Consider the following 108,328-nt stretch of genomic DNA (forward strand, 5'->3'; position numbering starts at 1 on the left):
CACGCTTCATTGGAATTCGCAGCTCTAGTTAGGGCCCGAGCAGCTACCGCTGCCATCTGCTGGCCATAGTTAGTGGGTGTTTTTGATTTCACAACTCATTGACCTGCACCTGAAAAAAAAAAAAAGTAGGTGACGTCACTTAACGTTTATGGCGGCATACATTGTGATTTTACTAAACGTTATTAACATTTTTGGCGGTCAAAGAGTTAATCTCAGGTGGAATTCACTTAGTGTCAGCGGGGCCATTTTTTTTAGGGTTAAGGAGGCCATCTACTGAAATTCCTCCGCTTAAATCTCACGATGTGGTCGGAAAGGTTTTTGGCTGGCGGCTCATTGGGGGCATGCTTGTGGCACGTCCTGCACAGTATGTTCCCAAATTAGATGCGGAGTATGTTTGTTTGCTCCTCAACCTGCTCCTCAAATACGTTTCGCACATGTTGTTATGGTGACATAACATGATGGGTGGAACAATGCATCAAAAGATAGGCCTTGAGTTGTTGTTTTTTTAATTGCCCGAGCATCTGCAAACTGGTGCAGTTCATCTGGGTGGTCAATTTTGAACGCAATCATCCGATCCCTGATGCACACCAAAAAATGAACTCGGGTGCGGTTCATTGGTCCAAGTTTGAACAATATTGTTGAAATCCTGTTGCTGAAGTCTGGTGCTGATCGTTTGTTCTAGTGTGAAGGTAATCGTCCACTTTTCATTTTACGGAAGCATGTCCAGAAGATGAGAAACTGTTATACCTCCATTTTGACTTTACAGTAAAAATAAATAAATAAATACACGTGGTGAGGACAGCAGTGTTTAGGAAAGTTTTATGCCTTCACAGCAGTGCCACCACAGTCTTCCAGCCCCAGCCGCCAGTTTTCTCGTCACAGATGGTGTCTTGTCCAAGAAAACCCACAGCGGGGCTTTTTATAGCGCCGGGTGTGGATGTCTGCGCGCGACCGCCACTACTTTATAAGCAAACAGTGGAGGCAGACGCTCGTCCTGACCGCTAAAAAAAACACCAAAAAAAACACCAGTGGAGAGACGGTTGCGTGCGTTGACTGTGACGCAACGGTACGATGGTGTCACTTCTGACAGACGCTCAAAAAAAACAAACCTTAAGAAATACTAAAAATAATTTAAGATGTCAAACAAGGGTTGGCAACATGTGGTCACTGGGATGAATCGGGCCCCCACAAGATCATTCAATCTGGCTGGTTGTCAACGTTTGCAGATGCCTCTTACGTGTTTTGCACAGTCACAACAATACGAGCTCATAAACACTTAACTCGGGTTGCATGCGTCCAAAACTTCAAATGTCAACAGTCTGGTGTCTGGATTTTTTTTTTTTTTTTAAACACCGTGATTCAGTGTGGACAGTTGATGTGACTCACAAAATGACCGCTGTTTTCCCCACGCTGTTTTTTTTTTTTTATTGAGGTGACTGTTATGGGTTAGACTTGTTTTGGATTTAACGTAATTATTCAGGAAAAGTGAATTTTAATGATAACACTGGCATTTTATTTTACACATGTAATGTTCATTTAAACTGCTTTAAATGTACATGAAAGGGGTCTGATGTGAAATTCTACAAACTTTTTTTTGTTGAGACAATTTTGTAGTTCTGTATAAGGATATTACTATGCAGCAATTGTTCAAACAACTTACCACAACAACAAACATGATAAGTAAACAAATAATTTAGGAAACAATGGCGCCATTTTGAGGGAAATCAATCTTGTGCACAGTTTCAAAGGATCCCGGTAACATTTTGAAGGTGAATAAATAATGGTGTGAATTATAACACACCAATACCAATGTTTATCTACCAGCAGTGTTTTCGTCATGAAAACCAGTTTGTAGGGCTTAGCCCAACATTTTAATATAGTAAGTTAATGCTGTTTCAGAAGCAAAGGCACCATTTTGAGGATCTTTATGTTTTGTTTTAAGGTTGTTAAGCTTTTTTGCATGCACTGTCCCCCAGTTGGTACAGACATTTTTTTTGTCTAAAAAGAGAAAAGAAAAAAAAAAAACTCAAATCAACATACAGTATAACAATTTTGCACTTCCTTGTAGTTTTTTACCATAAGGTACCCACCCAGTTGATCAAACAAAAAACTAACTTCAAATAAAAAGTTTGCCAGGTATTTTTTTTGTTTTTGTTTTTGACAAAACGCTTAATCTTCATACATGTACTCATTTAAATATATTGTGTGTGATTCGACATGGTACACTTTCGAGTTAAAGTTTTGCTAAAATATATACAGTACTCAAGAAAAATCTTAGGTTCGTCGCACCGTCTGTCTAGACAGCACTTGTTTTTCCAAGGAGTCCCTGAAGGCATCGTCGTTTATGCCCGACTCATCTCACTCTGAGGGCACACAACACACACACACAACACAACACACGAGTCCACGCGGTCCGCCAACAAGGTAGGATAAAACCGTACATTTTTTATTATTATTATTATTTTTAAACTAAACACCACCATCGCTATGTCACTCGCTACTTCTCGCGAGTGTTATCTCAAGTCCAAACGCGTTATCCCCGGAAAAGTCGTCGTTTTTACACATAAATTAGCAGGTTAATTCATTCCCAGACGCGTTAATTTGGCATGATTTGGTTGAAATTAACTGCCCGTATTTATCGCGCAGGAATAGGCAGTGTTGTGAAAGGCTAGCGAGGAGGGGAGAAAGAGGGAAAAACAAAGGGTCGACCGGCGTTTGGGTTGACACTCGAGCCGACACGCCGCCTTTTGTTTGCGGCGAATTAAATTTAGCGCCAAGCGGCGTGCTCGCTTCCGCTCTTGCCAAATTGTGCTAGTTCGGCTACCTCGTGTGTGCGATACGACCACGCGGTTGCAGTGGGCTACAAATGAAAGGCGTAATGATGACGGTGGGTTGTTGAGTGTTCTTGACCCTGACGGGGTCATTTGTCACTTGAAAGTGTGAAAGTGACCCACGTGGGGGCAAGTGTAGCACTATGACACCGCAAGAAGAGACTTGAGGTTGCTACTACCCTAAAATGGCTGCTTGTTGCGCATCAGTTACTATTTTCTTGATTACCATCACATTTATTTATTCATCGTATTGTTTTTATAATAATTAAATGTTTTTTCTTAACCTCTGTGTGTAAAGTTCTTCTCAAAAGCTGTTCACTTGTGAACACGTTTGTGATACCAAATGTGTAGAATCTGGCCCCCAAAAATGGCAGTTGAAGGCACATCATCTGACATTTTGTCATCTGACATCAATCAGACATTTATTTATCATTTTTTTCCAAGTAGTAACTGAAACTGAATGCCTGCTTAAAGGGATACTTCACTTATTTAGCCCATTATGGCAATAAAAAGTTAAGTGCATAGCTACTGCGACAATCATGATAATAATAATAATAAAAAAAAAAAACTGAAATACAAGCAGCTTATGGAGTCACCAGTCTCAATTTTATTTTATCAGTCATGTGTACAATTTTTCTTGTTTTATGTCATAATATTCTGTCTTTATCTTTTTTTGTAATTTTTTTTCATTTGGTGTTCTGGCAGTGCAATTGTGTTTTTTTAAGTATGGGAAAGCCTGCTGTGGATCTTGACTTTTAAGTGAAGGTCAGGAAGTAGTCACAAGTTCAAACTGAGGCTTGGGCTGTGAATGATCATGGCTGATCATTAACATTTTATTCTGTCTATTAAAAGAAAAAAACAAGACAAAATTGAAAGCACCACGAGGATGATTCCGTTTCCTGCAGGCAACCACATGTCTGTGTGCGCATTTGCGTGTAACTTGATGCCGTTTTTTCTGTAGTGTGTGACACAAAGAGGAAAAGTAGTGTTGTCTGACCTACTAAACATGAGAAGTGGCGAAGCGTTTACTCAGAACAGTTGTTGAGCAGGAAGGAAATGCCGCCTTAAATCAGAATCTCATCAGCCTTCATATTTTACCACACAATGACAACGGTTACCGGGAAGGTGACATTATACGAGTTGCGTAAAGAGCAACGCGAGCGCTTTCCTGGCCGGCCGCCACGTCACACGTGCCTGTTGCTATTTGTGTTGAGCATGCTGGACCTGATGGAGGCGAGGACGAGGAGTCAGAATGGTGGCTTTGTTTTCCCAGGAGGACCAGCTGATGAGACGCTGGCCGCAGCGGCCCGGCCACTGCGTGCGTGTTGACTCATCTGAAGACTCATTTGTGCTTCGTGGTTGGCTGAGTTTACACTGCAGATCCAATTGGCCAGCTCGGATTAATGCCAATGCCTTTATTCAATCTTTGTTTATTTTATTTTATTTTTTTGGTTTCCATGTACACTTCAAATAGCAACATAAGATTACCTAAAAAATAATGTTTGAAAATGCTCAGTCATGTCAGAATGTCCACTTCATACCGAGGGCAACGTAAAAACTGTTTAGAATTTTGGGTGATTGGTTTCTGAGAAATTTAGTGTTGTCGGGGGAGAAAAAAATGGCAAACAATAGAAAATCTGGTCAGAAAAGGCCTTCAAATGAGAGTAAAAACAGTATAACGTGATTATTTCTCATGTTCTCCTTTTATCTGTTACTCGGGAAACTTTTTGCCATTGGCTGACTACTTTAAAGGGATACTTCACTTATTTAGCCCATTATAGCAATAAAAAGTTAATATTTTTTCTATAATTAATTTGATACTTTAATTATTTTTCACGCACAGTTAGTACCTTTAAAAACCACACTTTGCAACTTTGCTGTCACTGAAAATGACATCACCTGTTTTCAAGGTTTGGTCATGTGACATTCACAAGCTGAGCTGTGATTGGTTACCTGAGCCCTTGTGATGTCATTTTCAGTCGACAGCAAGTTGCAAAATGTGTTTTTAAAGGTACTGATTGTACATGAAAAATAATGAAAGTATCACATATATTCTAGGCAAAATATTGATTGACTGTCAAAAATGGCTAAATAAGTAAAGTATCCTTTAAGTTAAAAATATCAACCAAAAAGCAACTGTAATTAAACATTTGTTCGGTTTGACTCACCCTCCGCCATTGATTTGAATCAACGTGACCTTTACTCCACTGGCTGGCGGCCGCCAACTGGTCCCCCCCCCCCCTCCCCCACACCCCATCTACGTCACCAGTCAGTGTGTTTTGATGAAATCAAGCTTTGACAAGCTTAATTCAATCTGTTTACACAAGTGTGTGATTGAGAGCTAATGTTAAATGCAGTATATCTGGTCACAACACTTTTTTTTTTTTTTTAAATATATTTTTATTAAATGTTTTTGAAAACTTCTTGTGTGGTGGCAAGTTTACTTGGGTGCCTGGCCAAGTATTAACATGGTGTGGTAAACACTGTAGTGTGATAACATTTTTTTTTTTTTTTTTGCATCCTGAAAACCGATTGTTTTGGAGATACGAGGATTCCACCCGACGACAGCGATATCTGATTTTTACTCACATTTGGAACATGCGGGGCCCATTTTTCTAATTAAGATTTGTCCCTTTTTTACACCACAGTGTAAATCAAGCCTTCGCCTGAATTCAGACCGTTCATATTTTCTGTCAAATTGTCACAAATTGGTGTGGTCATGAAATCCTGAAAAATACACGACGGCACTTAATTCATGAAAGAAATTGCATGTCTGCACCTAATGAACTTAAGTTGCACTTGACTTTTGTTCCCAGCACATCCGCTTGGGAAGCGCTTAAAAGAATTTAAAAAAAATCAATGAATGGTGATTAGTGTGTAATGGATGAGGTGATTAGATCTTCTGTGGGGTGATTGGCGTGTTGCTTTCCCCAGTTCAACGTTCAACCTCACTTGAACCAACAAACAAGATGGGCTTTGTCCCAATCTTGTCTGTTGGGCGGGAAATGTTTGAAAGGGTTGAGAGTGGGGGGGGGGGGCGTGACTCTGAACACAAAGCTGAAGGAAAAAAGCTTTACAAAAAGTAGCATTATGAAAGAATATGTTCTGACTGAGGGTGACTGTGATGGCCGATCATCCATGACAGTGTGTATTTCTCAATACATTTGAGTTCTATCATCATTCTTTTGCCAAAAGGTGATGTCACAAGCTTAAAACAACAGGCGGAGTTAATCTGTTCACCAAATTGAGTTTCTAAATTAGCTATTTACACTGTTGAATTATTAATATTTTATTTTAATTTTTTTTGTTTTTTCCTGTACCCCTTAGATAAATCTTTTTGGCTGTGCTTGTACAAGTAGCGGAAATGGCAACTTGAAGGGATGACTGTTTGTTGACTCTGGACCTTAGCCTAGAAACAAAAGCAAAAGCTTGCATGTGACTGCTAAACCAACCGATCGGGAGCATCGTGTGCTCATAACCAAAATGAGTGGCCTATGAGCATGGCGTGACACTGATAATGCGCTCAGTGGTAGCATTACAGTGGCAGAAGCAGAATTTTTTTTTATTTATTTTTTTTATAGTGCCTTAAGAATGTTTGAGATGAGCAGGGACACATTTGTTAAGCATCGACGAGTCCCCAGTCCGACCCCTTCAAAACAGGTACGTAAGAACATTGAGCTCATGACCCCAGTTTCAACCAATTGACACAAAAGTGGATGGTCGCGTCTATCAACGCCGGATGAACGGAAAAATCACATGGATCAATGCCTGAAATTGTATAGTAAGTCGGTAAACTGAAGCCCAATTCACACTGGCTGCGGAACGGACGCGCTGCGTTTTCCGTACGGACGCCGCAAGGATAGAACGCAATAAAGTCTATGTGTCAATTCACACCAGCTGCGGTGCGGTGCGGAATAAATGCGGCGATGCGGAAGGTTTCCACAAGCGTTCTATTTTTTTCCGGACGCCGCATGCGGATTTTCATGAAGCTGAAGAAATTACACGAGCCCGACAGGAAGTCGGGCGTCTCGCATCAAGGTAACGGTATATTTCGAAATAAAACCGTTTGCGAATTCGTTTTTTTGGGAGGGAAGCTAGCTAACTACATAGCATGACATGAGTTGGACATTTAAGAGAAAAAAAATGAGCTCAGAATAAATTAAACATGACAAAACGACACTATTTAAACACAAAACGTACTTACCCATGGTAGAAGAGCCATGGTAGAAGTCCCAGAAATAATGTCCAAAAAGCATATCGATGTGACAACAGGCAAGCGTGGCTATTGTTTACAGAAGCCATGCGGAAGCCGCACGGAAAACGCACTGCGTCCTTTCGGCAGTCAGTGTGAATTGGGCTTTACTGATGACACAAAATTGGGTTAGCATCAGGTTATCGTAACAGATAGAAAATAATGCTCAGGAAGTCAGCCATTTTGGTTTGAAGCAGCTAGTTCTGGATTTTTCCGAGACTCGTACTTCCCAGTAGGGAATTTGCCCATCGAGCCCCGATCAGAAGCGGATATCCTAGATATCCATCCATGTCTATCAATTCTCTGAACTGCTTATCCCCACAAGGGTTGGATAACGCTGAATTGCGCATCTTTTTTTTCGTCCTCAGCAGTGTATGTGAGCGGGGAATAGTGACAAAAGTTGGAGGTTTTTGTTTTGGCAGTGACGCACAAATGGATCGATCCCGTTGCGCATGTGGACTTTTAGCGAGGTCATTATAAATGTCAATACTGTTTAAGTCTGTACACGGCTTTTTAAAGAGCTGACCTTTTTGTGAAACAGTTGTTCGATTGCGGACTGTCAAAGAACGCACAATAGTATTGTTGTTCTTCGTGTGCACTTATACATCATCAAATGGTGGCATTTTTTTCCTCTCAATGGAGTGTTGTCCGATTTGGATGTTACCGATTGTCGCTCAGATGCCAACTCCGGAGACTCCCGCGTGTGTGTGCTGCATTTCAACAGCAAGACGAGCGATGCCAGCTGGCCGGCATTTAATGACACGTTGGCCCAAAAGAGGGGACACTTAGCAGGGTTCGAGGCTGTGCTGTGAAGTTACGCCGCTGGGAATAAAAGAGATGTAGCTGCCTTGGTTTAGCCACCACTTAACCAAAGCAACTCAAATCAATTGAATACAGGCTAGGCCCTAACCTGCAACGTCACGGCCTTTATTAGTCCACGGCGGCCCGGCTCACATGCTAGTGGGACTGCTCTCAATCTACAGAAGTATGTTGCTAAATGTTTGTTGCATAGAGCGCTCTCTGTGTCTTTACGATCGCAGCATACTCATGATCACGATGTCTTAGATGCAGATTATTTATTGCTGTGAGAGCCTTTCATGTGGACTCACTCAACACGTTTTGACAAAAGCCAACCACACATTTCATCGCAATTGACATCGAATGATATGCAGTCCCCTCCAAAATTTGGCAAAGTGAATTTGTTTGTTTTTGTTGGATTTGGTTGTAGAGGAATGAGTCAGCACTTGATGCAGATTGAAATAGGACCGGAGAATTAAACCATTCTTGCGATATGGATGTACTTGTAGGCTTTGTATGTTACTCAACAATTGATGATGCGTTGCCAATTCCAAACTTAGCTAGCATGACGTCTCTGATCCACTGGTGAAAGGAGACTGAATCTCTGCTTTCATCTAGAACCACTTCAAACAAAGTGTATGTAGGAATAGAAGAGAAAACATTTTGTAGCATTATTGTTAATGATTGATGTCGTGTTATTAGCGCTTTGTTATAGCTGTTGAGTATACTGAAGACGTTTGGCTTTCATATCAAACGATTAATAGCAGACAAAAGTTCAGAATTGGTATGGTTTTCATGTGTGCTAAACAGAAAATGCAGTTTTCACAGTCAAGCCAAAAAAACAACGGCAACACAATTTGAATCGACGTAAAGCGCAACACATGAGCAACTAGAGACGCTCGTCAGTCACATGTTCCAATACTGTCGCTCCTTTGGAAGCGGCTGGGTTCAAACAAAGATGTGCCCTGTCATGTGTTAACACGTGCGTGTAAACACCATGAAATGAAAGTTGGAATTCTGAACTTTCGCCTTTTGATGACAAAACAAACAAACAAAGGAAGTGACCTTGCGGTTTCCGATACTTTTGGAGCGGACTGTACATTGATTCAGTGGCTTTCTGTTGAGCTTTGCGCCGCTGCAGCACTCTTCATTGCCTGCAACTCTCTCCAACGAAATATGTTTTACTCGGCAGAGGCGTCACGTTCTTGCTCGTTCATAGTGAGGAGAATGACGCCGCCAGGTGACACTTTAGCGTGAAATGTGCTGCTTAATGGAGGGAGAAATTGAAAAGCGAGCCGGTGTGGAAAAATGACGGTGAGGGGAAACGAGCTCCCATCTCACATCCTCTTTAAATGTTGGTGGCAAGCTTCTGCCAGGAAGGTCAAAACGGACTCGTGAGCATTTTAGTGGAGGAGGGAGGGGAAAGAAGAGGGGCGTGACTGAACAATAAAGTGACAGTAGTGTGTCCATCTTTTTGAGAGCAAAGCATTGCTGTACACTGAGAGCACTACAGGAGACTTCTTGATGTCCAGTTTTTGTTCTGTTTTTTTTTTTTTTTCAAAGTGGGATTTACATGAGGTCTTTTGGTTCTGGTTCGACTGCAGTACTTTTGTGAGTTTACCATATCGCAGCATTTCTTTGATTGTGCTTCAATGTTTAACCAATTGAAACACTGCATTCTGTTTGTTTTGTCTTTCCATGTCCAATTTGAACTTTGGCCAGTTGTCGCGCTCAAATATTGGCATTTTTTGAGCAGGTGTGCATCTCTGGTATCTGTTGATAAAAAATACTGTATGTCTGTTATTGAGCATCTACCGTTATCTTTGTTATTCAGAGCCGCTGTGTCGTCCTGATCAAAAGCCCCGACGAGTTTGGTGCATTGTACACGTGCGTTTGAGGCGCAACAAACTAGTATGACCGCCATGAGCTCACCCAGAGACAAGTAAGTCGAAAGCTGCAATTCGTCTAACCGCTTTTTAACTGTTTGACAGCTTAAAATTTACAGTTAAAAAATAACATTTATTTCTATGATTGCAGACCAGTTATCATATTGTGATGAAATAATGGATTTTTAAAAGCATCAGTGAAAGTTCCTTTTAATGGGAACTTGTTCCTCAAAGTAGATGATGCAACGAAAATGCAATTTTGTCCAACTGTGTTGAAAATCACACTTGCTGGCCGCTAATATTTTATTGAGCAAAGATTTGATTTTATGTAGCTTGCATTAATAATTATGTTTCATACTTATTTTTACATTGTATATCAAACTTGTTTCTTACCAACAATGTTCATGGCTCAGTGTGACCCGCTCTCACAATTAATCATAAAAAATATATATATATATATATATATATATATATATATATATATATATATATATATACATAACTAGTAGAATATACGTCAAAGTCGACTTTATTGTTAGTCTGATTTTGACGTAATATTTTTGTTATATCAAAGTCAGAAATTGACAATAAAGCTGAATTTTTGGCTTCAATGTATTGTCTGCTAGTTATATTTTTTTGATGATTTCTATAAACTAGCAGCATAATTTAAATCAAATGTAAAAAAATATATATTAGATTTACATGTGGGTCAGAAGAAGGTTCAAATGTCATGATTTGATATTGAACCAATAGTTTGTCCCATTTACTGAACAACGTGCCTTTAACTCTTTCAAAACCAAAAACGTGTAAATACGTTTTTAAATACTTTGTACTTCACTTCCAAAAGCGTAGTTATGTTTTTTTATGCAAGCGCATAGAGAAGTCTTTGATGCAGCTTCTGACCTGAAGAGGTCGCTTAAAGGAATGGTGGTTATTAGAAAACATAGCCAGGAAGTTGGCAGCAGAGTATAAGAGATCAGCCGGGGCCATGTTGAAACAAGCTCTTTTTGTCAGTGTTTTTAACAGGAATGTGAATAATGATGAAACTTAGCTATATACTTATGCTAATAGCTGCAAAACGGAAACAGATACAAATATATATATTTTTCCTGATGAAAGAAGAGACTCTAATCTTTCTTTTGATAGGTTCCATGTTTTTGCAGCAATAGAACACAATATTTTGTGGGACTTGCAAAATCAGTCAAAATCCAGTAAAACAGAATTGGGTTGCTTCAGTGAAAATGGCTGCGAGTGAATGAGTTAAATTAGACCAACATGGACTTCAAAATGTCTTCAAACATCTGAAAGTAGTCTTCCGTAAAACCTGATTACAATGAAATATGACTTGTATCGTATGTGCATTTTGTCAGATACTATGCGGTGTGGCTCATATTTTTCATCCTGGGCTTGGGAACCCTCCTGCCGTGGAACTTCTTCATGACGGCCACCATGGTATGACAAAAGTCCGAGGCTGATAATACACACCAACACACATATGCATACAGATGGAAGTGATAGTGGGGGTAGGTAGGCCCCCCCCTGTCCTCCACCCTGGTTCCTTATCCGTTAACCCTGCTGAGTTTAAAGGCAGTTTGAATGGCAGAATTTCAGCTTCTCTATCAATAGAATTAGAGGTCCCTTCTTGTCTGGCTGTTTGATAGGGATAGACCGGCCGATTAGCGACGACGATATTCAGCATTTTGACGAATATCGGTCATTTTCAAGAATTATATGGCCGATAATAGATCCATAAAAGAAAAAAAAAAAGTGTTGACTTCAGGGAACTAATTTAAATGTACCGTAAATTAAAAAAAAAACAACAACAACATAATTTCCAGAGATGCTGCTGACCCTGGGAACTCTCTGCACCTTTTGTTTTTGTTTGAAATTAAAACTAAGATAAGTACAAATTTAATATTTCAGATATTTTTACATTTTTGAATACTTTAGTGTAGAAAACAATTGTTTGTTTTTATTTAACTTTTGAAAAACAAAAAGACATTATACAATATTTTAGATGAAATGCAATTCATTATTAGTAGTATTTTTCTTCCATTTTTAATTATTATTATTACTTTTAATTAAAAAAAAAAGAATTCTTATTAAATGTAGCAAAATGGGATATTCACATTTATGTCATACAAGAGGACTTGGTACCCTAATAAAAGCGTATTGAAAAAAATGACTTATGAAGCCACTAATGGGAAATACGTTTATTTACTTATTTTTTAAAACAAAAATTAACGGGATGCCCAAAAAAAGATATATTCGTTAAATTATTTGCCTACCCCCAGGCATCACTAATAAAATATTGGAAATATTGTGGCTATTACAATCTCAGTAGTGTTCACTTTTTTTTGCACCAATTGTCAAGTGGAATGAATTCTTCTACTTTGCTTTACCGGTTAGTCCGTCTTCAATTGCCACCTTTGGCCTGCTTTTCCAGTCGCTGCTTATGCAACTGTTCTCCACGCTAATTATTATAACAGCCTCCGATTGGCTTTACCGAACAATGCGTGTCATTTCTTGCCAGTACTTCACCAGCAGGCTGAAGGACCCGCCCAACGAGCTCGCCGCCAATCGGACGGCGAACGGCACGCTGGACGACGGCGGCGACACCCGCAACGTCTTGGAGTCCAAGTTCAACAACATGATGGCGCTGTGCTCCATGGTGCCGATGCTCATCTTTACCTGCCTCAACTCTTTCATCCACCAGAGGTAACCCAAATGCTTACTTGCTATTGGGTCGCCACCAGCATCTGTTTTCACATAATAGCGTAGATTTTAAATATAGAAGGGCCAAAACATCCCGGATGTAAATTAAATTGCACTAATAAACGAGCCACTAGAGGGTGCTAGAACTGCACAAATAGAAATCAACCTGACTTTTTGAACAGATGTGTCCCTCTGAAATATCGTGAACATGACGACGACGGTATTGTGGCAGTTTTAATATCACGATATTGCCCTTATCGTTACATCCCTAGTTTGTAATGATATCAAAGTGCTTTAAGGTCATTCTTAGTGGTATATTTATGGTAAAGATATGAATATAGACAAATCTAAACACTTGAATTGTGGCTGACAATCACTTGTTTTTATTTTATTGCCAATGCCCTCACGAATAGTGGGGATTACTGTTCTTTTCAAAGGCGCTCTTGGCACCCACTCCTGTCAAGCTCCACGCCGCTATAGGTGATGTGAATGTCATGTTTGCTTTTAATTTTGCTCGGATTAAAAGATCTGCGCTTGTTTCTGTACCCAAACACGCCCAAACACGGAATGTTATTTATGTTCACAGTGACTCCACTTGTGCGCGTTGGTGTAGCTGAACATTTGTTTAAATGCTGACTTTTTTTTTTTTCTTTCTTTTTTTCTTTTTTCTCTCGGTTTGGCTCAGGATCCCTCAGAAGCTTCGCATCTTGGGCAGCCTGGTGGTGATCCTGGTGGTCTTCCTGCTGACTGCGTTGCTGGTCAAGGTGGACGTGGCCCCGCTGCCCTTCTTCACCCTCACCATGATCAAGATCATCTTGATCAACTGTGAGTCCCCAAGGCTGGTTGGGGTTCTGCTGCTAACCAAAACAGCAGCACCGTAGACGGTCTCTCAGATATGCAAAAAAGTGTGGAGACCTCATGTTGAAAATCTAATATTGTGGTTATTATCTTGCGTGATGTTTTTATCGGTAGACTGACACTTGGTCACACTCCACAATGTTGCGCGTCCACGTGTACGCGTCTACGTAACTTAGCTGTTCATCGGTTGCTAGGCTAATGCTAATTTTTGAGCTGTTTAAATTTGTACATTTGCACCTTTAAATTTTAAAATAACTAATTTAATATCATTTTGTTTCATCCAAAATTAATAATTGATAATTATAGTGTTTAAAATAATTTTATCTATTTTTTTTATTTTTTTTTTACGTTTAAACATTTTCTTGTTTTGTACTAAAAAAAAAATTGTCCTACTGCACAGTGCACATGCTGCACTCCAACTTCAAGTGTTTGTCAACATAAATAAAGATTATTATTATTATTATTATAAATATATAGTATTATAAATTCTGTTTGGTCCAAAATGAACTTACATAATTCTAGTGTTTCTATTTTTTTTTTAATTGGTCTTAATATTTTTAAACATTTTCTTGTTTTGTACCAAAAAATAAATAATCATGATCTCAATAATTGCCAAAATAATCGTGACTATTATTTTTCCCATAACACATCATAGCATTTAATCAATTCTCAGCCAAGCTAATACATGACTGCAGGGCAAAATGTGACGCGACTTAGCGATCTGAAGCTGTTTTTTTTTTTTTTTTTTTTTTTTTTTTTTTTTTTTTTTTTTTTTTTTTTTTAATACTCTGGTTGTTTCCCTTGCAATATTTCTTATGACCTAATTCAATTTACAGTGGAATTTTTCTAGTGTAATATTATTACAAAAATTTCCAAATTCCTTCCCCTTGTTGCAGATGAGTAAATTAGAATCCTCATCCCCTGGCAGACATTTTGGAATTGTATTGCCAATACAATACAAGCTGTTTCCACGCTGCACCTAATAATAGTTACTGTGAGAGCGTCTTCTCGCTTTTATTTATCCACCGATAACCTTCCCACTTTCTCATTTCCACGCTGCAAATGTGGCCCTTTTGAAAACAAACAGCTCAACATCACTGGGTTCCTTGCGTTTTAGTGTGCGATCTCACGCCGCGTGTTTGTTTTTTAAGGAGCAGCAGGGGGGAGCAAGCCGCAGCTCCGCCATGTTTGATTATAAGACGAGGAGGAGGCCGTGGTCTTTGCGTTTTGATATCAACGCTTGCACATTGCTGCCGTTTAGACATTTTTTAATTTAAATACGTGAACGTGTGAATTGTTTTGCAAGTGGGTTTTAATCATCTTCCCTTTGGTGTGATAAAAACTGGAACTCCCCGTATGCAAGGTCCACTTTTTTTTTTTTATGGGCCGTTGACTTTGATGTGTTTGATTCGGAAAGGCAAAAACATCAACTCGTTCTCTTGATGTTTTCCATCCCTCAGCGTTCGGGGCAATTCTGCAGGGCAGCCTGTTCGGCCTGGCGGGGATCCTGCCCGCCTCCTACACGACGCCCATCATGAGCGGCCAGGGCCTCGCCGGGGCGTTTGCCGCCCTCTCCATGATCTGCGCCCTGGCCTGTATGACGCACACGACAGCAAACACCAACAACAACGATAACAACCACCAACAAGCTAACAGAGCAAATATGAAGGTTCAACAAAATCTGTGACAGGAAATCTTTTAAATCGATTAAGATGGAAGTAGTGTTAATTGGATCAGGTATTTTAAAATTTCGTCTGTTTTAATCCAGTTTCATTCACATTTGTTAGTCTTTATCATACTGATGCTGCATTCGAGGATGGTCGGAAGTCGGACTTTTCCGAGTTCAAACCAGGAAGTGTGAAATTCCACTTGCGAAACTATAATTTATTTTATTTAATTCCCCCCCCATCACAATGTATCCACCTCCTGTCTGTCCCATGTTTGTGGACTCGCTAGCTGCAGATTTGAAAGGGGGGGTGTTACTATATGTCACATTACAGTGTCAGTGGACAGATTAGCGGAGACGAGATTTTACAAAATCATTTCATTCTTGTCTTATTTTTGTTCATGAACTAAAATGTCGATAGATTTTAGTCCAGTTTTTATATTTTCGTCTTGTCTTCATTCGTCGACGAAAATACAAACTGATTTAGTCTCAGTTAATGTTTATTAATGAGGGTTTTAGTCCAGTCTAGTCTAGTTTTAGTGTTGACAACTTAATTTTATTAGTTTTCGCCGACGAAATTTACACAAGACGGGAGTCATCTGTTCCAATGTTGCTACAGTCAAAGAACGTGTAAAAGGAAGTTGACTAAAAAACATTCGAGAAGTGTATGATAGCTCGTAAAGAATGAAGGGCTAGTTAAGATCTGTCATGGTTTAAGTAGATCATGATCGATGTGTGATTTTTTTTATTTATTTATTTTTATTATTATTTTTTTTTAATTTTTTGTAGCCGGCTCGGCCCTGCGTGACAGCGCCTTCGGCTACTTCATCACGGCCTGCTTCGTTATTCTCACCGCCATCATCGCCTACCTCACTCTGCCCAGGATGGTAAGGCCTTATAATCAAATCCCCCCCCCCTTGGAATGTACCGTAATTTCTGTTTGTGGTCATCATCAGGAGTTTTTCCGTTACTACATGGAGAGCAACGGATCCAGGTCGTCTACCGACGACGAGAACAGGATGGACCTCCTCAAGCAAGGTAAAGTCCTGCTGCTAATTCGCTTGGCCCGATGCGTACTCATGAGAGCGAGGCGTTCACTTGTCCTGCAGAGAACGCCGAGAAGAGGCCGGTGGTGAGTCTGACGGAAGACGACGGCAAAGCGGGCGTGTCCGTGCTCAAAATATTCCGTAAGGTAAATTAAAAAAAAACAAAAAACATTTTATATGTGTGTGTATATATATATATATATATATAAAAAGAATAAATACACGAATAAAACATTTTGAGAAAAAAATAACATACTAACATATTGTAGTCGGGGATGAGAATACATGAAAGCATTCAACTTCTGAATATTGTTCTTGCGGCCGAAGATCTGGGTGATGGCGCTGTCCGTGTGCTTCGTCTTCACCATCACCCTCGGGACGTTCCCGGCCGTCACCGTCGAGGTCAAGTCCACGGTGGCCAACGGGGGCAGCTGGGGTGAGTCCAGGTTTGCCCGCTAGCAAATCGGCGTCATCGGAAATACCTTGGGACTGCGTAAGCCGGTGTTTCAAGCAACATTCTGTACCTGTGTTACTACGCAAGACTGGTTTGCTTTCTATGACACAGTTGACTCACGATTTAGGAATGGCTCGTGATTATTTAGGTCAATGACATAGAAAGATAGGAGTGATGCCAACTCACCAGCGTAACTCCCTGGATTTTTGATTGAGACCAGGCCAGCACAACTGCGATCGGGAATGCAGGTGCTGCGCTGCATTCCTGGTGTCATCTGGAGTGCTACGTCCCTAGATTTGAGATTTGTTTCATTGTACTATTACAAAAACAACATAGCAGAATTTGTTTCTGTTGCAAATGTCATGATAAAAAAAAAGATACTCTTCTGTTCTGTATATATATTTTTTTCTTTTGTGATTTTTCGTTGACGTGTCTTGGTCTCAACCTCCAAAAGTCTTGGTCTCGTCTCGGCCTCGATAACTCTAGTCTGGTATTGACTACAACACCATTCAGTGATAACCACATTTTCTCTGTTGGAACGTATGCCTTCAGATTGTCCATTAAAGTCTGTTGACTCAACGTGTCCACCACCCCCGACTGTAAACATTTGGCACACAGAGGGGATTTTCAATCTAAAATGGTGCACTGCAACCCTCTGCTGGCAGTTTGGGTCATTACCACTCCTCAGAGTCTCATATCAGTGCTCCCAATGGGGGAAAAAAAACATATAAAAAAAAAATGTAACTCAACCTTGCCACTAAGTTATTCTTGGCATTGAATGAGTTAGTTTAAAAAAGAAGTAAACCACAAAAAAAAACGTGAATTTGTCAACAAGTTGTAATGGTGATTGATAAACTGGTTTATTGGCATTTTAATGAGCTGGTAAGCATTTTATGTCCTCCCAGTATAGCAACTAGTACTACTACTTTGTCAGCAGTGGCCGGCAGTTGTAAACGGAAATTGTCTTTTCAGAAACATACTTCATCCCCGTGTCGTGTTTCCTCCTCTTCAACGTGATGGACTGGGCTGGCCGCAGTTTGACGGCCGTCTGCATGTGGGTCAGTATTCAACTTCCATCACTTCAGATGCACTCAGTATATTTTATTTTTATTTATTTTATTTTTTTACCCGTTTATTCAAAACTTTTGGGGGGGGTTAAAGAATGTATATATTTGATTTTTTTTTTTTTTGACCCATTTATTCAAGAATTTCTTGGGTTAAAAATGTATATATTTGAATATTTTTGACCTGGTTATTCAAGAATTTCTTGGGTTAATTTTTTTTTATGTTTTAATATTTTTTACCCATTTATTTAAGAATTTCTTGGGTTAAAAATTATATATTTTAATATTTTTTTTTTACCCATTTGTTCAAGAATTTCTTGGGTTAAAAATGTATATATTTTAATATTTTTGACCCATTCAAGAATTTCTTGGGTTAAAAATGTATATATTTGAATATTTTTTGACCCATTTATTCAAGAATTTCTTGGGTTAAAAATGTATATATTTGAATATTTTTTTTACCCATTCAAGAATTTCTTGGGTTAAAAATGTATATATTTGAATATTTTTTTTACCCATTCAAGAATTTGTTGGGTTAAAAATGTATATATTTGAATATTTTTGGACCCGTTTATTCAAGAATTTCAAGGGTTAAAAATATTATTATTTTTTTAAATCCTGTGTTTGTGTGTATTAGCCTGGCAAGGACAGCCGGTGGCTCCCGGCGCTGGTGGTGTTGCGAATGCTGTTCGTGCCGCTCTTCATGCTGTGTAACGTGCAGCCCCGCTACTACCTGCCCGTGGTCTTCTCGCACGACGCCTGGTACATCGCCTTCATGGTCCTCTTCTCCTTCTCCAACGGCTACCTAGCCAGCCTCTGCATGTGCTTCGGACCCAAGTGAGTAAAACGTTGGGATTGATGCAGGGGAGGTAAGAAAGGAGGTTTAAAAAAAAAAAAAGGTGTCCAGAGTTAAGTGTTGGTAAATATTTTTAATTTTTTCATCTTATGTAATTACCATATTCACATTTATATGGGAGTTAGTACGTTAACCATCAAGTTTATGTGTGTGCGCGTGTACAGGAAAGTGTCGCAGCACGAGGCGGAGACGGCGGGGGCTGTCATGGCCTTCTTCCTGTCCCTGGGCTTGGCGCTGGGGGCCGCCTTCTCCTTCCCCTTCCGTGCCATCATCTAAAATGGCCGCCGCCCCGTACATCAAACAAAGCCCACACCCACGTAACGTAACGCCATCCTCTCATACTCCCCCTGCGTACTCGGGAGAACGCCTCTGCTGAGGAACAGACCGGAGGAACCTCCTCAGCATCACCGTGGCAACCGTGTAAGCTATCAAAGCGAGAAAAAGTGACTGTTGTTTCTGAGCATGCAAGCTTGTCACCACCAGTGGGGACTTTTTTTTTCTTCAAAATTATGACTGATGGCAGACTGACTTTGTATGGTAAGAGCCTCTAATGATAACTTATTTGACACATTTTTATAGATAACGCTCTTTTCAGGTGAGGTCATCTTTTCCCTATTTTTATGGTTATTATATATTTGTTTGCACCAAAAAAGACTTGTACAAAGAAGTAAGTTAAGGCCATGCCCAAGAGAATCAATATAAGAAAAATGTACTATTTTTTATTTTTGTAAAGGCGCAATTTCATGAGAATGAAGTAACATGTCATGAGAATAAATATTCTCATAATAATATTCTAAAAAAAATAAGTTATGTGAGGGACAAAAAAAAAAAAAACTAATAGAAATGTTTAATGTCCCATAAAATTATAGCTATGTTGTGAAAAAAGTTTTTAGTTATGATTTTGTAATTTTGTTTGATATGGACATCACAAAAACATTGGACACAGCAGATGCATTGCTAAGAAGTGTTTTAGCGCAAGTGCTAATTCATTGACTTTTGTACAGTTGTATTAGAAGGTAGATACAAGGTTGTTTGACCTAAATTTAGCTTCTTTTTTTTTTTGCGGGGGGAATAATTTTATGACTACTTTGTTCAAACAATGGGGCTATTTCTTTAGATGTTTATTTGTAATATTACAAGAAAAGCTATACTACTCTTAAAAAAAAAAAAAGTCTCTTCTCGGGAATTGGTATTACAATTTTTGGGGGAGCATAGAAGAGTCACAATTTAAGATTATTATTTTTATTATCAGATTGACTGAAGATGACATCTTAGAAGTTTCTAATGTTACAGGGGTGAGTTTTTTTAAGACTTGTCAACCAAAGTTGGATTCCCCCCCCCCCCCCCCCCCCATTAAAACTTTTATTCTCATAAGGCTATCACCAAAATGCAGTTTAATTTTTCAAAGTGAATCATTTTTTTTTTTTTTTCATGAAACTTCCCTCATAAAATGACTTGTAAATTACAATTTCTTAGTGTATTATACTAATCCTAAACATTTTATTGTACCCAAGTACCAGAAACTTAAAAAAATAAATAAAATAAATCTATTTACCGGTACCCTTTACAATGTCTTAGCCATATTGTACATATTGTATTGTAATGACTTGCCAAAATTGTAATGTAAAGCTTATTTTTGTAAAAATTTACTTGACTCCCCTAGTACAGCTTTATTCTGGTAACTTTCCCAATGAATTCTTGTAATACAACTTTGATCTTATTTGGACTTGTTTTCCTTTGAAATGTTACATCTCCATTCGCACAGCCTTGTTGTAATTTCTCTCACTTCAGTTGAAGAAAAAAAACAAAAACAAAAAAAGAGTCTGACATGCAATGTACCACTTGGATGTAATGACACTGCTGCCATTTTCTCCGTGTTTTGGTATATTTTAACGAACTCGCCGAGTTTATTTTTCTACCATTGTCAAAGGCATAGATTATTATTACTGGTGTGGCTTTTTGTAGTCAATTGTCGTACATAGAGTAAATGTACAGGAAGGCAACATGTTCAAGGCAAATAAAAAGTATTTGTAAAACGTTGGCTCCCTCATACGGTCATTCGTGGTACCGCAACTCACTTGAGTCAGTCAGGCACCCTCCGTGGAATAAAACCAAAAACCAAAAATGGGTCTTATCAATGATTTATTCCCAAGGTATACACTTTATTCAAAAAATAAATTACCATAAATGTGTTTTTAAAAAGGTGGACAGGCATCACACTTCCGCCTCACAGCCAATCACATTTTCTGGCGTACTCGTCTGAACACTTGCTTGAACTTCTACAGCAGCAACACGACAACGACGACAATGGGAAGGTAAATTGAGCCAAACGAAAACGAGCTTTATTCTCTATAAAACATATTCAAGGTTTATTTAAACAGCTAACATGCAGGCTCAGGTGTAACAATAAACTGGCGCTTGAGGTGATCAAATGAGGCTACTACTAGCTTATTGGCTCCTGAGAATCGAAGAAGCGCGACCGTTCAAGGTGAAAAGTCACATTTTGAGTCATTAGAGTTTTAATACTATTACAAACCATTGTTTGGTGATAATTAAACGTCAAAAATAAACCGTGGTTTTGTCCAAAAAAACGGAGCGGCGGGGGCTAACGACTACCTTCGATTAGCACAATAAGATAAACCTGCTAAAGCCTTAAACTTGCTCAATGGAACTCTTAACCGGTTTTAATGAGTCAATGTCAAATTAAGCCTCTAATATAACTTGGAATAGAGAAACTGTTTGTCCTATAACAACACAACACTATCTTGTGTTGCCATGGAAAGCCGTTTTGAGCCAACTAAGCTTAAAGCATAAGGAATTGAGCTAGTTAGTAAATTAAAAACTCCAGGAGATAAGCAATTTATCCAGCTAAAACCTTAAACTTACTCAATGTCAGTGTCAGCTAAGGAGCAAATTTAAGTTTCTATTAATTGGTAAAACAAGTAAAGAACGTAAAGCCAGGAAACAAAAGTATTTGGGGGGCGGGGGGTTAACCTGTATGTTAAGAGCGAGCTAAAGCCTTCACACTTGCTCAATGTCACTTTTAATTGGCTTTATCATGTCAAAAAAAAAAAAAAAAATGTCAGTCAGGGAGAAAATTAAATGTTTTCTGTGAAGTGCAACGTTGCCAAAGGCAGCATAGTTGAAAATGCTTCTTCAGCTACCTTAGCTCCTCTGAGCGCCATGCAGGATTAGGACTACAAACCACTTAAAGGTGTTTGACTCCGAAATCCAAATACGATGGTTGGATGGCTCTTATAAGTTTCTATTGATGACAATGCCACAAGGTTACAAACACGGCTTAACGTACGGAGCGTGAAGACGGCAGCTTCTTAATGCTTGCGTTTGCCCTCCATTTTGTTTCCTGAAGACCTCGTTGGGAGTAAGTTGTGCTTTCAAGGCAACGCATTGGCGTCCATGGTTGAGGATGATGAAGAAAAATGTTTGTTTTTTTGGCAAAAGGCCACTGCAAGCTTTGGTGTTGATCTACTCGTCACAGTTTCTAAGCACATGAGGAAGAGTGATGATGAAGAGGGGAAGTGCATCAGTGCGTCTTTAACTTGGCGTTCTGCTGCTGCTGTGAAGAGGACGACGACGACGAGCCGCCGCCACTGCCGCCGGAGTCGGTCAGGCTGGCTTTGAGCGAGTTGACCACAGTCTGCCGCACGTTGTCTTCCATGTAATGTTCACTGAGCGGCTTGAGAACCTGCGGTACGGTAAAAGGACATGAGGACACCCAGTAAGCAACATTTAGGGACAAACAGTGATATGATGTGTCCACAGATCACAACAATCGGACATAAATGTTTACATCAAAGAAACTCCCCTACATAATGTCATGAAATACAACCCATTTAATTTCATACTAATATTTTTTTAACACACAAATTAGATTAATAGTTTATGCTTTTTTTTTTTTAAGATAATTTTTGCAAACTTTTTTTTTTTTTTTTTTAAACCTTTTTACACCTACATGAAATGACAGTATCCATCTACATGCTGGATTTAATAAAAATGTATTCACACTTTTTAAAAGATGGCATGTAAAACAAGTAACCTGTAGTATATTTTTACCCAAATATAAATTATTAAAATACCTTTTACAATTTTTTGTTTATATTTTACTCATCTTCTGTGTCAAAAATACTTCTGGAAATTTGTTAATCTTATTTTTTAAATAACATCTAGATTTTTTGTATTTTATTTTTATTTTTTTAAACTAAAACATACTTTAAAGCAAATTTACATACAAAAAAAATAGACAATGTGAATGTCTTTTTTTTTTTTTTTTTTTTTTTTAAATCCATAGATAAAATACTACCTAAAGATATTTATGCACTATTTTTAGAACATTTCTACCTCCTGGTTGTTAAACATTTACATTTCTTTTCTATCTACATACAGTACTACACACTTCAAACTCCATATTTTTACCTTCCTTTTTAAAAACAATTACTATATAAAAATATAAATATTTTTAAAATACAATTTCACCTACATGTATTAAAAAATGTATACACTACTTTTTTTTCCCCCAGATAAAATTTCACCTACTTTTTTTTGCTATAATTATGTAAATGTCACGTGTTTGAGAAACAGGAAAAAATATGAAATTATATAGGGGAGGAGGGGTGTCATTGAGCATGCACAACAACAACAAAAATAAAAGTATAAAACTGAATTCAACTGATAAGGCGTCCAAAAACACAAGAAGACACTGTAAGAAGAAGACCAATAGCAACCGTGAGATCCTGTCGTGGGCGTGGCCACAGAATCCAACGTGAACAAAACGGCTAAAAAGTGTGGACGCGACAACGCGCGGGCTTAGCGTCGGCTCTTCCTTTGGCGGTAGTTGTTGTTGGGGGGCGAGAGCGCCGCCGCCGCCGCCGGGCCCGATGCCAGAAGAGCGGCGGGCCATGCCACGCCCCTCGTCACGCGCTTGCAAAGTTTGCAAAACACCTGAGAAGCACAGCGGGGGAGGAAGAGGAGCGGTTACCCACCAGACCCAGGAAAAAAAAAAGATCCAAAAGAATCATCAGGAATGAAAGAGGAAGAAAATGGAGGTAGATGGTGGGAGGAAGTGCAAGAAAAAAAGGAAGGAGAATGTTTTGCTTCCGTCACATTCATGCAAATTTCCCTGAGCCCATCTATTGGGTTTGACATTATATGTTAGCATTAAGCTAGTTGACAAAATGATAATAGTTTGGTTGACCATTGTTGTCTTAGGTCGCACGAACCTCAGTGCGAGTACGCCCGTAGTTGCTGACTGGAATATGGAAATCAATATTTTCCACATGCATAATATGATAGAAATGTAAAAACGTGCACCGAGTCATATTGTGTCAATAACTGACCTGTTCCCACAGCGTCTCAGCCACCAGGTCGATCATGGTTCCCAGCTCGCGGAACTCGCCCGAGTACTTGACGTACGCCCACGTGCACAGCGCCAGAAGCGCCAGGCCCATCAGCAGGTTGGCCAGCGCCGCCAGCGTGCTCAGGCCCACGAAGCCCGTCACGCCCGACGCCACGTAGGCCACGACCATGACGGCGAAGAGGGTGGCGGGCGTGCGCGCCGCGTAGAAGATGTTCTTGCCGTCGTTGTGCTTGCAGAAGTTGCCGAAGGCCTCGTCCAGCTCCGCCTCCAGCCGGCTCTGGTAGCGCTGGCAGAACTCGTCGCCGCCCATCTTCTTCACCGAGCGGAAGTAGCGCACCGAGTGCTCGCGGAACTCGTCGTGGCAGCGCTCCAGGTCGGCGGGGGCGATGTACGGCTTGTCGCCGCCGCACACCTGAAAGTTGCACAGCAATAGAGGGTGAGTCCATAATTGGTACTCGGGATGAACAATTAATTGAATTTAAGTTGATGTTATAATGTAGTAGGATTAGGGGTGGGAACCTCATGATATGATATGTGATACAAGGCTCAAAACTGATGTTTTTCTAATGGGAAAATAGTTTCTTTTTGTATCATCACTGAACCACAATATTAATACCGGTCTCTTCTTCATAGTGAGTACTTTAGTGTTTTTTTTTTTTTTTTTTTTTAAACAAATACAAACGTCTTCATAACAGACAACTTTTTGTACATTGTCAATTGTTAAATCAGTATTAATATTCCTCAGAAATTGTGTGCTTCAAAAAGGCGAAACAAAATACATTTTAAAATGGTAAAATTGAAGACATAATACACATTTTTCATAGACGCTTATGCAAAACTGAAAAATGCTGACCTGCTCCATGTTCTTGCTGTACATGTCTTTGGCTCCTGCTACGGCAGTCAGGTTGTTGGCTTCTGCTGTTGCCTGGGAAACAGTAAACAAACAAATATTGAGATTGGTAATCTTTATGGGGCATAACAGGTGAGGTTTAAAAAAAAAATAAAAAATAAAAAGTACGGCAAACCTGCAACATGGACTTTGGATGAGGCAGTTCTTCACCTTGATAGATCTTGATGTACGCCTAACATGGTGTCAGATTCATGTTATTGAAAAGCTGGCTCTTCTTGTTTTGTGGCATCTTTGTGTAAAAAGAGCTACCTTGAAGTATTCCACAAGGTCCCGACACGTGACCTTGTTGCCGCCGATCTGCTTCACCACCAGTCGTTCGGGGTCCAGGAGCAGAGGCACCAAACGCGACAGCTCCCGCTTGAAGTCCCCGTCAATGTCTGAAACACGCCAACGGCTGATGTCGCCTGACGCGCAACATTACGTCTACATTTACAGATTTTTACCTCTTAGCCGGCCATCAAAGTAGGGGTTGGTGGACACCTTGAGGCCCGGGTGAGGCAGCAGGAAGCAGCCGATGTTGGAGAAGCACGAGTGGATGTGCTTGCGGACGTTCTGAAGCTCCTCGTGCTGGTTCTGCTTCACCTGCGCGAGGGGATGGCGTCACACGCGTCACCACGTAACTTCCTACGGTCACATTTGATGCATTTTCTACCTCCCTGTCGATCAGTACGTAAATAGAGGAATCGTCCCCCCCTAATCGGTTGTGTCAAAACGACAGCCAATCAGGAAGCTTGGCCTGTTCCTAGACAAGATTTAGCAACTGATTTTGTTGTAAAATGTCTGAAGTCCTCTTCTTTATGTTTAACAAATTAAAACATCATAAAATGCTGTTTCTACTAAGTACTGTCTCAAATATTCTCCAATTTCAATACTGTAAATGTATCGTAAGTCGAGAAAGGTTTCCTGGGAGGAGCAATATGGCGGTCTTGCGACTTCAAAAGTCTTGGCCTATCGGCTATCCAAATCAGTGGTCTTGCTCGACTACCACATTTTTGCCTTGATGCCCCATGCTGCCTCTCACAGGTCACTCTTGGTACTACATCAGACAGCGAGTTTAGTGGTGGAATCTTGTGGTTGGTGAAGATATTGTGTTGGTCAGAGTGCACCGCACCCTATAAGAAGAGTGAGAACATACTTGCAGATTTTTTTTCCCCTTATGTGTAACTTTCTCTCATGTCTTAAAAATTTAATTTTGGTATTTATTTTTATTTTTTTACCATAAACGTTACGTACGCGTTTCTTGGGACATCGCAAATCTTATAGTCTCACCTGTAGTCGCTTCTCCAGGAAAGCGTTGCCTCCCTCCAGGCCGTAGTCGTGCTCATAAGGGAAACTCCAATCCCGAATGAGGAACATGAGGGACTAAAAGAAGAACGGAAAGGTCGTTTTAACAAGATGGCGATACAAGTACGCTTTAAAAACAATAAGCTTTGTAGTTTTAAATTTGGAGACACTTGAATGAGAAAGTGTAAGCACCTGAAAAGGTTTCAAGTAGATCTCTTCCAAGGCGAGGCGGCCGTACTCTGTGAAGAGCTGCGTGAGTGGAAAAAGACAAAATGAAAAAAAAAAACAACCTGTAGCTTGGGAAGATTTAAATACGGCGGACGAAGCCAACCTGAAGATGCTGCAGGTCATCTTCCTGAATGTTTTGCGAGAGATTGTACACCTAAAAAGAAATACAAGACATGTTTCCCATGTTCTAAGATGTATTTTTCTTTTCTTTTTTTTTTAAAAGGATAGACCAAACCTGCACAGAGCTGGTCATTGTGCTGAGGGCAAACACGGTGGCGCAATCCTTGATGGTGGACTGGCTGTCGAAGGCTCCCTGCGTGTCCACGAGGAGGACGGCCACCTTCAAAACAGCGACAGCGACGTGACAACCAGACAACGCATCCTCTCATATCAAAAGATGACCACACGTCCTTTTCTCCACCTGGCTGCCGTCCGGCTTGTCCACCACAAAGACGTCGCTCCAAACTTGAAGCCCCGTGGTCTCCCTCTCGCAGCCTCCTCTCCAGGTGAAGCCGGTCAGTGGATCGTCATCACCTCCGATCCACTGCTTATTCTGCTGTTGACGCACGCAAGCAAAGAGAGGAGAAAGGTGAGCAAACATTATGAAAACTTTCTGACACGCAGTGGCCATGAAGTCTGTTTTAACTCATTAAGGCCTTTTATAAAGTGTCTGGCAAAACATGCCTTGAAAACCTATGGGTGCTCTATAAGTTTACCTAGAAATTCAACAATATTTACAAAGCCGTCAAAATTTTCAACAGCCTCATTGTCAACAAACAGAATTCTTAACAGTAAGCCACTGTCGACTCGTTACACTGTGATTCGAATTTCTCCAGCGCCGTTGTCAATCGCGTCATTTATTTCATAACTCCAGCGAATCTATGTCAACCATAAACGCTCCACTAAAATTCCAGGACATGCTAATGAGGCACACGTCACACCCTCGTGCATATTCCAATTCATTTAAATCGGCTAAGAGACAGCGATTTGTTCAAAACAAAATGACATATCAGCTCTCCTGGCTTGAGCGGGCGGTCATGCGCTCCCGGCCTTAATGGGTTGAACAAACTTCCAGAGCAAATAAGTGAGTTACGAGGTAAAGTGTCTGTGGACATTGATTACTGTTGATGCCAGTGCGCCATCTTTACAGATTAAACCAATACCACTAACACCGCTTGAACATCATCAAACCCAGAAGCTCAGACATGTGAGGTATATGACCGTGCTCACCAAAACTGTTGCAATATGAATGACAGAAATTCACTCCTGGCCATACTTTCAAAAGACAAAAAAAAATTATCATAAATGACAACGCTTCCCCATGAAGAATCTGGAAAAACTTGTTTCACTTGAAGACTCGTGTCCGCATAGCTGTGAGAATTTCACGTTCCAAATCACGCGTGAGCGGCCTTGAAAGACCAAACAGCTGGAAGATGATCCTGCTCGCCACGCTTGCACTGTATCACGTTTCCGTGATTTATGTCAACAAACATCAACAAGCGTCATTTGACACGCACGTTTGCTAAACGTCTCACCTGATTGTACATGTAGCGCAGCATGAAGTCCAGCAGGAAGGACTTGCCCTTGCGGAAAGCGCCGGCCACCGACACCACCACCACGTCGAGGTCCCGCACGTGCTCCTGCAGCAGGATCTTCTCCAGCGCGGCCGCGTCCAGCTCGAAGCTGTGCTCGTCCTCGTTGGCCAGCAGGATCTGCACGGGCCGGGCCTTCTCGTCCTCCTCGTCCTGACCGGACCGGGACATTTTTTGAAGAGCAAGGTCTATCCGACGCCATCAAACTATGTTGCGTGTCGACGCCTAACCTGTAATTCCTGAATGCCTTCATCAGGTGACGGGGTGAGGCCGGCCCCCGTAACCCAGTCGGAGTTCATCTTCCCCGGAAGAAAGTCATCATCCAGGTCTTCGGGCCGGGCTAGAGCGGGCCTGTGACTGCGTCGAACGACGGGGACATCATGGACTCCGCTTGAGCCTTTTCCAGGGGAAAAAAAAAAAAAAAAGTGAGATTATCTCTGCCCTATGTGGGCCACACAGCATGTATCACCAACTTTGACTGCATTTCAGTCTTATTTCGCTGCGGTGCAGGGATCTAGGTCACACACACAAAAATAGCCATGCTCCAAAAATCACATACGACTCAAGACCAAAAAGTACAAGGACAGTGTCTACAGCAAAGATGGGCAAATTCAATGATGGACGGGGCCACAATTTTTCCCCATTGCTACTGGGAGGCCACATAGGAGAACACTCACTTCCGAACCAGACTTATGATCAATAATATAATAATTTATTTAAACATGGACAAAATATGTGCTGGCCTGAGAATAGCAAAAATCCGTGTAGAATTTTACCCATTGAAATGTTGAAATTAATTGATTAATCGTCAAGTAATCAATTATCAAATTAATCAACAACTTTAAATAATCAAATATTGTTCGTAGTACAAACATCAATGCCCCCCAACCCACCTCCCACCTTTTTTTTTTATACAAAGTACAAAATAACCCCCAATATCACTGGTTAATAAACACTAATCAGTGAAAAAATGCTTTTGTAATAAACTTTAATGCAAAATTAAAATGAAACAATTGATCAAATAATTTACAGATTATCAATTGATTCTAAAAATATTGACAGCAGTACATTGAAATGCATTGTGAAAATTGCCCCGGAATTTTTTTTTTTTTTTTTAAAGTTTAAATGAAAATCCAGGGGCCATTCAGATTGGCGCGAGGGCCACATGGGTCCCACAGGCCGATAGTTGTCCATCCCTGATCTACAGCCTTTCCTGAATGGACAGTCAAAACAATTCATTTGATTACCAATTCAAATGTGCTTGGCCTCATACAAATTAAGGTTTGAGTGCCGCCATCCACTCACCGCAGCTGCAGGCGGTAGCGCTCATCCCCACTTTGTCAATAATTCAAAATCCTTCACCGAAAAACCTCGTCCCGATGCGTCATGCTTCCATCTCCCCGCTTGTAATTGTTCATTTTTGAAGAGTCGCCTTTAGCCCGTGTGATGCTATGCTAATTCCTGACAACGCTAGCTCGTGCGCGGCCACCTCAGGAGGGCAAACTAAAATTAGCCACCTTGCTCCTTTATCGTTTGCCGAGCAGATGTTAACCGGCCCGCTTTTCCAAGCGTGCGCACACTAAAAAAGGTCACATCACTTCATGATGACGACTTTTTCTGTCTCGCATCACTTTCTTCATCCATATCGGGCGAGAAAAGAGCATCGATGTGAAGCTGCTTAATCCCCACACCGGGTCCTCACTTCCCTGGACTCCCAATATGGGAAGTTGCTCGCTCGAAAAGGAGGGTGATGGGGCCAAAGCAAACTATCAACCAATGACCTGCCGGTTAGAACACGCTCACCCTGCCATTTGTAATCTCTCGTGTGGGGAAAAAAAAGGGCAAAAGTTGTTTGCATAAAGCCCTCTTGCAACACTGAGGATTTCTGGCAAGGCTTTCTGAGCACAACCGACTTCAGTTATAAATGCGGCATGCACTAATCGCTTTCAAAGCTACAAAAAAAAAAAAAAAAGTCAAGAAAAAAAGTGCCAATAAAGCTCCCTTTACCCTTTCCGTTTACCATGTCGCTATTGTGTACAGAATATGATAAAATCAAATGAAAAATAGTCAAATTACTTGATTTGATTAATTGCTGCAGCAACATTTCATCTTCGATGGCCTCTGCATAAAAGGCAAATGCTGATAATTGACAGATCTTTTACGTTACGACAGGATCTCATAAGAGCCTTTAAATATCGATGCAATGTTTCAGTAAAACAAATTTGGATCTCAACAAGGCTTTTTTTCAAACTAGCTTTTCCTTACTTTCCTCCGCGCGGCTAATGACAGTGCACACTGGCAGATGAGTGGTTGGGAAACAAGAGGCGCCTGTGTGCACAGTTAAATACCAACATTCCACAAATTTAATCCCACTTTGCACTAAAACCTGTTTAAGCGTATAGCTTGTATATGCACATCAGCGTGTGTGGGAGCTTGGTGTTTAGCGTCTAGCGTTTGCACCTAACTTCTCCCTGTTTACATCCCGATGCCCACCGCTGACCAAAGAGAAGACAAGACAGCAGCGTCACATGCTTTATCGACCGTGACCGGCATCGTGTGTTGTACAAGCTTATTCGAACCACACAAAATTGACCTATATGAATGTAAAAGCATTCTAAAAAAAACACAAAAAAACCCTGAATCAGCCTTTTTTAAGAGTGAATTCACCACCAACTCTCTAACAAAACATCAACCTATCCCAGGGCCTCTCTGGATGTGAGCGGGGCAAACGTCCAATTGTTGAGAGATCAAGAGGACAAAGTGCACAAGAAGAGCAGCAGGGTTGTATTAAAGTAGACAAAGCTACATGCAAGATAAAGGATTTACCGGCTATATTAGTGTTTTTGTTTGTTTGTTTGTTTGTTTTAGCCGACAAAAATTACACGCGTTTAGTTCCACAACTAAACGCCTTTTGAGTTTGAAACGTGCTTTAAAAGCGGTCATAAGAAAAGCCTTTGACAAATAAACACATCTATGGCAAGCGCTTAACTCTACCACGACAAAAGCATTGGGGCAAAAATAAAACAACATACTAATCTATTGTTAGCTTAGTCCAGTGATTCCCCAAGCAGTGCCAAAGACCATTAGGTGTGTCATGGCAAATGATCCACTTTTGCTCATATTGGGTCAAAAAGCATCACACCAATGCATCCGTCTATGCCAGTGTTTTTTTTACAATTTAATATTCTTCCACTACATGGCAGAAAATCCCTGTACAGTAAAGCCATTTTTGTGACGAATGATTATTTCACAAATGAAAAACGATGCAGTTTGGATCAGTACAACAAGCGTTGACGATCCACAACAGTGAGTGAGCAAGCAAGCGGCAAAACATTATTAGCCTCATTACATGGATGCTCAGCCAGCGTACTAATATTAGGCCGTGTAAAAATATCCGGTTTATTAGCGGAACGACGGGGTTGATCCCAAGAGTGTGTTGTATGTTGTTTTCAGCACGAAATCCTTCGCTACTTGAACGTCGCTTATGGAGCCCTGCATGAGGATCGAGTCGGTCGCCTGATTCGTATCCAGGTGAAAGTGGCAGAGACGCGGGAAGAGTAGGGGGGGCGCGGGACAGGTGTCGCGCGTGAGATGCTTGGGGTGTCCGGCTCCGACTCGTATTACAGTACTTTCACTTGAGTTCGGCTTTGGGTAGGAATATCTAGTATCGCGGCGGCGGTGGTTCATTGTTCTGCGCTGTTGAGTCCGGTTTGTTTTTGTCGTGGCGAAACAAACAAGCCCGAACGTGGACGCCGCCGCGCGCCTTCCGAGGCTAATGGAAAGCGGGTTAGCTAAGCCTTGGGACAAAAGACAAACCCGAACTAGCCGCCGATCGTGTTTCCAAACCGACCACTCGTTGGCCGTCCAAACGCGGCGACGGCGTCCGCGGAGGTCGCCGGGGGAAAGAGAAGCCGCTTACCTTGCTTAGCTCGTGTGTTTTTACAGTTGGGCTCGAAGTGAGCTCTGCTCCTCAGCCCGCTCACCTCCGCCATCTTGGGTCTGAGCTCGCAGCCGCGCTGACGTCACAGCACACTGCTGCCCGCCGCATGTTTCCATTTTAAATGTTGATCCACGACGCGAGAGTTTTTCTCGCTCTCAAAATTCTCAGCCGGGTCGCTGAGCCCAGCAAGAGCATTCACTTTACAGGCTACGAGAGGTGACATACGTCATATTTTTTTTTATTAAAAACCTTCCTCGTGCTTTAATTCGCGGCTTTAGCGTGAGCACGTTCCTTAATGTGTCAGGAAGTGGGCAGACTTGCGAGAAAGCCTCCGCTTCAGCAACCTCATTTTGTCAATTAAAACTCAATTATTTATTGTTTTTTAATTTTGTGTGCACCATGTTGCGTCTTACAAAACGATTGGAAATTCTGTGGCATCCTGAGGATTTTTCCTACATACATCAGCCTTCATCAGTTCTGAGGTTTGGGGCTGAGAAAATAATTTCTAAACGTCTTTTAGAATATCAAATAAAATGCTGACGAGGGTAAACTGGTGCTACAAAAAGTTCTGACCGGGCTATAGCACCCCCTAGTGATTAGTAGGTCAGTGGACGACCTGATGTGTAAATAGAGAAAATGGATAGAATGATAAGCCCATACACTGCCACATTGCGATTTCGTTATTTTAAATATTTACACATGAATGCCAGTCATAGTAATAATTTGTTTGTTTGTTTTTTATTATGTTTCTATTGCAGGATAATCTTTCACACAGGAGAACCACATTGGAAACTTCTGCATTTAACAGGTAAGCCACTCAGAAAGTCGAAAGTCACATTTGCTGCTGACATGCTTAGCAACTAGATCCGGAATCACCGGAATCCAACTGCTTTAGTTTTTGTGTGTGTGCATACATGTATGTTAATTTTCCATACACTAGACTTTAGTTTCTTCCATTTGGGCCATAATGACTGCTTCACTTGATTCTATCTTCAAAGTAGCTACTCCACTCAAATCCATAATTTCCTGCAGTTAGTCATTTCCCCTCAAGCCTAATTGTGTGTGATACAAATCATGTAGGAAGGAAAAATTTTCAGTTAGACTGTCTGGTGTTTTTAATACACATGATTCACAAGTTGAATGTGGCAAAACCTTTAGGAAAACTAAGTTGGATTTTATAGATGGAAAGGGTTAGCTGCTCAGTACAGTATGAGCAATACTAGTCAATATTTATATCACACGGCTTTATTAATTTACGCAAAGGTAGCAAAAATGCCTTTAGTTGACAGCATCACATGTCTGGTGTCTTCAATTAATATTTGCTATTTTAACTTTATTTAGATTTTTAAAAATGCTTTCCAGTAATTGACTTCTATTTGTGTGGTAATGGTCAACATTAAAATCATTCTTCCACCACTGTTTGTAAAGTGAAAGCTTTTATGATAGTGACACTGAGATGCAAATGAATCACTTTACTTTAGCATTGATGGCATTTAAGCTGCATTCCGTGAGGCTAAATGCAAAACCAGAGCAAGCCATAAAAAGTTACCCGTCACCTCAATTGATAAAGTGACTCGGAGTGTTTGCCCAGCTGTTTACTGACATGCTGGAAAGACAATCTGCTCGGAGCAAAAAATAGGAGGGCGGCGTGTCTTGGAGGACTTATAATCCTTTGACAAGTTCCTCTCGGCTGCAGAGGGCCAGCCTCCGCCACGGGGAGGAGGAACCGGACGTAGGAAGGGGAGGCGGCCATCTGTCCCTGATAGGTCGTATGCCAAAACGGCTGCTTTTGCTGAGGTTCCTTTTCTCTGCAGCGCTCGTGTGATATCATTTTATGATAATTCTACTAACTAATTATCTCATCAGCACTCTTGTTCACACATAAGTTAAAAGACTTAACCACTCAGCCAACTCTTTTGCAAACTAAAACAAGCAGCACACACACTGTTACACAATCCCTCAGATGACTTGAATGCAAATTCCCCTCCTGTTGCATGATCGCCCCACAATAGTGTGTGTGTGTTTCAAAAACATGTTTTGATGTCTATAGAAGGTAAAAAGATTCACCATTGTGCAGCAATCACATATCAGAGTCTGAGTCTAGGTAACAGAAAAGAACATAGACACACAACATTGTGGAACAACCACAAAAGTTTGACCCTAAATAACGTGCACACAACATTGTGGAATGCCTTTGTGCAGCAATCACATGTCAGAGACTGAGTCGAATTAACAGAACAAGAACATAGACACACGACATTGTGGAGCAACCACAAAAGTTCGCAAAACGCTCAGTTTGGCCTCACCCCTTGAACTCCACTTTCACTTGACAAATGTTGTCATGCGCACACACACATAAATCAACATGTCGTATTGACATAGCAAAGAGGAGGAAGACAAGGACAAGTGGTGGACAAACCCAGATAAAGAGGTTGAAAGCCGCACATCCTGAAATAACCTCGCGCCGCTCGTTTAGAGACTTGGCCACGATGGTGCGATAGTCGGGGCCAGGTGACCGGGACACCCCCCGCATAGTTGCCCCCATCCAGGGATTACAATTGACATTTAGAAACACATGTGCAAGTTTACATTTCAAGATGAACATGGCACCATCTTGTGTCTCTGCAGAATGAGAGTTCATCATTATCTGTTTTCTTGCCACTTTTCTCTGCGTTTTACAAACAATACAACAAACAATTCAGTGAAACAGAGGAAGTGTTGCGCTTTTTCTTTGGCTTTTTGTACCCTTTTTGACTTTCATGCTGAAGAGGCGACGTTCTTGTGATGTCTTAATACTTTTGTTTATCTTGTGGAATGCTCTTACTTTATTTGATTGTTTTATGTTTGACTCTGGTTAACTTGTTTATGCAATGCCCCAGTACGACTGCAATTCATAATTAAAGTGAGGTTTTTAACTTGCTAAATATCAAGAGCCACTGCCTGTACAGTTGATTCAGGTTTTGACTCATAAGACATTTGTTTAAAAAAAATAAAAAATAAAAATAAATAAATAAATAAATACAACATTTCGTATTGGGGAAAAAAATGTAAACAGAATTCTGCAGGACTTCGTGCCACCCTAGTTACCTTTTTTAGATGTTGTATATTACCCAAAGCATTTTTTTTTTCTAGGCATCGTTGCCCATAATAGGAAATTGGCCAATTGTGTCTTAAAAAAAACAACAACAAAACAAAAATCCGAAGCGTCACTTTATTTTGAATCATTGTGAAATAGTGGTTGGAGATCTCCCTCTAGTGGCCAAATATTTTGAATGCATTTAAATCAGTGCTCGACAAGTATTATTTCAGTGCTACCACATGGTGGCAGCACAGACTAGGATTTAAGTCTTCTTTCGCCTCACAAACATAACATAATACTGTAAGTGTACAGAAGTGATCCATCCTAAAAGTGTTTAAAAAAAAAAAAAAAGTTGAGCTCTATTTATTTAGTAATCAAAAATATGAATGCTTTGCCTGTTGTTCTTGACTCTGCGACAACCATTCGCTCCGCTCCGTCATACTGCTCTGTACACCCATAAAAAAAAGCGGGTTCCACTCTGGACTGGCTGTCAGTCCAGTAATTATCCTAAAAACAATAGCAGTATGAGTTGTCCGGGCAGCGCTTGTCTTTTTTTTGTCCGTTAGTAAGCCCCGCTCTGAGCCCCCAGCAGGACCCCGTTGCCTCGGGGGGGGGCTCCCGGGGCAGCCAGAAAAGAGATTCCGAGGCCTGGTTAGCTGAGCTCGCACGACGGCGGTCTGCGGGAGGTCTCATCACTCTCTCCACACTTTTGCTGTCAGCGCTTTTTTGTTTTTGTCCGTGGTGACATAGCTGAGTGGCAAGGCGCGCACTCCCAGGTAACTGCTGGAACAGGATGAAAACTATGTGAACCCAGCAACTGCACAACAACTCCACTACTAGTTGATTACCATAGATGGATACGTTGCTAACCAAAACAGCAGTACCTACTGCCTACCCGTGGACATGTACAGCCTCGTAATGATTTGTGTTTATGTTTATGTACTGTAGACTTGAATTTCGGATATATGGTCATTCCACAATGTTGTGTCTCTCCATGTTTGAGACCCCTGTGATCAACTCCACAACATTGTGGGCATCCAAGTTTAAGACGTACGCCTCATTTATGCCTTATTTATTGACTTTTTTTATTTATTTTATTTTTTTTAATTTAAACTCTGTTTTTGACTATATTGATCTGTTTTGGAATATAAAATATTTTATACTATATTAACTACAGGTAAATTTCATGAAAATATAATTTTTAGGAATATAGGAAAATTATGATAACTAAAATCCGAGCATTAATTACATATTGCTAGAAAGCCCCCCCATAACTCTTTAACCTGTTTTTTTCACTTCCAGATTTCCAAATAAATACATATAATATACCATCTAATAATTGGAAAAAGATTGATTGATTGATCTGAGGTTTATGAGGAAATATGGTTTCATCCCGTTTCTGTACTGGATCTCATGAGATTGTGCAGGTGTTTCCTAAATGTGTGTTTGTTTTTTAATTTGTCATTTTTTCTTGGTTTCACAGCATACAAGAACACTAAACGAGAGTGTTGCATTTTGCCGCCGCGCATCCTGCTGGGATTTTTAAATCTTGTTTTTGTCTTTGCTCTGTAATTAGCCACACTTTTTAATTCCGCCTCAACATTTGAATCACTTTTTACTTTGCCATTTGTCTCACAAACACACAATATTGTGTACCTCCTACTCAATCCAGCTCTTGTGTTCTGTTTAGCAACACTTTCACTCGTCATAAGTCGTGTTATTGTCCGTATAGAGGCGGCTCTTTAACAAGGCCGCAACCTTCTGTTTCTGCTTTGGCCAGCGAGTCCACCGTTGCCGTGGCGATCGCCGTCCATCACTTTTGGTCGGATAGCTTGTGAATGAGTGGCGAAAACGAAGGGGCGTGTTTGTGTGCAAGTTGAGGTCAAAGATGAAAAAAAAAAAAATCACTCAACCTCCAGAAGAGCTGACACCATCTTTCAACAAAGTACTCACACTTGACTAGTTTGTGTATTTAATTTAATGCAAAAAGTACATTCAAACATATGTTGTCCAATGAAAGGCATGTATCTCCTTCCAAGTTTTGACTGAAATTAAACAAACAAATAAACAAACAAAACCCATAAATTTGGACATACACGATTTTCTTATTTTGCAAGACCCACAGAATATTGTGTCCTATTGCTATCAAAACATGGAACCTACCTAAAGATTCGAGTCTCTTCTTTCATCAGGGAAAAAAAAAAGTATATTTCTATCTGTTTCCGTTTTGCAGCAATTTTCATCAATATTCACATCACTGGTGATAAGACTGACAAAAAGAGCTTGTTGCAACATGGCCCTGGTTGATCTCTTATACTCTGCTGCCACCTGCTGACCTTTTTTGTAATAACTACCATTGCTTGAAGCATTCTCTTCAATTCAGAGGCTGCATCAAAGCCTTCTATATGTTCTAGCATTAAAAAAACAAACAAACGTATAAATACATGTTTGTGAGCATGGTAATATTTAAAATAGAATGTATTTATACGTTTTTGGGAGCAAATGAGTTAATAAGCAATTAAAATCCAATTCTCTTGTTTCCATATAAAAATGAATGTCAGTTGGTTATTTTCATTTTCACATTTAAAGTCATTATTGAAATACACAGTTTTTAAATTCATATTTAATTTTAAGTGCATAACTTTACTTTTTAGTAATTATAATTTTTAATTTTGCAGTTATATGGTTTATTTTTTGTTTGGCTTTTCCCCCTAATAATTTAAATACATTTTAAAAGGTAATTTTAACGTAATATTTTTCTATATTGTAGTTCTGTTGTTTTTTTTCATTCAATATCTTATCTTTTCTTTTCTCTAATATTTACTTTTATATTTAGTATTTCAAAGCTGCTAAACAGCCATTCATTTCAATCATAACCGCTCTGCAGGTGAATGTTTCAATAAAGTTTTATTGACCTACAAAACAGGTGACTTTGCATAATAGCGTACGCTTCGTTTTGCATAATTTTCTTGATGTACTCTGTGTGTACATCATATTGGTTTCTAACATGAGCGTCGCCAGCGTCTCTTTTGGCTTCCCTTTTTTTTGTGCGCCATCAAAGGGGCCTGAGCAAAGAGACATGAGCCTTAATTGTTGTGCTTTATCAAGCGGATAAAGGCGGGACGGGCATCAATTGAGCACGCCTTTATTGTGCTACAAAGTGTGACAGACTGACGGGGAGGTAATTGGCGGGGGGGTGTCGAAGATGACGGTGGGAGCGGATCCAAAGCAAGCTAAACGGGACCAGTCCAAGTATTTAGCACAACAACAGTCGTCATTCGAAGGGCAGGGAACCATATTTGGTAACTTCAAAATGGATGCCACAACACCTCGGGGGGATGCCAGTGATATAGACACTTTTCATTTTTAGCCAATAGAATATTTTCTCAAATAGTGTCATGTAGACTGCCATGTAGTCACTCCACAATGTTGTGTGCATCCTTGTATTAAATTTTGACGAAGCAGTTCAGAAAATGGATGGATGGATGGACTATAAATCCACAAGGTTGTGTGTTTCTATGGTAAATGTTCTGAAGATTAGACTGCGACTTCTTTATCATGATTTCCCCACAATGTTGTGTGTTTATGTTCTGTCCCATAGACCTTACATAGACTTTGTGCTCGCTCCACAATGTTGTCTAATTTTTCTATTCTGTATGCTTAGACTCAAATGTGATTGCACCACAATGTTGTCTATTTTATTTATGTTCTGTAGACTTTGACTGTGACATGATTTCTACCCAATGTTGTGTGCCTCTGGTGTTTGAGACCTCTGAAATTGGATTGTTCCACAATGTTTCGCAGAATAGAGTAAAACCAAGAGTGACATCGCATTCCGGAGCATTTGTTGTTTTTGCTGTGTAATAACCCTTTTTATTTTATTTTAATTTGACGTCCACATTCACTTGACATAAACTGTAATATACCGGCACTATTGTTTATTATTATTCCAAAAATGAACTAAGCACCTCCTCCCATCTGCAGTTGAGTAAATAAATGGGTACAATTTGCGGAAATATGGTGGCTAACTTTTCTTTAGTGTCTGCAAATACGGCAATTAGCATTTTAAGAGTTGTGTAGGATTTAAATGTTTGCCGAGTTGGATATTCGCAGGGCGGCGCAGCTTGCTAATGTCGCCGGCTAATGTTGGCCGCCATCCATTACCTCTGAACTGATGGCTCCGCTTCTGATTATGCCGCGGCCATGTGACGGCCGTTAGAGCATCATTTCCAATCTGTGCTCGACACAGCACTTTTAATTAGCGCATTTAGTTTTGATCAAGACTGTAAGCGGGGGGGGTGGATTATCTACTTTGCTCTGTGCTGACTGGAGACGCGTTTGTTTGGTTCCAGAGGTGGAAAGTGGACTGACATATCTTTAGTAGAAGTACAGATAAAGTAATTGTGTTAAAAAGACTGGTAAAAGTAGAAGTACTTGCTGATTCAACTTGCTTACCTAAGGAAATGTAAGCAAGTACAGGGTTGTTTTTAGCGCAGTCCCATATTGCTAGCCATGTTAGCAACATGACAGATCCTTCAAGTTCCACAGGATATTGTTTTCAAATGTACACCCAAAATGGCAAAAGAAAGAGGATACTTTAGTCTTAAAAGTTTATCTAGTTGTTTTCTCTTCAACAAAGTGGCTAGAGTCATGTTCTGTTCCATAGCATAGCATGTTGTGAGACGTGACATCATCAACAGGCTCTGAAAAATTCAGCATTTCTTTGTTTCACTGTTTCTGTTTTTTACTTGTGCTGTTATTGGATTTAACCATAGACTTGTTATTGGTCTAATTTTTGGTTAAACATTTCTACCTGATTGTGGCCGTATAGTGTCAAATAACAGATGTCATGTTGTTAAAGTTTTTATTAGCATACAGTTGTTGTTTATGCATTATTAGACACAACATTTTTGCGCCGAAGATGGGCTTTCACTTTATGGTGCTGCCGTTGTATGTCAGCACTCGTCCCGCATACCGGTGTGAATATTTTAAGACTAGCGAAAGTGAGGCTAACCGCTATTCTTATCTAAACTTAACACTATAGCCGAGCGATGGTAGCAGACGGGTGAATCGAAATTCCTCTGTAACTTGGTTGATTGGAAAATGAAATACCCCAAAACACGTGATTGCCAACTTGGTTGACTTCCAGCTTTAAACGGTGGTGACTATTTGACTGATCGGTTCAAGTAAAAATAAAAAGTGGTCAAAAACAAATTAAAAATACTCGAAGTATTTATATATAAGTATATAACAAAGAATTTATTGTTGGTGAATTCCCACCACTGTTTGTTTCGCACGGCCATTCCCGTCGCTAACTGTGCTGGCTGACATGAATATATGAGTGTTTTTTATGTTTGCAGTCAAAAGGCAGAGTTAAGTGGCCCTTGTGGCGTGCCAGTGAGCAGGGCGTACGAGGGTGGCGGCAGCGGGGGCAGATGAAGGCACCCCCAGCGTCGCACCATGCCTAATCGGCCCTTTCTCGCCAGGGTCAAGACTTTCTGTCTGGGTCCGCGGTGCTCCCTGCCACCGAGGGCCCGGCCCATTCAGGCGCACAATGTCCCCTGTCAGTCCCGACAACACTTCCTGCCTCCGCTGGCTCCAGCCCTCGCAGGGATACACAATATTTCACGGCTCCCAACAATGGCCTGTCTGCCCGCAACCCACCATATGGTTACTATGGGCCCGCAATATTGACACACATCACTAATTATTCAAAAGAGGTCGCAGCGGCGAGTCGGGGAGTTCTCCCTCCCCTGCAGCTCGGATATGCGGACGCTCCGTGTGGGATTATACTCGCATTTCCATTTACGTGATAAAAGGCAGATATGATCCATATTGAAGGGTCTTTGTGTGACTTGAAGAACACGTGGGCAGCAGTCAATCGGCATCCAGTACACCTCCGCTTGATGGACGTCACTAATTCTTTCCGCTGGAAATCCCGAGTGGCTTCATCAATCACAATTACTGGAAAACTGAACCACTTGTTGCACAGTTTAACTCGTTGCATTAAAATTAGAACTGTCAAATCATGAATTTTTTAAAATCAGATTAATCTTAGAATTTGATTAATCACGATTAATTGCTTATTTAAACAACATTTTTGCCGACCAAATTGTAAGAGTGCCAGTTATGTGTTAATTATTTTTGATATTTAATGTTATATGAGGACGTCTTCAACGTTTTTTGATCCACTGCACACGCGCATTTATTCTTTTCTAATCAGTTAATTACTTGCATAATTTAAAATGGAACAAAATGACCCCAGTACTTTGACATGAACAATTATTCTGAAGGTCATACGTAAGCATTTATTAAATGCTTTACTTTAATGCATGTCGTTATGTTTATTGCTCAAACACAACCTGTGCTACCTTTAACGAAACCATCCGCAACTCAAGGATCATCTGCGGTCATAATTAATAGTGTGATTAATCTGTGTTAATACATGATTAATGTGATAATTGTTTTGTGATTAATTAATTAGTTAATGCTTTGACAGCGCAAATTAAAAGTGGTGTTCAGAATTTTGTTGAGCATTAATTGTGCTTTTGTTTTTAAAAATATAAAAGGTGTGTCATTTGGACAATTTGTGAATTCTGGCAAAAAGTTGAAAACATTCAAGTACATATTTCTTTGATTGTGATAGTGTTCACCTCCCTGCTATTAAGATTACATTATCATTAACTCATTCACTCCTAGCCATTTTCAGGTTCAATATGACTTCCTGACTTCAGTGTTTGCAATAACAACGTCAGGCTTAACATTACAAGCGTGACTCGGGCGTCGGTTTTGTTTTGAGTTCTGCCTCCTGACCGGCCATCTTTGCATTTTTCTCACAGCAGGCCCAGTCTGTCCCCGAGCGGTCGGCGGTGGGAACGTTCCCCTGTGCAGCCGGCCATGACAGGCCCATGTCGGGCCGGGCCCCGGCTCATCCACTCCACGGAGCAAGTGATTGACAGGTCTCACCGGGGGAGGAGGGACTCCTTATCCGTCATTCAGAACGGCCGTTGGCGGGATGAAGACGCCACGTGAAGGGGGGGATCCCTGGCGGTGGACTTGGTATCAAACAGGCAAATGGAAGAGGTAGCTACCAGTCTTCTTGTGGGTATATTTTTCTTGTGTACAAACTTTAAACATATTAACAGAAGACTTTCACAACATTTCAAAGTAAAGAGTAGGCTTCTTAAAATTACTGAAAGACCATATTGTGAATTTGATTTACAAATGATGAAATAACCTTCATCAAAGATAAGAAAAGTTTCTAACCTAGATTTAAAATAATTAATACTCTGGGCTGATTTCATTTGCATGCAGCATAACAACTCGATGCTGCTTCACCATGTTTGCTTTAAACTGTGGGCTACACTATTTGACTGGGTTAATATTCAATCAGCATTTCTTGAATGTATTCGGGACCCAAACCATTCAGTGATTTGTAGACCACTAGCAGAATTTGAAAATCATTTCGACAGCTGATTGGGAGTCAGTTTAAAACCTTTAGGATTGGAGTAAAATGTGCTGATCTCTGAGTTCTGTTCAAAACCCGAGCTGCAGCGTTCTGAATTTGCTGCAGCTGTTTGTTGCTTTTTGAGGGAGTCCGGTCCAAGTCCAGGTTTCGTGAAATTGGGGCTTAAACCAAAAGTACCAAGGCAGCTCCCAGGAACTGAAAAAAAAAAAGCATTAGAATATAGCTAAGTTTTGCCATTATTCACAAACCTGTTGAAAACACTGGGGAAAAGAGCTTGTTGCAACATGGCCTTGGTTGATCTCTAAGACTCGCTTCCCCCTGCTGGCCGTTTTTTTTTTTTGTAATAACTACCATTGGTTAAAGTGACCTCTTCAGGTCAGAAGCTGCATCAAAACATGTGTGTATGTGCTAGCATTAAAAAAACAAAACAAAAAACAAAACAAACAAAAAAGTTTCTGAGAGCATGTCAATATTTAAAATAGAACGTGTTTATACGTTTTTGGGAGCAAATGAGTTAACACAACATTGTGGAGTGACCACATCAGAATGCTATCGTTATTAAAGTCGCCACATAAAATGATCTGAAATACTTTTTAATTTAATATCTTCATTGATTGAGTTATTTTTCTTGTATCATTTTTTTAGTTTTATTCCGTAAAACTCTAAACAAGCTTTGCCCACTCCATACAGGAAGTCGAGTCGAACCCTGAACCTGAAGACTATGAGGCAGAAGTGCCTCATTAAAAATTTAATTTTCCATAACATGTCCGCTTTTAACGCTCGGGTCCGTACGGAAGAACCAAATAACAAGCGTGAACGCGGGCCTTTAAAAGTCATCGAAATGGTGAAGGTTGCCACGGGTCCAGATGTTGTCGAGCTTCTCCGTCCTCTCCCGGCTCGTGTTATGTGCTGTGCCACATCTGTCCGGGCGTAGGTGTGCCATATTGCGGCCCATCTGCCGCGCATGCATGCAGCATGGGCCAGAAAGTGCTCATTTTAAAGCAAGGCCGTAAATGCTCAAATTCATGGGCGTGGAACAGCGGCTCTTCTAAAGAGCGCTCCCAGGACCCGAGCCGAGCCGGAAAGCTTTTGGCATGCCGACGGACAGATTTCGCCTTCCTGCTCGCCGCATGAAACTCTTTGTCAAGTGCGCGCCGTGACCTGCTGGCGCGAGAAAAACAAAAAAAAACAAAAAAACACAGGCAACCCGATCGGCTTCCTTTTCCTGTGCGCATCTCGCGCCATCTGTCCTTCCTTTGCACCTCCGTCTCGTTGTATCTCTCCGCCGGTCCAAGGGGGCAGTACGGACGCGAATGTCACCCCCGTCCCAATGTTGCTTGAGGGAAATGGACTCTTTAGCCTCGGTGCTGTCGGCGGCCATATGCTGATGTTTTCATATTCGGCAGATACGCGCGCGGGGAACCGTAACGTCAGAATTACGGCCGCCGCGCCTTCGTCTGTCGCGCCGCCCAAACTCCCAATGCCGACGTGCCGTTAACGGCGTCCCTCCGCCGGCAGTTTTGCGCCCCCAGTTGGCAGGATTCCGTCTTCGTTTTTCGCGCGTTTAGCGCGCCGTTCTTGTTAAATTATTAAACATTCACAGGCAAGAGGCCGCGCGGACCGTCTCGAACGGGCGCCGAGCCGTGGGCAGCTTATTCATATTTCATGCCTCGGTCTGCTCCCGCCCCTTTAATTAGGCCGCTAGCTCGTCGTTAAAAGTCCGCCGAGAGCAAACTTTTCTCTCGTTACAAAACTTGTTGTGCTGATGTGGAGCTTTTCCAAGCGACGAGGGTTGAGATGAGTGGTGCCCAAACTACGTACTGCAACCCATTTGCGGCCCACCATCCATTTTTTTTTCTTTTTTTTTTTTTGTGGCCCGCGGTATCTTCGAAGAGAAGCATTGATTAGAGGTAGACCGGTATTTTTTTTTCAGGGCGGATACATACCGATTATTAGTAGTCAAAGACTCCGATAACTAATATTTGGAGCTACTATTCATTTTCACTAAAAGGGAAAATATTGGCATATAAAAATGTAACTCTAGCTCTTATTTATTTATTTTTTAAAAATTAAGCATATATTTATTGAACAACATTTAGGGTTTGTGCTAAAATATCCATCCATCCATCCATTTTCTTGACCGCTTATTCCTCACAAGGGTCGCGGGGGGGGGGGAGGGGGGGGTGCTGGAGCCTATCTCAGCTGGCTCTGGGCAGTGGGCGGGGTAAGCCCTGGACTGGTTGCCAGCTAATTGCAGTCGTGCTAAAATATTGGAGTTAAAAAAAAAAAATAATCTAACAAAAACTTCAGAAATCTTCCAGGGGCAAGTAGCAATAAGCATGTCCACACACAACATTGTGGAGTGATCACATTGCAGTCTCTCTGATTACAGTGTTCCCTCACTATAACGCGGTTCACTTTTCGCGGCCTTTCTGCATTGCGGATTTATTTAGTGCAATTTTGCATGATTTTTTTTTTTTTATAGTAATGTAGCTATTTTATAAAATGTATGAAGGTTTGAACATTGAGAATGTTTAAATGAGAGAAATGGGAGAAAATGTAAATGCACAGATGAGAAAAGTGTATAAACTGTGTTGTGAAGGGGTTTAGAGCCTTAAAACATTGATAATAAATGTAAAACATAAAGGTAACTACTTTGCGGATTTCATTTATTGCGGGTATTTTTTGGAACCTAACCCCAGCGGAAAACAAGGGAATACTGTATACCAATTTTGTAATTGAGGAGTGTTATAATTGAAATTGTAATTGAATTTTAATTCATTACACAGCCTTATTCTCAAGGACACTTTCATTTACTTAAACAGCAAGGCAGAAGTTTTTTTTTTTTTTTTTTTTTTTTTAGTTTTGAAGCCTCTATTTTTTTTTTTTTTTTTTGGTCGAATTTCAGGACTTCCACAAACTTTAAATTGTCCGACCCGAAATCAGGCGAGATTGATTCACGCATCGTATACGTCAAGCTAAGGTTGATTGAAGGTGGGCTGCCGTTGAGACCCTCATCCGGATCCGCAGGTCCTGACTGGCCGTGTTACGTAAGCGTGCGTCGTTTAAAAATGGCGTTCGCCGTCCGCCCCGGGTCGGCCTTGTTGCCTGTAATCGGCGGCGTGGCGCGGCGCGGCGCGGCGTGCGGCTGACAGATGCCCGCTCCAGCTGGTACAGAAGGGGGGGCGGAGTTTTATCGCCCAGTTGGAATGGTTGGCGGGGGGGGGGGGGGGGGGTCCTCGCACCCCTCCACGGCACTGGCCGGCGTCGCCGCATTTAATGAGTCACGAATTGCCTGTTTGTCTTCTGCTCCCTGCTGTTTCCGCACTCCCCCTTCCAGAACAATCCCTGAAACACATGCTGCCGCGCTCCGCCGAGCAGCCGGACTCGGCGGCCCAGCCAAACCGTTAGGAAGAACAAAGTTGTCATCTTTTGTTTTATTATTCCTACCGCCTTCCCTCCCTCCTTTTTTTTTTGTCACTTCCTTGCCTCATCCGAGCGGGAGACGATGTCGTAAAGCCGCCCGATCAGATGCCGCGCCTGACCTCGCCAATATGGCCGCCCCGAGTAAACGGCGGGCCATTTGAAGCCCCTGACAAACACGCAAATGGTTCTATAATTGGGCTGCCGCCGTCCGGTTGATGCTTTAACATCACAACAAGGAAAGACGAACAGGTGGTGATGCAAGCTCGCCGAAGGAAGACAAACATGAAAGTTGAGCAAGATTACAAATCGGTCTTGGCGACGGAAGCGAACGGAGCGATCCAAGAAGACACACGCTGACACGCTTGGATGATGATCACATGCAGCAGACAAACAACACAAACGCGTCTTGCTAGTAGAGTGCGGATTTGAAATGTTTTTTCTTACCGCGTTGTTGTGATGCAGTGCAGTGTTCATTTTGTCAACAAAAACTAAACAAAAATTATTTCGTCAACAAACATTTTTCAACAAACTAAAACTAGCCTAGACTAGACTAAAACCCTCATTAACTCATTCACTGCCATTGACGGAAAAAGACGTCAAATGATGCATTTTTGCTGGGCTGGCAGTGAATGTGTTAATAAATAATAAGTGGGACGAAATCAGTACGCATTTTGTCGACTAATGAAGATGAGACGAAAATATCCTTCACTTAATAAAAACTCGACTAAAATTTATTAACATTTTAAAGTTCATGAAAAAAAAACGAGATGAAAATGATGCGACTGCTAACTAACGCTGGCTAACTTACTAGCTAATAGCATGGAGCCACAGTAGCCACTGTTATTGTGTGTCAGGATGTTTTTCATCAAAAAAGATGAGAAAGTTTGATGTGAAATAGTTTTAGATCCGAAAAGGTTCAATATAATAAGATGACAAAAAAATATGCAGGTCTAAAATGGTTGTCCTGACTAAAACTAGACTAAAACATTGACAATTTTTGTTGACTAAAACTAGACGAACAAAATCATGTTGGCCCCAAAATAACCGTTGATATAAACAAAATTACATAGTTCAGTTACAAATCTTTATGTTTAAATATATAATGTTTAATACTCTTTTGGAATGAATTAATGACATACCAAAAATGTCTTTGATACACAGCATGAGTAAACTAAACATGTACTGTAAAAACAATCTTGTGTCTGCTGATATCCGTGACCGGCAACTTCCGTCGCCTCCATAAAGGCGCGCAAACAAGGTGTCGCCCAGGGACTCGGGAGCATCAAGCCCCGTCCGTCCCCGGAATCTTGGCGCCGTCCCGGTTCGTCCCAGCGGCGTGAAACCCACGTGGTACGGGGCGGCCCCCTTTGTGCGCGTCTCCCGGCTCCGCGAGCGACATTCTTCTCATTGTGACGGGGGTCAGCGAGACAGAGGCGGGCGGCGTGAAAAGCTCCCCGGCTTCAACAATGTCTCCGGGGACGCCCGTAAATGTCTGCCGTTCAGTTTGGGGGCCCATTGACTCTTTTGCCTCCCTGCCAAGCGGGACCCTGTCAGACCAGCCCCTCTCTCTAACAGCTTAATTAGCAGAAAGGACAACAATGTCTCAGCCTGTTTTGGGAACAAGAAAGGGCCTGAAAAAGGCCGCTCTGCCCCGCCTCTCATTGTCCACGCCACAACACCGACTTGGACTCGTCTCTTCAGGCCGGGACAAATAAAACAACATTCCTGCACTGTGGCGTGAGGAGCATGACGACCGGCTTGACGGACAAGCCGCTTCTCGGCCTCTGTCGTCTGTTTGGAAGCAGAAAGGGGAGGAGGGGTTTCGGATTTACGCAAGCACAAGAGTGCATTCTAGAAAATTGCCAAGTTTCGGACTTCAAGTGGGGATATGGCAATGGAAGGACCCTTGAAAGTCAGGGTTTCTAATTAAATCAATGTAGCTCAACCTGAAAAAGAGGCATTTAAAAGACAATAGATCAGTGGTGTCAAACATATGGCCAGCGGGCCGGATCAGGCCCGCAAATGGGTTAAATTCGGCCCGTGAGATGATTTTGTAAAGTAAAAAAAAAAAAAATTGTAATGTCGGACTAATAAATCAGCCGGCCACAATCAAAACATATAAATTTATAATTTCACAAGCAGTCCTCAGATGAGCAATGCAACTTGTACGGGGAATCGTCATCCTGCATGTCATTATTTTACACACAACTTAAACTACGGTTTGTTATTTATTATTATTTTTTTGTAATCATTACATCGACATAAATGTGTTAAATACGACAGAAATTCAATTACTGGTAACAAGTAGATAGGACAAGAATTAACATCATTAACTGCGCCACGCAATGCATTCTGGGAACAATATATATGCAAAACAGGTCGATTTAACACGTCTGGAACATATACCGGCAAAGTGTTGCCGCGTTCCATTTGCATTCGTGTGATTTTTCGGAACAATATGATTACAGTTGAGCTCCAGAATTTAGAGCTGGTCCACAAAAATCTGCGTATAAATGACGGCAATTGTTTTCTCACGCGCGACCCTAATGACTCTCAAAGATGGATGTCAGGATCTTCTCGACTGTCATTCAAATGTCAAAAGAAGCAAACCGCTGCTTTCAATAGACTCGACAGATGCCGCCTCCACATTCCGGCGTGGTGAATCCTTTCATCTTTTTGACCCCCAGTAATATGATTTCCATTTTTCACAATAATGGTGACCTGGACGATGATAATGCAGTTTGTTTTGTTATGCTAATAAGCGCCAGTTCCTGGTGTCCTCCACGCTCCCGTTCAACCTTCTTCGTCGTCGTCGTCGTCGTCGTCGTCTTCTTGTGCCCCCCGGCAGCAAGACCGTCTGCTTTTGATTTTCTCGTTTCATCGGTGCGCATTACTGTTTGTTTTTCCTCAAAAATCTTTTCTTGACATCACACGGCGGGGCCGGATTGATTTTTCACGTGAACAAGGGCTGCCAGCAGGGGGGGGGCTCTGCAACCTTTGACCCCCTCATTCCTGGCTTCCCATCATGTCTTCTCTTGGACATGTTCACTTAACTAAAAGGGAGGCGAATAGTAACAACCAATTTTCAAATACTTTAATGTATAATTGTTTATTTAATTCTTTTATTTGTATTTATTTATTTGTTGTTTTACCAGAAATGGTAAGAGAAGCTTGAGGTTGTCATAAAAAGTCACGGTATTTTTCTAAAAAATACATGTAATTTTTTTAGTTTTATTATTTATTTATGTATTTATTTATTTATTTATTTATTTATTTATTTTTATCGGACCATTCTGTCCTTTTTCTTGAAAATAGGCTTTTTTTTCTTTCTTTTTTTTAACAGTAGTCTCCCATTAGTCTAAAATGCGCTGAATAATTTGGCTAATTTGTCTATTTAATATAATTCCATTCAGCGGAATAAAAAAAGTTGGCTTCCTTATCATTTGTTTTTATTTCTTTCTGTGCCGGTTAATTGAAATATTACTCGAGACAAAATCATTCCATGGCACAAAAAAAACGACAGCGGTCCCTAGCTAGACTCAAAAAAGTTTGCTATCGAACCCCCCCACATGTGTGAAATAAGCTGGGGGGAAAAAAAAAAAAAAAGTCTTCTTCCTTCCTGGGAAGTTGCAGCTGAGGACGTTCTCGACATAAAAAGCCGGCGGCACGTCCAAGCGCAGCAAATTTATGCCGCCGGCGAGGCTTTGTGACGCCGCCTAAATCGCCTCTTATATCATATTCTTGCGACGGAGCGGTGGGTGGTCTGACACGGGAAGGTTGAATGTGGTTCAAGCGCCGCCGCGTTCAATGAGTGGCGCAAGGTTATGCGCGCCGTACGTCTTGATGTGCTGGCTGAGAAATTGACAAGACCGGGCGGCGGCGTTGGCTGGCCCGGGACTGAACTTGAGGCTCACAACAGCACTTGTTCCCGCTGGATTTATTGACGGCCCATCAAAACGGTGTAAAATCAACACAATGAGCGTGTTTAATGCTGACACTCACTCGCCTTTTCTTTTTGTGCGTGGTCATAAACTTGACCTAAAAAAAAAAAGAAAATGGACATAAACACAAAAAAATCAAGTCTTAAATCTCGCCGGATGTTTAACTGCTCTGAGCACAAAGAGGATAAAGTGAAGTAACGCATCACGCACACAATTGCCTACTTGTGTCCTTCATTCATTATTTATCAGCACTTTAGTCAAAATGGTCAATCGATTTGAATGGAGGGAATATCGACGGACGACGGCGTCTCTTAAATATTTTAAAATGATAACTGTTTAGTACCATGCATGTATTGTAACTGTGAATTTATTCCAGAAAAAATAACTTGACTCATTGAACAATTTTCAGCAGTGAAAAGTTAATATTTCTTATTACATATATTTGTTAACATTATTTTTCGTTTACAATTAATACCTTTCAAAAGTAATTTTCCTCCTTGCTGGTTGACTGATGATGACATCACCTGTGCTGAGGAAGTAGGTAACGGCCGTTCATGGCTCACCTGTTTTCTGGAGTTTGGTCAGTAAACTGAGCCATGATTGGTCGTTACCTGCTTCCTCAGCACAGGTGATGTCATCATCAGTCGACAGCAAGCATAAAAATTACTTTTTAAAGGTATTAATTGTACATGAAAAATAATGACGTTAACACTGTAATTATCGACAAAATATTAGCTTTTTACTGCTGAAAATGGCACAATGAGTCAAGTATCCCTTTAAAAAAATAAATAAATCAATAAATAAATATAAATGAACCATAATTAACAACTATTCCAAATATTCTCCATTGTTTTAGTGTAAATAGTTGCAAGTACTTTTGTAAAATATTTACATTTACTGGTTATATTATTGTGTTGCAAATCATATGAACAATCTGTTTTTTTTTTTTTTAAACAAAAAAACAATTGCACTTTCAGCAAATGTTATTCATCTTTTTTTTTATGTAAACACTTGCAACTCACAGATTACAGTGGATTTAGCATTAATAAAATGACTTTGTTCAACTCTAGAAATTGTAATTTCCACATCCGTCTTGAAATCTTGACTCAACTGAATCATCACACAATACAAACTAAAGTGGTAACTTTGGACCCTCATCGTTATGTATAGATAGATACTACTACTGTACTGAATTGCATCCTGTACTTATAGTGAGTAGCATTACTGCATTGTAAAAAATCTGTATTGTACCTATTTGTACCTTCCCGCCAGTGGATTTTAGCACTACAAAATGATTCTGGTGGAAGAGAATGGCTGCTTGTTAGTTGTGGAAAGTTGTTTCCAGCGAGAGCATCGCTCGGTCGCGGTCGCTGACCTCTGCCGAGCGACGCTCGGCGCTCCCAGAGGAGGAGTGTCGGACAATCGCCGAGAGTTAATCATTACTGCGAGACCACGTTGACCCTTCAAAGCGTCGCACAGCAAGGCACGGGGCAGCTCACTGAAGGCCTGATAAATGGCGACACACCTTCAAAGATTTCCCCCGACAAAGACCTAGCGGGAATGAGTGGGAATCCTGACACCAGATAGAAAAGTTGTTTCTTTTGTTTGTATGCTAAGATTGTTTGTTTTGTGGGGTTTTTTTACTGGATGTGAAGAGACGTTTACACTGTTTCAAGTTACGTAGTTCAGAAAAACCAATGACTTTTTTTTTTTGTCCGATTTCAAACCTATTTTTGCAAAACAGGAAATGGATAAGAAATATAAAATAAGTGATCAGTTAGAATTCAGTTCTAAAATCAAACTCACTGAAAATCTTAAGCAAGATTGCAGCATTGAAGCATAGAGCTGCCAATGTGGAGTAAAAATTTTTCGCTGGCGAGTATGCGTGAACATGCTCGCAAATATGTTCAAACATACTTGCAAATATATTCATACGTATTGAAATGTGTTCGAACAGTCGCAAACATGTTCAAACATAGTCACAAATACGTTCAAACATACTTGCAAATATGGTCGAACGTACATGTAGGCTACATGCTACAAAGTTAGCATACCTTCCCATAATGCCACAGGGTATTCGTAAGCGTAATACCCCATTGCATTATGGGGTATAAAATGACGAACCTAAATTATGCACGGCAGACATGATAAATCGTAAACGTTACGAATGATCACTGGTAATGTGGCCCAAATGCCTAAAAAATGGGGTTTTGTTTTCACTCGCGCAGGCGCAAATAATACCCCGTGGCATTATGGGAAGGTATGCTAACTTTGTAGCATGTAGCCTTCATGTATTAACGTATTTGCGAGTATGTTCGAACGTATTTGCGAGTATGTTCGAACATATTTGCGAGTATGTTCGAACATATTTGCGAGTATGTTCGAACATATTTCAATACGTTTGAACATATTTGCGAGTATGTTCGAACATATTTCAATACGTTCGAACATATTTGCGAGTATGTTCCAACATATTTCAATACGTTCGAACATATTTGCGAGTATGTTCCAACATATTTGCGAGTATGTTCGAACGTACTTGCCAGCCAAAAATGTTTCCTCCACATTGGCAGCTCTACGCTTCCATAATACTGTATAATCTCCTTCTAATGTGTTGAATCGTCGTCGTCAAAGCTCCCTTATTCACGATTTTTTTTGACGTTCACATTGTTGTCCCTATTTTCCAAGACCCCAACATCACAATCAAGATTTCAACTGCGGTCGACTTTACCTCTCTCTATTTCTGTTTTTTCTATGTCACGTAATCATCCACCCTAAATGAACTTTTGAAATGCTCGCTCAGCTGCGTAGAGGTGTCACACGACATTTTGAGACTTTTTTTTTTTTTTTTTTCAAAAGCCAGCCTGTGAAGTCGCGTCGAGACGGGAGAAGTCCAGCCGGGGCGAAAATGCCGTAGAGGCAGAGGCCGCGGCTTCTCTCCGCGATGAACATTAATAATGGCGGCGAGCACAAAAGATCAGAGAGATCACCTCCATTGTGCTCACATCTCGCATCCCCCCCCCGTGTGACATCCAGCGTTCTGCCCGTGTTAGAAGAAGAAGAATGGAGGCGCTTAACCTGGTGACATTGTTGGCTTTTTGGCGACGTGTCACACTGATAGAGACCATCATGATGCTGAGATTTATGCTGCACACGTTCATTAGGATTCCGATTTTTGGGCTATTAAGCTCTATTCATCGCACGTTGATGTTCTTTTAGTCACCAAATAACTGGCAGAAGAACTTTGTCCTTCATTTTTCATTATAAAATATATTTCAAATATAATACTTTTTAAATACTTTTATGATAAATAAATAAATAAATAAATATTGCATGTAATTTGTAGTCATATCAAACTCCAAACTGGAATGCAAATATATCCGCATAGCAACAGATGACACTTGCCTAACCTGGCTAACTGACCTATTACATAGCAGAGAGTTGTTGTAAAAACAAATAAATATAGTTGTAATATCTCATCAGGTATCGTGGATCAGAGCAGTGATAGCGTTTCGGTGTTGACGGCTCTTTGGAGGACCCTTAAGGTGCTACAGTGAAAGGTGGTCCGGGGTCAACAGAGCAGCAGTGACCCACTGGTCATTAATCATTGGCGTGGACAGCAGACAGAAGAGCGGGAGAGAGAGAGAGAGAGAGAGAGAGAGAGCTGGACAGGTGCGGGCCGATCACCGCCCGTCCTTGACCTCCATCTTGGCTGCCATCCAGTTGACGTGTTTTTATGGTGCAATCTTTATTGAGAGCAGCACGACTGCAGCGTGTGGTCATTGATGGATTGATTGATTGATTGATTGATGAAGTGCGACAAAAGAGAAGCTTCCTATCTGATATGGAATACGAGTGGGTAACAGAAAAAAATCTGTAAAACATGAAACAACAACAACACTGTACCGAGATTATTGGAAGATTATGGGTCGTTTTAGAACTAGTATTCAAAACTGAACCTCAAGCCATTGGGCCTCCCAACCAATCAATGAAGAAAGATGAATGGTGACTCAACACTAGGGGTGGACAAAGGACAAAATGTACGTTTTATATCTAATACGATTCAACATTTCCATACATTTTTGGCAGGGGGACCCTTTTTTTTATAATACTGAGAAGTGGGCAAATTCTCTATAATTGAATTCAACTGAGAGAGAATTTATATGCCAGGCTTGGTGATTCTCTTTTGTTCTAAATTGCCACACTTCAACTTGAGATTTGTTTGTGTACATGGCTAGGTGCTGCTGTTTTGGTTAGCTACATAGTTTGAGCAGTAAGTCTTTATTTATTTGACATTTACAGAGAATTTATAAATACAGCTTTAAAAAATGAGGTTTCGTTGTCTCACCTGTTTACATGTTAGACGTTGAGTGCTGCTGTTTTGGTTAGCAAATGGGTTCAAATTGGCTCAGTTAGGACTTCACTTGACCTTACTGGTGCAGAACACCTAAAAACAGTTTCGAATGTTCAGTGATTTGATGATGATGATGATTTGTGTTTTCTTTGCCTCATCTGTTAATGTGCCTGGCTGAGTGCTGCTATTTTGGTTAGCAACATAGTTTTGGGCAGTTGCATCCTTATTTGGTGGAATGTCTGTTATAGGCCATCAGTGAATTGAAGATGATGATGTACAGTTCGTTTCTTTCCTCTTGGACGCTCCCCTACTCACACACACACAATCTGGAAGTGTTGGCATAGCCAAATAAAGAAGACGAATGTGCTCAAATCCGAAAGCAAACATCTGAGATTGTCAAGGCGGGCGAGAGTGACGCCGTCGCTTAAGCGGCTGACAGATGACTCCCCCCCCCCCCCCCCCTCCTGCTTTCCCTCGCACCCCCTCCCAGGGGATAGCGCGTCCGTCCGGAGCCATTTTTCAGCCAATTTATTTCTTGATGTGCTCTAACCTGGGGCATCTCCCGCTGGGGAGGCTTTATGCGGTGATTAATGACGGCTGTTTAGCCGCGATACTCTGGGGGGGCCCGAGCCCATCTGCACTAGCCTGACAGGTACAACGCCGCGCTGCGCCGCAGACAGGCCGAAGGATGACCGGCCGGCGCACAGGTGTCATACGCTGGTTAGATGGCTCCCAATTTGACCTCAAATTTCAAGTAAATCTCAGAATCCGCAACCCAAACGAACCGCCAACGTGCAACGGCTTGACTGGTGGTCGAAAAACTGGTAGCCCAAAAGTAAAATAAGAATCTAGTGCCCTAAGGTACTTAAAAGGTCTGATGATTGGACAACAACGCAAAGTCTGGTTCAAATGCTGAACAAGAATCCATGACCAGAACAAAAACTGGGCTTGGTGGCGCTTAATCTTTTCTTTGGAACGAAATGTTTCACAGCAGACCCTTGATTCCCTTGATACCGTGGACAGTGGTTGGACAACTTGGAAGTCAGCCAAAGTATTGAAAAAAAACATTAATTACCCTCACAAATCCAATAATTTGGTAGATAGAAAACTCTAAATTTGACCCAAGATTTGAAGTAAAGTCTATATCAAAAAGCAATTAGTATGGCGCTTTTGACAGACGCTACATCACAAAGTGCCTTACAGGGTTTAAAAACAACCTGATTCAAAAGCTGAACCAAGAGTCCATAACAGAGCTAACTTTTACGATCACAAGAACTCAACCTAATTGTTGGGAAAAATCCATTCAAAATGCAAATAAACCAGATCTTGAGCATCGTTCCACTGTACTTGCAATTCATTGGCACAGCCGCATGCTCCACTTAACACACCGCAGGTTTGCGCCAATCCATTTCCACGCACGCTTTCACCCGCCAGTCTGCGAGTCTTCACGCGGACGATTTAGACATCCATTATACGCTTGAACGCCTTGTCTCCTTCGCTCCGCACGAGCGTCCTGGATGCCAGGAGGAGCGTAATGAGATTAGGCTGTGGACAGGTTGGCGGCCAGTAGCTGTCACAACTACTCTGCTCTCCGTACCGCAGACGCGCACAAACCCAAACACTTGATGGTGATTAATGAGCGGGGTAATGTGTGGTGTGCTACTGCTCGATGACGGCGGACACATCTGCGCACCGGATGAGGCGCAAATTCACACTCAGGTAGCAGAAAGTTGAGCTGTTTAGTTGGCGACAGGCCGCTGGTCGCGTTCCAGCTTCGCTAAATGGCGCCCAATCACGCGGCTAACTGACGGTGCAGCTTTGTGGACGTACGCCTCAGAACCACAACGCCAATGAGGGGCCGTCTGCCTGCCGCACAATGTCCCCCGAAACCCCGCCCCCGAACCCCTATGGCCACAGACGGCTTTGAAGCCCGCTGAGATCAAAACGCAACTAGGTGAGCACTGTGTGACCCGACCGCAGACAAATGGCCGCGAGGGATGCGGGACAATGACTTCCGAAGATCAAATCATATTTGCAGGGCAGGCGGCCAAAACCCAACACCCTCCTCCTCGCCACTTGTCCTTTCTTCTGTGAATATGGACAATGACTGTTTGCATTTACACAACCATAAATCAGACGTGCCCGTTGCCACAGAGCAGCTGGCACGTTTGCCAATGATTAGAATTATTAATCACGCCCATTGGTCACGCGCTTCAAGATGGGGCGGCAGGAGGCTGCGCGGGACACGGTGTGGCTGGCGCCTCTGGCACCGCAAAGCAGGCTGGGTACGGTGGCCCGCAAGGGGGTTGCGGGAAGGGCGGGGGTCAGTCAAGGGAACAAAAACAAAAAAAGCATGGATTGCAGACCTCCGCCAAGGCCATAAGGCAATGCCAGAGAGACGGCGGGGGATTCTTAGATTAGCTAGTATAATACTACTAACTGACCAACTGACTGATTGACTGAGTAAAAAACGGTTGCTTGTTGTTGTTGACTGTTGCCTTGTACTGATATTTGTTATGACTGGGTCATGCCAGGTTTAAATTTGGGTCATGCTAGGGTTATGTTTGGGTCTTGACCGTGAGGTCAAGTGTCTGTTTTGAACTGATGTAACCAGCCTCTAGTTTCAACTGGTAGTACGCTATGTGATGTCAAGAATCTTTAATCTCTTTATCCGGTCAACAGCCAATCAGATAAAGCCATGTCATTCCTGTTACCCACATGTCTATCCACAACCAATCAGATCAATTCGCTGTGTTTAGAAGCCTGTCTGAGAAGTGTGTGTTTTGCCGGATTATTACCTATGTTCCTCTGTGCACCTTCACAGCCCAAGTTAGCTTAGCGTCTCGTGATTCTCGATACATTCTCGTCGTTTCTCGTCTAGTCAAGTTTTTTCTACGCCTCTCGATGTTATGCGAATAAAGAGTTAAAATCTTATTTGTGTCTGCGTTTTTGGGATCCAAACAGCAGACATCGACAACATCCGGGTATTCTGTGCATTTTTTATAATAATAATAATAATAATAATAATAATAATAATAATAATAATAATAAATACGTTTTTCAAAAGACTCAGACACTTTACAAAAAACAAAACGTGATTTCAATTGGAACCGAACTTGAGCCGCAACTGATGACGTTTCACGAGATCACAAGGTACAAAAATGGCTTTTGACTAGCTTCGGATTTCTTCTTCTACCACTACTTATTTGATTCTGATTTGTACAACACCACGCTGCCTCTCACAGGTTGGTCTCGGTACTGCGACAGAGATATGCTTATATATGTGATGTATTGGTAATCACATGTTTTGCTTATCTTGTGAGGCAGCTCTCAAAAATCAGTTTATATACAACCACCATAACTAGCTAACTAGCTAACTGAATAAACTAAATAAGCAGCTCACAGCACTTGGTTAAGATAATCAATAAAATACAAATCACAGGGCACAAATAGACAAACAACCATTCGCGCACAGCATTCACACCAACGGACGATTTTGAGTCTTCACGCAAATCTGGGAAAAATATTCAAATACTCACTCACATGTTGACTATTCCAACTTGAAATCCCGCGACGCTCGTTTTCGCCTTCGCGTCCCCTCTTGCTCAGCAGCTGCCCACCGCAGCTCAGCCTGACTCCTACTGTAAATAATACCTGAATCGCGCATAATGAGGCGCCTCGCGCGTGTTCCTGTTACGTGCGTTGTCGTATCGCCTTTATTAATCAGCGGGCCTGACAGATGGTGGGAGATGTGCAAGCTGCTTTTTCGACAACGGCAACAAATACCAGGAGACGCGCGCGGAGGTCCAACGCGGGTCAAAAGTCGTCGCTTGGCACAACGTTGGCGCACGTAACAGATGTGCTCATCTGACGAGAAGAAATAGCAGCTCGCGCTCGCGACTTTTGTGGACTGCTAATAGGCAACGAGGGACTATTTGAGTTAACAATTCGACAGTAGAATTAAAGCTGTCGACACGTTTTTACATTCCCCCCCCCCCACACACACACTTTATGGTCAAAAGAAAATGTCAGGCTCAGTCCCAGTTATGTCGACAAGAACATTAATTATGATTTCGATACTGTCGAGCGTTATGCTGCTGTTTTCTTGTATTTTTATTTTATAATTAATACAGAGCTGCTGTGATTGAAGTCCAAAAATTTAGCAAAAAGTAGCAAATGTATGAAAGAAAATAAATTGTATCCCACTTTTCTTTCTAATATGTATTTTATATTTTTATTTCCACAATAAACATGTCTTGTATTCCTTAAAGTAACGTGTGGGGGTTCAGCATTTTTGGTGCTGATTTTCTAACTTTGGTATCTAATACACAAATTCAAAAATGAATGCAATGCTTTAGTGCTGTTTTGTGACTGACAATTTTCTTATTTGTAGTACATGGGATTAAACTCCACAAATTGTGCGGTCCTGGTTTTTCTTTAGTTCAACTTTCTAGCAAATTTGTCTCCAACCAATCAGACAGTTGGGACTGGTCTCTACAAATTCTGCCTAGCAACAAGTATAAAACTTGTGGTGTTGTTTTTATAGTTTTGTTTATATTACTTGATTTGGATCCAAATTAATGAATACGGCATCGTGGTTAATTTTTAACAATGAAAATGTATAAACAAACCTGTCTCGTCATCGCAATAAGAAAGTTCGGTTTGAACTCTGCCGAGCAACAAGTGAAAATGTGTGGTGCTGATTTTCTTTTATTTCTTAAATATATTTCATATTTAAGACACAGCTGTGATGTAAAGAAACAGTCCCATTGCAAATACAGTACAAATTCAACTTTAAATAGGCCAGCATGACTTATTTTGGAGGGCAGATTAGATTGACATAGCAACACAAAGAGTCAGAAATCTGATTGGAGAAAAAATTCAAACGTGCACATACATGTACTGGAAGCAGTGTCGCCAGAAATCTATTGGCAACAAATATTAGACTTTTGGTTGTGAATGTTGGTCCCCAAAAAGTGGACAAACGAATATTCCAAAACACAAATAGTCAATCGATGTTTTGTTTTTTTAACGTCGATGTCGCATGCTGCTCGCCCTGCTCTCCTTTTTTTTTCCACGTGCCTCCCTGCAGGAGGTTGGAAAATTGACAGGCGCTTTGACGGATGACCTCCAGTCACCTCTCCATCCTTCCTTCCTTCCTTCTCCTCCTCCGCTTTGCCTCTCCTTTAGCCTGGCCCGCGCATAACACAGCAACCCGAGCGTCCCCTGGGCAGGCCCGCACGGGAGGCCCCGTCTCGGAGGCCAGAGATGGACACAAAGGACTGACACCCCCTCCATCCCTCTTCCATTTAAATAAGCCCCGCCATCCTTCCACCACCTTGAGGGGCCCAACCGTGTCCTCCAGGGAGAGTGCGCTCCACTGGGCAGCGGCTGTTAATAAGCCGCTTATGAAGAAACAAACCTCTATTCTCTGCTAACATCAAGACAGATGGACGCATGTGACGTGTTTGTTTTCAACTTCCTGTGGAGATGACAGATAACAAAAGTTTGGAAAGCACAGCGATGCATTTCAGTTTAAAAAAAAAACAATTAAAAAATCAGTGCTGTGATTTTATGATGTCCTTACAGGGGCTCTTAAAATATTTTATTGATGGGTAGATAGCAAAAATAAATGACATCATTGCTGTCGCATACATTCAAGTATCAAAATTGTCACTTTTTTTTTTTTTTTTTTTTTTTTTTTTATCTTTTCTCTCATATTTTTTGGGGGATAAAAAAAATAATAAATTTTTCATTAGCTTGCACAAGGTTCGATCATGCGTTGTATGTTGTGTGAAATGGACTTAAAAAAATCATTCAGAAAATACTTTTGTGCGACTTTTTTTATGCACTGTGTATTATTTACATGTTTTTAATTATTTGTCATTTTTATTCATTCAATATTTTCATTATATTATCCCACCCCCCATTTGTAGTTCTTTTTTCTTTCCAAATATTTCTATTGTTTTAGATGCTCCTAAAAAAAATTTTTTTTTAATATTACAGTAACTTTTGCATATTTTTTTATCTTGGACTGTTGTTTTTAACTTTACGCTTGTAATTCTATGAATAAATTTTTTTAAATATCATTTTTATATTGTTTTCAATTTCAGAACGGACAATTCTACTCTTCCGACTTTGTGGGACCCGTTTGAGCCAGCTCAGTTTCTGTGCCAAGTGCAAGGTGCATAAATACATGCTTGGATGCGTTTTGGTGTGGAAAAAGGACGAGAATAAAACTCATTGAACAAGAACGGACCGATTCCCGACTGGTAAGTTTGTCTGCATGTAATCTTCTCTGTGAGCATATCGGCAATCCCATCCTCTTGCACCCCGTGCACTTTCTCCTCAGGCGGGCCGGTCCAGATGTTCTCCAGAGGGGACGAGCGCCGGCGCGAAAGGGCGCCAGCGGGACAAGGAAGAAGTGTGCCTTTTCAAACGCGGATTTTTGTCCACGTCTGACGGGAGGTCCGCACCCGAGTGCAGCCCACCGGGAGGCCCTTCCATGCGCCGGCTCCATCACACGCAGGTATTGAGAGGGATAACAAAGTCGGGCCCCCTTAATAGGCCTCTAACGGGATGAGCCGCCTGCGGACGGCCCTCGCCGACCCCCCGGCACTCAGGGAAGAGGGCCACATGATAACAGATGGAGGTTGAAGTCGGGGGTTTGACGGACAGACGGGCAAATTTGGGGATGAGCAGGGGGTGAGTGCCAAGGGAGTGAGTGACAGGTCTTGCTGGGGTGTCAGAAAGTGACAGTGCTGTCCTGATGATAAGGGAAAGTCTTCATCCTGGGGCGATGTTTTTTTTTTTTTAATATATAGAATTGTTTGATCCATTAAAAACAACCAAAATCCCTTTTAGTTCCTTTGAAATGACTTTTAAAAAATGGCAGGTAAATAAAATTCCTTTACCATAATTGAAACGGACTAAAGTTCTTTGAGTACAGATTCATCAAATACTCTTAAAATTTACTTTAAAACTTGACTTACTGGTGCCTTAAAAATCATCCAAAATTCATTTTAGGAGCTTTTGAAATGCCCCTTTATTTTTATTATTGCCTACAAGGACCTAAAATCATCTACGGTCTATTTTAAAGGATTTCAATTAGTCCCAAGTGTGCTGTTTTTCCAGAAATACAAAAAAAAAAAAACTCACCTAAAAGCTGGCTATTTCCAAACAAATGTTACATTTTTTTTTTCCATATAAAAAGCAACTAAAATAATTTTGCATATTAATTAATGTATGCATAGTGTCCCCCAAAATAATCATCTTTGTACACACGTACACAGATGGGCCACAATAAATAATTAAATAAATAAATAAATAAATAAATAGAAGGAAAAGTGGAACTCAAAGCAGCAAAGCCTTTAATGAACTTTTTTTTTTTTTATATATATATAGAAAAATATGTCAGATAATATTGACTATATTACTGATGACAAGCATAGATTACTGATGTGTGGCTCTATTTGGAAGGCACTGTTCCAAAGTGACCTCGTTGGATGAGGACGACTCAGAAGAAAAGGTAAGAACTAAACCTATGCTAATGCTATGCTAATGCTACTTGTCTTCTGTCTTTTCACTGCTTTTTTTTTTTTATGACCCCAACAAACAAACAACCTAACAATTTGTCACATTTAATAGCACTTTACTTGAGTTGTTGTTGATTACGTCTTGAACACACACATATCCACGTCCGTCATGTCAGCGTCCAGTGCGATTGGGTGGGCGTCCTCGGGGAGACATTAAGTACAAAGCGTTAACATCTGTCACACATTACTGAGCCAGGGCACTTTTTGATTGGCCCATATGATGCACACATACACACTGGGGCTGCTGTCATCTCTGCTTTGCCAGCCAGTGATAATGCCCGTTTAGAATTGCAGCTGATCTTTACTGAGGGGGGGGGGTCCAACGTGGTAAGCCCCCCCCGACCCCCGTTTGCATTTAGATGATGTTGCTATCTGTGTATTAAATGCTAGTTTCTGTCACGAAACACAAAAAAAAGCAAAACAAACCAAATAAATCCATATCATTTGGTGATTGCTTTTAAAGGAAAGCTACATGGAATTGATCAAGAGATAAAAAAGAAAAATAATCTCAAATTAATTATACATAAATGAATGAATGCATTGTAATAATTTGCACAGTAATTGAAAAACTATTTAAAAAAAAACATTAAAATTAAACAGAATTAATACAATAAGAATAGCAATAAAATATATTTATTGATTTATTTATTATGAAATCAATACAAATATTGAATATATCAAAAATAAAAATCTCAAACAAGTGTGGCAAAAGGTTTATTCTTCTTACTTGATATATTTTTTTTTTTTTTTTTTTCCAATTGAGTTTCAGATCAAATTAATGGTGAGGAAAAAGTCGAGAAATGATCCATCTTAGTCTCATATTTTTTCCCTCACAAAAAACTGGCATTTGAACAGGGGTGTGTAGACTTTTTATACCACTGTATCTACACACGGTACACCCAAAAAACACTATGACATCGCTAATGAAGTCGCGCCTAACAAACACGCGTCTTTTGCGTGTTTGTTTGCTCTCCGGCAGCACCAGCAAGCTGTCAGTGTGTTGTTGACGTTGATGAAAAGCACCAAGTGTGTGTGAGCGAGTCCGCCTGGCAGATCCTTCAATGGCGGGCGCCGCCGTGCCAGCTGAATGTGGGCCAGGGCCAACAGGCTAATGGCAGATCACAGGGTGGGCTCGGCTAGGCTAGGCTAGGCTAAGCTAGGTGGTCTTGCACCAAAATCAAAGTGCCGTAAAAGGTTGAGAGAGGCGTAAATGCCGATAATATTTTTGTCCGCCCTGTTAATTCCGCCTAGCAACAAGCGACCGTACAAATGCGTCAAGAGCAATTTTTGTTGATTTACGATCCTGCGTCTGCTGAATAGCCACGTTTTCATTTCTTTCAATGATTGTTGTTTATGATATCGGTTCTGTTGGAAGACAAAATAGGAATATTCAAAACAGCACATCAATAGAGACGAATGTTGCTTGCTTGGGACGTGGCCTCGACCTCATTTCATTTGATTGGATTTTTTTGTTGTATCGCAATGGCATGGCGGGCGTGCGCGGGCGTGCCAGCTCGGCGCCTGGCAGAGTGCTGGGTGACAGTCTTTCTCAGCAGGGAGGAGGTGTTGCGACAAAAGTGAAAACATGCGCGTGAGGAGGCCGCCCAGTCGCTTGCCGAGCCAAGAGCAGACCACGCGGATGAAGACATCACGTCGGTCGACTCGGCATTTCGCTTGCAAGATTTCAAACGACGGTTTTCCGTCAACCTGTGTTGGATAAACCTCACGTAATCGTAAATATCGAAGAGTCTTTACTGAAGCTCGTGCGCATATTTCCGTAAATAGTGAGTCAGTGATGCGAACTTGTTTTCGTAAACACTGGAGACGATTCGGCGTCTTCAGTGACCTTAAATCCCTAAAATGTAAAAGTACGTTCTATTTTAAATGTTTTAAGTGTCCCAAAGATGTATTTAGATCTTCTTTTTTTTTATGTTTTTGTTTTTGTTTTTAAGTTAGGGCATACAGAAGGCTTTGATGCAGCCTCTCAACTGCAAAGAACGGTTGAAGAAATGGTAGCTATTACAAAATACCAGCAGGTGGCAGCAGAGTATAAGAGATCAACAGGGCCTTGATGAAAACAAGCTGATTTCCCCACCGTTCTAAGCAGATTTGTGAATAATGATGAAACTTAGCTATATTCTAATGCTAATCTTTGCAAAACATAAACAGATAGAAATATACTTTTTTTTTTTTTTTTTGCTGATTAAAGAAGAGACCTTAATCTTTCGTTTGGTGGGTTCCATATTTTTATAGAACAATAGAACACAATATTCTGTGGGCCATGCAAAATCAGTCAAAAAGTAGTAAAACAGCCGGGCGTGAAGGGGATTGCGAAATGTGAAAATGGCTGCTGAGAGTGAATGAGTTAAGTATTTCTTAAGTCGCAGTGTCATCATGAGCTATTTTTAGAACAAACTTTTGGGCTACTCATGTTGTCATTGGGGCTAAGTTGTGGCACTTTTTTATTTATTTATTTTTTAATTTTAATCACTACACAGATATGAAGTACGAAATAAACATTGATCACTGGTTGATAAGCAGTAATCAGGGAAAAATGCCTTTATAATACACTTTAATGCAAAATTAAAATTAATCTGATTAGCCAATTAATCAATTAAATAATCAATAATTAATTCAGTCTAAAATAATAATTATAATAATAATAATAATAATAATAATAATAATAATAATTATTATTATTATTATTATTATTATTATTATCATTATTATTATTATTATTAATTATGACACAAACCTATTCGGGTCATTCTTTGTTTTGTTTAAATATATAAGCCTTAGTTGTGCAATAATTAATTAATCAACAGCTAATCAATTATCAAATTAATTGACAATTATTTTCCTCAATTATACAATTATTTTTATTGCCCTCCATGACAGCAGACTAATGAATTAACTAATTATTTTTTTCCAAAATATTTATTTGCTTTTGAATTAGTATTTTATTTATTATTGATTTTTTTTTTGAGGGGGGGGGGGGGGGGGGCAAAATATTATAAGCTTGTCTTAGGATAATTTAGGTCTACTGTCAATTTTTTTTATTAAAATAATTCAATATATTTTCTTAAGATATTTAGCTGAGCTTTCACTTTGACCTGATTAGTAATACACAAAATGCAATTTAATAGATAAAATGGCGAGAGACTATAAAATGTCATTATTACATTTCTCCTTTTTATTCTTTTTAAAGCCAAAATAAATTCATACAGTGAAATTTCCTGTGCTCATCATTACGCCCCAACAAACTGAATTATCCCGCGTGCAAAAATAAGTTTTTCACGTAAATTGCACTTTTTTGTCACATTTATTGTCCAACTGATTTACGAGCGTTGACGCGCAAACATCTCGGAAGTCTTTAAATGTTGCAGATGGCGTCTTTAAGGAGCATCCTGCTGTTTTAACGGCAAAACTGCCTCTTCTGTAAATAACAAAGGCGGCGCGTATTATTTGCTGAGCTCATCACTTGTTGACACGTTAATTCATTTTTTTTTCATGACTTTCAAACAAGAAGCTCGTAAATAACTGTTGAGGCGTCACATGACACTTTTTTTTTTTTCTTTTTTTTTAAAGTTGACGCTTCCTGTAGAAGATGAGTGCAACATCCCGCGACCCCGCCTCCGGACAAAAAAGGGAACATGTCAACAGACCCTCGCTAACGGCGCAATTAACATGCAAATGAGCGCTTGTGGCTAATGGCGATGGCGAACGCGCGCTTATGATGGAAATATGTCACCCGTTTTGGTTCAGCTAAACATGGGGTGGGGGGGCTCCCGGCTCCCCTAGGGCAGAGGCAGGTGCATGGCCCCCCTGCGCACGCACGCACACACACACACAAGACGAGCAGGCGGTTTTAATCAGCCCGGTTCAGCCTGTCATCCTGGTCAATAAGTTATCCTCTCAAGCGCTTTTGTTCTAGGACGACACTGCTTCATTCACACTCAATTCACTTTTTTCTTTGACGCTCGCGGGCACACACGCACGCACGCACACGCAAGCAAACCGCGAGCAGATGTAAGTTCTCGAACGCAGGCCGAGGAAGGTCTTGACATCGCCGTCAAATGATTGGCCGACACATGTAGGCGTTTCTTTTGAATGGGAAGTCAAACCCCCCTTTTTTTTTTTTTTGACAATAATATGTTCTATGCATCCCCACTGGTCTTAATATGGTTTTCTGGTTAACTCATTCACTCCCAAAAACGTTTTTAAGGTTTTTGTTTGCTAGAGTTTTTGTATGAAGGCTTTGATGCAGTTTCTGACCTGAAGTGGTCGCTTAAAGTGATAGTAGTTATTACAAAAAAAAAAAAAAAAAAAAGTGTGCTTCATCTGTTTCATAACACTTTTTTTTTGTAATAATTACCATCGCTTTCAGCTTCCACTTCAGAAACTGCATCAAAGCCTTCATACAAAAACTCTAGCAAACAAAAACCTAAAAAAACGTATAAATACGTCTTTGGGAGTGAATGAGTTAATATTGTGTTCATGGAATATGAGTTAAGCAGCAAAATCCAGCCGTTTTTATCCATCTCATGGTGCGGCCATTTTACCACTTGCTGTCGACTGAAGATGACATCACAGTTGCTCAGGCAATGGCCAATCACAGATCACCTGTTTCCTGAAGGAGCGCTGTGATTGGTTGTTACCTGAGCAACCTTGATGTCATTTTCACTCCACAGCAAGTGACAAAATGGCCGCTAAGCTGGATAAAAACGGCTGGATTTTGCTGCTTAACTCATATTCCACTAACACTATATTAATAACAGAATAACATATTTAGACTCCTGGGGTTGCATAGAAGGTATTATTGTCAAGATTTTTATTTTATTTTTTACTTTTGTTAGACTTGCAAGGAACTTCACTCATGAGACAGAGCAAGTCATGCATTTCTGTACATTTTTTTTTCATTGCAGCATGATCGCGTTTTGCCACCTTTGAACTCTTGAACCTCTAACGAAGACACCTTATTGCGACATCATAACTGTCTTGCACTCGTTTGGCGTTTCGCCTGAATGCTGGCGTCCGTAATGTTGCCCTCATCTGCACATACATGCCTTAAACATGCGTGTGACATTTGCGTGCGATTTGCATGTTCCGAGGCCTCGCCGCCGCCGCCCTTGGCGAATGTAAACGCGGGCGGCCTTGGCAGTCGTCGGCCTCCTAATTAGGCCGCATGAAAAAGTATTGACGAGTCCATTTGCTTTGAAAGGCCAGCATAATCAAAACTGGAGTCACCGCTAAGCAGCTTCCCTTGACAACATCCTCCTCAGTGGCGCTCGCTTAAAAGGCCGTGGCAGCTACACGCCTATTTACATGCCATCTGCCGGCTCGCTCGCACACGCACACGCAGGCACGCACACACAGGCGACTCATTCCTAAAGACAAAAACAGCAGCAAGAAAATGAACTCTTTCAGTCCTTCTCAAGTCACAGAAGGCCTCGTCTATTATTTCCCTTAATCTTCATTTGCATGATCCGACTCTCCCCCTTCTGCTCCCCCAAAAAGCAAAATGTGTCTAATCCTCTGCTTTTTTTTTTTTTTTTTTTTTTTTTTTTTTTTGCCATCGTGTAATCCCACCAACCTCTCTGTGATGTCATTTTCCCCTTCTGGGTCCCACGTGAACAATTAGCTTGTAATCTGCACAAACACACATTCTGTCATTGCAAGAAATGAGACACATTGGAGGGGGGGGGGGGGGGTGTCGTGGAGGCACCCATGGGACCAGTGAACAAACTGCTCGGCACTCCCAAATGTGGATTAGTAATCCAACTGGGCTGCATTAATGGGAACCTTTTTTTTTTTCTTTTTTTTTTTTTACTCATTTTACATTTCTGCTTGGGAAAAAAATGTTCAAATCAATCAATCAATGTTGTGCAATTTAGATGGAACTTTTTTATATCATTATTATTATTGCAATCATTTGTTTCCTTTTATACTTTGCATTTGAGTTACTAGAAATGGGTATTTTTGTAAAAAAGAATATTTATGGAACTTGATGTTTTGTATACACAAAAATGTGAAATGTGTTAAAATATTATGACCTGTTAATTTTACAGTAAAAATCCACTAACTTATTTATTTAATATTGAATTCAATATTGTGGGTTAGGTTGTGTTGGCAGATTTTTCCTTTTCAAACGGTTTCTCATCAAAGAGAAAGATTGAAAATAAATGTCATTCCATAAACCAAAATAAATTACATTTTAAATGCAACAACTTGCATTTAATATAAACATTTCATAAATAATGTATTTTAATGAATAGGTTGTGGTTTCTTGCAAAAACTAGATAGATAGATAGATAGATTTTTTTTTAATCCCTCAAGAGAAATTAAATATAGAATTTAATAATAAAGCAATGTTCTTATAGTGCCCCCCCCCCCCCCCCCCCAAAAAAAAAAAAAAAAAAAAGAGCAAGTGTTAATTCATTTTGGAGAATTTTTTTAGATTTTTTTTTTAATTAAACATTCTTAGAGGTGAACAGAAGATATTGATCACGTGATTATTTCATTAGAAATATTATATTTTTGAAACTCAAGGCTCAAATTGAATAGACGTGTCTCTTATACAAATGTTGATACACTGCAGGCCCAAATTCTTCAAGGAGATTACAAAGAAAAATACATTTTCTAAACTGATGTCGACGTGAAAGTATAATGCATGATGCGTCATCATTATTACAGTCTATAAAAAAAGGGGGGGTTCCACCCAAGGGTAATTTCTTGAAAAAATATGCCTAAATGTTCTTTAAAAGGGAAAAAAAAAAAAAAAGAGTATCGACAGTTTTATCTGATCCATAATTTTAATTTTATTGAAATGTCATCCAGGTCTTCTGGGTGATTCATAATAAATATTTCATCAACAATGTAAAAAAATAAAGACAGACAGTCTCTGGGCGTAACAAAATTGAGCAGAAATTAATGTCAACATTCGAGCAACATGCACAAAAAAAGAAAAAAATCAAATGAGAGCAGACATGTTTGTACAATCAGCCAGTAATGAAAAAATTAATTACAAAACTCTATACAGCCAGTGTTTGCAACATTTTTGGTCAAGAAACAAAAAGCAAAATTTTAATATGAACTCTTTTTTTTTTTTTTTTCCGTTTAAATCCTTGTTACAAGGCACAAAGAGCAATCTTCATTTTCACAAAATAAAGACAACCAAAATGTTCATGCACATTTTTTTTTCTCTCCTTTTGTTTTTTTTTTACCTTCAAGTTTGAAAGCATCAGTCTTAAGTATAGCACAAGTCCTTGGTACAAGGAGGGAAATTACACACATTTTCTCATATGGACCCAACAAGAAAACAGACGGCAACATGCACGCACGAATCCGCTCGTCATGCCCTCAAAAAACAAAAAAAAAAGTCCTTGAAATGATCGACAAATCATTTCATGCCGTCCTTGGCCTCCCCCGTCAGTCTCGTCAGGCCGGAAGAGGTGATGGGGATGTGAGGCGGAGGAGGAGGAGGAGGAGGCGGCGGCGGCGGCGGCACCTGGCAGATGGCGCACGGGCACGGCAAGCCGGCCCAGTGCTGGAACCCGGAGCCCAGCTGCAGGCCGGGGGGCGCGGCCGCCGGCGAGCCCTTCATCATGGCGTGCGGGGCCCGGATGGAGGGGAGCGCGGGCAGGGTGGACGACGTGGTGGACGTGGTGGTCGCCGAGAGGCCGCCGCCCAGGAGCGGGTGCACCTGGTGGGCGGCCGCCGCCGCCGCCGCGGCCGCCGCCGCCGCCGCCGCCGCCGCCGCGGCTCCCGGGTGCGCCACGGCGCCGCCGCAGTGGAAGGCCGAGTGCTGTCCGCCGTAGATCTCCCCCACCAGCCGCTTCATCTCGTCCAGGGAGCTGTTGAGCATGAGGATGTAGTTCCGGGCCAGCAGCAGCGTGGCGATCTTGGACAGCTTGCGCACGGAGGGCCCGTGCGCGTAGGGCATGACCTCGCGCAGGCCGTCCATGGCCAGGTTGAGGTCGTGCATGCGCTTGCGCTCGCGCCCGTTGATCTTGAGGCGCAGCTGGTACATCTCCTCCTCGGTCACTTGCTTCTTCAGCTTGAACTTGTTGTTGGCTCCGCCGCCGCTGCTGCTCTCCACCGACGACGAAGACGAGGCCGACTTGGACTCGGACATCTTGCCGGCCTGCGTGGACGACGAGACGGGGTGGTGGTGGTGGTGGTGCAGGGGGTTGAGGTGCGGGTGCAGGTGGTGGAAGTGGTGGCCGGGGAGGTGCTCTCGGAGGAACATGGCGTCCATGTCCGGGGATGAGGCTCTGCTGCTCGGGCTGGAGTCGGAATTCATTTTATGGCTTGTGGCCTCCGAGGCTTCCTCCCCCTTCTCTCTCTTTCTCACTCACTTTCTACCTCTCTCGATGCCCCCCCACCCCCCTTGTCTCTCTCTCTTTCGATGCCCACCTGCCTGCGCGCTTTTTACTTTACGCACCGGCTCTCTTTCTTGTCTTGTCGCCTCTGTGGAGGCTCGGGGAGGTGTCAGCCGCTTTTTATACGGGCGGCCGCACAAAAAACCGCGTTGCCTTGTTAGGACGATGACGCGCCTCTTTTTTTCTTTTCTTTTTTTTTTAAGAGGAGGAGGCGTGCTTTGACTATGTCCCACTGACCGCGGTGATGTGCATCCATTCAGCGTCCATTGTCAGGACACTGCCGGGAGGGGCGAACTCGCCACTCACTCCCGACTTTCATTTTCACTCAAGCATTCTCATTTTCTCGCCTTTTTTTTTGTTTTTTTTTGTAGTGGTACAACGAGAGGCCTCGTGCGCATTTTGACGCACGCACGCAAATTTTGTTTTGAAAATGCAAATAATAAAAAGTTCAACGTAAGGAATTCTTTAAAATATAAAAGTGTCCTCATAAGCACGTTCGATTGCCCTGCAAGGTTGAGGTGCCCTTGAGCAAGGCATCCAACCCCCAATTACTAAATAATATGAAGCGAAAAGAATTAGAATGTTGTTAATTTTCAAATAATTCTCCACATTTTATTGTTCATGAGTGGAATGAGTGCCATGTTTGCAAGACTGAGGAAGATGCATGCAAGTGACATTTTTTGACACCTTTTGTTCTGTTGTGATTTGCAGTGCGAGTGAAAGGGTTATTACAAGGCAAGCAAGCGGTGAGGAAGGAGAAGCAGGAAAAAAAAAAAAGTATAAATCTGGACATACAACCCAAACTGTTATTAAATAGTTTGAGCATTTACAATTGCTCGAGTGGGTGTTTGTGAGGCAGGCAAGTATATTTATAGTGGATAGAAAATGGTGCAGTCTCAATATGGACCTAAACATCTTTTTGTATGGATCCATGCAAAATGTTGATGACTGTTATTATTATTATTATTTTTTTAACGGTTGTCTTATGGGCAGTGCAAGTTGGTCCTTTTTGCGAGGCAGGAAAGCGGTGCCGAGTGAGATGCAGAAATCCAGGGTTAGAATGTGTTCCAAGATATCTTTCATGTAATCATTATGAAATGGTGAATGAGCATTTTCAATGAGCTCAACTCACGCCACATTCATAGTTGAGTGTGGCTGTTTTTGCAAGGCAGGCAAGCGGTGTGGAGCTTGACATAAAAAAATCCACACACAGCCTGCGTGTATTGACGGACATAGACTTATTAATAAATTATTTTGACGGCCGTTTGTGATGAACACGAGTCTTTCCGCATTTATGTATGAGCGAGTCGGTGTTTGTGAGGCAGACAAGCGGTGAGAAGTGAGACAGAGAAATTCACAATACGGAGCTTTAAACCAAACACTTTCCTAATAGGTCCTATAGACCTATTAAATACATTTTGATGGCCATTTGGAATAGCACAGCTTTTTGTACATTGACGGATGAGCAAGTGGGTGTTTGCAAGGTGGGCAAGCGGTGCAAGACGCAGAAATCGGTGGTCCTCATTGGAATCGATAATTTTGATCATTATTAACTCATTCACTCCCAACCATTTTCACTTAAGTTGGATTTTGACTGATTTTTCAAGGCCCGCGAAATATTATGTTCCATTGCTATAAAAATATGGAACATACCAAAAGAGAGATTAAAGTCTCTTCTTTTATCAGGGAAAAAAAAGTATATTCCTATCTGTTTCCGCTGTGCAGCAATTAGCAATAGAACATAGCTTCATCGTTTTTCACAATTCTGCTTAGAAGTGTGGGGAAATCAGCTTGTTTTAACATGGCCTGGTTGATCTCTTATACTCTGCTGCCACTCAACCATTTTCTACAGTAGAGAGACTGCATCAAAGCCTTCTCTATGCTCTGGCATTAAAAAAACTAAAAAAAACAACAACAACAAACGTATAAGTACGTCTTTGGGACACTTAAAACATTTAAAATATGACATATTTATACGTTTTTGGGAGCTAATGAGTTAATGTATTTCCACATTCGTGATTGATCATGGGTGTTTGCGAGCTCGACAAGTGGTGACGACGAGATCTCGCTCTCTCTCTCTCTCTCTCACACACTCTTGATCTCTCTCTATGGTCTTCATCTCTTTTTCTCTCATCTTTCTCTCTTGCTGTCTCGCCAATCTCTTTCATCACTCTCTCTTTCCATCACTCTGGATTTCTCTCTCTCTCAATGCAACGCTGCAGCTTTCTACCACTCTACTTTGCTCTATCGCTCCATCCGTTGCTATCGCTCTAAATCTCTGTCGCTCTGTCTCTCTCTTTCCTTTCTCATCTCTCGTTTTCTGTGTCTCTCGCTTCATCTTTCACTCATCCTCCTATCTATCTATCTATCCATCCATCCCTATCTGCATCCTTTCTGTAATCTCTCCACGGAACGGTGCGAACCAAGATGAGTGGCGGCGCCGGTGTGCGCTCTGCCGGCCATATGGCAGCATGCGGGCGGCAGAGCTGTGACCCGTCGTAGCCCCCCACCCCCTCCCCTTCCCTGCCTCTATCCCCCCCTTCGTCTGGCCCCTCCTCCTATCAAGCTTCTTTTTTTGGGGCTCCAGTCTGGCGTGAATGGCACACCAGGGCCACAAAGTACAACAATGACTAATCGGCCTGCGCCTTATTTGGTTGCTTGTAGCTTAACAACGCAAAGCAAGAACAAGTGACATCAAGACATGTTTAAAAAAAAAAAGAAAAAAGAAAAAGATTAAGACAGCTGGGCTAAGCACAAGTAGACGTTTGTGTTTTTTTTTTTTTTAAAACGCTGGTTTGCATACTTTTACATAAAAATACACTCTCCAAGTGCAAAAGCCAGAAGTTTTTCATCCTCAAAATTAGATTTGACATTATTGCAACTAAGACACTGTAACATTATTCCAAGTTTGAACATTAACGGCCAGGGAAAAAAAACAACTATACTTTGAATGATTTGATTAAAATGTATTGCACACATTAAAACACAGAAAACAGTAAAACATGAGCATTTTCATTAGCAACAGATACTTATTTATTTTGACTTATATTTATATTTTATACATTTTCATCATCAAATAATTGATTTTTTTTTCTCTCCTTCCTGAAAAGATGTTGCAAAAGTAAGTGGAACTGCAAATCTTTTCATTTCTTTGTAAAATGATACTTTTATGTTGAAATCATCAAATCAGCATTTTGATGCCACTGTCTAGATTTAACTTTATTTATTTATTTACTTATTTATTTATTTATTTTTTATAAAGAGGAATATTTTTATTGTATGTTATTTTTAGTTTTATGATATCTGACTTCCCCCTCCAGGTATCAATTAAGGATATTGAAGTTTAGTTTATCTTAAATGAATAATGATTTATCAGAAGACTTGACTTTTCCATCAGTACACTTTTAGGTAAAAAAATAACCCATATTAATATACATAAATTGGAGAGACCTACTCGGGTCAATTTGATTTTTTTTTTTTTTTAATGACCAAAATGCTATTTTATTTATTTTTTAATCCAACACTTTTACAGGTAACAAAGGATTGTTAGTTTTTTTTAAACATAATATGCATATTCATTGTTAAAGAGATACTTAAGTTATTTAGCCATTTTTGGCAGTCAAACATGAATATTTTACCTATAATAAATGTGATATTTTCATTATTTTTCATGTACAATTAGTACCTTTAAAAACAGATTTTGCAACTTGCCATCGACTGAAAATGACATCACAAGGGCTCAGGTAACCAATCACAGCTCAGCTTGTGAATGTCACATGACCAAACCGAGAAAACGACCGTAAGTTGCAAAATGTGTTTTTAAAGGTACTAATTGTACGTGAAAAATAATGAAAATGTCACATTTATTATAGGCAAAATATTCATGTTTGACTGCCAAAAATGGCTAAATAAGTCAAGTATCCCTTTAATAATTTCCATTTAGCAACGTTTTAACATTTAGATGATTTCATACAGTCATCAAAAAAAAAATTCAGATCTAAGCAAAACTACAAAATACAATTGAGAATTCATTGACACGTCATATTGTTGACGTTGCCATAAGATGAAATATGGCTGAAAATCACATTCAAGTATATTTCCGCACGGTTGTTCAACACATTCGGTCGGCTTCTCGGCTGTTGTGACGCAGCCGAGTGGACCAGCAGCTCACAATGACAACAAATCGTCCGTCCGTCTGTCCGTCCACTCCACGCCCGCCACCCACGGCACTTGAACTAATCATCAAACGTCTCCCCGACTCTCCTCCTGCGTGCTGCGCCATGAGATCGCCCTGCTCGGACGCTTCAAGAAAAGGGAAAAAAAAAAAGAAAAAAAGCCCGAAACGCGCATTGACGGGGCCCTCATTGTTGGGCCAACCCCAAAAGAAGGAAAGGGGGGGCTTATCCCCCCCCCCCCCCCCCCCCCCCCCCCCGTTCCCCTCATAAAGGTGCGAGAGCAAAGCGGCGGTCTCCGCCTTTGCTCTCGCCTGGTGGCATTTCAAAGTGTCAAGCTTTGAATACCAATTGCTTGAACTGGACATATGTGGATCCGCTGTAAGCCTGCTAATCCCGTCCCCAAGTGTTCCTTTGTGTGGCGGGGGTCGGTTGGGGGGGGGCAGCAGAAAGTGTTCCTAATCCGACCGCTGTGTGTCAATGAGGTGTGTGCGTCGGCTAATCGAGTCGGGCCTTGAGAGGCTTTTCGCTTCACATCATTACTCGCTAAACGTTAAGCGGTGTCGAAATTTTGGAGGACATTTTTTTTTTTTTTTTTATTGAATGTAAAATGCAACAAAAATGGTACAAAAATGGACCTGTTGGACATTCTGCTACATGTCGAATAACAGATTGGGCAATAAAGTATGGAAACATTCAGCAGTTTGACTCAAAAGTTTAAAGCAAAAAAAAAAAAAAAAAAAGAGTAAATCCCATTCACATAAAAACTGTTTTGCTCATCGAAACACTGTTGAGAACCAAAACAGCAGCACCTACGGAAGCGTCAATCAAATTTGACAAGCCATTGCCTGCCTTTCCCATCAGAAAATAAGAATCGTAATTTTGTGATCAGTTTGCTTCACATGCAGACAGGAAAGAGTTTGAATTCTGTTGCTAACCAAAACAGCAGTACCTATGGGAGGCATCGGTTTATGGAACGTTCACACATGAACAAAACTGAGCTACAAGTATGACCTGTTTTTTTTTATTTTTCTGACGAGAAACGTTATTTGTGATTTTGAATTAATTGCCTGTGTGGGTGCTGCTGTTTTGGTTCACAACAGACTTCAAATCGACTCCGCTGCTAACACTTGAATGTCGACACGTGAACAAAACAAAACTTACAGATGACTGTTTGTTTGTTTGTTTGTTTTCCCCGATGGGACAAGGGAGGCATTCGTTTGTGACTTGCCGCCTCCGTAGGTGCTGCTGTTTTGGTTGGTTGACAATATAGTTAAAAAATAAAAATAAGAAAGACCATCGACTTGTCGTGTGTCTCCACTTTGCCGTTCGTCAACTTTCTTCCCCCGAGTGTGAATCCCACGAGGAAACCAGCTGAGCATAATTAGAAAACAAGCGCAGTGAACTTGCACTTTTAACGAGCTAATAACCGTCATGGTTGGGCCTTGCAACTGCCCCCCCCCCCACTCCCTTAGCAACTCCGCCCACCCTCTCTAACGAGGAGAGCAGGGCTGTAAAGGTTGAATGGACGAGGACAGTAATTGGTGGTCAAATGGTATCGGCGGAACATCTTCCGACTGAGAGCATTGTGATGCTTCATTAGAGCCGTTAGGAGGTCAAGGCCACGCTGGAGATCAGGTGGAATGTGCATGGCGTCCAAACATATGCATTTACACTGTGAGAAAAATCTTTTCTTGCGCCACTAAAACTGAAGACATGGGAAAGATGAAGACACAAATAAAAACACAAATAAAAAGAATAATTGAATTTTCCTTATTTCTAGTTTTGCTTAATATATTTGGCACAAATCAAGTGAACTTGAAAAGTGTTTGGATCATGTTAAACAATTACATTTATGAATAGAATTTGTCATAAGAATGAATATGAATATGTTAGTCCATTACATCACAAGTGAGAAAGATGGAACTAAAAAAAAATAAAAAAATAAAAAATTGCTGTGCTAAAATCTGACCACTAAACTAAGTGGCAAATGATCAGTAACTGATAATTGTATAAGAATCAATTTGATTGAATGTCATTGATTTGATTTCCTGTTGCTCCTTTTTAGTGTGAAAAATAATAGATAACAGAATGTAAAATAAGTACAATAAAATAAGATTTAAGTAAATAAATTGGAAAACAAATTTAATTAAATCAAATAAATAAATACAAAATTAAACTAAATACAGTAGAAATAAGGAAAATAAAAATAAAGAATACATATAAAGTAAAAAAATAAAAATAATAATAATGTAATTAAATAAAGTGGAGATAAAAAACAGACGTAAAGATTCTCACCATATTAAAAAAAAAAAAAAAAAAAAACACCATCCCTTATTTAATACATTTAATACATTTTCCAGATTGACATCACAATATTACAAACCTCACCCCAAGTAAGTGCATAATTTAATTTTAAAAGTGTAATCAAAGATTACTTGACTTGACTTGACTTGACTTGCACAATTTAAAATTTTACTTGAAGTGTAATCAAAGATTGTTACGTAAATATGCATTCATGTAAATAAATAGTGACTATGTCATCTAGTTAGTCTGTCAAACTGTCATGATTGTGTTTCATGTAATCTGATGTTTCATGCTGTTTTTTTTAATATACTTTAGAAAATTGCTTTTTATTTGATACGAGGGTGAAAACAGATTTAGCTAAAAGTTTGTTTGATCGTAGCATCATACGGAGGACAGCAATCGATCTGAGCTGCCGCATTTGTCATGAAACGCAACGAAAGCACGCGTGTGATACTTGTAAGACGTTTTGCCACTGATGCGTTTTGTGTGAATCCGAGTTGAAAGCAAAAAAATATCAATTAGACCTTTTTTTTTTGTCACCACGAGTAAACAAACCTTTCAGATGAAGCGCCTTCCCTTTAATTAACGATGATCAAAACCGTGGGGAGCTTGTTAATCGCACACCTCACAATCGTCCCCCGACTATTGAAGTCCTAATTGATATTTGTTAATTAGGCGCCAAACAAGTTGACGGGACAAAAATGAACAAGCCTTCGCCGTCGGACTCAACTTTGATGCCCCGGCAAAGAGAAAAGAAAAAGTACGTGTGGTGTGGTGTGAAATTGAGTTTTATGTTGGAGCAGCAGATTGGAGGCCTTGAAGTGGAACCTTTTGCACCCCACACACACACACACACACGCACTCATGCGTTCACAAGCCCGCCTCACCCCCTCACCCGTCTTAAATCTTACATGTTAATCTCCCCTTGCCTCCTTCTCTCAGATACACAAACATGCTGTCCTTTCACAGAGCAGCCCCTCTCATTTTCTGCTCATGTGCACCCATTGCGAAGGGCCCAAGCGGACACAAAGTGACGCGGCCCGACTGGACGATGGGAGGAGTCGGATTGTGCTCCCAATAAAAGGAGTGTTAAAAGGAGAACCCTGTTGCAAATATGCTGCCTGGTTGCTTAAGTGCGTGAGCGTGAGTTTGCGTGTGTTGGCATGAGTGAGTGTGTCTTATGAAAGTGTATGTGCGTGAGAGAGTGCCTGAGTGTGAGAGTTCCTGCAAAATATTAAAAATACAGTATGTATGTAAGATTGAAACAGAGTGAGTTTGTGCGTACAAAAGTGTATGTGTGAGTTAATGTGTGAGAGAGTGTGAGAGATATTGAAAGTTTGTATGCAAGATTGAGACTGGGCGTGTGAGATTGTGTGCATGAGTATGGGTCTGTGTTTGTGAGACTGTATTTGTGAGAGAGTATGTATGTGAGAGATTCAGTTTGTATGTGAGTTTGCATGTCGGAATGTCGTGCATTCCTGTGTGAGTTACTGAAAGTTTGTATGAAAGATTGAAACATACAATGTGAGATTATGTATGTGAGAGTACATTTGGGTCTGTGTTTATGATTCTCTATGATAGTGTGTGTGAGAGACAGTGAGTGTTTGTGTGAGAGATTGAATGTGTATGAGAGTTTGTGTCGGACTATAAGCGTGTGTGGAAGTTTATATTGTGTTTGTGAATTTTTGTGAGAGGGAAGTTTGAGTGAAAGCGCGGTTTATGTGGATGAAAGTGAGACTGAGGAATGTGAGAGTACATGTGTGTCTGTTTATGAGTCTGTATGACTGCGTGTGAGAGACTTTGAGTACGTGTGAGAGAGATTGAGTGTCGTACTGTAATTGAGTGTAAGTTCGTATTGTGTTTGTGAATTGTGTGAGAGGGAATGAAAGGTTGAGTGAAAGCAGTGTCTATGTGAGTCTGTGTTTATGAGAATATGTGCGTGTGAGAGATTCAATGAGCATGAGAGTTTGAGTGTCAGACTATAAGTGTGGGTGTAAGTTTGTAATGTGTTTGTGTTTTTTTGCGAGAGAGAATGAAAGTTTGAGTGAAAGCACGTTTGTGTGAGCGCACGTATGTGTGAGATACCGAAGATGTGGTGTGGATTGTCGCATGAAGGTGTGGGCAAAAGTGTGTCAGCTGAGCTTTGGCCTTCCAGATGTTCGCTTGACTTTGCTGCGCTGTGATTGGCCAGTCTGCGTTTGGGGGTGTGGCTTCCCGACAGTTGACTTTCCTTTCCGTTTCGAGCGAGACTAATCCGCACTTTTAATATTTATGCGCGGGGAATCTGGCGCGGGCCTTTCGGAGCCACGCGTGTCGCGCGCGTCCGACAGTAAAACGACGCCAGGCGCCGGCGACATTTTTCAAGTTTGTTTGACACATTTAAAATGCTAATAAGCCCTTTATTATGTGCTACATCAAATGCAAATGCTGCGTTTTACTGCCGCCGAGTTGGGTCCACGTCGCCATTTGCATATCTTATGTCCGTCTCCTTTGCATGCGGCCGGGAAGCGGGAGGGGGGGCGGCGGCGGGCGCGCCGGCTCCTAATAAATAACATTAACAAGGCGCCTCACGATAAACAAGCCCCGATAACGCGCCCCCCCCCCCCCCCCCCCCCGTTAACGAATGCGAGACCGCGGCCCGTTTAAACGCGGCCGTTTGACACCGCCGGCGTATGGTGTGCAAATCCGCACGCCGGACTGCGACGACGACCGCCGCAGCGATGCGGAATTGCAAACGAGTTGAAAAAAAAAAAAACACCACTTTATGATGTGGGGAAAATGCTGCCGAGGAATTTGTCTCTTTAGGACAGAATGGCGTATGTGTGAGTTCATTTGTGGGAGAGTGTGAAAATGGGTGCGTGTAGGGGAGAGAGTGTATGCGAATGACAGCATATGCTTTATTTGTGTGAGTGTAGGCAAGGTGAGAGTGTGTCCATGGTCAGCATATGTGTGTGAGAGTGAGTGTGCAAGTATGTGATGTGCAAGAGAGGGACGCATCGTGTGAGAGAGATATGAGCGTGTAGTGAGAGTTGAGTGACCACCTCTGTGAAAATAAGTGTGTGAGTGAATGTGAGAGAGGGACAGTTTGAGTGTGTTGGGTGAGAGCATGTGTGTATGTGTGAATATGAGAGAAATTGATGTGTCCTGAGAGAATTTTTAAGTGGGAATATGAGAGAATGAGAGTGTTTGTATGTACTTGTATATGAGCAAGTATGTGAGTGTATTATTGTGTGTTGAGTGAGAAAGAACGTGTACGTTTGAAAATGAAACAAACTGAGGCGTGAGCATGAGTGCAAGTGAGAGCATTTGTCTGTGTGAGTGAAGGGGAACGAGCCAGTGTGAGTGTGTGTGAATGTGTGAGAGTGACTATATGAGTGTAAGCGAGCGCATGTGTGAGAGTGAATGCGTGTGCGTGCGTGTGAAAGTTGTGCGAGTGAGAGTGAATGTGTGAGAGTGACTATATGAGTGTAAGCGAGTGCAAGTGTGAGAGTGAATGCGTATGAGAGTGAGTGTATGAGTGTAAGCGAGCGCACAGTGAAAGTGAGTGATTGTGAGTGCGTGTGTCAAAGTTTTGTGAGTGAGAGTGAATGTGTGAGAGTGACCATATGAGTGTAAGCGAGCGCATGTGTGCGAGTGAATGATTGTGAGTGCGTGTGTGTGAAAGTGGTGCGAGTGAGAGTGTGTGAGTTATGTAAAAATGTCCTGAGAGACTTTTAAGTGGGAATATGAGAGAGCGAGAGAGTTTGTATGTGGGAATATGAGCAAGAATGTGAGTGCATTATTGTGTGTGAGAATGTGGAAGTGTGTAGAAAGAGTGCATGAAAGTTGTGTGAGAGTTAGAGGGTTTGAGTTCATGTGAGAATGTATGTGAGAGAGTAATTTTCCCAGTGAGAGTCTGAATATGTGAGGGACAGCGTGTGTGCAGTTGAATCTGTAATCTGTGAAGACGACGGTAGTTGCAAGTCTCCATCTTAATGTTTGGCAAAACGTCTTCATCAGCTCCCTTGCGGGGCCCGTAAAGCGACGGCGGCGTAAACATTCCATAAAGAGTGTCATCATATTTCGCCCGTTACGAGGCGACACGTTACGAATACGAGCTGCTTCGAGGCGGCTGTCCTTTTATCGGCCGTTTTTTGCCTTCTCGGGTGACTCGCGCGCGCTTCCAAGGGAAACGGCGGCTAACGTCACGTTTGCTAACTGTGCAAACAAATGGAAACATTCCGCATGACGACTAGCGAGCCTCTTGGGTCATGTTCATTGTATATCTTCGTTTATAGCGTATATATGCGGTTCGTTTTTGCCCGTTGAATTGACTGAAAATATCGTCCAACTGTTCCAGCCCACAAAAAAAAAAAAGACATTTTTTAAAAGAAACATAAGAACTCTATTTGCAGTTGTACCCTTATTGTACTTTATAAAAACATAACAGCTTGTTATCATGAGTTCATGCATTTTTAACAGCGATGTTTATGTTTAAGAATAAATTTGTTTTAAGTACAAATGAATAAAAAACGCACTTTTTGGGCTTCATATAAATGTTTTTTAATTAAAACTTATCCAGAATTCACTTTGTTTTTATATATATATTAAAAAAAGTCATTCTACACCTCACTTAACATAAATACATTTGTTGAAATCCAAAATAAAATGTCGATACCAGTAGTACATTTTGACAACTAAAAAAAAAAAATCACTAAAAAAGATATTTTTAAACAAATATATTTCCTTTAATTTTGACACAAAAAAAAAACAGCACAGTCACTCTTCAATAGTCATAACGCTCAAAATAAAACACAAAAATGCTCTTTTAGTTTAAGATTCACAATTTCGAAGTATTTCCAAAGCGGCGAAGTTTTGGTGACAAACTGCTGCAAGCTAGCGCCACTTACAGGCAAGGAGGACTCACTTAACGTCTTCCCCCTCTGCCATCGCTCGCTTGTACTCGTCTGCGTCACGAGTACTCGAGCACTCGTCGAGTGCAGATGCTAAAACTCGCTTTTGTGCTTCTCCGCTTCCTCCCACCGCTCCGTCCTTAATCTCTCGTCCCTCTTCTCGCTTTCGCCGCCTAAACCGCTCCACAGCCATGAAAACTCTCAATGAGGGACACGTGACCCGTTCTAATGTGGGACGAGTGCACCATGCGCACACACACATACGAATTCATCATTGCCTTCATTTTTGATGTCTTGATAATTCACGGTAATCTGGACTACATCATTTGAATTGCGCGTAGCATGTCGTTAGCTTCATTAGCTTAGCTGGCTAATAACGTGATCTCACTTTTGATGACATTGCGTTATTTTGCATACTTTAGATCAGAAGAAGGTGTTCCGGTTACTTTTTGACGGATTCAAATTCATCACTTCATACGCAGTCTGCATTTATCTTGGTTAGTTATTCGTGGAAAGGGAACACAAAAAGAAGAAAATCTGAAAAACCTTTAACTCTCTGACATTAAGAATTATTCCCAAATACATGTTTAATTTGTACAGAAAAAGGGAAAAAAAATACAGATTTTATTACTAATTTTAATTCAAACGCAAAATTCAAGGTCATGTTTTTGAAAATTCAGCCCTCAAAACCAGTTCAATTTAGCAACATGAAATTTGGTAGCCATGTCTATCAGGACGGGACCCACAAAAAAAGTCTCAAGAGGCCGAGCCCGAAAAGACACGGAGAGTCGGCCATTTTGGTTTGAAGCCACCATTTGAGGCCATTTCCTTCAAAGACAATCTCACAAATATAAAACCCTAGCTCATGTTTTTTTTTTTTTGTTTTTTTTTTTAAATTCAGCCCCCAAAACCAGTTCCACTTAGCAACTTGAGATTTGGTAGCCATGTCTATCATGAGTGGACCCACAAAAAAGTCTCAGGAAGCCATACCTGAAAAGAGACACGAAATCTACCACTTTGATTTGAAGTAATCATTTCCTGTATTCAGATTTTATCCGATTGTAAACAAATTTCAACTAAGCCAGATTGGCAATTCTAAATGGTCAAAAATGGAATTTTTGGTCAGTGTGTGTCAGTGGCAGCAAAAGTTTGACGACGAGCCATAAAACGGCACAGAGGACCCCGAGCGAGATCCGCAAGTTGCAGCAGCAGTCGCTCCTTGTCCGTCTGCACCCAAAAGACCTCCACAATGAGGCGAACATGTCACAGCCTGAGCCCAAACAGAGGGATGGAGAGCGGACAAGGGGGGGGGTGGGAGGTGGGGGGGGGGGGGCGGGGCGGGGTTGGGGTTGGGGGGGATAACCAGGGAGGGACACATTAACAAGCTATAATCTCAACTGCCTTATCCATAATGCATTGTGTGGGCCAATTTACATGGTGCTGTTCCCTCTGGGGGAAAGGAGATCATCCATCACGCTACTTTATTAGCTCCCTCACACTCTCTCACTCACGCGCACACACACACACACACACGCTGCGGCTTATTTATCTGTCCCCGTCCCTCTGTTTTGCCACTGTCGATGCTTCAAACCGCTGCTGCCTCGATAAAACATCTCCGAGGCCAGTCGGGCAGACGGAAACTGGCAGGGTGGTGGCGGTGGCGTTTTTTTTGTGTTTTTTTTTTTTTTTTGTCCTTAAATAATGACAACATTGTTGTAAAATGTGCTGCACGTCCGCGGCCAGTTTGAGTCGCCGCACACTCACAGTCTGGTGTTACTTTGCATTTTGTCACTACCTTTCCACTCGTTTAGTTCAACAGTTTCAATAGGGTTTTTTTGGTGTTTAATTAATACTTACACAAATTACTTTTGAGATTTAAAATAACAGTACTGAAATACTTGTAGTGTTATTTTATTTAAAAAAACAAACAAACTTGAATCTTGTATATTTGTCACTTTTTGCAGCTTGTTTCAACTGGAAGATGAAAAGTATTTTTACAAGAATGCATTCATGTAAAAGTCATCTTTGTTCATACATTTAGTGTTGGAGAAAATTTTGAGTAATAAATCTGCTGTTGAGGTGTGCATCTATATGCACATTATTTTGCATTTTGTCATTAAATTTCATTGATTTAAAAAAGCTTTTGGACACAAGAAAGCATTTAGAAGTTTTTTTTGTCATTGCGCAGTGTAATGTATTAATATTCAATATGATATAATTATAAATGATATTGAAGTCAATTAGTTGAATAAATTATTATATAGATTTAGTTGACAAAAACAAACATTTGGAGTCTTATTCTACTTATCAGTATAACATTTCTGTTAAATGAACATAATTACAATAATGAATTTTCATATTTAACAAATGATGATACAATTTTTTCTGAGGTTAAAAAACAAAAATATTAGTTTTAGTTACTCTTTGTAATCCATATCCATGAATTGCTTCAACGTGTAATTTTTGTTTTACTGTTATTTATTTATTTATTTTCATTTGTTTTGGGATGATACACTATAATAATCACCGATGGACAAATGATGGGATTAGTTTTGAATTAAAAAAACAAACAACTTTTTAAACTGTTTGTACTATACAGTTTTTATCATATCATATTCATGAATTTTCTATATTTGTCCTTTTGTGTTTACACTGCACTAACGTTTGTTTCGTCTTTAAAGAACACTTGTAGTATATTACAATGATGCCTTTTTTATTTTCTTGTAAAATTCATGCTCGTTTGTGTGATTTTAGTTGAAATGTAGACAATATTTCAGGGCTGTTTCAATTCCAAACATATTAAATCAGAGCCTGACGACCGCACCATAAAAAAATGCTTGTTTACTATTTGGAAGTCATTTCATTTGGCCGAGTTTACAGCGCGGAGGCGAGTCTAGTTAAATTTGATTGTGCCACACTTTTTGAATAATTGATACTCAGACAGCTGGAGCGGAGATTACGACTAAAAAAAAAAAAAAAAAAAAATCCCGCTCCTTCAGAAATGTTTAAATTTTTGATGGTTTATCCTGACGCAAGCTGTTGTAGTCGAGCGTAATGATGCTAATTTCGTCGCCCGTCATTTCGTGGTGATTTGTTTGGTTTCCTAATGACTTTCTTCAGACGTTTACGAAAACGCCAATTAAAACAGGCAAGTTTGCGGCAAAAACAAGACTAAACAATTTGCTGTGTGGGAGGGGAAAAAAAAAAAGATAAATGACAGTCAACATCATTTTTGGATGACAGAAGCAATTTTTATGTGCAATGTGTGTTTGTCCTCCGTGAATACACACTTAAAAGTCCACATGTGTCACACAAATTAATTGTCCGGGCACAAAATGAGCTCATGACAGCTTTTTTTTTTTTTTTTCTCATGTTAATCTTCCTTATGTCAAGGGTTATGCCCCAAAACGAATAAAGACGAGAATAGGCACACAGTCTAAATAAGAGAAAATGAGCTGATGCTAACATGCTAGCATTTGAGCCAGCCAAAATGTTAGCACAATGTCAAGAGTTGATATAAAAACAATTGACAACATTGATATAAAAACAAGAACACACCATTTTAACATTTTTCTCAGCAATGAAGAATATTCCTACTAACTAACATGCTAGCATTTGAGCCTAGCCAAAATGTTAGCACAAATAAGGAAAATGAACTCATGCTAACATGCTAGCATTGTAGCCACACAAATGTCCCCACTATGAAGGCGGAATGTCAAGAGTTGATATAAAAACAATTGACAGCATAAAAACATTGATATAAAAACAAGAACACACTCATGTTAACGTTTTTTCTCGGCAACTAACATTCCTACTAACATGCTAGTATTTGAGCCAGCCAAAATGTTAGCACAAATAAGGAAAACGAACTCATGCTAACATGCTAGCATTGTAGCCAGACAAATACAATAAAGGCGGAATGTCGAGTTGATATAAAGTTGATATAAAAACAATTGACAACAGAACAACATTGATATTAAAACAAGATCACGTTAACATTTTTCCTCGACAACTACAAACATTCCTACTAACTAGCATGCTACATTTGAGCCAGCCAAAATGTTAGCACAAATAAGGAAAACAAACTCATGCTAACATGCTAGCATTGTAGCCACACAAATGCCCCCACTATAAAGGTGGAATGTCAAGAGTTGATATACAAAACAATTGACAACATAACAACATTGATATAAAAACAAGATCATGTTAACATTTTTTCTCGGCAACGTCGAACATTCCTACTAAAAGGACACACATTAGTATTTTTCTTGACAAATATACTTAAGGTAAAACGTTAAAAATTGACAAGACAGTAAAAAAATATACATACACACATAGCCTACACTTCTGTTAAATGGGCACATTTACATATTTATCTTATGTTAACCATTAAAAAGAAATTTAAGTCCGAAAAATCTCCTCAGTAAAGATAGACTGTCAAATGTGCGTATGTTGATAGAAAGACAAGAACACACATTCATGCGCAGACAGTTTAATGGGGAATATGAACTCATTTTTATGCTAGAATTTTATCTGGCCAAAATGTCCCCGCAAAGACAAATGTCCTCTACTGTAAAGGTGGGGTGTACGCGCACAAACGCGCACACACACACACATAGAAATGTAGTGCCAGTTGGTTGTCAGTGAGTAAAAGTCACTGTAATTGCAATGGCTTGGTCTCCGCGCAGCGTTTAGTATCGCAAATAAGTAATAATTTGCTAATGGTAACATTATGTTGAGTCGGTTTCGGGGCAATTAAAGTGAGTGATATTTACATATGCCTAATGAATCACCGGCCGCGGCAGTTGAGGCCCTCGTGAATATTCATGCAGGCATTTCTCTCCCCTCCTCCTCCTCCCCCTCCTCGCTCTCGCCGCCGTTTTATAAACTGAATTATGGCTGATTTGCCCTTTTCAAAAGAGCAACATGGCCGCGTCGCCCGCAAGGAGGCGGCCGAACAATAACGTCTGATGATAAACACGTTTTTAGTGGGCGCGAGTCGGGGGGGGCAAATCTGGGCCCGTTTTACAGCCGGGCCCGTAATGAGCGCTAATAAAGTCAACTTGCGCGCGTACGCAATTGCGTCAGGTGCGCCATCAACAGGCGGTTTGTCATGCTAATGTACTTGTACAAGCAGGTGTGTCGTCTTGAAAATGACACACCTGGTTGCCGGTCAGTCAAGGCTCCGAATAAGCGCTTTAGCGTCGCTTTTTTGCGAGGCTAAATTAGCATTTTGCGCCTTGTCGAAACACATTGAATAACAAAACTATACGCCACACCAGCTAGCTCCGCAACGTGTTAAGATCCACTAGTAGCCAGCTGAAGCTCGTTACTAGCTAGCTAGCTAGCTATAAAACTATACGCCACACCAGCTAGCTAGCTATACTATACTGGCGTATAGTTTTATAGCTAGCTAGCTAGTAACGAGCTTCAGCTGGTTACTAGTGGATCTTAACACGTTGGGGAGTCGATTCTAAGTCAGTAATCATCGCCTCCGTGACAGCGAATAAGCTAGTCTTCTGAAAAATAGCATTTTCAGGAAGGGATGTCAAGGAAAGACTAAACTATTTTTAAATTGTGAAATACCAAAAATGAAGTGCTTGTGTGATCGTAGAAATCAAAGTGGAGAACCTTGAACAGCAAAATAGCAGGCAATATAATAGGTGTCTTATTGACTATGCTACATAGCTAACAGCGCCGAAACCGTAAATCAATTACGTACATCAGCCAGGAGGAGTGGCCTTAGATTAATAAAAATAACGTATCAAATTTTTTAAATATCAGTGCTGTAATGTTATTTGTCCGTTTTCACAGTAAAGTTCTGAGTTTTGACTTTTGGGGTCTTCACAATTACAATAAATCTTTAGTTTTGCTAAAAAGACAATAGAACCAGTTTAGAAATGCTAACATTATACTGAATTTTTATATTTGTGTTTGAAATTCCCCCACTGAAAATGTTTCAGGACAATGCAATAAAAATTGTTGAATGAAAACCCTTTCTTCAAATATCTGGGATTAACCTGAAAAAAAACAAAATGGCTCCTCAAAATGACGGTAGAAAGTTGCTCCTCAAATGAAGTTATTGATTAGACATTGTTGACTTTTGAGCCTGACTCAACTTTATTCATAGAGCACCATGGCACTTTAAAACAACCATCAAAGTGCTGAAGATTAAGTAAAAATGAATCACAAAATAAAACAATAAAACTGTAAACGTCATACATCTCTAAAACAGTGGAGAGTTTCATGCTGACTAAAAAGTTAAAAAAATAAAATAAAAAAAAACTACAATAAAAATCTGTTTTAAAAACAATATTTAGTCCTCATTCAAGCTGATATGCGTGCTAACGATAATGAAAGCCGAGATCCGAATCCTCAACCTGAGCACTGTTGAGGCACACTTGCTGCCCTTTTGTTGTGTTCCGGCCTGCTTGAAACTGCTTGTATCTGCTGCCCCCTGCTGCTTCTTGTTGGTTAATGACTCAAAAGGTTATTTGTAAACGAAGTTAAAAAAAAAAAAAGGTTTATGTACAATACTTTTATTGTAATAATACAGCTATTTTTGGTTTCATCTTAAATTATTTATTAAAACAAAAACATTGTTACATATGTGTTTTATTTTACTTGCGTTGTTTTTACAACAAGTCAATTTTCCATTTTTTTTTCTTGGTATAAATATTAATCAGTGAAATTGTAACTAGGGGGGACATGTCTACGGTACAGTGTACCGGTGCATTTGTTGGTGGTAATACGGTACGCTTAACACTCATAACCTCATATATGGGAAAGGAGAGCCACAGGTGCCAATGCACTTTTCAGCAATTTATTGAACGTCAGAAAAACAGTAAAATACATCAACATAATGAGCACACACTCATGCACGAGCTGCTGTCGGCCACTGCTCACACTCACACACTCAAGAGACTGACATCACACCCCTCTCCGGCAGGCCCCGCCTCTTAAAGGCATCAAATCATATATATATATATATATATATATATATATATATATATATATATATATATATATATATATATATATATATATATATATATATATATGTATATGTCATTTTTGGGTAAATTGTGTGCAAATAACAACTGGCAAAAATCAGACTATTTCTGCCGATTAATCGATCGGCCCCCGCTGGTTATTCCTCGCGCTTCTCCCTCCTGTACACGAAGCTGACGTAGATGACGGACGTTTCCGGCAGTTTGGGCAGTTGCAGGTCCGGGAAGGGCATGGTGCCGTCGGCGTCGATCTGCGTCTGCACCGTGTACACCTTGACGCCGGCGGCGCCGCCGTCGCCCCGCAGCACCGACCCGTGGATGACCCCCAGCCGGGCCTGCTCGTGGAACTCCGCCCCCAACTCCCGGCCCAGGAAGATGTCCTGCACCTGCGCCGCGGCCCGCCACCGCCACCTGTCGGCGTCGAAAAGGAGCTCGTTGTCGCTCTCGGACTCCATCTTCGTTCGGGGCGTTTGCGGGAAATCGATGACGCTCAGCTGCTCCAGGTGCTGCACCGCAAAGTGTCCCTCAAATGGGGGCGGGCCGCTGTCCTCGCCGCCGCCGCCGCCGCAGTCCATCAGGGTGAGGTGGCTCACCGCCGAATTGTTGAGCAGGCGGGCGGCGTTCCGGGGCGACGTGTACCACACGGTCAGGCGCTTCATGTGGAGGACGGGCGAGGGGTAGGGTGCCGCCGGGGGGCGCCGCAGGGACGGCAGCGTCACGTCCCTGCAGCAGCAGGCGTCAAGCGACGCCTCGCTGCACGCCGGCGGCTCCTGGCCGCACGAGTAGTAGAAGACGCTGTCGTGCGTCACGTACGCCAGGCGCACGTCCGAGCGCTGGGGCGCCACCGACGCCCACAGCAGGATGCACAGGAGGGGCGCCGGGGAGGCCATCGCCTAACGGGGACGGCGGCGCTCGGCGACCATCTTGACCCGCTACGCTCGCGTTGCCTGGAACAAGAGGTGGAAGACAAAATGTCAGCACAGGGAAGAATGTTATTAACTTGTTCACTTGCAGCCATTTTCACTGAAGCAACCCCCTTCGATCCCAACTGTTTTCATGGATTTTGACTGATTTTGGTGCAAGGCCACAGAATATTGTGTGTTAAAAACATGGAACCAGAAGAAAAATGAGTCTCTTCTTTCATCAGGAAAATTATTGCTAAGTTTCATCATTATTCACAAATCTTTTTAAAACAGTGTGGAAAAGAACCTTTTGCAAAATGGCCCTGGTTGATCTCTTATACTCTGCTGCCACCTACTGGTCGTTTTTGTAATAGCAACCATTGCTGCAATCATTCTCTTCAGTTCAGAGGCTGCATCAAAGCCTTCTGTATACACTAGCATTAATAAAAAAAAAACATTTAAAAAAAAACGTACAAATGCGTCTTTGGGAGCATGGTAATGTTTAAAATAGAACGTATTTATACGTTTTTGGGAGCAAATGAGTTGACACTGGCAAATTTGCCATGTTTATAAATTGTGAAAGATTGTCTGACTGTCAATCAAAAAAACAACAACAGAATTACAACCTCGGAAATAGGACGCTACTTTGGCTAGCATCTGATGCTCGAGATAGACCGATGATCCACTCCCGTGTGCGATCTCGTCCTCACTTCTCCTGACTACTGGTAGCAACTTTTGTTGAAAGCAAGATTTTTCTACCATGTCTCAAACTAATGACAACAGATGGCACAAGAAGTTGGGGGGGAAAAAATGAAAGTGTATGACTAAGCTTTGAAATTGTGTTCGCAGTGACAAGACCAGCTGCAGCAAGTATGCGGCGAACATGAAAAGATGTTTGCGTAGAAACACACGAAAGTCAGGATGGATCAATTTGGACCATAGCGAGCACGCTGTTCCGATTAACGATGCAGATTAATCCACACGGTTTCATTCATCTCACGGGGCGGCCATTTTGTCCTGTACTTCCCTCTGATGTGCACTGAAAATGAGGTGAATGTACCGTCGGGCTCGCATTGCGAATGTCACGGATCACCTGTTTTGGTCATATGATTTACATTTTACACAGCGTGAGCCCGAAGGTACTTTCTGTCGACAGCAGAGGGCGGTATAAGGCCAAAATGTCTGCACCCTGATATGAACGAATTCTTATTCCACCAACGCAATTATTAAGCAGATTGTTGTGCTTAGATTAGAGGCACATATTGTTGCAAATATTTTTATTTTTTTTAGTTCCCCTTTTAAGAATAATTTGTTGGGTGTTACGTTAGGAGTGCGACGATATATCGATATTGCGATAAATTGTGATACTTTGTCTCCTGATAGATTATCGCCACACCTACGCAAGTATTGCGATATTTGTAGTTGATCTACAGCCACAAATAACGGCTCCATTGTTCTTGAAATATTGAGCAATTATAGCAATTAGCGCCTCATAAGAGTGGCGGGGAAATGGACGCAAGTCTTCAGGGGAAGAAGACTCATCGGATTAGTTCTTCTTCATATTATTATTTTAATTATTAACACATTGAATAACAAAACTATACGCCACACCAGCTAGCTCCGCAACGTGTTAAGATCCACTAGTAGCCAGCTGAAGCTCGTTACTAGCTAGCTAGCTAGCTATAAAACTATACGTCACACCAGCTAGCTAGCTTTTAATTATTATTTATATTTTTATATATATTATATGTATTTATATATTATTAGGGGTGTGAATTGCCTAGTACCTGACGATTCGATTCGTATCACGATTCACAGGTCACGATTCGATTCGATACCGATTAATCCCGATACGAATTTATAAGTCGATTGTTGCGATTTTTTTTCATTCATATTTAGAAAATACTATCAGTAAGCTTGTAGAGTGTAAGATTTATATGAAAATGTATTATTTATTTATCTGAAATTTCAGTCTTATAGAGGTTGTAATCTGTTTCATGTTTGAACAGCATTAAAATAAAATATTAAGGCTTAATGTTCCGTTCATATAACATTCTTCCATGCTCAAGGTGTGAATCCTAAAAATTCGAGAATCGCGCGATGTAGTATCGCGATATATCGCCGAATCGATTTTTTTTTTAACACCCCTATATATTATATTATGTATTTATATTATACTTATTTAGATTTTACTATATTGTGAATTATTTTTTATTAATTTATTATTTATTTATTTTTCTGATTATTTATTGGTATTTATTATTATTATTATTATTATTATTATTATTTTATGATTATCGTAGATCATCGTGGATTTATTACCTGAGCAATATATCGCTAATTGTGGTATCGCATATGGCATCATATCGTGAGGTTCCCACCCCTATGTTACAAAACTTTCCATTTTGGAAAAAGGCTTTCCTGTGCAGAACAATAGCTCACCAAAAAAAATTAAATAAATAAATAAATAAAGTAAATTTAAGTTCAATGGAGGCAGGTTGTTGCCATATTTGGATTATTTGTCAATATTTTTTGAGCGCATTCTAAAACTGCGCTGATCAAACTCCTCCTCAAATGGTCGCGCGTGCGTCCGTCTGTTTATGCGTGTGATGTGTCAATGTTTCCGTCGACAAACAAATCAAATTAATGACTTTGCCGTGACCTCACTCAGGCTGCTTTGAAGAAGACAAAAAAAAAAAAAAAAAAAAAACTCACAATCCTCAATATGTGATGAGCCCGAGTGCGAGTGTTCCTAATGTTTCGACTGACATTGTGATCGTAGCAAAGGTTTTCCAGTAATTGGCGTTTTTGTCCCGCGGATTCTTAGCGCATGCGTGAGCGCGTCTCAGTCATGAAAAGGCTTCGTTGCCAACGACTTGAGACCATCTGGAGACATCTGGACTCAATCAGGTCCTGCGCCACTGACTAGTGTGTACGCCGTCTCGCTTTTCGAGAAGACGGCAGGCAGAAACGTGCGTCAACACCTGCTGACCTCATCAACTTCAACAATTTGGGAAAAAAAAAAACAATAGAATGGGAAATATACGGAGGCTGCGATTCGCTTCCACTGAATGCATTCTATTCATTTTGCTACTTGTCAAAAAATATTCAATTTTTACTGCAGCATGGTTGACAATTTTGGTAGCGTGTTTACTGTCTACATTTTTTTTTAAAAAACATTTTATACTTTGAATAAGTTTTTATCTGTGATTGGCTGGCAACCAGTTGAGGGTGTATCCCGCCTGCTGCCCATAGCCAGCTGGGATAGGCTCCAGCAACCCCCCTGCAACCCTTGTGAGGAACAAGCGGTTCAGAAAATGGATGGATTGGAGGGAATAACTTTTTATATCAAAATATGCCAGAACATTTTTAGATTTAAGGCAAAATATGAGACTTTTTGGCCAATTATTTACACAGTGCGCACATAATTGAGTTTTAGGATATTGCGCCAAAAAAAAAAACACATCCTGCAAAAAAGTAGTCTATAGAAAACCAACATGTTCACTTGTGGGGAAAGCTCGTTTTATGTTTTAGAGTAAAGATTATATAAAGATTTTTGCATGATAGCTTATGCATTATATTTTTTCACTTGGTGTTTTTACAGCAATATACTAATATACATACATATATTTTGTTGCAAAATTTAATAATTTTGAAAACTGCAAGCTCATTTCTTTTTGCTGCATTTTTTTTTATTATTATTAAAAAATTGATCAGATGTGTGATTTTACATGACAGGTTAAGCATCCCTAACTACTGCATGGTATTTTTAGTTCAATATATATAGGCATACATATTGATATAAAAACACACGATTGTGGCAAAAAATGCAAAATTTTGAAAGCTTTTTTTTTTTTTAATTGACATGTCTTGACTTTTAATATCAAATGGAGTTTTTAGTGGATTATTTAAAAATTACATTTTGGGGGTGAACTAATACATTGGGGGTAGAGTGAACAAAACACCGTAATTAATAGTAAACATATTTACTTGAGGAAGGCTGCTTTTTTTTCTTGAAATAATAAAAATATCTGGCGTACTCTATATCAATTTGAATCACAGGTTGATCTAAGTACGAAATAAGATTTCCTTTTGGTTTTCTTTGGCGTTTCAAGCTGTTTTTTTTTGGGATGATACAGCAAATACAGTTTTGTTTACCTGAGAAAAGTTTATTTTTCATTTCTTCTTCTTGAGCGTACACTGTAGTAGCAAATACTCTTCCGCTTGTCACCCCGCATTGAACTAGTAGACGTTAAAGATAATTACAGCTGGCTCTCGGCTGCGTTCTGGGGGGAAGTCCAGTTCAGAGTCTTTGTAAAAAAGATTACATTTCCTGCTTTGGCTGCTTTGCCGCATCCATTTTGGCAAACGCGCGCAGGCACACTTGACCACTGCATTCCATCTCTGGCCTTGGATGAACTCGAACCAGAACACGATATCTTCTCGAAAATCCACTTCCCGTGTCCTCTTTAACACTTTTAACCTTCTGCCATCTACAAAATTTTGTCTTCCCTTGGACTTGAAAGTGCTTTTTGGGGACTCGGCTGATGTTTATGGTTGTCGTCGTTGACGTCGCTTGTTGCCGTCAAGTCACAATGAAACAAATTACAGCCTGCAAGATGTCGCTGTCTCACTGACGTGGCTAAATACAGTTTGTGTGGTTGTAAACAAAACCCAGCAGCGCAGTGGTGTCTTTTTATATCATGATATTAAAACTGCCACAATATCGTCGTCGTCATGTTCACGATATTTAAAAGCTACACATCTGAAAAAAAAAAAAAAAGTCAAGTTGATTTCCATTTGTGCAGTCAACAATACCCTCTGGTGGCTAGTTTTTTTTAGTGCAGTTTAATTTTCATTAGGCATGTTTTGGCCCTTCAATGTTTAAAATACACTAATTGTCAGATGAAGGGGATTAAGCGTTATTGGAGATTGAAGGTAGTTTATATGTATTGCTGTTATGTACAAAAGCACAATATTGTGCTTTTTTTTTTTTTTTTTTTAGTATGAGCTCTTTTTTTTTACAATATTGTGACCTTTTTTCAATATCGCCAACCTCCCCACAATATCGTGATAATTATCGTATTGTGAGCTTCATATCGTGATAATATCGTATCGTGATATTTGGATATTGTTACTTGTGAGTACTCACCGATACCGATAGCACTGTTTTAATGCAGTATCGGCACCTCTGCCGATACCAGTATCGGTATCGGAACAACACTAACGAGAACCCACAAGTGGAACATGTTTACCATTTTAGATTTTCTCCCTCTCTGGCCCACAAGTCTTGGATCTGGATTTTTGACTCCGGAAAGCCCGTGTACCTCCAGAACCGCCTTAACGGGTCAGAGTTATATAAAGTCTACTGTATGTTTACTGGAATGAAGAGGCAAAAGTGCAGCCAGCATCCACAGCAGCTGAATTCTTTCAATGTGACGGGTCTATCAGCATAAAAATATTACATAACACACATAGAGGAATGCAATGACGAGTATACACAGTCTCATAGTTGATTCTCATTCCACGTACACACACAGACGTACAGAAACATACTTCATAATTCTTATAGTAGTATTGTAGCGTGTAACTCACCTCTGAAGAGCTGCTGTGTGACTGCGTCGGGGTGCGAAGCAGCACGGGAAGAAAAAGATCACATGTTGGCTTGACGTCAGGATGTGGGAAGAAGTTTCCCGCAAAGGAAGCTGGAGTATGCACTGCTGCTGCTTGCTGCTGCTGCTGCGCTCACCAATTCATTAGGCACGCCCAGATCATGTGCGTCTTGCACTTTTGGTGTGGTGCGAAGACATCATCCTGCGAGGATTTAGTTTGATAGTGATATGAGAAGTTTGATAGTCCTGATTCACAATAGATTTGTTTTTGCTCGTCTTTTCATGAGCTTGAATTACTCTCCAAATATTGGTCACAAATCTGTCAAAATCTTTTGTTAGTGAGCATTTTTCTTGTTGCGAAAAAAATGCTTCCACAATGCTTCAAGCAATGCAACACATTTTAAAAAAACAAACAAACTTTTATTTAACCTTAAGTTGTCCAGGTAAGGCAATTGAGAACTGATTCTCATGTGTAACCTGGCAGCACACACTAATTGAAAGTTTCTTTCAATATTGTATTTTTAATATTATAGTGAGATTTAATAATCGGCTATTTAATTGCAATAATTAAGCCTACATATACTCATAACATGATTCAATATGCTTAACAATGACAACAATAAACTAGTACTGATGAATGAAAAATAAATGAAAACTGGACATTCTATTTAAATACACAGGTAATTTAGTTATTAGTATTACTAACAAAAATAAAAATCTTTTGTTTTTTTAAATGTACAGGACATGTAATGATTTTTATTTATAATTTGCGTTATTCATCTCTATATCTGCCTAGGAAAAAGAACAACCACTTACTAATCATAATGGTATAGTACTTACTGGGTATATTAACTTTAGATTGTATTTCTAATGAATTTGTGTGCATTTTTGTTAAAAGTCTCCATAACACGATCGTGTTACAAGGAATATTTACTAGTCAAAATGTATTTCTCAATTATATATCTATTTATTTTTTTAAACTATCTTTTAAAATCAGTAGTGCAAAAAATGTAAGTTGAGTTGGTGAGACGTCTCGATTTTTATTTATTTATTTATTTTTTAACAACAAACCTTACATTTGTAATGAATGTACAACATTGTAATAAAGTCGTTTTTCTACTGGCTATGTTGACTCTGTACGCTCCTTGTTTATGATTTTTTTGTTTATTTAAAAAAAATAGACACGGTCGGCACTTGATGGCGTCACGCGGACGCTGGGCATAAACCGGAAGTTGCTTTCCAAAAGGAGTCGACGGCGGGTTGGGTCAGACGTCGCTGTTGAGTGTTTGCAGCAGTTCCATGGCTTGACTGTTGTTAGCTTTAGCTTCGATAGCACATTCACAAACGTCGTCATTGGATCTCAGGTGGCCTGCGACGACGAAACGGCCATGGAGTGGACGTGTTTGAACCGTCTTCTCGTGATTTTCTTCATTCTGGGGAACACATCGGCTTACGGTAAATCGTTTAGCTAACCTGTCAGTGCGATATTTTGGGACGCGGCTAATTCTCGTAATGTTGACGTGCCTATATGTCATGAAATGGGAATTCTGTAGACCGACATGTCCAGCTGGAAATGGATTAGCTACTGTGAATGAGGTTCGTGTGCAGTCATTTAACAACAGTAGAGTTAATTTTATTCGAATTGTGCGTTAGTGGATCAATTTGTGGGCGTTAATGCATTTTCGTTCTGAAAATTGTGTTAGTGTCGTAGTTTGGCATAACTTAACGTTATAATTACTACCCTGCTGCGATTATAAATGGTTAATGGTTCGCCCTTTGGCGACAATTTGAGCCTTGTCGACAATTTATAATAATTACGTGCCATTCTAAACAACTAGCACAGTCATGGTAATGCGTCATATTTTATTGTGTCACGTTGGTAGACCTTGAGTTGAAACGCTGCAGTGTGAATAAACACTTAACTTCCCCTTGGCAATTTTCAACGTTACTCAACCAAAAACCTCAAATTCACAATACAGATACAACACCCCAAATCTGTCTCCATTCAAACTAGCATCCTGCTGCAAAATGCGATTTTAATTAAAGTGTGATGATAATCTTAACACAGCAAATGGAACTTATTGTAACTGTGGTGGCCTCCTTTCCTGCTGAACACATTATAGTTCTTTTTTTGTATGTACCGGCAATTGTAAACTACAGAACAGGAAATGGAACTTGATGTACAATGGGAATGTGGTATGGGCATTTATGTCCTGGCTGCTCAGCACAATATAACAATAACAAAAGTTATTGTCAACATGCAACTCGGTCAACATTCTTAACAACAGGACGAAATACCGTTGCAAACATCCTTCTCAAAAACAAAAGTAAGAATTATTACCTCATTCTGCTTTCCACGGGCGCTGATGAAAAAAAAATCAAGAGTTAAGCTTCAGCTTTGTTTCTTCTTTCTGTAGCTAAAAATTCAAAGGTCGGAATGATGAACGTGAAAATAATTGCAAATACAAAAGCAGTCAATATTTCATATTTGAATATTCTGGACTCGTCGTGAGACAGTCTCTGAGACAACTGGTGGTTCTCCCTGAGACCTCTCAGCCTATTTCTTTGTGACGCTGACAAGTTTGGCTCATAATTCTTTGTGACATGGACATTTAAGACATCATTTAACTCCCCCCATCTTACAACAAACAATTGATGACAAATTGAGCATAAACAAAGCAGTCAAATAAAACAAACACACAAAAAAAATGCCATTGTGAGTTATTTTCACATTCTTGGCAATCCAAAGAATGTGATCACATAAATTTACTTTGTATTACAATCAACCCGGCCTCAACTATTGGTGGCTGTTACAGACCAAGCCTCAACAAATTGTAAAAAAAACATGTAGTAGTACAAAAACACTTTCATTATCATTTCAGATGCATCGTAGTATTCCCCTAAAGTTCAACACACTCAATGAATTGTCATAAACGTGCATCCGGGGCTTCCCCAGGGAAAAATGGGAAAACTATACTTTCTTTTTTGGGAAGCGTCTCGTTCCCACCGTCGACTTGAGCACAGGCCTTCAGGCCCGCTGTCCTTGAGCGCATTCCTCTTCCTGTTTCAGAAGCAGACGCCGCCTCAGCGTGTTTTTGCCGAGCTCCCACGTGAATCATCGCGACAAAGTCAAGCCACATCACTGACGTCTCAAACGGCGACGGCGGTGTCGCAGGAAGTGAAATTGAACGCTGCGGTTGAACAGATTTATTTTTTTTTTTGCGTGTTAACCGCATCAGCGCGGTCTGTGCCGTGACTTGCCTCGTCATGTTGAGACTTGCGGATAACAAAAAGAAATCGCTCGCGTTGTTTTTGTTAATGGGACAGGGTGGTGTTGGTGTGCCAAAAAAAAAAAAAAGTGATCATGCTGCTTCTGTGTGAACACATCCTGTAAATTATGGAGAAACAAAACTGCCAAAATTCAAAATAAATAAATGACTAACCATGACCATTCACAAAGTGAATGGTAAATGGTTAACAATTCTGGAAGTAGATTAAACTTTATTTCATGTTAATTCATGGTTTATTTGCCTTTATTCTATCTTGAGCATAAACCTGGAAAACAAAAACATTTATGTACAATAAATCGGATATTGTTCATGAGGGATGTAATGATAACGGCAATATTGTGATATCGCGATATTAAAACTGCCACAATATTGTCGTTGTCATGTCACAGTATTAATTAAAAGCAGCACCTGTTAATAATAAACTAAGTGAGGTTGATTTTCCATTTGTGCAGTTAGTTGTAGCACCCTCTGGTGGTTAGTTTTTCTAGTGCAGTTTATTTTCCATAAGGCATGTTTTGGCCCTTCTATGTTTAAAATCCACACTAATGGTCAGATGAAGCTTGTGAACCGAGTCGAGTGCTTGTGCACATTAAAAACATGGAAAAAAATAATCGCGATTGCATTATTTTTTTTTCAAACACCTTCAGCCGTAGTGCTGACAATGCATTCGCTGAGCTGCCCTAATCAAGAGTATCCAAAATGTGTATCTCCTCAGTGGCGCCCCCAAGCGATGTGACCCTGCACTGCGGCAACCTGGTCAACAAGGTGGAGTGGCGCTACGACAACCCGCCGCCGGGACTGCGGTTCCGGGTGGACGTCTACAAGCGGTCCGACTCGCCGGGGTTTGTGTCTTCCGTTCTTTGAGCAGGAAAACGTGATTTGCGTTTTCCGTCGTGCTGCTGACATCGTCCTGCAAAGTGATCAGATGTCGCGCTGGCCTTCCACAGTGACTTGAGTCCAGTGTGGGTGGACCCACCTGACATGCAGGCGGATGTGTCCTTCCTGTCGAACCGGATGGAGGACTACTTCCTGCAGGTGACGGCCGTCCTTGGAGAGGAGAAGTCGGAGGCGGCCGATAGCAGCTCCTTCAGCTACTACATGAACTCTGCTGCCGCTCAGAAATGTGAGATCATAAACGTCTCCTTGTTCAGGTTTCGTGTCAACCAAAGAGCAGCAGGTGATACAAACACCTGCGTGAGAGTTGCTGGGAGAAACTTGAAACCAACAACAACAGCACTTGGAATATACTCAGTAAAAGTAGTCCAACAAGAGCAGGATGTCGTCGTACTTCCCGGTAATAAATTCCCGGTAAAATCAAGGAGCGCTTCCTGCGTTTGTTCAGGTTCTTTGGACCTCCCGCCTGTGACCATGTTGAAGCAGGACGACGACTCGGTCCTGATCAGCTTCCAGCATCCGTGGCTCGCGTACCAGCCTGCGTTTGACTCCGTGGGCAAGAGGAACCGAAGACACGAGCGGCTCGACAAGCCTCTGCCCCTCTTCAAGTATGACGTCATCCTCGACAAGGTAGCGCTTCATAAGCGGCTCTCAAACTTGAGGGGTCCGAAAGGCACAGCTTCAAAGTCTGACAAATAATTGCCCGTAGATAAGTCCCATATATTGTATCATTAAATTTCAAAAATATATTAAAAAAGGTATACCTTCAAGTAACTCATTTAAAGGGATACTTGACTCATTGAGACATTTTCAGCAGTAAAAAGTGAATATTTTGTCTATAATTAATGTGGTAACTTCATTATTTTTCATGTACGATGAATACTTTTTAAAAGTATTTTTTCTACTTGCTGTCGACTGATGATGACATCACTCACCTGTGCTGAGGAAGTAGGTAACAGCCAATCATGGCTAAGTTTTCTTACAGGTGAGCCATGATTGGCCGTTACCTACTTCCTCAGCACAGGTGAGTGATGTCATCATCAGTCGACGTCAAGTCAAGTCATCTTTATTTATATTGCGCTTTCAAACCACCTTAGCTGTCACAAATCGCTTTACAGAAACACAACAAAACAAACATAACATAAAACATTAACAGCAAGTAGAAAAAAATACTTTTTGAAGGTGTTAATTGTACAGGAAAAATAATGAAGTTGCTAAAACGCACTTGGGCATGTTTGTGGTTTGGGATTTTACAATTTACATTTTATTTTTAAATATATATATTACTTTGGCATCTTAGTATGAAGGAACAGTTGAAGCCAGTTGCGCTTCATTTAGATTAAAAGTGGTCCTTTTGCACCATCTTGTTGTATCTAAAGGAAATTGCAGCACAATATAAATGTTTTGATAATATGGCACTTTTTAATTTTCTCCCGCTGTTAAACTTTGAATTCATCTTGGAAAAATAAGACTTTACTCTCATAAGATAAGGACTTTTGTGTTTTTCCCAAGAAAAAGTTACTTTTTCCTCAATTTTTTTTCTCAAACTTTTTCTGGCGTTTAGTGATTGACATGGTTATGTTGAACTGGCGTAAATATTATGAGGGTGTCTCCTCTGCAGGGGGTGCCCGTCTTAATTGTTGTATCTGGCGCCCCCCTGTGGCCACCTCTCCTTCCAACCTGCCTCACTCCTCCGCAGGAGCAGTTCCACTCCCTGCGCTGTACGGAGGACGTGTGCGAGCGCAAGCTGCCCGTGGACGCCGGCCGGCAGGAGCACTGCGCCGTCATCAACGGGGAGTTGGAGAGGATCAGCGTTCACGGCACGCAGGATTACTGCGCTCGGCCCGTGCAGGGAACCAGTTGAGTGCCGTTCACATCATCACGTCGGGGCTCTTTTATTCAACTTGAAACTTACTGACAATGGTTTGTTTTGTTCTTATTTTAATTATCTTTCTCCGATGAGCCATTTCTGAAAAGCACTTTGTATACAGCAATGCTTGTTTTAAAGTGCTTTATAAAATAAAATAAAGTTGACTTTGAGAATAGATGGGCCTCATGTCAGTCCAGTGAGTAGAGATCAAGTGGTCACTTGCAATAGGGCTGCTCGATTATGGGGAAAAATAATAATCACAATTATTTCTTTTTTGGTACAAAACAAGAAAATGTTTAAGGATTTACAAATATTAAGACCAATTAAAAAAATAGAAACACTATAATTATGTAAGTTCATTTTGGATCAAGCAGAATTTATTATATGTATTTATAATAATATATTTATGTTGGCAAAAACTTGAAGTTGGAGTACATCTGGTGCAAGTGGGACTTTAGTTTTTTGGTACAAAACAAAATGTTTACACATTTAAAATAATAAAGCCCAATTGAAAAAAAATACAAACACTAATGTAAGTACCATATAGACCAAACAGGATTTATAATTATATATATATATTTATAATCTTTATTTATTTATTTGTGTATGTTGGCAAAAACAAGAAAATGTTGTTGTTGTTGTTTTTTTTTGAAAAAAAAAACATTAAGAAAATTATTTTGGGTGAAACAAAATTTATTAAATTGGTTATTTTAAAATTGAAAAAAGGTGCAACTGTATGCATTTAAACAGCTCAAAAAATATCAATCTTTTGTTATGAAGTATCAATCTTTTGTTATGATTGTGCTGTTTTGTTTTGTTTTTTTTAATTGTAGAGTGTAATAATTGTAATTGAATTTCGACATCCCAAACTTGCATTTTTGTGTTTTGATGCAGAGCGCCTTGTGATCATTGCGGTGGTGTCAGTGTTGGTCCTCGTTGTAATCGCCGCCATCTTCTTCATGCTCTTCCGGAAAAAGACCAACGCCTCGTCCGAGCTGCCAGGCGCTCTGGTACTTGCTTTTTCACGTTTGGTGCCTTTTTATGACCTTTGACCCATTTTTATGCGTGCGCCTCACAGCGCTTCGATGGCGTCGTTGAGACGGCCGTGGCGTCCGTGACGACGTCCGACTCGTCCGCGCCGCTGATGGTGGTGGACGAATCCGCGTCACCCGGCGAGTCGCAACCGTCGGATGAGCCAGAGCCGTCCGGCGAGGATGATGAGGTGGAGGAGGAAGAGCAGCAGGCGTACATGGGAGGCGAGCACATGGACGCAGACGAGGACACGGAAGGCGACGAGGACAGTCACGGGTACGAGAAACGCCGCGTCGTCGTCAGCCTGTCGCAGGGCGAGGACGTTGAGGGCTACCGTGACTGAAGGTTGGACTCTTCCAAAAGCGCATTTTCATATTTGCACCTTAGCATAGCATCTATTTTTAGCATTAATAGGTCAACACTGCTCAAATCTCCTCAAAAGAAGCTGACAATATTCGTGGGGGTTTTGATCCAAACCATGTCACAAAAAGTGTGATCGGGACATCCCTAGTTTAAAGACAAACTTCTTAAATGCAAACGAATTGAACTTGAACCTTCAATGATCTGTGCTTGTATTTTAAAGCTAGCGGCAACTTGGGCACGACCACTTTTTGGCACTACTGCAGGAAGGCTGCATGCCACAATCCGGACAATCACTAGCCGAGAAATTCCACACCCAACTGTGATCCCAAACTCGTAAATATCATTTCAAGCTCGTCTTGACCTCCAAGTTACTTCACGCCTCTTCGAAATACTGATTACTACTTTCCCATTAGATGTGGGTTTGTTTGTTTTTGTTTGACTGTGATGCGTTTGATTTTTGACTGCTTTTGTTTTTTGTTTGTATTTTTGTTCGTCGCGCACTGAACTCTTTGACTGCCAAAAACGTTTAATAACGATTCGTAAAATCACGATATATGCCGTCGTAAACGTTAAATGACGTCAACTGTTATTTTTTTATTTTTTTTATTTTTTAAATCAATGGGCAGTGCAACATCTAAGTGCAGTGCTGCCTGGTCAATAGGTTGTAGAATCAAACACTCACTAACTATGGCCAGCAGATGGCAGCATTGCATCTTTTTTCATGGGCTGTATGAAATTCCAATGAAACATGACGAAATCGAACTTTTTTTCAAGGATGATGTGAATGATCAAAGCCTTTGTTTTGTTTTTTGTCTTTTTGCTAACGTGTGGCAGTAAAAGAGTTAACTGTCTGTCGGCCATCAGCCAAAAGTTTGCTAACCTTACAAAAGAGTGTAGTGCGTTTGGACGCAACAAACAGTTGTCACGTTCTGTGCAACGATCTGCGAGGAGGCGAATCGGTGGCTCTTCCCTGCATTTTAAATGAAAAGCATCGACTGTTTGCCTTGCCTCAATTGGGAAAGGGTTACTTGTTAATGTATGACGTAGCATTTACTCGATTAGCTGTCATACAGGCCTAAAGAGGAGTAGAAGACGAGTGGGATGGACTAAAGCGACATTGCTGGCGACTATGTTGCCGGTCGAAACTCGCTCAGACTGACACGTTACGGAAGGTGCTTGTACATTTGCTAGCTCACATTAGTTCCTTTCATAAACGTCATATATTGTTTGCCATTTTCTTTCAGTTTTCGAATTGACACATTTAACATTTTTATATGATATATTTTTATATTTAAAAAAATATTTCACGCTGTGCGTATGTCACTCTTGGCCTCGTCGCCATTCCGGCAACTCCACTGACCAAAATCATGCGCCGCTAATCCAACACAAGTCGACGCAGCTCCGCTTACCTTTTGGGTTCAACATGATCGCACGAGCATCATGTTTGAGACGCGGCAGCGTAGCGGCCGTTTGCTTGAAAGTGGCTCGCCGGTCGCAAGGCGCGATTGACTGATTCCTCACCAGGATGCACGGAAAGCAACAATGTGAACCACGATTTGGTGATTCTTGCTAAGTCTAAGAATTGATTTTTGCACTTGTGGGGGCCTGTGGCACCCAACTTAAGCACCACCCTACACACTCCCACACACTCACACACACACACACACACCTGACTTGACTCACACTAGCTACGGCCATCATGGTCGTCCACTTCCCTGTTGTGCTATTTAACGATGATGACATTTGCACTCGGACAGCGAGAATCGCTCTTAAAAACAAATCAGAAATCCTTTCCTCATTTATTTTTTATTTTTTTATTCGGGGCAGTGGCCTTTCATGGGCCGTCCGTTTGCCTTATTAGGCAAACTAGAACTAATTGCCAACAATGGATTGCTGCTTTACTACTTGTTGTGAAATTGTGAGTGTTTAAAGTGTTTTATTTGTTTTTACGAATAATTATTTTTTTCGCCTATCAGGCCCAAAAAAAAAAAAAAGTGCTTGTTGAACGGGTTTATATGAGATATACTATGACAATTTGTGGGTTTTTATGTTCTCGTCAGGTTTGTGGAATTGTATGGCAGACGACATTTTGTGAGCGCGATGCGCGTATTCACAATTTCACGTCCAATACTCAATCAATGGATTTAACCAATCAGTCATTCAGCATCGCTTGACGACGCCCTCTCTGCCTTTCCCATCTTGTACCATTTTTATTTTGAATCAAGTCTTTAAGGTGATTCGAAGACTTGACCACGTGTTGTCAGCACAGGAGGACGATTGCAACAAAAACACATTTTAATAGATTCAATTGATATTCTCCATCCATTTATCATTTGTGAACAAAAATATGCATATGGGGGAAAAGTACGTACAAGTCATTATTATTATTATTATTATTATTATTGCACTTCATCAGAGTTTATTCTTTCTGTTAACGATCTTGAAGATGAGTCAAATTTTGCTTGTCGTTTTGAAATTGCAAACTCCCAACATTTGTTTTGCATTTTGTGTGAAGCCAATGTACAGTAATTAGCAATTAGCTTAGCATTCCGAGTCAGATTTATCTCATGCAAGCTTGAGAAAACTAAAATGTGGCAAAACAATCTTTATTCCAGTTAAAATGTTTGAAAATAATGTCTCAGTAACAAAGTATGGTAATATATGTATAACAAGCACATAGTATCAGAATATAAACAAGAATAATTAGAAATGTAATTCAAATGTATAATAAAGATATATGTACTCATATATTCATAAAAAAAAGTACGTCTAATATGTAATAATATTGAAAATTTACAACATTACAAGCTATACTATTTAAAAAATAAAATAAAATTATTTGAATTGAAGCTGCATAATGACACACTGATCTGAAGTCAGTTTTGTGCCGTGGTCACAAAAATTCCCGACGCCGTCAATCTGTCAAAACGAACAATGCAAAAAAAGAAAAAACCCCAAAAGTTGCCCGTCGAGCCGGCAGCTGAAGAAGTGCGCCGACGGCTGACATTTCGGATCTTCCCCCTGGAACCAAACGTGGCACTGAAAGTGTTTCTTTGTGCCGCGTCGCATGTTTGCTCGGATGCCCGCCGGCAACTTTGCCTTCCTCTTTTTGCACGCCGCCTGCAGAGTGGAAGTGAAGTGGGACGCGCGCGCTTCCTGTAACTCGAATCGCATTCCTGCTATCTGCACCAAGTCAAGATTTCGCAGAAATGACCTCACTTGTGTGTTTTATTTAATCCTTTCTTGATAGGCCCAATTTTTCAAAAATATCATTAGAAAATTTAATGTTCAAATATTAGTTGCATATTCACTAAGAAAATTCAAGGAAAAATGCTAAAATTTAGATTTTTATTTTTTTTTTAATTGTCAATGTATTTTGTGTATAAATAGGTATAATTTTTTAAAACAATGCAGTAATTAAATTTCAATTCTACTTTTTCATATTAAAATGTGTTCATAATTGTATAAACTGACAAATATTTTTTTTTAATATTTTTCCTAATTTAAATAATTAAATATATAAAGTATATTTTTTAAAATGGTATTCTAGTTCTTTTTTTAAAAAAAAAAAGGTAGGTTAAGGTTTAAGTTTTTTTTTTTTTTTTAAGTATTATTTAACATGTTCTAATCTATCAGGACCAACAAAAGGGTTTAAATCCAGCCCACAATTTTTTTAGTTATTTTAATTTAAAAAAAAAAAAAAAAAAAAAAAAAAAAGAATTGCCAGGTTAATTAATCAGCTGGCTACAATCAAAACATCTAAATGTGTATTTTCACAAGCAATCCTTAGATGAGCAATGCAACTTGTACACAAATTTTCCCTGGATGTCATTATATTGCACACAACCTTAAGTTATGCTTTGTAAAAATAATAAAAAAATATATATAAAATAAAACCGTAGACCGACATAAATCAAACATCAATTATTTTTAAGTTATTTACCATGATTTTACTGATCCTGTTTTCATATCATTAAATATTTCAAAATGTTTGGGTTGTAGTTAATATTTAATTTCATATTTGAATATGTTATATTTGAAATGATACTTTTTAGGAAACGTATCATGTGTCTTTAAAACTGACTTGGAGAAGCCCTGCAAAGACAGTAAAAAACAAAAAAAAACGTTATCTTACATAAGATGGAACGTTTTTCCATTCAGTCATGAGAAAAACAAAGCAATAAAATCTTTATAGTTTCTCTTTTGGTGTTTGCTGATGATGTAACATTTAGCATAAAGTCACAACAACATGAGAATGTTTTTGTTTTTTTTTAAACCTATTTTGGAGGCACATCCGTCCCTGTTTTTTGGTAATGCCACCAGGCTGTGACTTTTGCTGTCAAATGTGACCACGAATATGTCAGGGAAAGCCTACTAGAACCCTAACCCTGATTCCCATTGAACATGAGCCTGAATGTGATTGGTTCATTTTGATCTCATCCGCTTGCCCTTTTAGCACAGGGTGTGTATATTTATGCAACCACATCATCTCAGTTGTTTATTTTTTTAATTGCCCTCTCTAAAAGACTTTTCAATGGTGGAAGAAGTTTGAACTTGATTCATCTTGGTCAAACCACAAAAACCTTCCACTTGAACAGGGGTGTGAAGACTTTTTATGTGTCGTATTGACTTAGCATGCACGTGCCGGCATGTTGGGGGGGGGAAAAAAGTGCTTATTGATTGTACGTGTGGACTTCAGTAAGAGGACGTGGTCTATAAGTTAAAAAAACAAAAAAAAACAAAGAGGAAGTGGCTGCGTGTTAAATGCGGGAGTCTGCCGGCTCCATTGACACAGTCGGCAAAATGAACCGCCAGCTGATTGGAGGCCGCCTGCTGCTGCAGCTGCTGCTCAACTTGTCCGCCTGCGTCGCCACGCCAGGTAAACAAACGAGTCGAAACGGCGTTTTGGTCTGAGCGCGATGAAGTCTGACGTTTTGTTCCTGTCGCGTCCGCAGTGACGCCGTCTCCTCCTTCGCACGTCGCGTTCGACTCGGTGGACTTCAAGAACGTCCTCCGCTGGATGCCGCCCGCCAACAGCAGCGACGTGCGCTACGACGTCCAGTGGAAGATGTGAGGACGCTCGCTCGCATAATTACGCACATTACAAAAAATCTGAATTGGATTGACTTTTTTTTTTTTTTTCCTGCTTCATGCTTTGCTGCAATGCCGAGTTCATGTTACAGAGCATAAACATAAATGCAGCATGTCAGAAGCATATTTACCATGATTTTACTGAGTTAATATGAATGTGACACCCCTTGTTCTAAACAAGTGTACAAAAAAAACCTGCTCAAAATAGTTTTTATATTAAATATTTCAAAATATTTTAGGTTGTAATTCATACATAATTTCATATTTGAATGTTATATTTTTACTCAGAATTATACATTTAATTATGTGAATATATATTATTTAATTTTTTATATATATATATATATATATATATATCATGTGGTGTCCCGCAAGGCTCCTTTCTAAAACCTTTGTTCTAGTTGATCATCAGAATCACATTTCCACGTTACATAATTACCTTTTTAATATTTTGAGTACTTTTGAAAACTTTGATGACAAACGTGTAAATGTTTCAATTTTGAGGGGGGGTTGTAATTGTTTTTAGTTTATTAATATACAGTATGTACTTCATTCATTTTTGTGTTGAAATGCATTCTATAAATTTTATTTGAATTTATTTTAAAATAAAAAAAACAAATGTTGAGGCTACTAAGCCTGCGTACATGAATCAGTCAAATATTTTTTAATTTAATAATGAATACATTGTATTAAAATAATATGAAATAAAATGTCAAAAATATATATTAAATATTTATTTAAATTGTAAATGCAGTGTAATTTTTTGGATTGAATACTAAGTCGTCAAATTATTCATAGCCACAACAAACTTTGAAAAAAAAAAAGTGTTTTTATTCATTGTTAATAGAATTTAAATATTCCAAATTAATTAAAAAAACATATTTGTACAATGTAT

General features: G+C 40.5%; 6 protein-coding genes and 1 long non-coding RNA gene across 13 annotated transcripts in view; 4 read left to right on the forward strand and 3 right to left on the reverse strand.

Annotated features, from left to right (window-relative positions):
- The first annotated feature begins 2,280 nt into the window (after window positions 1-2,280).
- Window positions 2,281-20,462, forward strand: LOC144001731 (equilibrative nucleoside transporter 1-like). Its single transcript, XM_077496280.1, has 13 exons — window positions 2,281-2,424; window positions 9,716-9,823; window positions 11,138-11,219; window positions 12,301-12,485; window positions 13,168-13,307; window positions 14,801-14,935; window positions 15,796-15,893; window positions 15,963-16,044; window positions 16,116-16,198; window positions 16,380-16,488; window positions 17,479-17,564; window positions 18,208-18,407; window positions 18,591-20,462. Exons 2-13 carry the CDS (start codon window positions 9,795-9,797, stop codon window positions 18,700-18,702), a joined length of 1,341 nt encoding a protein of 446 aa, XP_077352406.1. The 5' UTR covers window positions 2,281-2,424; window positions 9,716-9,794; the 3' UTR covers window positions 18,703-20,462.
- An 89-nt stretch (window positions 20,463-20,551) lies between these two features.
- Window positions 20,552-32,031, reverse strand: LOC144001729 (atlastin-2-like). 5 transcript variants are annotated; one of them, XR_013278570.1, is made up of 15 exons: window positions 31,734-32,031; window positions 28,045-28,211; window positions 27,758-27,967; window positions 26,644-26,778; window positions 26,458-26,562; window positions 26,326-26,376; window positions 26,187-26,243; window positions 25,980-26,072; window positions 25,154-25,292; window positions 24,960-25,087; window positions 24,826-24,882; window positions 24,654-24,725; window positions 23,781-24,212; window positions 23,169-23,385; window positions 21,985-22,132 (listed from the first exon to the last, which is right to left on the reverse strand). XR_013278570.1 is itself a non-coding variant. In XM_077496276.1 (14 exons), the coding sequence occupies exons 1-14, from the start codon at window positions 31,804-31,806 to the stop codon at window positions 21,971-21,973; spliced, it is 1,878 nt and encodes a 625-aa protein (XP_077352402.1). In that variant the 5' UTR covers window positions 31,807-32,027; the 3' UTR covers window positions 20,552-21,970. The 5 variants fall into 5 exon arrangements, 4 of the variants coding, with proteins under 4 accessions (XP_077352402.1, XP_077352401.1, XP_077352404.1 ...); XM_077496276.1 differs by lacking the exon at window positions 23,169-23,385 and having other exon boundaries at window positions 20,552-22,132; window positions 26,644-26,775; window positions 31,734-32,027; XM_077496275.1 differs by lacking the exon at window positions 23,169-23,385 and having other exon boundaries at window positions 20,552-22,132; window positions 31,734-32,024.
- LOC144001733 (uncharacterized) lies at window positions 31,172-61,622 on the forward strand. 2 transcript variants are annotated; one of them, XR_013278572.1, is made up of 6 exons: window positions 31,172-31,345; window positions 32,513-32,562; window positions 41,673-41,916; window positions 60,136-60,294; window positions 60,375-60,551; window positions 61,502-61,622. It is a non-coding gene; the product is annotated as an uncharacterized LOC144001733 (long non-coding RNA). The 2 variants fall into 2 exon arrangements; XR_013278573.1 differs by lacking the exon at window positions 31,172-31,345 and adding an exon at window positions 31,354-31,970.
- A 6,942-nt stretch (window positions 61,623-68,564) lies between these two features.
- olig3 (oligodendrocyte transcription factor 3) lies at window positions 68,565-70,060 on the reverse strand. Its single transcript, XM_077495779.1, has one exon. The coding sequence runs from the start codon at window positions 69,917-69,919 to the stop codon at window positions 69,017-69,019; it is 903 nt and encodes a 300-aa protein (XP_077351905.1). The 5' UTR covers window positions 69,920-70,060; the 3' UTR covers window positions 68,565-69,016.
- Window positions 70,061-88,396: 18,336 nt separating this feature from the next.
- On the reverse strand, window positions 88,397-98,021 carry LOC144000967 (uncharacterized). Of its 2 annotated transcripts, XM_077494805.1 has the most exons (3): window positions 97,235-97,986; window positions 94,877-95,095; window positions 88,397-89,326 (listed from the first exon to the last, which is right to left on the reverse strand). In XM_077494805.1, exon 3 carries the CDS (start codon window positions 89,267-89,269, stop codon window positions 88,520-88,522), a length of 750 nt encoding a protein of 249 aa, XP_077350931.1. In that variant the 5' UTR covers window positions 89,270-89,326; window positions 94,877-95,095; window positions 97,235-97,986; the 3' UTR covers window positions 88,397-88,519. The 2 variants fall into 2 exon arrangements, 1 of the variants encoding a protein (XP_077350931.1); XR_013278346.1 differs by lacking the exons at window positions 88,397-89,326; window positions 94,877-95,095 and adding an exon at window positions 95,929-96,326 and having other exon boundaries at window positions 97,235-98,021.
- Window positions 96,118-103,575, forward strand: LOC144000966 (interferon gamma receptor 1-like). Its single transcript, XM_077494804.1, has 7 exons — window positions 96,118-96,348; window positions 98,899-99,025; window positions 99,131-99,306; window positions 99,526-99,707; window positions 100,777-100,936; window positions 101,842-101,957; window positions 102,026-103,575. The coding sequence occupies exons 1-7, from the start codon at window positions 96,282-96,284 to the stop codon at window positions 102,320-102,322; spliced, it is 1,125 nt and encodes a 374-aa protein (XP_077350930.1). The 5' UTR covers window positions 96,118-96,281; the 3' UTR covers window positions 102,323-103,575.
- Window positions 103,576-103,726: 151 nt separating this feature from the next.
- The window catches only part of il22ra2 (interleukin 22 receptor, alpha 2), a 5,656-nt gene continuing 1,054 nt past the window's right edge, over window positions 103,727-108,328 (forward strand). The window contains exons 1-2 of the mRNA XM_077494807.1: window positions 103,727-107,221; window positions 107,298-107,412. Of these exons, the coding sequence (XP_077350933.1) occupies window positions 107,107-107,221; window positions 107,298-107,412 (230 nt within the window). The 5' untranslated portion in view covers window positions 103,727-107,106. The remainder of the gene's footprint in view (window positions 107,222-107,297; window positions 107,413-108,328) is intronic.

The sequence above is a fragment of the Festucalex cinctus genome, chromosome 14 (assembly GCF_051991245.1).
Source record: "Festucalex cinctus isolate MCC-2025b chromosome 14, RoL_Fcin_1.0, whole genome shotgun sequence".
NCBI classification, from domain to species: domain Eukaryota; kingdom Metazoa; phylum Chordata; class Actinopteri; order Syngnathiformes; family Syngnathidae; genus Festucalex; species Festucalex cinctus.

Bases quoted from the DNA above. Each gene is read 5' to 3' on its own strand.
- LOC144001731 (XM_077496280.1), top strand. From the start codon at position 9,795: ATGACCGCCATGAGCTCACCCAGAGACAA. The intron at 13,308-14,800 runs GTGAGTCCCCAA...TCCATCCCTCAG, and splicing joins CAAGATCATCTTGATCAACT to CGTTCGGGGCAATTCTGCAG. The intron at 16,489-17,478 runs GTGAGTCCAGGT...TTGTCTTTTCAG, and splicing joins GGCCAACGGGGGCAGCTGGG to AAACATACTTCATCCCCGTG.
- LOC144001729 (XM_077496275.1), bottom strand. From the start codon at position 31,806: ATGGCGGAGGTGAGCGGGCTGAGGAGCAGAGCTCACTTCGAGCCCAAC. The intron at 28,212-31,733 runs GTAAGCGGCTTC...CCCCTGGAAAAG, and splicing joins AAACACACGAGCTAAGCAAG to GCTCAAGCGGAGTCCATGAT. The intron at 26,563-26,643 runs GTGGAGAAAAGG...GCTGTTTTGAAG, and splicing joins ACAAGCCGGACGGCAGCCAG to GTGGCCGTCCTCCTCGTGGA.
- olig3 (XM_077495779.1), bottom strand. From the start codon at position 69,919: ATGAATTCCGACTCCAGCCCGAGCAGCAGAGCCTCATCCCCGGACATG.
- LOC144000967 (XM_077494805.1), bottom strand. From the start codon at position 89,269: ATGGCCTCCCCGGCGCCCCTCCTGTGCATCCTGCTGTGGGCGTCGGTG.
- LOC144000966 (XM_077494804.1), top strand. From the start codon at position 96,282: ATGGAGTGGACGTGTTTGAACCGTCTTCTCGTGATTTTCTTCATTCTG. The intron at 100,937-101,841 runs GTTGAGTGCCGT...GTTTTGATGCAG, and splicing joins TCGGCCCGTGCAGGGAACCA to AGCGCCTTGTGATCATTGCG. The intron at 101,958-102,025 runs GTACTTGCTTTT...TGCGCCTCACAG, and splicing joins CCGAGCTGCCAGGCGCTCTG to CGCTTCGATGGCGTCGTTGA.